The sequence below is a fragment of the Agelaius phoeniceus genome, chromosome 16, assembly GCF_051311805.1.
Source record: "Agelaius phoeniceus isolate bAgePho1 chromosome 16, bAgePho1.hap1, whole genome shotgun sequence".
NCBI lineage: Eukaryota > Metazoa > Chordata > Aves > Passeriformes > Icteridae > Agelaius > Agelaius phoeniceus.
In genome coordinates this window covers 8762914-8892197 of record NC_135280.1, presented here as the reverse complement: position 1 = coordinate 8892197, position 129284 = coordinate 8762914, and the positions used below count along the sequence as shown (strand labels likewise).

The window sequence follows — 129284 nt, the reverse complement described above, 5'->3', positions numbered from 1 at the left end:
CCTTTTCACCCAGTAACAAGGCAGGCAGGCAGAGGACTTGCTGTATGTCAGCATCTTGAAAGATCCTCTCATATTTCATGTACTGACAAGATAAATGCTAGATGATTAATAATATTATTAGACCAGTATGTTTTCATAGACATATTTCATAGCTTTGTTGTAAATAAACATCACTGGAAATACATTTTAATTTGCCTTTAGTTTGCTTGTACAATGATTATACTTTGAAACAAGAGATTGTTTCTAACCCCCAGATGTGGGCTGTGAGGGTACTGGAGGATTAGATGAAATTCAAGTTACACCCAGAGCAAACAGACCAAATTCACCCACTGTCCAACACATTGTCTGTACAATGGGTGAATCCCCAGAGAGAACAGTCCAAAGATTCCCTTTGTTTCAAATGTATTTTGCCTCTGATTTCAGACATATATCTTGTTTCTGTGGGCAACAACAGACAGAACAAGAGGACACAGTCTCAAGCTGTGCCAAGGGAGATACAGGCTAGAATTAAGGAGGAAGTTTTTCACAGAAGGAGTGGTCAATACTGGAATCATCTCCCCAGGGAGGTGGTGGAATCACCATCCCTCGATGTGTTTAAAAAGAGACTGGATGTGGCACTTGGTGCCATGATCTAGCTGAGGTGTTAGAACATGGGTTGGACTCAATGATCTTAAAGGTCTCTTCCAACCTAGAAATTCTGTGATTCTGTGATCTTTACCTCAAAGCTCAGTGAAGGATGCCCTTGTAGCAGCCTCTGCTTTCCTGACTGTGGAGAGAGAGGAGCCTGCTGAGCTGTGTGCTTGGGAAAGGACAGGTACCAAACATCCCTTTGTCTTCTTCTGCCTGGGCAAATTTTTTTTTTAATTTCTACCACCAAAAATTTCCCAGGGAGCTCCATGGCACCTGGGCAGCATCTGAATGATCTATGGTGGGAAGACAGAAAGCAGAAGCAGAGGCTTTGCTTACACTGAAACATTTGCATAGCAGAGAAAGTTTGAGCTTTTGTGTTTTCAGAGACTTTTTCTTTGCCCTTAGAAAGACAATTCAGAATCCAAATACACATAAAAATTTGATCCACTGCTTCATGGAAAAACACAGGTCTAGCACTGAACTTCCAGAAAATCAAATGAAAAATTCAGGGATGGCTCTTCAGCCCAGCAGCTGCAAGTGACAGAGGTGTGAGCACAGAGCACACAGAGATTGCCTTGCCTGATCCAGTGGGCAGCTGCCACTGCTGCAGGGGACTTAGAGATGGATTTGATTGAGGTTTATTTGCAAACACACATCCTCCCCTCCTGGCAGCACTCCTGAGGCACTCACAAATCAGCCAAGGAGGAGCTGCCAGCACTGCCAGTCACACGGAGGAGATGAGCTCACTCCTGAGGCTCAGATGGAACTGCAGCCTCTCTGCAATCCCACATCACAGTACAGGCTGCTAGAGAAATAAAAAGTATCCCTGCAGTGCTAACTGGGTCAAATCAAGATAAAGGCAACATTTCACAGTGTGAAATTCACATCTTGGGGTCCTTCACAAACTGCAGGTTCTCCTCCTCTCTTCCCCCCCCTCCAGGGTACCATTTATCTAACAATAAAGGTTTTTAAGGACCTGACTCTAGAGATTTATTTATACAAAACTCCTTTCAGTACCACTGGATATATTTCAAATTTATGCATTTTGTTAAAATGAGAAGAGAAAAAAATAGATGTTATTTTTTATGTATCCCTGCAAGTTTGGCTTTTAAAATAAATTACCATTTCAAAACATGTAAATACCTCAGCTAAAAAAGAGTTCTGGGAATCAGTAATCTACTATCAACTTTATTTTTAGCTTTGCCTTAAGAGTTTCATGCTGTTTGGGAAAAAACCCCAGAAGTTCCTTTGCCTCCCATATACCCAGTGTTACACTGCACAATTTATAGTGACTCCAGATGGAAAAAACTTACCCTTGTTTGTTTGCTGGAATGAAGATAAATATAGTCCCCATTTCTGGAGAATTAAAAACAACTATCCCTCTAAATCACTCCAATTTTTGTATTAGGATTTCTTTTCCCTTACTTCTCTGAAAGTTGCAGCTTCTTTTTAAAAAGAATGATTAAAATGTTTAGTTTGAACACTCTCAAAATACCACACAGAATAAAATTGAAAAATTTTATTCAGAAACACAGGAAAAAACACACCAAGATATAAATGTAAAAATTATAAATTATTATATAAAAATTTCTTGGATAAACTCAGTATATTCAGGTGCAATTCTAGACACAGGATTCACTAATGTGAGTCCCTATACAGTCTTCCTTCTATCAGCACTGGGGAAAGAGCTTTGCTACCATTTTTAAATTGACAGTAAGCATGACCTTGTCATCCTGTCTCATGAGTAGATCTTACAAGCTAAAATGGTCCCACTGGATTTATTGGAGAAATGTATGAAATGAAGAATGTCCTAAATTAAATCTGACAGACCTTGAAATGAGAAATTAGAAAATGAAAGATATCATCTCTTTGTGCTTTGTAAAATAAGAGGCTCTTCGATGCTCGTGCCAGCCATCCTTCCTGGTTCTGGAATTCTGTCTGAAAATGAAACACAGACAAAAATACTCTCATGTATCTGGAGCTCCAAGGTCTGTTATCTTCTACTATTACCAACTTTGATGCACAATATCATCATAGGGAATTTAGGAAATTTTATAGATAAATGTTTCCATGCAGCTGTAGGAGAGAAAAGCTTTATATTACTGAGAGTAGATTTCAGACAACTTCCAACTCAACTGTACAAATGAGGTAAAGAAACACCACATTTCACACCTTTTCTCAGGATTCCCAGTCTTCTGGGATACTCATACATCTAAATAAACAAGGTAACTTCTTAAGTGAAAAGCAAGCTGGATGTTAAATAAGAGACTTGGCAGGTTGAGTTTATGAATGGACTTGGTCACCTGAATATGCAGCCTAATGAAAAGAGCAGGATAATTAGTATTTTAAACCCACTGCCTTTAGGTCTCTACTAACATACTCCTCAAATACATGCAGAAAGTCATTTCAGAATATATTTACTTAAAGGGTCAAAGCCTTAAAACTTTTATGTTTTTGTTTAGTTCTAAAATAGCAATGTGCTGTTGTGTCTTATGATTGATCCTGAGTTCTGTACCTAACAGTAACCAATTAAATCTCCATGTGAAGTTATATTGGGAGTCAACATGGCAGGGTGACCCTGCAGAGTCAGCAGAAACAAAAGTTACTTTAAAAACAATTCTCCTATACACTCAGTTTGTTTTAAAAATAAGAATTTCTGATAGGAATAATTGTTTTCTAACAAAGACGTACTTTATAGTAGTTTTGGTATGGAAATTTTGTTTCTTCAGCCCCCTCTTCTGGCAGAAGAAAAACATCATTGTCTCAATGAATTAACTGTTAAAAATCTGTTAGTACTTCTCACCCTTTTTAGATGTCAGTAGGCTTCAAACTTTTGAAATTTTTGGATACAAACCAAACAGTTCACTGTATTAACAGGAGAGTAATAAATTTGCACAGTAAAAAATGAAGCAATATGCCAAGCAGTCTCTTTGAAGGAAAAAGCTGGGCCAATGAAGCTTTTCATTCTCTAGCTTAGGTGGTATTAATTGTAACCAGTCCAAAAGCAGACCAGAAAAGGCAAGTGAGACTTAGCAGTGTTTACTGTAGAGCAATGAACTTTGGGCTTAAGCTTTTGTGGCAAATAGGATCTGAATTATGTTCTCAGAAAAGGTTTATGCCCGTGGAAAGAACTGACAGCTGAAGAGTTAAGAACTGTCTATAGAGAAATTAGGTTAGACCAGATAAGAAACAGAGATATGCCTGCTATTTAATATATTTTATTGAGAATTTAGGTTAAAATATTGTATTGAATTCCCAGTATAGTGAGACTGTCTCTAGCTGACCCTTTTCAGGTTTGTAATAATATAAGGGAGTACAATTTGGCCAGCTGAACTTTTAGGGAAAAGGCATTTGGTGACAGATGAAAGCACTCCTTGCACAGAGGAGGAGGTACACAGTGTCCAGCTGCATGGTTGTGCTATTATAAACACATCCATGGTCTAGGAAATCTGGTCACAGATAAAAGTTCTGCAAAAGTAACATTGCACACACCTTTTTGATTCCTCTCAGCAAGTGGTTTGCCAAGGTTCTGCTTTGGATAGTTCAGCAAGGACACTTTTGGAAGGATATTCTGGGTACTTTCTTCTTTACCACCATGTAAGAAATGAGAGAGAATTCCATACAGGAGAGGTCTGCTTAAGGGAGAAATTCAAGAGTAGTCTGTAAAGTCTATGAAATACTGAGCATTAAAAATACACCCTTCCCCCAGGACTTCTTAGATCTTAATATTTACTTCTAAAATATGTACATATGTCTTTAATGACTTAAAACATATCCAAGTACCATTACATAAATAAGCACAGACCTAAGCTCCCCCTGAGCATCAACACTGCCCTAAAAAGCTCAGACTAAGAGACACTCCCCACTGAACTTCAGCTCCACTGGCAGGTGAAGAACTGAAGTGTGTTCAGCACAGGAGGACAGATCCACATTCTCACCCATGCATCAGAAGGATCCACACACTCACAACAGATCAGACTTTGGAGGGCCAGTCCACCATGGCACATCTCAAACTTGGCTCTTCCTAAGCACTGACAGCACAAGCACAGAGAATGCTGAACGTGTCTGAACCTGCTTCAGCCTCAGGTCATTAATGCAGTTTTATTGCAGCACTCTGATTCTGTATCTAATCTCACATTAGTCTTTCTGTTGCTTCACACAGCAACTCACAGATATGCAAAGAGCAGATCTGCTTTCTGTAGACTGTACTGGTAAGAGAGTTGTGTTTTGGTGCAACACTGGCAGAATGCAGTGTTAGTTTGGAGTATGTCTGAACACGGCCCCACGTTTGGCATCCTGAAGCTGAAGCCAGCATTTGAGAACATGCGTGGGATCAGCCACATTTTAACTGGTGAGAACATCTATATGTGATTTATAATTAACTAAAGAGAAAAATATAGGGGCATACAGAATATACAGTACATTCCATAATTCTTCCTTACACTGATTTTCCACTTGCATCTTCAACTATATTCAGCTCTTTGGCAAGAAATTGTCTATCCAAGGGCACTTCAGGCTGGCCGGATTCTGGAAAACAAAATCCCTGAATCTTAAGACCAGTAAGAAAAATGTCACCAATTAATGGAAGACTTCAAAAGATCATGAGAGCACACACCTTCCTTTTAGACTATTAATAACTAATAGTGTATTGTAATTCAGGGAACTCACTTAAGCATTAGTGATTCAGACCAAGGTATGAATATAACAAATTATACCAAGGTATAATTTATAATAGCATATTACAGTTTTTTATCTTCACTTTTAAAGAATCTAAGAAAAATATTAAAGAAGTTTTACAGTACAAAGATTAATTAATCAGGCAAACAACTCTTCCTCTAAACTACTACTCTCAGACATGTCAAGAAATTTGAGTTTGCAGGCTGTTATCAAGTTTTCTTGCCCTTGCATCAACTACTGTGTCAAACAATTTACCTCAAGGGTAAAAGAGAAGAGAGTAAGTTTTCTTGAAAACTAATGGAATGATTTGGCTTAATGCTGCAAGTAGAGCTGTGGAGAGGTTGTCTGTACCCTGTTAAAGACAAGATTATGCAGCTTGTCACACTTACTGATTCCATAATATCAATGGAATTATTCAACCAACCAATCACTGATTACTGTTGCAGCAATGACACAAATTCATGGCCAATACCTGCGGTCAGCACAGATGCTGAGTATTTATACTTGTTGTACTCCAGGTATTCCCGAATGAGCTCATTGATCAGGAGGTTCTCCCGGGACAGCGTGGGCCGCGGCTCGCTCTGGTCGTCCAGGGCATTGAACACCTCAGCTCTGATCCTCGCCTTGATTTGGGCAAGAGCTCCTCTTTTTTCCAGTGTGTCCTTTAGAACTACCAGCATAAAAAGGCGCGTTAATTTTAAGCCAAACGCATTCAAGCAGCAGCAGCAGCAGCATTAATTAGGCCCGATACAAACAGAGCTCTGGCGTGTGCCAGTGCCACAGCGATAAGGTATCGACACCTGTGCACGTGCCAGGACCCACCAGGCCAGGCACGTCCCAGATAAAACTCAGCCTTCAGAAAAGTCACAAATACAATTTTTTTTTTTTTAGTCGCAAGCATACATTCTGGCAATTTAAGAAATAGGATGTTACTGCACCAATACTGAAATATACTGAAGTATACAGCCCGCGGTACATGACGGGGGCCAGCGCCAGGGGACGGGGGCCCCCAGTAGCGCCCGCGGCAGCTCTGAGACCCCTCCCGGTGACCACGAAAGGCCGATCCGCGCTTCTACCCTCCCGGCGGCCCGAGACATCCCCGACCCGGCCGCAGTCCCGGCCCCGACCTGCTTTGAGCTCCGCCACCGTCGCCATGGCCGCGCCAGGACCCGAATGGCGCCGCACGCAGTGCGCAGGCGCGGGGCCGGGCGGCGGGAGCTCCGTGAGAGAACAGAGCGGGGCCGAGAGAGCCCTGAGGGGACAGACTGGGGCCGGGAGCTCCCCGAGGGGACAACGCGGGGCCGGGAGCTCCCCGAGGGGACAGCGCGGCTCCCGCCCGGCCTCCCGGGGGATCCCTCTGCTGCCGGCGGCCCGCGGGCCGGGTCGTGCCGGGATAGAATAACCAGCATCAGCAGCGCCTCCGTGCTGCCCGTGGAGCTACAGCTCGGTGTCCTGGTGTCCAGCCCCGTCAGCTGGGCGGGGTGTCAGGGGTGCCACGCTTTCTCCTTCTGTAATTTCAGAGGTTGGCATAAATCGGTGAAGGAAGCATGGAAAATGAGAGAGAATTTCTTCCATGTGTGCAGCGGGGGAGTTTTGCACCGAGTCCCTGACAGATGTACTGTTGATTAAAAGTACTCGCCGAAGCTGAGCTTCTAATGAAAAGGACTTGCCAAAATGTAACTGTATACGGGGTGTTTTGCAAGCCTGAGGATCCCTGGCGTGTCTGCAGGCTTGTGTGTGTGCTCCGTGTTGCTGGGATGAGTCAAGAATGTTTATTCTATCAATGTATGAAGTATTTCCCAAAGGAAATGCAGCCGGTGTGGGTGAACAAACTGGATTTGCTGTTGTCTGCTGGGGCTTGAAGGAAAATGTGAGTTGTCTTAGGCAGTAATGGCTAAGACAAGGCTTACGTGTGGGGGTTGGGGAGTTCGTTAGGATTGTTTTGTTATGTTTGTTTTTACATTTCCTCTCAAAGCAAATATTTATATGACAGTCTTCCAAAGCCTCTCTGGTAGAGGTCAATAAATAAAATTTAGGAAACTCAGAAGTGGTGGTGAAGTCAATGTGTTTTCTTAGGCCAGCAGTCGCTGACAGCGAGTCAGAGCAGTGCTTGCCCCCTGGCCACCCTGAGCCCGCTTTCCGGATCCCCAGGGCAACTCCAGGGACAAACAGCTGCTTATGTTTAATGTCACGGCATTTTCACAGTCTAAACATGTTTCTCTGCATCCTTCCAAACTTCTCCATTATCTTGTGAGTCACTCTTCCATCACACCTGATTTCCCATTAATAAAGTGAGTGTTGCAGTTTTCCACACGGCTTCAGTTTTGTGTCCTGCTTCAATTTGTATTCTACAAAAAAAAATCATATAGAATTTTGTGTGGTTCTTTTTTCTGCTTGCAAGGGAATCTCCCTTTCAGACAAGATTTCAGTTTCTATTTGTTGTATTAATCTGTGTTTTAAAAGATGCTGTTACAACAGTGGTTTGTGAAATCCACATTCAGTGACTTTCAGGTACTCTGAGATTTGAGTCTGTATTTCTGCAAGTTTGGCCTCATGTCAGCTCTAGTTTTTCTCCTCCACAAAAAATATTTTGAATCTATTAGATTTTTCTTCTGAACTCTTTGGCTTCCTCTCACATTAATTATTTAATCTGTATTTTGACTGTGTTTTGGTTTACAAGGAAATAGAATTAATTGGAAGAGAACTAGTTTGAGGTGGAAATCCAAGAATAATTTTTTGAGGAGAAACATCATTGACACGGAGCATGATGACTGGTGACATTGAGACAGTCTGGGGCTGAAAGAAAAGTATTTGGAATGTGAAACTTAAATTTTGTTAGTCTTTTAGCTTACAGTAAACATATGTGGGTAAAAAAATGTATCTTTGTAGACACTCTTCATGCTTATTTATTGTCTTTTACATATAAAAATAAAAGGAATCATACTTGGATGTTTAGCTGTTCTCTTGCAATACTATAAAGATTTTAATATTATATGAATTCAGGTATGGGTTAAACTGACAAACTCGTAGGACTTCTGACACCCAACATGTGTGGTTTGATCTTTCTGTGATGATTCTGCTCCGTTCATCAGTGCAGACGGGAGCTGGGCGGGCTGGACTCAGCTGCTGCTGCTCTTCGACCTGACACCCTGAGAATGTGGGATCCAGGGGGACAGACCAGAAATATTGCAGTCAGATGGACGGTCTGGCCACCACTAGTGCAGTCTGAAACTGCAGCCTTGGAAGGGCAGGTGAATAAAGAAGCAGTCTGTGATATATTTTTTGTGTGTGCGATGCCTGCTTTTAAGATACACATTAAAGAATCAAGACCTGTCTCTTTTTAACAATTTTGTCTGTTACCATGATTGCTCTGGATGGACAAGAACATTTTAAACTGAGGTTTGTGTGATTAAAGATTTCAGATGTAACTGTGGACTGTGGAGTACTATGTAACCACCCTGCTATTTCCTGCAGCATGTGATGCCATTCCTACATATGTACCACCATACTCTAGCTGGTCTATTCTGGTACAGGCGAGCTGACTGCGGATTTAACTGGTGCATTTTAAATAGGATGGGAAGACACCGTGAGACACAACCCAATGCAACCACAGGGCTGTGCAGTCAGCTCAACTACTGCGTATTTTGATACAAACCTGGTTGTGGATGAAGTTGCTTTGGTTCTGTTCGTGCTAGTTAACTTGAACTAGTTAAGGGCATTGAAACCAGTACAGCTGGTTCACGCTGCAAAGTGAGCTATTTGAAGGTGAGATTAGGCTTTCCCTGGGGCCTTCCCCTAGGACCCTGCGGGGCTCGGGTGCCAGCGGGGCACTGCGGTGCCTCTCCCCGGGGGACACGTGGGGACGCTGTTCCCAGGGGCCGGAGCAGTGCCTCGGAGAGGGCGATACCGTCATGCCCACCGCTGGCTCCGGCCCAGCTCGGCGGGCAGGTGCGGTGCGGGTGCGAGGCGCAGGGCCCCGAAGGCTGACCCGGGCAGGCGGGCGCGCCCGCGGTGCTCCAGGGGCAGCGATTCCGCCCCGGCTGCGCTGCCGGGGGCGCGGGGCATTTCTGCGCTGGACAAAGGCACGCGTCGGGCTCTGGCCGAGGCTCCTGGGCCCGTCGCCCGCCCTGATGCGGAGGCGTTGGTGGCCCCAGGCCGGCGTTGCGGGCGCACCCGCGGTGCCGCACGCGACGCTGATCGGCCGGCCCTGCCCGCCCAGGCGGGGCCGCGCAGCGCGGGCGGCGGCGGCGGCGGCCCGGGCTCGGCATCCCCGTGACGCGGAGCCAATCAGGGCTCCGAGCTGCCGCTGCCAGCCCGGCCCCGCCCGCCGCTGCTGGGCCGGAGAGCTGAGGACGGGAAAGCTCTGCCGCGGGAGCCCGCGGTCGCCTCGCCGCGCTCCATGGGGATCGAGAGCTTCTGCAGCGCGGACGCTTCCGAGCCCTTCTGGGTGAGCGGCGGGATGGGGCCGGGTGTGGCTGGGCTCGGCGGCGGCTGCCGGTGTCGGCACGGAGGGATGGCGGGGAGCCGGGTGGGGCTTGGGTGGTGACGGAGCCCGAGGGGCTGCGCCCGGCAGCGGGGGAGCGGCAGCCTGCGGTGCAGAGCGCGGGGGCTGCGGTGCGCCCCGGCCGTGCGGGGTGTGAGCACCGGCGCGGAGCGGCCGCGGGCCGGCGGGGCTGGGCCGGGCCGTGCCGGCCGCTCGTGGTCTCCGCCTGGGCGCGGTGTCCCCACGGCCGGGTCACGGAGCGGGCGCGCCTCGTGTGCGGGGCTTCCGGCAGGGAGATGCTTGGAGGCGAACGGGCCAGGGCGTCCCTGCCCGGCGCTGGGAACGAGCTCCGCGTGGCCGGGGCAGGGCTCTGCCCACGCGTTTGGCCGCTCACTGCGTTCCTCGGGGCCGTGCGGGTAACAACAATAACGGTGTCTGACGGCCGCCCGCACACGAGAGCGGCCAGAGGAGGCCACGGAGCAGCGCTTTCTGTAGCTTTATCGCGCCTTTGTACAGCGGTATTTTGGCACTTCCTTAGCGGAGAGTGGTGAGCGCAGGTGCTGTGCGTGACCTGGGCACAGGTGAGCGGTGTGCGCACGTTGCGGTGGCTCTCGCTCAGCTGAGACTCGGGTTCCTGTGCGGGGACACGCCGGTCCTGGAGCAGCGAGGCACCTGGGAGAGCAGCACCGGAGGGAAAATTCATCTCAGGAGCAAACTGGTTGTGTGTAGAAGGAGGTTGCGTGGAGGAAGGGAAGAGCTGGAAAATAAATCTGGAGTGAGAGCTTCTAAGTCAACATAAGAAGAGAACTACTTGTGTATTCATCAGACGTTTGCCAAATAGTTTTGAGCTAATGAGCTGCCTTACTAGTGAAAAAATAAAACAGAATCAGATGTCTCAATAAATACCATTGTACTATTTATCTCAAGAACAATTAGGATATTACTGAGTAGATATTTTTAAAATCATCAAGGCTAAGACAATTAGTTTTTTCCAGCTGATCAAAACTGATTCTGCTAACTTGCTTTTATATTGCCTATACTAATATCTCTTTCCTGCTATTTCTCAGGTTTTTCAGAACTGGCTTAATTATGAGTTGTCATTATACATATTTTTTTTCACTTCCCTAGAATGAGACTTTTCATTTGAAGGGCTTAGGAGAATGCATGTTTCAGAATGAGTTTATGGAGAAACTGACTTGAGAGAGTAGGATTGTGAAAAAGAGCTGCCAGCTCATTCTTTGAGCTGTGGAATTGTAACATCAGGTAGGCACAAGAGAAGTTGTACCACACATGGGATTTTTGGCAGCAGACTCTTTTATTAGGAAAACTGTTCTCATGTGTATTATAGCCATTTCTGGTATTTTTGTAAAAACTACTCCATATATTTTTTCCACTAGTTGCATTGATTCCCAGTGTTTTGGGATTTGTCGTCCTTCTCCAAATCACATGGAGTCTGCCTTTCATTTCTTCCAGCTAAAGATCCTGTGGGTGTTGTTGTTTGGTTTCTGGGCTCTTCTGATCCTACAGAAGAATAATTGTGCATTTGAGTGAGGGTTAGATGTGCCTGGAAAAAACTTCCTCCATGCTGACCTTGTCTTCACAAGTAACACTCTGTTTCCTCTTTGTTGCATCATTCCCAGTAGGGGAGAGTAGAAATGCCAGTTTGGGTGCCTTTGGGTACTCTGGCTGCTGTTTTTTCGGACATTTCCATTATTGCTGCTCTTTATAGCTGAAGTTGTAGTGGATTTTCAGAAATTGTCTATGTATATGCAGAGTTTACTGGGCTTTTAGGTATGTCCTGTGGTTGGGGTGCTGTTCTTCCTGGCTTCTGGGCTGCACTCTTGTGCTTCTCAGAGCTGGGTGATAGCTGGATACACAGTGGCACGTGTTATTGCATTCTTGTGGTGGCTGCATCAGCTGTTTTGGTCCTGAAGCCTTGCTAGTGGAGCTGAGGGATTTCTGGCAAACTCTGCTCCAAGGAGATGTTGTGTTTTCTGTCAAAGGGGATCCTGAATTGTGGGCAGGTCAGTTTTAAATTGTGGGGGAGACTGTGGCTGGAAGGACCTAATGGACCCTTAGAACTGTATCCTAATCTTCTTAGGCTTTGCTGGCCAGGATTTTTCTTGTTTGCACGCCCAAGGAATGTTATTGTTGAAAGTTCTTGTCTGAGAATTAAACAGATTGGTTTTATTTAATACTTACTCTGAAAGGTCAGGAACCCAAGGAAGACTGTCATCTTCATGATTTTTTTCCCTTTCCTTTCTCACTGTCTAACCTCTGTGGCCCTACTTATTGCAACACAGCAACAAGTTGTCCTGGGAATCCTGTTGGGAAGGGTGGGTACTAACAAATCCTGTAGCTACTGCTTAACTCTAATTGCAATTGTACTGTTTCTAAGACCTACCTTTTACAACTTTCCCAAAGTCTTCTGAATTTAAGGATTCCCACACTACTCAGTGTGTTAACTGTGCAATCAGATTTTACTGTATGTGATTCTTTTACAGAACTTTACTGCATCTTGCTTCCTTTAGACTCCCTTTTTGGACAAGTACAGTTAATCCTTGCTTGCTCTAGAATCACTGAGTGTCTTGGAATGAATATTCCATCCATAATATAAAGAAAGGTACAGCTGTGCAAGATGAAGTTAGTGTTTACTGATAGTCGTTGATGACAATGAAAGCTTGAAAAAAGTAGTGCACTACTTGCATTGCAGTTCACTGAGTTTAAGGGCCTGTCCAAGCTGTAAAACTTTGTGACCTGTCACACTGAGATAGCTTTGGCTAGAATATCAGTGCTGTCTGAGCACAGCCTACCTTGTTTCAATAGCAGCACACAGGAAGGCAGAGGTGAAGCAGGGTGAGGAGCACTGGCTCCAGGTAAGCAGGATAAATGTCCCAGCAGATGTAGAACTCACTGTACACTTTGGCCTCCTGACCTGCCTGTCTGGAGATAGCAGCACATGCATAGTCTCAGTGCATGTGCATTTTGAAATAATCTGCTGTTTTTTCTTTGAATAAAATCTTGGTTTCAGTTTTTTTCAGAGCTTGTAAACTCTGTGGTATCGTGCTTAGAGAAGTCTTTTCATGTTTGAAATTGCTAAAGGAAGAGGTTAACAGGTTTTTGTGACACTTTGGGATTTCAGAGCTCACTGTAGGGTTTTATGAAAAAGAAGTGTGAAATATATATCTGAAACTTTTGAGTTTCTTGCTAATGAGTAAGGGAATGTGACATAAAGGGTTTGTATAAATATAAGTTCCTATCGTGTTGTTCACGGGCAGACACTTTGTTTTTTAAAGTTAATTTCAATAGAAATTCTTTATTTCAGTGGAAATTTAGCAGAATTTTTTTCCCATGGTTTTTAGTTGGGCTTTTTGTTGTTGAGAAATGATTGAAAGTGAGTAATTGCATTCACTCCTAGGAGAAAAGCAAGTTTTGAGATTCTCTGTTTTGTTTTGAAAATCCTGTAATGATTCAAGCTGTAAACCCTGGCCTATTTCTTCCCTGTTTGTTCAGAAGCTTTTGTGAAGCTCCTTCACTGTTAATAAAGAAGTGGTATCCACACACTGTGCCAGGTTTAGCTCTTTTTGAGTGAAAACAAACTACAGAAGAACAGACTGGGTGAGTAAAGGTGAGGCAGAGCCTCATACACGAAATCTAGGGACCAGCCCGGAGGGACTGGGCTTTGCTTCCTTTGCCATTGTGCAGAGTTCTGGCTGAGGCTTTTGGGCATGTTTATAAATGCCTAAATAAATGCATTTTCTTAGTATTTGTCAAAGAGTTATGTTTTGTATTTGCTTGACATTGTTGTAGTAGGAGAGATCCGTAACGCAGCTCGATAGAATTTTATTAAGAAAAAGGTATTAATATTCTTGAATGCATTGCAATTATTAACTGACATTTGTGAAGCGATACTGTGTGACACAAACAGCTGCTGTGCTTGTTATTTGTGAAGACACTGGTAGTTTTACCAAAATAGACTTCTGAAGGAAAACCAGTCTTGTTATGTAAGGAGCAGTTTCATGAAGTTCTGAAGATCTGTGGCTTGTGCTGTCACGCATCAGATAGGCAGTGAATTGGCACGTCCCTGGAGCCCTGCAGCTCTTTGCACTGCAAGATATGTCTTCAGCGCTTTTCAGTGTGTTTCTGGCAAGCTGGGGAGGGACTTGGAGGTGCTGTGGGAGGATCCTGGGTGAGCCTGATAAAAGCTCCAAGTTTAGTCTCTGCTAAAGAGCGTGCAGGTCACCAAACTGCTCCTGGTCACTGACACGGGAGGGTCATATGGGCACAGCATAAGGAAGGAAGGATAAACAAGGAAGCCTTTGCACAAAATGGTGCTTTATTGTGATTAACAGCAGATTGCATGATTCTCATGCCTTGGCTGTTGTGTTTTTTAGCAATGAAAGCCAGAGGCTTATTTGTCAGCTTTCTTCCATTTATGAATAAGGGTACATAGAAAAATTAGGTTAGAAATGAAACTGATGTCCCTTGATCCAGAATAGATCAATTTAAGGGAAAACCAGGGAAATTAAGCCTGATAATGTGTTGTTGATGGGGATTTTCTGAACAGATCACCTGCCATTCTACAGTTAGCAATTCGGAATTGCTCAGGAAAGCTAAAAGAGGGGAAAAAGGTGGCAAAATGCTTGAGTAACTTGTGCCATTTCGTGCAATCACAATGCAGTTTACATTGAAACACTGTGCTGCTATACTGGGAGCGAGTGAAGGTCAGCTGGGGTTGGCTGAAGTCACTCTGGGTCACATCTCTAAAAAGCCTCCTGCCGGGTACTGACCTTTACTTTTAATAGAGTCAGAATTCCTTGCATTACTGTTTTCTCACTCTTTGCACCTGTGCTACCTTCAGATACAGTTTATCCCAACATAAGCTGCTGAACCTTACTTCCTTGGTAAGATTATTACCCAGGTGTGTTCAAACTTCTCAGTGATCTGAACTCCAGGTACAGGCTGTTGCATTATTAAGCAGAAGCAGCTCTGTTTGGTGCAAGGAGGAGATGAAAGCAGAAACTTTTTCTTGTATCCTTTTAGGTAACAGTGATTTCAGTGAAAAACCTTGCAGAAAGGTAAAAACCATCCTTAGGTTCTGAAACCAGAAGTGGTAAATATTTTGTTGTCAAGTGGCCAAATGTTTTGTTGTGGTACTTGCAGATATGGCAGGGTATGGAAATGCAGCGTCTGCAGAGAGAGGCTAAATTTTAATTTTGAAAGTTCTAATGTAATCTATGTTTCTCTGACACAAATGGTGTCTTTTAGCTTCTTAGGTTACAAAGCTCAGCTCTTGTAAATGCCACAGCTGCAGGTGCTCCTTTCTCTGGCAATTTGTTAGCACCTGCTTCTTATTTTAGGCTAAAGGGTATAAAAAAGCAAAATATGGCTTTTTTTTTTGGAATTTACACACAGTTCGAGCTGATGCAGTGTTTTCTATAACAAAGGCTCTCAACTTCTTGTAAATATTAGGAAATACTCATGTGCAGGTTTGGGACAAAGAGGTATAGACACATGATTTAAGTTCAGGACCAGTTATTGGAAGGTAGAGGCTTTTCCTTGTCTGTGTTAGCAAGTCAAATCTGCATTATGTAAGTAATTACCATTGAGAACTTAAACCATTAAAACCATTTATAACTTGTTAAAACCAATAGAAAACATTATGAGAAATTAAGGGCATTTTTTTTGTCACTAGAAACACTGGTGTTTACCCCCTCCAAAATACTCTTTATATACATGATAAAAAATTTAGGACCCTTGTTTATTATTGTGATTATTATATTCTGTAACTTTTCCACCTCTTGCTCTAACAGTCTTGTCTTTGACAACATTAAGATACTTCAAGAATAAAGCTTAGGTTTCAGAATTTGAAGTGAAGGAGAGGCATGGTCCCTTTTCTGAGGTCTCAGTCTGCACGTGGTATTTTGGGCTAGAAAACTGGTAGGGATTCTGGAGTACTTTTCCTGTACAAATACCTGCTGCTTGTCTTACCAACTTACCCCTGTGATGTGGGCTGAGCTCAGCAGAGCAGATGTGATGCTGGTGAGGATTGTCCATGATCATTGTGCTTGTTTAGGCTCCATTCTAAACATGCTCTTAGACAAATGGTGAGCCTCAGCACAGGTTTCAGATCTGACTCCAAAACATGAATGGCAGAACAAAGATGGCATATCAGGTGTCAGGGACTTTTTTAAAGCAAGGCCAGAGCTCCTTTAAAGCAGCCTTAAAGAGAGAGGTCCTGTTCTGCTCTTCCCTTACCCCCTCCCTCTTGATGCAGCTCCTCTGAAGATGTAGGCTGAGCCAGATCTGCCAAATCTCCTGTCTGGGGAGAGGCAGGAAATTTGCTGTCCCAGATAGATGCCATGAGGCCATTGGCTTTTACCCTACACTGAGAGAGAGAGTGGTTCAGTCAGCTCATGGTTTTATAGGTGCCACACTGGGACATTTTTCAATCCTGTATCTAGAGCTGGCAGATTGTAAGACTTCCTATTTCAGTGGGAAAGTGATGATAATATTATAATGAAAGTTGTCAGCTGCAGTTACGATGTTAGGACGTGAGAGAACTAATTACTTTCAGTCAGCTAAATGTAAACATTGCATTAAACAGAAAGTCTTTTTTATTGTTGGGGAGATAAGATTGAGAAACTTTATCTTGGTATTACAGGGGAAGTGGTTCTTCTGTGGGTGATATTGAAGTTGTGGGTACACAGTGTCAGTGTCAAGCTCCTGTTGAAGGAATAAGTGTTTACCATGATGTTAAGATTCCAGTGTGGTTTTGTAATTTCAGTTTTTTACATAGCTGTGTGCTAATGTTTTAAGTCACTTTTCAGTCACAATTTGGTCCATGCAGGTGGGTTTAACACTGTGGCTGGCAGCCTGCATCTCTAGCACACTTGCACACAGCAGGCATGAAACCAAGCAATTTGGGTCTCTCCATTTCTGCCAGTGAGAATTCTAAAATGTGCTGTGGGTCAAGTGGGGTTATTGGTGTAAGAACAAGCAACCCCTGGCTGCTCCCTTGCCAGCCTTTCCTGCTGCCAGGAGAGGCAGCCAGCATCAAATGCTGTTGTTCCTCAGATTAGCCATACAGGAGGCATGCAACTGTCCTTGGTCTGTCTTCCCCCAGCAAAGGCAGAATAAGTGGCCTTTTGTGTTGCAACTTTGTCTCACAGTTCTACTGCCAGTGCTTTTATCTTGCCTGTTCCTGAAATTTTAGACGGGAGTTAGTATAGTTCTTAATTTTCCTAGGTTTTATGCACTGTTAAGTAAGTGTTTACCTGTGAATGGATCCACTTGATTCTGGGGAATGCCAAGCATTTTTGTGCCCCTCTTGTAGACAGAGGGTTTCATTTCAGATGTGATAGGAAGCTTTTATGTGCCATGGAAGAAAACATGCTACAGGGCACTAGAACTGTGGACTGGTGTTTTTGAACCATAGTGCTGATGATAGAAATGAAAACTGAGAAGTAGGTCAGGTAAAATTAAAAATACCCATCTGCTATTCTGGGAAACTTTGAAATTGTTAAGGAATTTTTGAAAAGAAAAGAAAAACCAACCCGAAACTATTTACCATCTGAGTTATGGTTCTTCTGGATTACACTAAGCCAACAGTGTATCTCTCCCAACATCTACCAAGAAAGGAACAAGGATCAGACTGATTCTTCTCCAGTGGGTTCCTGCAGTCACAGCTTAAAGTGAAGGCTGCTTCCAGATTATACAGTCTAATAACTATAGACTTGACCCTGTTTTTTCCTCCTCTTTTTTATGGCAGGAGGCTGCTAGTTTGTGTAGGCTTTCAGTGGTTGTATCTCTGTCATTTGATGTGACTTTGCAAAGCAGAAGAGTTAACTGATCAGTGAGAATGAAAAGGGTTAATCTTTGAGCTGAGAAAAATGGAGTAATTTCATGTTTCTGTACCACTTGGTAAAACAGTGTTTCCAAAACTTGAGTCTGAAAAAATGTCATTAATTTGCTTATTAACGTCTGTTAAATACTAAGGTCTGTTTCAGTGACTGTTTCTGCATTTTGGTTATGATGGAAAAAATCAGAACTGAATCTGGGTTTGTATAAAGCAAAGGAGAAGCATGTACTTTCCACTGGCAGGACTTGTCTAGACTTGTGTAACTGAACCTATCATTTGAATGTGAATGCATGCTGGTTTCATGATGAGAGCCACACGTTTTCCAGCTGCAGTGCAATCTGCTGAAGCTGTGGTGTCCTCCATGCAGAACCCATCCTTTTGTAATGGGTTGGGTTCCTCTTGATGGTGATCCCAGCTGGGTTCAGGCTGAGAGCCTGCTGCTGCTGTGTCCTGCAAAGACATCTGCCTGCCCGGCGTGTCCGTGCCCGGCGTGTCCGTGCCCGGCGTGTCCCTGCCCGGCGTGTCCCTGCCCGGCGTGTCCGTGCCCGGCGTGTCCGTGCCCGGCGTGTCCGTGCCCGGCGTGTCCGTGCCCGGCGTGTCCGTGCCCGGCGTGTCCCTGCCCGGCGTGTCCCTGCCCGGCGTGTCCCTGCCCGGCGTGTCCCTGTTCAGTGTGTCCCGGCGTGTCCCTGTTCAGTGTGTCCCTGCCGTGTGTCCCTGCCGTGTGTCCCTGCCGTGTGTCCCTGCAGTGTGTCCCCGCTCAGTGTGTCCCTGCCCGGCGTGTCCCTGTTCAGTGTGTCCCTGCAGTGGCCCCAGTGCCTTTGGGCTGGGGTTAATCGGGACCCTCCGGTGGCTGCTGTCACTGTGGGGAGCTGTGGCCCAGCACGGGTGGCCCTGTGAGGCCATGGGGTGCTCAGAGCAAGGGTGGGCTCTGCACCTCTGCTCCTGTCTGTGCTACGCAGCTGAGGGAATCAGCAGGAAAATGCTGCTGTGTCTCTTCACATTTCCTTGCCTTTTGCCACCTGAAGTGAATGTAAAATGGAAGTGGCTTCTGCATCTCACCTGTGTGTTGCCATTTCTTTTGTACAGAGAAGTGTTTTTAAAGCTGAGCATGTTTCTACTTGATAGCAACAGCCTCTGGATGAAATCCTGGAAACATATGAAAGAGAGACCTGATGTTGCTGTTCAATTCTAGCAGTAGTCTTGCCCAAAATTGCCCGTTTGTCCCATCTTTCTGTTCTCAACCCCGAAGTACCATTGCAGTGTACACTCTTGGCTTTTATGCAGAAACAAACACCTCCAGATAACTTGTAAAATGCAAGTCAAATGGAAGGTTGCATGTTTTTAGAATATCCTCCAGCCAGTGTGCATAGCAGTATGCATACAGCACTTCTTGCTCTTATTTTGCCACGTGGCAGTGACATGTGTTACCTGCCCTGACCTTGCTGGTATTTGCCACATTCATTTTATAGAAAGCATTTAAAAACAGGGAAAAAGAAGTTAACAACTTTCTAAAAGGTATGTAGATCTCCTAAAGTTTATTTAATAAAAAGATGTCAGTGCTTTTGTTTGTTTCTTATAAAGCTGATTGCATCTGTTTGGTTTACTTGTATAATTTATAACTATCTTAATTTGTGAATTGTACACTGTTCTGCAGAGTCATTAGACTTTTTCTTGGCTCTTGTGCTGGAGTAGTGCAGCTGAGACCTAGAAAGCCAAAACCATTTGTGTGATGGCTGAATGTAAGGATGACTCAGCTGAAATTTCTGATGAGTGAAGCAGTCAGGAAACTCAATAAGCATGTGGCTGGCCACAGCATCTCACAGCCACTGCCTTGTCACGAATACCTTGTGACCCCTCCACAGGCACAGTCAAACATAACTGGGCATTCTTGTGTTCTACCAGTGTTAATGCCCTGGAATTGGCTCAGAGATTTTCTAAAAATGAAAAATTAAAAGTGATCCAAAGTGCACAGAATGTTTAGAACACAGTGGAATTAGAGGAGAAAAATAACACAGAATGTCCTGTGTATGCTGTCTGTTGTATCAGGTCCTACATTCTGATAGAAATTGAGGGAAATGGGGAGGGAAAATGTATCTTCCATCCCTCTTTAGATCAATGTTCTCCTTGTAATTGTGTTTGAAGCTGTTTATTCAGTGGAACGCAGGGACAAACAAGGATCAAAGTGTGGTGATTCTGGGCAGTGGGATCTGCTTTCAGCTTTGATGTTGGAATAGAGGGGACAGGCACTACAGCTCCTTTTGGGTCTGTTTCCTCATCTATAAAATGTGGATAATGGCACCTGTTTCAGTACCAGCTCAGGCTTTTATAATGGAATAGGATTGATGACATTATGTCCCAGTAGTGGTACTGGTGTTTTGTGTGTAGTGTAAGCTGTGCAACTGCCTGAAAAAATGCTTTGCCACTGGAAAGTTAACACTGTAGTCAACAAGCCTTTGGGCATGGGACTGCTGCTCCTGGCTCAGTGACTTTTAAACAGAAGCCTGGGAGCAGTGCTTTGGCTGTTGAATACTGCAGTCCATCCACAGCTGCAATGTTGTGTATTGCGTTATTCTGTTGGAGAGTCAAAAATCTACAGCACTTGAGAGAAAGTGTTGCATGTGGTAAGTTTTCAGCAAAGTCAATGACTTTTAGGTAAAACTTGCTGCAAGAGATTTTCCTAACTCAGAACAATCATGAAAGCTCATGTTACTACTAAATAATCTGTTATTGTGAATAGTCCTTGTGTCAGTAATTAAAATGGTCATGGTTTGATTATTGCTAGCATCAGTTTTGGTTTGATTGTATGGTGATTTACCTTGGGCTTGAAAATGATGTTGAGAGAAGTAAGAAAACATTGAATTATGTCAATTTCCATCCTCTTCTTGTTGAGTAGGAAATGAATTGCCAGGGTGAGCCTTTTGCTTGAGTCTATGCCTTGTTGTTGTGGATTTTTTATTCTGAGTCCCTGTTTCTGATTGTCAAATACTGAAGTTCAGTGTTGGCTTTTTCTGTAACTTAGCCCGTTTTCTTGCCCCAGGATTGGAATCTGACATGGCACACAGAAGATCCAGACTTCACCCTGTGCTTTCAGAACACAGTCCTGGTGTGGATCCCTTGCATTTACCTGTGGCTCTGCTTCCCAGTGTACTCCCTGTACCTTCGCTGGCATGACAGGGGCTACATCCAGGTGTCCAACCTGAACAAAGCCAAAACGGTGAGTGCCTCTGAGAGCACAGCCCAGCAGCCTGCTCTGCAAAGGGCAGTCTCTCTTCAGCTCTGGTCTAGCATCAGTCTTGACCTGGGTGCATACTTCAGAGGTAACTCATTTGTTCTGCTTGTGTTTGATTTCCCAGCCTTTCCTGTTTCCTTTGCCCTTTTATCAGACTTTCTGAAATTTACCCTGGCATAGCAACAAACATGCAAATCCTTTTAAAGAGCGGTTGGAGAAGACTATTTTAAGGCAACTCAATCTCAAGGCCCTTATTTCTATCATAGAAAGAATTTATTATCCTGTCAGCTTCTTAAGTTACACACCATACATTTCTAGAGCTGCTGCAGGTGTTCCATTCCACTTCTATTGTGAAATAGGTACTTAATGTTTTTGGTTCTTTCTTCCCTGTAGAATAAGTGCAAAGTTTTAAGAAGGGCTGTAATAACATGGTATATTGGAGAGGTTTTTTTCTCTGCAATCTGTTACTCAGGAGACCAGCTTTCTGCTTCATAATGACTGAATTACATGGAATTAAAAACCAGTAAACTTTTTTCTAGTAGAATTTCAATAGTTAAAGCCAAATTGCTTTTCTTTTGTGCATGTGGTAGAATTGCCCAATTGATGTGATCTGATTATGACTCGTGCTAACACATAACATCTAGTGTTTATCTATATATTGTGCTGCATTATCTTTGTGAATTGATGTATTAAAGACATTCTTTTTATTGCAGGCTTTGGGCTTAATACTGTGGATAGTCTGCTGGGCAGACCTTTTCTACTCTTTCTGGGAAAGAAGTCAAAATATTTTTCGAGCTCCATTTTTTCTCGTTAGCCCTACAGTATTGGGTATAACAATGGTAAGTTCTCCTGCACAGCCACTGTCCCTGCAAAGCTGTAAGCAATAGCACCATCTCTGTGTTATTCACAGTGCTGGAACTCTTTGAGCTGCAGCCTTTACATACAGACTTACTCTGTAGCTGAGCTGTGAAATATTGACTCTGAAATACCTGCTTTCTTTTAATAAAAAAAAGAGAAAAATCAGACTCTCACCTGTCTGTGCTCAGTGTGTTGCACAGCAGCACACAAGGCAGTTTCAGTTGTCTTGTTTTGGTAGGCCTGAGCTAGCATCCATTTGATAGTTTGGCTCAGGCATTGGGTAGAGGAATCAGCTCAAGAGAGCTGATTCAACCTAGATAATACAAACCCCTGAGCCTGGGGGAGATTGTGGAAGTATCTCATTACAAACTGCCATATAACATTCTTGAGTGTGTGTTGTCTTTGTTACTCTTGAGGGCACAGTGGAAAGCCTTGAAAGCCACAAGTCACACAGGTGTCCCCAGCTGCCTCCTTTGACCTGGGTGTGCTGGGGTTTTCTGCTTTCACACCAACATCTCTGCCTTTCAAGGCAGGTGCCTTGCTCTTCATTTGCTGTCTGTTGCCTTAGGTTTATTACAGAGTTGGAATGATTAAACATGATGCTCAAGGGGACACCACAACCCCAAGAACAACAACAAATAAAAACCCCAAACAGCCCTCAAACATACTGACAAATGCAAGAGCTGTTAAGTAGTTTGTGGTCATGTAATAATACAACTGTCAAGCTTTTGTCAGGCTGATTGAAAATGCTTGTTGCAGTAGATAAGTGAGATGTAGAGCTTCCTGAAGGACTCTGAAAACACACAAAATACAGAAATAGACTAATACTTGTTGGTGTTGTGTGGTGTTATGGCTTGCATGGAAAGAAATCTATTTATTTTAAAAGAGCTGGTCAGGAAATGCCATAATTTCATCTTGATTTGTGATACAGAACCACTACGAAAAGTAAAGTAGTAAAGGTTGACAGCTTTTGACAGAACTTTCGTGTATGGGATTGTCTATTTCTATTTAATGCATATTTCTTTTTCTTTTTTTGTCTATTCCTTATCTTTACTGATAGAGAGAATTTCCTATTTAAATGTATTTTTGAATTACACTTAAAATTTCAGGGGTTTAGAAGGTCTGGGAGATACTGGGTTAGAAATGTTAAATCAGCAGACTTTAGCACAGTACCTTTTACATGTGCATAACATATTGTAAAACTTAATTTGTTAATATATTTTCATTTTATTTATCTACAGTTGCTGGCCACATTTTTAATACAATATGAAAGAATAAAAGGAGTCCAGTCTTCTGGTGTAATGACAATTTTCTGGTTCATCTCATTGTTATGTGCCACAATGATTTTTATATCCAAAATAAAACATGCCTTAAATTTGGTAAGTGACTTTTAGCCTCATTCAGTTGAAAATGATCCCCAACGCTGCAGTGATAGAATAGTTGCTTGGCAATTACACCAGTCAAATCAGTTAATGATTCATGTGGTGTACCTGCCTTCCTTGGGTTGTAACAGCAAGGGAAGCAGGAATTAATGTCTTCTGTTTTGAAATGCTGGTGAAATTCAGAGTGATTTTAACTGCAGCAGCAGTTGCCAAGAGAATTGGGCTGGCTGTTGGGGAAAGCGGATGTGTCTGCTCAAGTGCTCTCAAATTCTCTGTAATCTTTGCTATCAAGCTGCTCTGGCTGGGTGTTTGTCACCTTCCTGTTGACTGTGCAGTGGATTTCCTGAAACACTGTTCAGTGCTGCTGTGGTCTCACCTGCTTGGACTAAATCAAAGTGAAACATTTTTATGACAGTTTGCCCCTGTAGTAAGACCACCTCAAGTATCAGACTAATCGTGGAGCTGCCTGAAAATGGCATTTTTATTTCTTGAAACCTTTAAGCTGCATTGGCAATTTTGAGAACTTTCACCCAGCTTGTCTTCAGCTGTTGGGAATGGGATTTTACTGGGGGTGTGTCCCCATCTATATCTGTGCTTTGATTTCTGTGGCTTGTGTTATGCATCAGTCCCAGTCTTAAAAACTGAAAGAACCTCTGAATTCTGCACTCAGTGGAACAAAGTGTAATGCAAATTCTGCTCTCTATAATTTTTTAATTCTGCAAATTAAAAAATTTGCTTTTAATACTTCTTGCTACCCAGTGCATAAATGAGTTGCCCCTGTAAGGAATACACTGACTTCAAACTGGGGCTGTGTTGGCACAAACCATGTGTTAAAGAGAACTTTTTATGTAAGAAATTCATGCTTGTATTTTAATGGTGATGACTGAATAAAAATAAATGTGTCTTTCACATCCTCTCCCCTCTCATTACCTTCCCTTTACCAAAATAGACACTGACTTTGATTTGCATGGGGGTGAGTAGTGTAGCCCTTAGTTTGCAGAACTTACAGTAAGGAGCTGTTTTCTGTTTAATCATAACATGTTATTTAAAATCAATTCCTCAAGCCTTCTAACTGGAATATGTCCTTCCTTTGCAGGGTGCTGATGAGTATGCATTTCGTTATGCCACCTTCTGTATCTACTTTGTCCTGGTATTAGTAGAGCTCATCCTCTGTTGTTTTCCAGAGCAACCACCTTTGTTTTCTGAAACAGTAAATGATCCTGTGAGTGAGTCTGTACAGAGTGCCAAGTATCATATGTGCAATATTCTGTGTAATGAGCTACAGGGCCATAGTCTCCAAGATGATAAATAATTAAAATTCTGGTTTTTATTTGGTGATGCAAAAGAAGCCCATAACATGCAAAACTGGGGTAAGGGAGGGGCTGTGTGTAAGAAAAAGCACAAAAATACAGTTGCCCTCGTTGCTGAATAGCATTCCTGAAGGGTAAGTTCTATATATTTATATTCAGTGGTGCTGCTGGCAGTCAGTGGAAAATAGTGATTTGAAATGTTGTGCTCCTGGTTATCTGATATGCTCAGCAGGCAGTAGCATGTGGATTCACTTTCATTTGAACACAGGGAAGAATTTAGACCTGGAAAGATTTTCAGCTTGGGCAGATGTGTTTGATTTCTGTTTTTATCACTCTTGTGTCAAGTGAAGATTTAACCAGCTCAGACACAAGAGCAGCTAATGCTAGAGGGTGGTTTGGATGTAGATATTTAATTTTACCTAGACATGATCTGTTTGGCTTGTGTTCCTAATGATATGTACCAGCTTAATGGCATGGAATTTCAGTTTTATACAAGGTCTGATTCTGGTGTGATGGCAGTTCAGTGACACTGACTGATGAAGGAAGGTGTGAAATGTCTGAGGGCCAAATAAATACTGCCTTTGTAACTTTGGAAAGGGTCCATGGGCACTTCCTGGGTGCCACAGTTTCCTTCCCCAGGTGTCCTGGGTGCTCTGCCTGGCCATGGCAGGCTGTGTGTGTGTGCCTGGGAGGGGGAACAGATTGCTGAGTCTTTGGATCCTCTTCATCTTTTGGTTCTTTTCATCTCATTCAGGGGTTAAATATACGTGACAGGATACTGTGGGTGTAAGGAAACCTTTTCTTTGATCATGGTTGGAATAATTACAAGGTGCTTTGAGACCACAGTGATTTGTTTTTCTGTCCTGAGTATTTCTAGGAATTTAGAATGTCTTCAGGAAACAGGGCAGACTTCAAATTTTAACCTTTCATTTTGTTGGGAAAAAAAGCAAAGAAGTCATGTTAGTCAGCCTTAAATTCTGCTTTATGCCCTTTTACCAAATATTTCCAAACCAGAAATTCCTCCAGCTGTTTGTTGTGTTGTTGATGTGGAGCCTGCTGACAGCCCTGAGGTTGGGCTTGTGTTTGCTCTCAGCAGCAGGAATGGCAAGTTTTAGTAATGTGAAAAAAATACTGTAAACAACAGGAATTTCAAAAACATCTTTTCTGCTTTGCTTATTTCTTTTGGCCCTACAGTCATTTTGAATGTGGATTGATTTCTTTTTCTCTCCTTTAGAATCCATGTCCAGAGTTCAGTGCTTCTTTCCTCTCCAGAATCACATTCTGGTGGATCACTGGGTAAGATCAAGCTGTTGCATAAATCACCAGTACAAGACAGATGGCACTTTGGGATCCTGCTTTCAGAGATAAATTAGCAATAATCATGCAACAATAATTGTGGTTGGTTGTTTTGTAGATAGCTTAATTTTTTAAAAAGTTTGATTAATATTTTTTTAACTTCCTTTGTAGGGTCTTTGTGATTTTAAATCTTGCCAGTCTGTATTTAATATGTTTGAAGGAATATCATAAAAAAAACTTCTTTGGGAAATATAAGAAAGGAGAAATTGTCAGCTGTATTTAGAAACTAAGACATTGGAAAATATTACATCTTTTGGTCCAGTAGGCTCTTTTTTTCCCCATTAACTTAATTTTACTTATGCTGTATGATTTGTGAGTTAAATCACAGAAGCATGTAAAATAATATTGGTGTATAGTTGTGGCTGGTACTTGGCCAGAGTTCCAACAGAGAACTAGATGAAAGGAGTTGCTTTGTGAAATTAAAGGCTAATACAGATTTTGAAACTTGCTAGGCATGGGAATATTAATTGCCTGGCTGATTTTCAGATGAGATCACTTCATACTTTCTTTTATTTTCCCTGGAATTTGAATTCAGTGGCATATCCTGGCTCCTTAGCTGTTTTGGTGTCTGTTCTCCCAGTAAAGACAGGAGGATGTATGTTTTAGCATCTGGACCTGCAGGCACTAATGCTTGCTTGCATCTTTGTGGAGAGCTGGCTCTGTTCTAGGGCTGGATGCAGCTGCATCTATATATCTGTCTCTATATATCCACAAATACTTCTGGTGCTCTTTAATTTATATTGCTGATTCCTTCTAATGCAGGTTGATGATTCAGGGTTATCGGAACCCTTTGGAAGCCAAGGATTTGTGGTCATTAAATAAAGAGGACAAATCAGAGGAAATAGTGCCAGGTTTGGCTAGAAATTGGGCAAAAGAGTGGTCAAAGACCAAGAGGTAAGTTCAGTTATCCTGGCTTTCAGTTCTGCCAGCACACAGAGGTTTAAGAGCTCAAGTGACTCAGCCTCTGCTTAGAGGTGTTTGTTGTTTGTTACCAAACCTGCTTTTGTAAGGCTGCCCCTGTTTGTCCTTGGGTGCTCAGAGAGCTGGAACCAAGTGGGGCATTTATTTCTTCTTTATGAAGAGCTGCATCGACTTTTGCTTCATCTTTCATGATCCAAAACTTATTACTGTGACTTTTGAAGTGTGGTTTTCCCCTGGGCAGGGAGTGTTTGCACACAAACTTCTGCTGTGTAATTTAGGAGCTTGGGCTCCCTCTGTAGTTGGCAAAGTCTCAGGAGGGTAGTTCAGGGTGTCAAAGTGAGCAGCTTATTCCCTTCTTTTGACTATATAGGGAGTCTGAGCATCTAAGCCAGATGACTAAAATTAGAAAGCCTGCATGCCTCTGGTCCCCATCCTACTTTCATCATCCTTGGCTGCAGCAAATAGGAGCACCTTTTCATTGAAGGGAATTGGTGTGCTTGCTCACACAGTGTGTTTTACATCCAGCTTGTCTTCAGAAGTTCAGAGCATGCAGTTCAGCATAAGCCAGATGTAAGAAAAGAATGAGTTCAGTCCATTGGGGATGTCTTGGCATTAACCTGGCTTCAGTCTGTTAACTCTGGTGGTACAGTGGGGCATTGGTTTTGATGAAAGTTCAGCATACTGGATCCTGGGATAATAATGTCCTCTGCTCTTATGAGCTTATGAGTTACAGCTCTATTCCTCATTCCCCAGGGCAGACTTAAGGGAGAGATTTCCAGGAATGTTACCTTTCCAAGCAAAGAAAGCCATTTCTGAGCAGCCAGTTCATTTAGTTGTTGTAAGATTAAATACATTTGACAGTAAAACTCAGTTAAACTGTTAAGAATCACAATGAGCAGCTCATTTACATCTCATTTGTACAGGGAACATTTTTCCAGTTGGCTTTATGCTTGAATAAAGGCTACATTCTCTACCTGATCTTTTTTCAGGCAACCACCAAACATGTTATATGTGCCCAAAAAGCAGCAAAAATCAGGGGACTCAAATGGTGATGTGACAGAAGAGGTTGAAGCTTTGATTATAAAACCATCTCAGAAGAGCCCTGAAGCATCTTTATTCAAGGTGTTATATAAAACCTTTGGACCATATTTTCTCATGAGCTTCCTTTTTAAAGCTGCACACGATCTCTTGATGTTTGCAGGCCCGGAAATTCTGAAGTAAGATCTATATACTTTATTATTATATTAAAAGTATGTGAACAGGATTTAAAACATGCTGGTATTTCACTCCCCAAGCTGCTTTGCCTTCAGCTGATACAGTGAGGAAGAGATGTCATAAAAGGGAGCAAACATGATTTCAGTCCATTGGTTTTCAGATTACAACATCATGCAATAAATGTTTAACTTGTATTCCTTTTCAGCACCAGGAAGGCAGGGCAGGAACATAACCATGAGAGTTTGCTCAGTGCTAACCTGTAATTATTCTGTGCCTACACATCAGAGTATGTGATGCCACAGAGAGCTGAGGAGCTGGGAGGGTTGTATTGCTTTGAGCTGAGAAGTGAAGGAGCTGCAGGTGGTTGCATTTCAGCTGCAGGGGCTGTGAGGCTTCTCTGTAGCCCCAAGAGAGTGCTGTACATGTGGGCTATGTGATACTTCATGTTTCAGACTGGTACCTTGAGGAGGGAGTGATGTATGCTCATACCAAGTGATCTCCAGTTTCTAAAAAGTTTGCTGAAGTGTTTTATCCAAGTTTGGTACTTCAGGTGCTTGCATGACCTGTGCAATGTTTGGGATAACCCAAGGCTGCAACCATGACATTTGGTTTTGTTTTCCATCTATCAAGAGAACTCATTTCTCTCTCCACAGATTGCTGCTCAACTTTGTGAATAACAAAGCTGCCCCAAACTGGCAGGGCTACTTTTATACAGTACTGCTGTTTGTCTGTGCCTGTCTTCAGACACTGATCCTTCACCAGTATTTTCATATTTGCTTTGTAACTGGAATGAGGCTCAAAACAGCCATTGTTGGTGTAATTTATAGAAAGGTAGGTGTTTCTTTAAATATGTGACTGTACTGTGACTACAAATATGCAGTATCTGTGACTGTGAGAATGCATCATTCAAGTCTGAGGAATAAGGTAGGAGACTCTGGTATGCTGATTCCTAACTCTTAAGAGAAATAAGAGCATGTCTAGTTTCTAAATAACAGCCTTTAAGCCAGGGCAGTTTTCTAATTTGCTACTTAACATGCTTCTTCTCACTGCCAAGTAAGAAAACTTTCCTCATTTAGACTTGGGGTGTGCAGTGCTTCAGTTGGTGCAGAAATTAAAGATGCATCTGCATTTACAGCTTCCTTTGGGATTACCCAGCAGTGCTATCTTAGAATAAGCTGGAACATTTTAGAAAGCTGTGAACTGATAGCTCTATGTGAGGAAAATGTGTCACAAGAAGTGAAGGTTCCACTTAGACTAAAACAAAAACAAGTAACAAACCAAGTTAACAATACCTCCAAGCCATAAAACCACCATCCCATATCCCAAATTTTGCTTATTAACTTTAATTTTATATTAGCTTAAACCCAGCTGATTGATTCAAACTGTACAACTTGCACTTTGCAGGATGTACAGGGTAAACAGAATATGAAGGACAGTGATTACCTGTGATTTAAAAGATGCAGTTGTGTAAAGCACTTGACTTCTGTGGAGAAAATACAAATGACTAAGTGTGTCCTCATGTTGTTTTAATTGCTTTTTGGTTTTTTACCTGCATGTAGGCACTTGTTATCACAAATTCTGCTAGGAAGACTTCTACTGTGGGTGAGATTGTGAATCTGATGTCTGTGGATGCTCAGAGGTTCATGGACTTGGCTACCTACATAAACATGATTTGGTCTGCCCCTCTGCAGGTGATACTGGCCCTGTACCTGCTGTGGAGGGTGAGCACTGTGTGTTGTTTCTTGTTTTGGCTTTGGCAGTGTCCTGCTTCCCTGATTCTGTGCCTACACACACCTGTTGTTCAGCAGTGAGGAGAAAATGCTGTTTATTAAAAACCATTCAGAGCTGCTTTTGTCGCTGCTGTCGGGAGGGAAGGCAGGAGGTTCTGAATTTGCACATCTGAGCTCATATGGGGAGGATGCAGTGGGGAACTGTTACCTTTTGAGGCACTGCAGCACCTAGAGGATCTCATGTGTCCCTTGATTTGAACAAAAGTGCTCTTGGTGCTCTAGGTGCTCAGAGTAACATATGAGATGTTGCTGTTTCTGGTTCACACAGCCCTGGGCTGTCTCTTGCAAAGTGTTAAAACATATCTGTGTGAATTTAAAAAAATTAGTTTGAATAAATGCTTACAATGATGTACTTTGCAGAATTTAGGTCCTTCAGTGCTGGCAGGTGTGGCTGTCATGATCCTTCTGGTTCCAATAAATGCTGTGATGGCAATGAAGACAAAAACCTATCAGGTTAGCATCTCTATATAGTACTTTTAAGAAACATCTATTCTTTGACTTATTCCTGGAGGGCTTTCCTTATTTTTTTCCCATTCTTCTAACTATCTCTTTAAAAAAAGGGAGGGGAAAGAAAGGTCAGAGGTGTTGTGTATTCAGAATAAACAAACTTATGTATTTTTCAGCCTTACAGCTTATCTGTATGTAATGGTCTAAAAACCTGCAGTAGTGAAGACCAAGGTAGCACTTCAGACAGCTTCATGAGATATCCAGTGATTGAATTATTAGGAATTAGTTCAGTTTTTAACTTGCCTAAAAACTAAAGTGCAAAAGTAAACTACTGTCTGCCTAATGAAACTAATGTCCATGGATGAAATATTCATGTTTCCAGGATGTGTGGCTTGTTCCATTTTTTGTTTGTTTCCTGGAGAGATGAAGAGAAAAAAGCCATTGATAGTGCTGAAAATAAAGCAAAATTAAGTTTGGTCTAAGGTTAGAAGCAAGCTGCACATCTTGCACTAGTTTAGTTTTTAACTGCATATTGTACCTGAGTCCCAGGGCTCCCTGTTGCAGGGTTAATCACATTTAAACCAGTGCCACACTTGTTTTGATCTTGCTTTGGATTTGTAGTTACATGAAGCATTCTTTTAATTGGTTTAAAACATCTTGTTAATTCTGCATATTTGTTTGTTCAGATAGTATCTCAGACTTCCTGCTTGGGAAGCAAGTAAGCTTTTGATGATAATGAGGTAAATTTGCCATTGCAAAATAGAAAGCTCAGAACTTTGAGGTTCTGCCAAGTATTGTGCTCTGTTAATTATTTTTTGCAATGTTGTTTTTAGGTGGCTCAAATGAAGAGCAAAGACAACAGAATTAAGCTGATGAATGAAATTCTCAATGGGATTAAAGTTCTGAAACTTTATGCTTGGGAATTAGCCTTTAGAGAGAAGGTATTAGAGATCAGACAGAAAGAACTCAAAGTCCTAAAAAAATCTGCTTACCTTGCTGCAATGGCAACCTTCACTTGGGTTTCTGCTCCGTTTTTGGTAAGTGAAACAAATCTGGAAGTCTTCTCTCCTTTTTGGGATTGTGCTTTCCAAGGCAGCACTTGAGGGCTACTTTTGGTTTTGTGTTTTAATGAGTTGAGCCAAAATGCCCTCCAGAATGGTGGGTCCTTGAACACTTAGGGGTCCACTTCTCTGTGGAAAGGCACTGCTGTTCTCTTTCAAACTCAGTAACAGCCAGCTTGGATGTATTCTAGAAGTTAATGTCCAAGTATTGAAAAATAAAAACCTCCTCTGCATCCCCTCCTATTTTTAGAAGTAGAGTACTTGAGGAATCTCAGATGAAATGCATGGTCAGATTTAGGAGAATAAAAAAATCCCTTATTTCAGTGTGTTTCTGAGCAGCAGCAGGACCTTCCATAAGAGCTCCTGACTGAATGGGGTGTTGGGCTCCAGGAGTGCCTCTGGCTGGGGTTCTCCCAGCATCTGTGTAAGAACCACGTGCAAAAGGCAAAACCATTGTGTGGCCTGAGATGGCTTCAGATTCTTACTTAAAAAAAAATAAAAATCCATGATATGCCAAACATCCCTCCTGTGTTTGTGGTTAGCTTACATTTCAACTAATACAAGGGAGAGAAGAGTGAGATCACATCAAAATTGCTTCAGGCCCTATTAGAATGAGGGGCCATTGCTCTTGTCTGCAGAAACAATTAAAAACCATGACTACATTAGGATAAAATATGTGCTGTTCCAGTTGAAGGTGTTTAAGTGTACTGTCCAGTCTCAGATTCCTTCCCTGCAAACATTTTTAGTGTTTACATTATGCTCAGGGCATGATGAAAGGCAGAGAAGCATCAGCCGCATTCTTAAGTGAATGCTTTTCTAAAAGAAGTCTGGGATTATCTGAATATAAATACATTATTAAATGAAATTTCTAAATAAAACCCTGCAGGTGGGCTCCCCAGTGCTGTTGTGTGGAGCCTGGGAGGGCAGACTGGTGTGATGTCCCAGCACACACGGGCGTGTGTGGCACTGGCTCTGCGGGGGCACAACCTGGAGGGCAAGGCTGCTCTTCAGCATCTTGTTGCTTGGATTTCTGGGGGTTTTTTTGTGTATGTTGTGATAAAAAAAAATTATTGCCTGTTTGGAAGCACTTTTGACCTTGAAAACTTTTATTTCCTCTACTCCCTCCCATTTCCAAGGCCAGGGTTTTTAGAGGCATTGTTTAGTAACAGCCAGGACCTGCTGGCTTTGCAGCGCTGCCCTGTGTGCTGCTGAGGGTGAATTTCAGACTGATTGCTGCTAACACAAGAGTGCAGACATGCTGCTTGGGAGGTTATTCTTTGGACCCTGTCTTGTTTTTGATCTCCATGGGAGGGCTTTCTCCCTGGGACAGGGTTGTCCAAACTAAGGGCTGTACAAACAAGCTACTGTACAAGGCACAGCTGAGTCAGCTGCTGCACCCAGAACAATACATGTCTTCACAGCAGTCAGATCTGTTAACAGAAACACTGATGTCTTCAGTGGATGCTGTGCTTAGATGAGACTTAGATGGGGAGCTCATTATTTCAAGTCTTTCAGGAGGGAGGGTGCCAGAAGTTTATCTACTTTGATTTCTTGTTTTAATTGGCAGTCTGTGGGAAAAAAGCAGCTGGATCTTGTGATATACTGAGGTGTGAGGGTATTATCATGGAAGATAACACCATGAAGGGAATAGTTGTGAAAGCAAACGTGGTTTTACTTAGTTTGCTTTATTTTACTGTAATATATTCAATACATTTGAAAAAATGAGTGTATGGATTTTTTGAGTTATTTTTATAGCTTATGATTCATGATAACAGTGGTTCAGTGTAATTTCCTTGTTCAGTAAGAAACTCAAACAGTTCACAACAGAAAAGGCTTCATCTTTGTAATGCAATAACATTTCAAGTTTCTTGTCCATGATAAAGTGGGCTGTATTTGGAAATCTAGGGTTGTGGTAGTCTCTCCAAACTATAAACCAGGTTTAGTATTAGGGTGCTTCTAACTTTCCTGTCAATAAATATTACTGATCCAATATCTGATACTTTGAGGAGTGTCTTAAAACTGAAAGAGATCAGGAAAAAAGATAATTTCTTTACTTCCCTTCTCCTGCTGTGTGACCTCAAATAGCCTGGGATCTTTGTGGTTTCACTTCTGCTATGTGAGGAAAGTGAACACTTGGCTCTTTTTAAAGAGGAGCCATCAACTTCTTTTTACAACAGCAGATTTTAATCATGTGTTTGTTTTGCAAAAAGTGTTGTCAGGAACAAAAAGTTATCAGAACATTGCTCTTCCTTTGATTTATAGTCTGATTGCAGTTGTCACACTGTGCTCCTGACCTGGTGGCTTTAAGAACGACCCTCACTGTAGCCTTTGCCCTTGGTTTCAGGTGGCCCTGTCCACGTTTGCTGTGTATGTCACCATAGACAAGAACAACATCTTGGATGCTCAGAAGGCCTTTGTTTCTCTGGCATTATTCAACATCCTCAGGTTCCCACTGAACATGCTCCCTATGGTCATCAGCAACATAGTAGAAGTAAGATTTCAGTCATTAACAGGTGCTTTGTGTGCAGGAGGAGGCCCTGGGTGGAAAGATTGCATCCCCCTGCTTGGAGAATGACCAGAGGGGAAATGTGGCCACCTCTGGAAGGGACCTTGCAGTTCCTGTGTGTTAATTGCTGTGCTGGTGAAATAATCCCAGTTGTGGTGGAAAGGTGTTCCTTCCATCACCCCCATTTCTTGTGGGGTGGGAAGTGAAAGTTTGGCTATCCAAGCAGCTGTGCAGTGGATTTAAGGAGGGATTGGGAGTGCATAATAATCATATAATGTGTATGTGGCACAAGACAGTGAGCACATAAAGGTAATGAGCAGAGTATGAAGAGTTTTGCATCCTTTTCCATGCAGGCCAGTGTCTCCCTGAAGCGCCTCAGGGTGTTCCTGTCCCATGAGGAGTTGGATCCAGACAGCATAGTCAGGGGTCCCATCAAAGAGGGTGAGTTTCTTTGCCTGTTGTAAATCAGTGGGTGCAGGTTCTGGGTGGCTTCTTCTGCTTGCTAAAACAAATTTACTGCGTTTTTGGTGGGTTTTGCTGAAAAATTTGAGACAGAAAACAGAGAAGAGAATTTGTAAAATGGAAATTATGTACAGGTTCTTCTGCCTTCTCAGATAGTTTCTTTCCTCTCCACAACTGGTCTGGCAGTGCTGGAGATGCAGCTGAATTAGTTGGTATCTCTGGGTAGCTGATGTTCATGTACCTCCTGATTCCTGTAAGGGTAACCTTGGATTCTCTGCTGTCTTGCCAAATTCAGTGAAAGCAGAACACAAGTTTTTGGCAAGCAGTGAATTGTTGTTCTTCTGAAAAAGGAACTTTATACCTCTGCCCATGTGTGTGTGATTGACTTTGGATTGTGAGCACACAGTGTAGCTGCTTGCATTGGTACTTTTATAAGTATGAGTTTTCTCTTTGCAGCTGAAGGATGCATTGTTGTGAAGAATGCAACGTTTAGCTGGGCCAAAACTGATCCTCCTTTGCTGAACAGGTAAAGATTGGTGCTCTTTATTCCATTCTATAATCTTGTTGCACCATAAATGATCTATATTTGAATTATAAAGTACATATGGAGAAGAGTTTGTTGCCATGAAGAAAGAGAATAAATAACAACAGTTATATATATATATATATATTTAAATTAGAGCTTTATGAACTGGAGGGATTTTCAGTTTATTGCATTTATGGAATGCATAAAGGGAGGTAGCAGGAGAGGTGGGGATCAGGGAAGAGAGAGCTGCAGGGGATTTCTGCAGATGGGCTGAGCTCCATCTAGAGGGTGCAGCCAGCTCAGCCCCTCTCAGCCAGCTCTGCTCCCTCCTGTTTGAGTGTCCTCGGGCTCCATTTCACTGCTGATTCTCACTGCACTCTATGATCCCAGGCTGCAGAAAGCAAACAGTGATGCAGCCACAGGCTGTGTCTGCCCTGTGCCCTGCTCCTTTCCTTAACTTTGGCTGCTTTTACTTAGGCCTTAAATGGCAAATTCTCTGGGACAAAAATTTGCTGTATTTACATTTGTGTTCATAGAACACTTGAGAGAAATCCTGGTGAGATTGGGCCACAGTGCTTTATTTCTTTCTATTTCCTTCCCCTCTAGACTAATTACATATTAAGATTATGTTCTGTGTTCTAAGTTTGAGGATAGCTAGGTGCTTTCTGAGTGAGAGGTTTGGGTTTCCAAGCAGTTCCAGTTTCAGTGCTGAGTCAGTGTTTGCAGAGCACCTGGCACCTGATGGTTTGTGCTTTAGATGGGCAGTTCAATTGACTGTTTAACTACTGGGGTGTGCCAGCAAGCAAGGCTGAATTGTGTGCACTTTATTTCAGCATTAATTTCACTGTTCCTGAAGGCTCCTTGGTGGCTGTTGTTGGTCAAGTTGGCTGTGGAAAGTCCTCACTGCTGTCTGCATTGCTGGGGGAGATGGACAAAAAGGAAGGCTACGTGGTTGTCAAGGTGTGACACATCTGCAGAGTTGTTCAGCTGTTTGTGGCTATTGCCAGTGGGATTCTAGATTTCCAAGTGGTGTGAAGAGGGAAGAGACAGCCTTTCAAATGAATGCACTTTTTAGCCTGCTTTCCTGGCTATGTACATGTACATGCACCATGTATATGCCTTAGCCTGCACTCTGTGTCATTGCTTGTTAAGCCTTCACCCAACAGCATCCAAATCTCTTGGTGTCAGATTTAGCCAAATAAAACAGTGGAGCACTCAAAGATGAGTGTTCTGGTGAGTCCTGTTAGTAGCTGGGTATGAAATGGGGAGACCCTGTTACATATTCTCTGAGGAAGAGCAGTGTTGGGTTCTGCCTTCTCAGACATCAGAGAATTACAAGGAGAGGCTGCACCCAGACACCTGAACGTGGGAAAAGCTGTGTTGCAGTTTGTTCTTTCTTAGACATCAGAGCTGCACAGAGCTAACAGAGAAAAAATGACCTGGAAATAAAATTACTTTAAGAGCAAAACAAATCTGTTGTATTTAAAAGTAGGTTTGGCCACCTTCAGAATTGTTGTGGAAAAATAAACTAGTTGAGATCTGAGTCACTAATTATGAGTGTAGAAAGAGAAGACAGAGCTGATACTCAAAGCAAAATACTCTGCATTATCTCAGTCTCCTCCTTTGAAGTGACTTTTATATGAGAACCACTTCCTCTGCTTTCTACAGAAATCTCTTGGCAGGGGTGCATTTGTTAAACACTTGCATTCCAGATTAAACTCTTTTGTGCAGAACATAATTTATAATTATATGAAAGAAGTAATGACTTTTGACATGCAGTGATTGTGCAAACGTCCTCTAAACAAATGTTTCCTCCAGGTTTATGTTAATCGTATTTTGTTTGAAGCCCTTTATTTTCCACCGGTGCACTTTGTTACATTCACTTGTAGAGAGGATTATAAAAATAACATTTTGGAGGAGGCTGGAGTCCAAGAAAGGCTTTGTTTGGAAATGACCGTGGGCAGTTTGTGAGGTGATTAGCACTGCCTGCCTCACAAAGCCCTGCTGTGCCTTGACTCTCTGTGCAGACTCTTAGTCTAAAGTACTGAACTTGATTTTTCTTGCAGGGCTCTGTAGCCTACGTTCCTCAGCAAGCCTGGGTCCAAAATGCAACTCTGGAAGATAACATTATCTTCGGGAGGGAGCTGAGTGAGAGCAGGTACAAGCGTGTGATTGAGGCCTGTGCCCTGCTGCCTGATATAGAGATTCTTCCTTCAGGAGACAAAACAGAAATTGGAGAAAAGGTATTTCAGTGCCCACTCCACCATAACAGTGCTATTGCTTGTAGTTAAGGCTGTGTGACTCTTATTTTACTTTATCTCGAAGTTGTATTGAATTTTAAAACTTTCAGAGCAGGAATCCTCTAGAATAAGAGGCAGATTTGAACAGTGTGTTTTCCTTCTCCTTAAGCCTGAAAGGGGAGGAAACCTGTGCTCAGTTACAAATATAAAACCATCTTGTAGTGACAGTTTGTAATTGTTTCTAAGTTGCCACGTTCTATTCTATATAGAACAGAAAAGTATACAGAAACAAGAAGAGAAAAATCTTCTGACCACTTCAGTTTTGTTCAAAACAAGCAAACAGGTCTTCAACCCAGCCCTTCCAAAAAATCCGAATCACAATGTACAAAACCAGCCATCAGCCCAAATCTGGCCCTTGGGTACCAAAGCAAGCCTGGTGTGGGCTTTGGGAACATCCATGGATGGGGCAGAGCTGTGGAGCAGGAGCTGCTGTCCTGTGCCAGGGGCTGTGGCTGCTGGGGCTCCCTGAGCTGCTGCTCTCCTGCCTGTGCTCCCAGCTGGGCACAGAGCTCACAGCCCCACGTGCAGCAAAGGTGCAGCTTTATCCTGGTGTCAGCAGGCCAGTCTCAGTGTGCAGTGGGAGCAGAGTTTGTTCTTACATCAGAGGCAGCACTGCAGAAATGCAGCTGAGAAGAAAAGCAGCCTCTGAATGTACAGAGCTAGGCAGGCCAGTCAGGGTTAATTGCTTTTCAGGACTAGCAAACATTATTTTTTGGTTTGGCTAGCCCTTCCCTGACAGTGAGAACAGAAGAGATGTGCTCCTCTGCAGGAGGATTGTGACTGATTGCCTATGCTATTGTGGTAGTGAAATTAGTTGTGGAGATCTGTTTCATGCAATGTTGAATTTCCTCTGATTTAAATAAACCACCTGTGACTTGTGTCTTTCATAAACTGTAGCAAGACATGTTCTTTCATCTGTAAATAAAGGCTCCTGTTTCCTTGTTTCCTCAGGGGGTGAATTTGTCTGGAGGTCAGAAGCAGCGAGTCAGCCTTGCTCGGGCAGTTTACTGCAATGCAGATGTCTATTTACTTGATGATCCTTTATCAGCTGTTGATGCTCATGTTGGGAAACATATTTTTGAAAAAGTTATTGGACCAAAAGGAATCCTGAAAAATAAAGTATGTTATAATGTCTCTAGAGAATGCTTTTTCTTGGCTGAGTTCAAATGATTCCAAGTTTGTCAAGTTGCATATTTAGATTTCAGTTTCTAACAGCTGAAAAATGAAAGGATCCTTCTGCAATTTTTAGAGGACTTTTATAAAACACTGACATTTTTGTAGTCAAAGGTACTTTGGTTTCTGTAATTCAAAAATATTTGATGGAAAAAATCAAGATAATGTTCTCTTAAAATCTTGCATGCCTGTGCCTCATTACTGTTCTATTATACACTGAATTCAAGCAGTAAAGAGCTGGAGTCCAACCATGGCATTCACTTATTTGAGATTACAGAAACCCTTTATTTTTCTTTTGCCTTTTAGACCCGGGTTTTGGTAACCCATGCAATCAACTACCTGCCTCAGATGGATACAATTCTGGTAATGACTGATGGAGAAATCTCTGAGATGGGCTCTTACCAGGAGCTGCTGGAGCAAGATGGGGCCTTTGCAGAGTTTCTTCGTACATATGCTAATGCTGAACAAACCATGGAGAACAGTGGTAAGCTCACTAATAAACTCTCTTGCTGTCTGTCATGTTAATAAGGGAGTCCTGTTACAGGAAAAACAATAGTACTGATAGGATAGTTAAATTACTGTTTCTTGTGATTGCCTGTATAGGTAGAGGTGCTTATTTCTTGAGGGTGTTGAAGGTTGTGAGGTTAAACACACATTCTTTCTTAAAATCAGGAAAATGTGTAACAGATCTGTAGTAAAATTTCCTCTCAGTGCAAAATTCAGATGGTAGTGAGGCTGCATAAAGGCCAGCTGGGGTTTATACACCCTTCCTCTCTGATAACTTGTGTCTTCTGTATGCAACTGATTCCTTTGGGGATGGGGAGGAGGAGGAAGCAGCTCAGTGATTTGGCTGCTGTCCTTGACTCCTGCTTCTGCTTTACAGAACAGCTGTAGAGCTGCCCTGGTACAGGAATACACTTCAGGTTTATTTTTCTTTTATCTACAGACAGTTACAGTTTTGGATTTTAATAGGGGAGCTTAGTCTTTTTCTCCAGCCTGTTTTCTTCATGGCTTGCCTGTGCGGATTTCCTGACACTGAGATGTGCCAGGGGTGCCTGCACTCTGCTGGCTGGGCTGAAGTGGTGGCACGAGTTGGGGAGCAGGTGAACTTCTGGGTGTTTTCTGTAGGTGCTTCTGTAGCTACCTGGGGCACAGTCAGACTTGTTGCAGTCTTCAGCCTGTGTGAAATTCATAGGCAAATTAACTTTCTCTGTGCTTCCCTAGGCAGTTAACAAGTTAACTTTAATGTGAAGATTTGCCTCATTTAATAGCCTTGTTCTTTTAGTCTTTGTCTCCTCCCATTTTCAAATGTGGAAAAGTAGGTTTTGAAATCTTTTTCATTAAACTAAATTACTTCATTTTTCCATTTAATTACTGAACCTTCTTTTGGAAAGTGAGCCAGTGCTTTAACTTTTGCCATGGTTCTCTGCAGTTTTCTCATAAGAGGCACTTCTAACTTCAGTGCCACCCTGGTGATCTGGAGGGGATTATCACAGGCTTGGCCTATTTGCAGTGAATTTGTTCATCAGTTCTAGTCAAGTGATCTTCTGCCAGTGGTAAATAGTGAAAAGTAGAGGCATTGTTTGTCTGATTCATAGGGATAACATTCATGTTTACTGGATGTGGAAGAGGTCACTGCTGTAGGGAGTCCCAGGCCCTTGGAGGAGCCCAGCAGTGTGAGATGGAGCTGCCTGGAGGGTACCTGCACTCCCACTCTGCAGGGGAGGCTCCCTGGTGTCTGCAGCTCTGTGCTGGCAGCCTGGGAGCACAGTGGGTTGGTGCTTTCTGGCTGGAGCACATCTGCTGCTCCAGGGCTGGGAAAGCCTCTCCTCCCAGCCAGCCCCTGAGTTTGGCTGCAGCTCTGGTCCCTCCCAGCCTCCCTCTCCCTTTGGGCTTCCTGAGGGTTCCCCCTGCCTGTGTGCTGCCTGGCCATCCTCAGCTTCATGGGGTTTCTCCTCTGTGTGTGAAAACTCTGCTTGTGGCTTGGGATTAAAAGTAGGTCCATTTCAGCAAATTTGGTTCTGCCTTGGGTTCTGTGGTTTAGGTTGTTCTACTTGGATGTGAGGTTGTAAAGATTGAAAACGGTAGAGTGTGTTCTGGAAAAAAAGTGAATTATATGTGCTTTTAGAGTCAGATCCTTCGTTAGAAGGAACGATTCAACCTCTGGAAACAGGTAACTGTTTGCCATGTGGGCTTTCTATTAGTGCTTGCCTTGGAGTAACATGAGTAGCTGCAGTTTATTTACAAGAGACTGAGTCATTATTAGAAGAATTTTATCAGTGCAGAGGAGGTATCTGCATGGTTTGCCTGTCCTTGGTTGTGTGAGCTGCAGCAGTTGTTGTGTGGCAGCTTTAGGTAACTCAGCAGCAGCAATTCTGTGTCTGAGGCTTCCATGAGGAAACTTTAAATAAACTTTATAGGTACACCCTGCACTTAGACATGTCCTGAGTGTACCAAGAGAAGGATTGTGTACCAATCAGTCAGGACTGAGCCCTGATGGTCCTTTTTGTTCTCAAATGTGTATTCACTGCTCACGGCTGTTCCCTTTCATAATTTCTGGGTACTTTTTTTCAGCAGGACCCTCACTACTGGGCTTATACCCCAAGTGCATTTGTCAGATTTACTGTGGCAGTCTTGAGCATTTTTTTTGTTCTCAGAGCTAAATACAGCTAAATAAGCAAGAAATCTTCATAGCCTACAACATGAAATCAAATTTGAGCTTTTAGGGGGAGGATGGTTTATTTGTGGTTTCGTTTTCTTCAGCAATGTTCTAAAGCAGTATGTTGCTGGAATGCTTGCTGGTTTTCATATGGGAACCTTTCAAAACAAGTGCTGTCAAGGGCTTAAAATAACCAGCAGTACCTTCTAGGTTTGATCTTATTCACATAAATGAGAACTAAATAATTTAACTTTTTCATGTTTTCTGGTTTTTGTCTTTTTAAGACCACACTGAACAATTTATTTTGGGCTTTTAGAGTAATGAACCAATAATCAGTTTCCAGACACAGAAAGGAAAGCAGTCTGTTTTATGCATATATTTTGCTTTTGTATAAAAACATGAAAATATCAGACTCTAGATTTACATAAATTTTCCTGAATATCTTTTGAGTATATTCAGGTCAATACCTTTGCATAAACCATGCACAGATCCTTCAAAAACACAGAACTCTTTGTTGCAAATTCCAAATTAATTTCCATACATGAAAATGGAGTTTACTGACATTTACTGACAGCTAACTTTATAGGAATCTGACAATTGGTTTTTATAAGGAAAATTGACATCAGCTGAACCTAGTTTTACTCTTGGCACTTGACTACCCTGAATTAAGTTGCTCAGAAAAGGTTACTGTTTCAAGCTGACAGGTTGTCTGGAGTGTCTCGAGTGTGCTGCATCTTGGTACAAGCAGGATGTTGTGGGATAACAACTCATGGAAAGATCTGTTGCTCAAAGTCATCTGATTATTGCAGTGGCCTAAAACACCAGGATTTTGCACATTTCTTCTTGCTCAACTTTGCAGGAAGACTCAAAGTTACCAGCATATGTCTGCTGTTCTTACAGCTTCACTCCATCATTTATAGAATGCCTTCTCATTGCATTTTAAAATAAAAATAATTTATAACTAACTATGCAGAAGCTGTGGTTTGAAAAGGAGTGGCTGGAGTGTTGGTTTGTTTCCATGGAGTGGGTCACATGTGACTTGGTATTGCATGTTTGAACATAAAATATGTCCTCATAATTATGTTACATTATTACTGACCTACATTTGCTAGAAAAATAAATGTTCCCTGTCTTGGCAATTAACCCTGTTGGTAGTTGAACTAAACTGATTTGTTCACCTGGTCAATTTTCTGTTATTATCTGTAAATACTTGTGCTTCCTGCTTTGTTTGCACGTAAAGACTGCCACAGGCAGTTAGGATTGAAATGAAATGCTTGTGTCTCTTTGCCTAACCATTTTCACCTTTACTTTTTCACCCTCTCAGATACAAACAGTCCATCTGCAAAGGAAGGCAAGCCTATAGAAAATGGAGGCCTTGTGAATGAAGCCCCTGGAAAGCTGATGCATAGGTGTGTGGTTTTATTTTTTCTTTTCCTCTTGCCCCCCATCCATTCAATCCAGTCACTCAGGTGTAGATAAACAATAATTTCATGGTTATGGTATTTGTTTGAGGGAAGGTATATCCTGCTGGATCCAGCAGCCTGAGGAGGGCAAAGCTGTGCTGCTCTGTGGTTCCAGGTCCAGCAGGCACCTGACACCCCACAAACCCAGCAGCACCTCCTCAGCCCCTCTCTGCCTGGGCAGGACCAGTCTGCTCTGGGATCCATTCTGTGTGTCCATGCAAGATGCAGCTCTGCAGGGGCTGGGCTCAGTGCCTGCTGTGCCTGGGAGCTGCCCCTGGCTCCTGCTGCTGGCTCCTGGCATTGGAGCCCCTGGCACTTGGGCCCCCCTGCAGCTGCACACACTGGTGCACACTCATGTGCACACACACACACACACACACACACAGCCTGGGGCTGCAGCCCCCTGCAGCTGCACACACTGATGCACACTCGTGTGCACACACAGCTCTCGTGATGTTCTTTCCATGAAGAAACTCTTGTGTTGTAGATATTGTGGGTTTGGCTTGCATAAAAGGGAGAGTGTTTTATTGGTTAGTGCAGCTTTTGTGTGTGTTCCTAAGGCTTCTGCATTTTACTGCTGTCAGATGGGGTGAAGTGCCAAGGGGACCTTTAGTCTGACCTAATGCAGCTGCTATTCTGCTTGCAATCACTGTGATTACACCTTTCCAAAACCATCTCCTGGTCTGTGCCTCATTCTTACAGTGCTCTAATAGTGCCTCTGTTCTTATGGTGCCCTAGAGACTCTATTTCTGGAGGCTGATGAGTGCCTGGGAGTTAAATGGCCTGTTTTGAGGGGAGGGCAGGTACCCTTTTCACACTCCAGCAGCTGTTGAGCTGATGATGGGGTTTGGAAAGGCTGATCTTGATGGTCACAAGCATTTTTCTTTCTGGAGTGATTGTGCAACCAAGGCTTGTTTATCTGGTGACTGTTACTTGCACCTGGACATGGGTACTTGGGAAGTGAGTGCTGTCAGGGAGGGCTGGGAGAGTGCCCTGAGGGGACAAGGGGGGCTCCAGGAACCTCTGGCCTGTGGTGGGGTTAGGACATCTCCATAGGAGTGTAAACCACTGGCTTGGAGCTGTGAACTGCCAAAGCCTGGCTGTGAGGTAGCACCTGTCCTGTGCCAAGCTAAGATTAAAAATGAAATGTCTTCAAGCAGGCAGCTCAGCACCTCTTCAACATACAGCAGAGACACTGGGAAGCCACAGCAGCAGAGCAGCACAGCAGAGCTGCAGAAGCCACTTGCTGAGAAGAATTCCTGGAAACTGACAGAGGCTGACACTGCAAAGACTGGCAGGGTAAGGCTCCAGTTCCCACTTCCTGTGCCCTTCTTCAGTTTTGGAAAAATCTATTTCAGAAGAAAATAACTTCTGAAGACCATGTAACTGTTGTGAGAACGGGTTGAGCGAGTTCTTGAGCTTGCTGCTTGTTGTGTATTACTTGATGGAAGTGTTGCTGTGCCCTCTGCTCCCAAGCCTGAGCCCCACGTTTGCCTGCAGGAAGAGTGCCAACACAAAACTTGTGTGAGATGATGGCCCTGACCACATCAAAGTGTAGGAGGAGGAATGAAAACCTTGCAGCTATTTCTTGGAGAGAGGTTGTGACAAATTAGGTGACCTAATGAAAACTGCTCTTCAGTAAGGAGCTGCAGTTGACTCAGATGAATTTAAGCCAAGTTTCCACTGTAGACATAAGTGTCTAATCCCAGGATACCCAGGGCTTTTTGAGAAACCTGAGACTGAGGTCCCTGGGAAAGTGGCAGCTACAGCTCCTAGCAATGTTGCTTGAATCCAAGCTTGGATTGCTTGCTGTTGGTTAAAGATAGATCACAGGATACAAGCCATGTGGAGCAAGGGTTGGTTTAAAGGCTTTATAATCTTGTGGTACAAAGAGCCAGAAACTGGAACTGCTCAGTGAAGTTTTTGGCTCTGCTACTGATGCTCTGTGGTACTTCAGGCAGGTCCCTCCCTACTCCTCCCTTCCCTTGGATGACAGGGCAGGGATGATGTGTGCCTGCCCTGGGGCAGTGTTGGGTTTGGCATGTCTCCACTGAATGCTTTGCAGCCTGTGTTCCCAGGCTGTGGCTCTCTGCAGTGCAGCTGCTGTGCTTTCATGGCCTCATGGAGGGACACTGACTTTAAATAGGTGTTGGACATGGGGGAGTTGCTGCTTTTGAAGCCTAGCTGCAAAATGAGTATTTCTTTCTGTCTTCTTTCTTCAGGTAAAGGCATCAGTGTACTGGGACTACATGAAAGCAATTGGACTCTGTATGTCTTTCTTGGCCATTTTCCTCTTTGTGTGTAATCATATAGCCTCCTTGTCTTCCAACTACTGGCTGAGTTTATGGACAGATGATCCTGTTATCAATGGGACACAGCAGAACACAACTCTCAGACTGGGAGTATATGGAGCACTGGGAATTTCTCAAGGTTTGCCTGGTTTTGTGTATTTTAAGATTTGCTGGTTCAGTGTTTCTAATGCTCTTGGTGCCTGCAGCAGCATTTTGCTAAGGATTTGAGTGTGTGTTTTCATAAAAAATGAAAAACTTGAATTTAAAAAAAAGTGAGCAAACCAACCTATGCAAGTATTCAGTTACAAAATGTGTTTTTCCTTTCATTTGTAAATGAAATATCTCAAAGTGAGAAGTGTTTTTCTGGCTGATGAGTCAGAACTGTTGACAGAATGTCTGATCTGACAAGAGTCTCCCTGGCCTGTCAGCAGCCTGTGCTGGCCTGGGCTGCAGGGCAGTTTGTCACAGGAGGCTGTGGCTGTGCTGCCTCCCTGCAGCCCCAGCCTGGCACAGCTGCCCTAAGGGGCTGCTTCAGGGATGTTTTGTTTTGTGTCCTCTTTGTGGTTTAGAGTTTGTTTGCCATGAAACCAAACACCCCAAGTACCCCACTTGAGAAGTGCCATGAAAATCCCACAATAAAAAACAAATGCCAAGAGCAAATTCAGTGATTTTTTTGCTCAGGGAAAGTGTTCAAATATTAAACAATTTTTTGTAATGGAGAAGCAATGAAAGGAGTTTTCACTGGTTTTATTTTTTTTAACTACTTGACATATTTGCTGAGTCTACCTGAAGTGAACCCAAGTTCTCAAGATTATTGCACTGGAGACATACTGTCACCCTGATTTTTTAAGATTTTCTAAGCCTTCTGATGTTTACATTCTTGTAACGAACTTTCTCACACACTTTCTGTAAATAACTTATTGTCTTGCATTCTTTTAGAGAAGAAGAGAAATTTGATGGACTGTTGGTTTGTCCAGTGTCATTGGAGAGGTGGCACTTTCACCCTCCAATCCAGTGTCACTTTTAGAAATCTATAAATGTTAGAGCCAGAAAACAAACTTCCCTTTTTTCACCTTGAGAGCAGCTGTGTGTTGTTTCGTGTCCTATAGTGACAACATCCTAATGCTAAATGATGACAAAATGAGGAGGATGCTTTGTGTGAGAGGTGGCAGCAGTTAATAATGAGTCTCCTCTCCTAGGTATTGCTGTGTTTGGCTACTCAATGGTTGTGTCAATAGGAGGAATCTTTGCATCACGGCACCTGCACCTCAACCTGCTGCACAACGTGCTCAGGTCCCCCATGAGCTTCTTTGAGCGCACGCCCAGCGGGAACCTGGTGAACCGATTCTCCAAGGAGATCGACACCATCGACTCCACCATCCCACCCATCATCAAGATGTTCATGGGCTCCACTTTTAATGTCATTGGGGCTTGTATCATCATCCTGCTGGCCACACCTATAGCTGCTGTCATCATTCCACCCCTGGGACTTGTCTACTTGTTCGTGCAGGTAAAGGGGGTTACCTGGGGCAACCAGGACCAGCAGGCACATCCTCTCTTATTTGAGGCTGTTCTTACCCTGCACGAGGAAGGATTTTAATGTGCTGGGTTTGAGTCATGCTTGACTGACTGTGCTTTGCATGGTTTACTGATAATCTGATGTTAGCACAGCGTTTCCTTCCTTTGTCAAGTGTAAAATGACTTCTGTGCAGAGGGTAATCCTTTAATACCTACTTGATAAAAATGCCATTAGATTTTGTGGAAAATTTTGCACAGCTTGTTGCTCAGGGCCCAAATATGGAAAACATGGGCTTTTCCAAGACTGCTTTCCAAACATGAGAGTAGCCTTTAGAGGGGTATGTGTGTGTATTGCTCATGTGCCTGTTTCATCAGAATGTTGTCTACAGAGCAATAGAGTGGGTGGCAGGCTTTCATTCACTCTTACCCTGTGTGGGCAGGGTATGCTTGCTTCACTCTGACTTCACTCTAAAAACTGGAAGAGCCAGCACAGAATAAAGAGAAGCAGCTGGGGTATGACTTTGGCTCTTGAATTTGTAAATCCTTCTGGCTCCATTAGTAAACCTTAAAGTGGTGATATGTGTGTTTTATGCTGTTGAATTAAATTTGCTGATAAAAGAAAGAGGAGAAAATGGCTCTGGCATGAGATGGGTTGATTGGCAGTTGTTTAAAGGTAGGAGAGTGTATGTCATGGTTCTTCAGGCCTGAAAGTGCTGGAGAAGGTGTGTATTCCCACCTGTGAGTTGAATCTCTGTCACTTACAGCCCAGATGGCAGGGAACTGTTTATGATTCCCCTTGTCTTTCCAGACACAATCTGGATGTAACCTGAAATAGTTTCCCTGAGGCAGGTCTCAAGCTCTTGGGGATGTATTTCACACCCAAGATAGCTCAGCTACCTTAGAAGGCATAAAATCAGCAGGATGGTTTCTGTGGCAGTGTTGGAAACAAAAAGGTTTAATAAAAGGCAAAATAACAAAACCCTTTACAGAGAAAAACCGATCCAGGTGCAAGAGGCCCTCCTGCCCCTGGTAAAAGCCTTTAGTTTCTTTGTTCTCTTCTTTTTCTAGTAAATTGCCCAGGCAGGACTTTTTGGCTCCTGTCCAATTAGCTATCCTTAAGTTTGAGGTGAAGTCCCCTGGGTCCTGTGAGATGCCTTTTTCACCTAATCCAGGAGAGGAACTTCTGGCCTTATTTCCTTTCTAAGGGGACAAAGGATAGTTTTGTCACTCCCTCAAGAGGGGGCACATTCCTGCAGTGACCGTGGCTCTGGTGCTCTCACTGGCAGAGGTTTTACGTGGCCACGTCGCGGCAGCTGAAGCGCCTGGAGTCGGTGAGCCGCTCGCCCGTGTACTCGCACTTCAACGAGACCCTGCTGGGGGTGAGCGTCATCCGCGCCTTCCAGGAGCAGAAACGCTTCATCCGCCAGAACGACATCAAGGTGGACGAGAACCAGAAGGCTTATTACCCCAGCATTGTTGCCAACAGGTACCACTGGGGCTGCAGGCTTACCTGGGGAGGACATGGATCTGTGCTCCTTATCTGTCACAGCTCTCGGCATGCTTGGCTCTGTGGGTTCATCCGTTCCAGAGATGTTTTGTTCAAACTTCTGTGATGAAATTAAAATTACTTCTGAATCTCTCACCTTTCCAAGTGTTCCTGCATTGCTTCTGGGTTGTATTATTTTTAAAGTTTTGTTTTATTGATCCCTATGTTCAGAAAGTAGTTGTAGTTAAGAGAGGAATTTATGCACCCGAAAGACTCATTAATTTTGGATGCCTCTAGATTCACACACTGCTGAAGCAGAACCTCAAATATCTTGCAGTGTCACTAGCAGGACACACGTGCCTTATGATTAATCTTACAAAATAAAGATGTGTAACAATTAGAATTACTGTTGAATCTCTCATCTTTCTGACAGTTCCCGCCTTGCTTCTGGATTATATTATTAACAAAACTTTTATAAGTTTTATAACAGAACTTTTAAAAGTTTTGTTTCATTGATCCCTATGTTCAGAAAGTAGTTGTAGTTAAGACAGCAATTTATGACCTGAAAGACTCGTTAATTTTGGATGCCTCTAGATTCACACATTGCTGAAGCAGAACCTGAGACATCTTGCAGTGCTTGTGTCACTAGCCGGACACACTTGCCATATTACTCATCTTACAAAAACAGATGTGTAACAGAGGATTTGTTGTCCATATCTCTGATCTCTGTGGGTGAAGCACTGGAAGGGTGTGTTTGTGCCTTGCAGGTGGCTGGCAGTCCGTCTGGAGTACGTGGGGAACTGCATTGTCCTGTTTGCAGCACTGTTTGCAGTGATTGCACGCAACAAACTCAGTGCAGGCCTGGTTGGCCTCTCAGTGTCCTACTCACTGCAGGTAATTTTGCCTTTTCTAAAAAGAGCAAAACCTCTGAATCGTTGGACTGCATTGGGAAATCAGAGCCCTGATAGGGCTTTGGATGGAAAACTAATATAAAGAACATAGAATATAATAATTACAAATAGTATCTGAGGAGATGCTGGGAAGTTTCTTCTTTGCTTTCCCTGTGTGAGGGGATGTGGCCAGGGTGTCTCATCCTGTGCATCTTAAAGGCATTTAGGCTTTCCTCCTGTCCAGCACTGATTAGCCAAGATCTTGCCTGAAATTGCAGTGCTTTGGTTCCACATTTTCCATTTATTGCAGGTAACCTGTTCAGTGTACCCTGCTCTCTGACTGCTTTCCTCCTTGCAGATCACAGCCTACCTGAACTGGCTGGTTCGCATGTCATCCGAGCTGGAAACCAACATTGTTGCTGTGGAAAGAGTCAAAGAATACTCTGAAATGGAGAAGGAGGTACAGTGAGCTCTCCATTCCCCTTGTGGAATCCAGTGCCCTGCTCTGAGGTCTCAGCTGCCCACTGAGTGGTTGGAGGGTGGGCTGTGCTCTGAGCTGAGGTGGGACAGAGCTCAGGGCTGTGGGTGCCTGCCAGGGACGGGCTGGGTCCCACTGGGAAGCTCCTGTTGGTGCTTTTGTGGTGTTCCCACTGGTATTTACACAGTGCTATTTAGGAAATGTGCTCTGATGTTCAAGGCTAAGCAGTAGGGTAGCACAAATATTTTGGTTTCCTAAAACTTCAAACATAATGTTTTTATGTGTTTCTCTTTTGCACTCAGGGTGGGGAATAAAAAGGTTTTACTTTTTTTTTGTTTTGATTCAAATCACATTATTCATTTAATGTATAATTGTTCCCTTTATGATTGTGGAGTTCCCTGGGTCTTCTTTTTGCCTTGCCTGCACTTGAACCTGACCTGGGTCACTATTTTTGCAGCCAAACATTATGAAGACCCTTCCTAGATTTTTTTTCATAAGTTCTGGTAGCAGACCAGTGTTTATACATGCAAAAGCCTTTTTATTTGGCAGTGGCAGTGAATGCAGTGTATTCTTTGCTTTCTCACCTCTGTGGGAGGCTGAGGCAGCAGCTTTTTGCCAGCTTATGGATATTTTAGTGCACAGGCTTAGCCTAACTGCTTCTAGTTGCACCTGTGGCTGCCCCAGAGGTTTCCTTGCCATGGTGGGGTGTACAGACAGGTTGTCTGAATGTGTGCTGCCTGCATGATTCTGCCATTGGCAAGAGGGAAGTTTATCCAGCAAGTGGGATTTGAGACAGCCAAGCCCTTCATCTGTCCTGAGACTCCTCTCCTCATCACAGTTCCTTTTGCAAATCCCCTCAGAAGGATTTTTGTTAATTGCAACCTGGGTCCTCTGAGGCTGTGTTTGGTTGCAGCAGCTGATCAGAGGTGTCTGTGTGGCTCTTGCAGGCTGAGTGGAGCATTGAGCAGACAGCCCCAGGCAGCAGCTGGCCCCAGGAGGGGAAGGTGGAGTTCCGGGGCTATGGATTGCGCTACCGCGAGGACTTGGACCTGGTCCTGAAAAACATCAATGTTACCATCAATGGGGGGGAAAAGGTAATGCCTGAATCCATGGCAGGGTGCTGAGTTCACAGGTCTGCATGGGAGAGGCTTAACCCTGTTCTGTTCTGTGTCTGGGGCTCTTAAGAACTAGAAAAGCTTCTGTGGAATCAGCCCTGCAGATGTTGTGGGTTCTGAGCCTTTGCAAGGTGCGTTCTGCATCAGGGATAAGGAGACACAGCTATGTGGGGCTGCCAAGTATCATTTGGCCTGGTTTCATTGGGAGGTGAGGTTTATCCTGTCTTGTCTCCCCTTCCCAGGGAATTTTGCTAATTTGTTTGCCATAAGCAAAGAGGAGTAGGTTGCAGAGAGATAAAGTTAATTATAATCTCAGGAAAATAGCCCACAGTTAAGGGGGGAAGCCTGATCTAGTGAGGCAGAAGTTGCAAGGTGAGACTGCAGGAAAAAATGGGACTTCAGAGGAGATTCTCTGGATCTGGCCAAGCTGATCTGTGTGTTTCTCCTCCTGCTTCCTTGCCCAGTCCTGTGTGGATTCTCTGATGTCTATTAATAGTGTGGTCTTGCACAGCAGCATAAAAGGTAGCTATGAGAGATCTACTATCCAGCTTCCTTATTAGTGGTAGCCAACTGGGCATTTGTTTTCTCCTGAGTGCACACTTTGTACCTACAAATATGGGCAGAATGCTACCTCAAGTGGTTAGAATGGACAGATGGCCAGAGGTGTATCAGCCAACCAAAGTAGCCATCTTTTATATTTGAAAAAAATTGATCAAGACTTCAGTCTAACTGGGAAGTAAAACATACAGTGTGAATCTGAATGCCTTTGGTGTGTGGATAACCCCAAAAGTATGACAATGTGTTGGTTTCAGGTGGAAATGCTTGGAAATGCTTGAACTCTTTCCTAGAGTAAGTTGTTCTTGTATTTCTTCCCAACAGATTGGAATAGTTGGAAGAACAGGAGCTGGAAAATCCTCACTTACTTTGGGTTTGTTTCGGATTAATGAAGCAGCTGAAGGTGAAATTATCATTGATGGGATTAATATTGCCAAGATAGGACTCCATGACTTGAGGTTCAAGATCACCATCATCCCTCAGGTAGGTGCAAAATCCTGGCACTACCTGAACTTCTTTGCTCTTTGCAGTGCTCCTTCCATAAAGTACCGAGGGGAAAATTGTTATTCCTCCTCTGATCTGTGCTGTGAAATTCAGTCACTTCAGCTTGCCCTTTCATGGACTTGAAACCAGGCTTTTTTCCCTAGGCTGGTTTCAGTTTGCCTGTGCCAGGTAACAAGTAGGAACTTGGCTGAGCCATGTTGTGGAAGCAAAACCTTGGCCTCTGGATTCAGGAGCTGATCACTTACAGACTACAGACAGCTCAGCCTGAGTGGGAAGGGCTGATCCCAGCTGAGCACCTGCTTGGGATCCCCTTGTGAGCTGGGCAGAGTGGGTGCCATCAGTGCTGTTCTTGCACAGAAACCATCCCAGGCTAGTCCAGCCAGCTGTGGGTTTGATAGTCCTAAACATTTGGAAATACAGCTAGTCCAGCCAGCTGTGGGTTTGATAGTCCTAAACATTTGGAAATACAGCTTTATTAGCATTGGATTTAGTCTCAAGTGTTTTTGTTCTTACTGTGTAGCCTTTATTGCCTGTTCTGATTCAGAGTAAGACCATGAAATGTGATGTTTTCAATTATCATTGCAGCACACTGGCAAAAACAAATGAGCTCACTGTGAAAGGTTTTCTGTACCACCTCTTTTGGAAATCTGGGGGTGGACTTTGCTCTCTCCTTTTGATTGTTTTGCATCTATATTTCTAAAGTAGTATTTTTTCCTGTCTGAGAAAAAAAAAGGAGTAATTTCATTCATACTGCAGCTGAGGAGTTTTGAAATATTTACAGATGGTTAATTCCCCAAGAAGTGAGAAGTTGACCTGGTAGTCCCTGCTGACAGATGGTTAAGCAGGGAGGGCCTCTATTTTAGCCTAGAGGTCCAGTAAAAACAAAGTTGGCCGGGGTTTGGGTGTTTTGGCTTGTTTGTTTTGTTGGGGTTTTTTCTGAATTCATGAGTTACTGACTAATGGAAAGGTCTGGACTGCAAGAATCTGCAAAGGGAAGAGGTCAGGCCCCCAAGAAGAGTGAGTGAGAATAACTTTTTATTGGAAAAAAATGAGCTCTCACTCCTAAATTCAGTGTATTAGCTTGCTTGCAACTGCACCTGCACATGTTGTTTCCTTTTGTTATCTAAGAAATATTTGTGGAGCCCTTGCCATGTTCTGTGTCCATTGTCAGTTTTCTCTCTCCATGAGCAGGATCCAATATTGTTTTCTGGCTCTCTGCGTATGAATCTTGATCCTTTTGACCAATACTCTGATGAAGACATTTGGAGGTCTTTGGAATTGGCTCACCTGAAGAACTTTGTATCATCCCTTCCTGATAAACTGAATCATGAGTGTGCTGAGGGTGGTGAGAACCTCAGGTAGGTCAAAGAAAGTGTGTGCTTGAACTGAATCATGGGTGTGCTTGGGCAAGTTCTAATGCCCCAGCCCTGTGTCACAATCTGGGGAGGCAGCTGGAGAATTCTTCATGTGTGACCAGGCAAACAGACTACTAGGTTTTATTCAACATGTTTTCAGCTCTTCACTTTGGGCATTTCAAATAATTTTAAGAAATAGTTTGAGTGCAAGGCAGCTTGGGCAGCTTGGCTTTAAGCAGCAGCATTGTTCTAAGGAAGCTGTTCACTTGCTATTTGCACCTTATCAAGGTTTTATTGTTGAGTTTGTAGAAACCATTTAAAGTGCAGTCCTCACCACTTTACTGATGCAGTGAACCAGCCTGATGCAGTTATGCTGAAACCACTTGTATGCTCCTGCTGCATTGCCAGGACCTCATTTTTGAGGGGGTGTAGTTTCAGATGCTATTAGATATTCTGCAGGAAAATAGTAAGACTCAAGTTATCTTTAGAACAAGGAATTGCCAGGTTTCAAAATGAGTACCAATGAGTGCTCTAAACTTGTTCTGACTTTTCTCCCCTGCTCCATCCCCTCTGTGCAGCGTGGGGCAGCGCCAGCTGGTGTGCCTGGCACGAGCTCTGCTCAGGAAGTCCAAAATCCTGGTTCTGGATGAAGCCACAGCTGCTGTTGATCTTGAAACAGATAAGCTCATACAGTCCACTATAAAGTCTCAGTTTGAAGAATGTACTGTGTTAACTATAGCACATCGTCTGAACACAATCATGGACTACACCAGGTGAGGTGGTGCTGCTCTTAGCTTGCAGACTGTGTCACCTGCACTGTGCTCCACTTAAATGGCAATCTTTGTGTTAGTTGGGTGTTTACTGGTTCCTTTTTAGCTGCCTCTGCAGTTACAGAGCTGCTGGAATGCCTGTTTTGAGGGCTGGGGTGTTTGTGTGGCTTGTGGTGGCTGTGCTTGCCCTGGGGAGCTCCTCTGGTCCCTCTGTCTCACTGCTAATGTGTTGTTCCTGCTGTTCCTGCAAACTGGGAAGGGGAGAGAGGCAAGGACAGGAGTCTGTTCCTGGGTCTTGCCCTAATTCAGGCACAGACAGCATAAGGAATCCCAAGGGGTAGATCCTGCCCTCTGAAGTTCATTTGGTGTTCAACTTTCCTTCACTTCTGGTTATAGTTCATAGAGCCTCTCTTGTGCTGGCTGCCTTGCTGAGGTGGGCTTGAGGGGCAAGTTGTTGTCTCATATTTCAGTTTTAGGCTCTTGTCCCTTTTCTCACAGAATGGCAAAGTGAGCACTGCTAGGATTTCAGCGTGCCTTTGTAGCCCTCTGTGCTGTCAGTAGTGACAGATCAGAGGAGCACTGCCAGCAGGGAACATCCAGCTCAGCAGTGGCAGTGGTGACTCCAGGCTGCAGCCCCTGCCAGGGCTTGGTGACCATCTCTGCAGTGCTTCCATGCATGGGGGAGCTGGAGCACTCAGGCTGACCTGGTGCACTTCCTTGTGCCAGCTGGATGTTGTTGTTTGTCACAGAGGCTGTGGAGCAGCAGTTGGTGTGCAGGGGTTAAGGGAAGGTTACCCCAGGTCTTGCAGGGTCTTACAGGCCCTCTCACACCTTGACAAGCAGTGCTGCCAGCTCGCTTCTGGCTGGCTCAGAGTGCACTCCAGAGCCTCCTGTGCAGGAGGAGATGGGTGGTGACCATGTGCTGTGTCTGCAGGTGGCTGGGTGGCCATGTGCTGTATAAACAATGCAGCACACAGACCATCTGCAGAGAGCTGGGAGGGACAGTGAGCACCTCAGCCTGCTCACACTGTCAGCACTTGCAAATAATGGCTATGCTGCAGTCTCTGTCTGTACACATATGTTCACTGACTTTCTGGAGCTTCTTGTGACTATTTTCCTGGTTTTTTTCCCCTCTCCTTGTTTTACAGAGTTTTAGTCCTGGAGAGAGGAGAAGTGGTGGAGTGTGGTACCCCAGACCAACTACTTCAGGAAAAAGGCATTTTCTATAGTATGGCCAAAGATTCGGGCTTGGTGTAGCACTTGAACTTGGCTATTTGCTGTGGGGAAGAGGGAGGAGATACATTTGGAGAGCTGTAACTTCCCCTGAGCTGGACTGAACCACACAGCTGAGTTTCAGGCACAGTGAAGTTAGCCAGAGCGTGGCAGTGGAAGCAACATAAAGATGCAATTTTTCCTTATTTTTTACTTCTCCTTAGTATTGATTTTAGCCACCTTCAGGAGAAGCTCCTACACTGTGGAAGACACTTCAGAGACTCCTATTTTTTGCCTGAAATCTGTCATTATACACTCAGATGTATGGCCGAGTGATTCATCAGAGAAATTCAGAAAAGCTTTTTCTTCTCATCTCTTTTATGTTCTGAAGTTCCCTCCTTTTTTTTTTTTTGAAAATATTTTTGCAAATGCTAGTTATTTGCTTGTTTGTGGATTCCTCATTTCATGAGCCATCTATTGTGGGATGCACTTGGAACATTTTGTGGCATAAAGTACTATAGTCCAAAGATTTTTCTTCTTGTGAAATAAAAGGTGTGCCAGACTTTCTCCTTATGGCATTTACTGTACATGGTTAATGCTTTATGCATTGTCCTAAAGGTTTCATGTGTTTACAGCATAGAGCAGCAAGTTCACTGTCATGTCAGCAGTGCTGATGTGAAAAAGCACAGTCAACCTCAGAGCAGTGTTCCAGCACATCTCCAGAACCAAACTGTGCAGCAGCTGGTGTGTTGCTGTGTGCTGATGTCACCCCCAGCTCAGTCAGGAATTCCCACTGGGGTGCCCAGTGCTGGTGACACCTGTGGGGACAGGGCTGAGCAGGGAGGATTTGCCTGAGCAGAGGCTGCAGGCTCAGGGTGACCTTGATTGTAACACCCTTGGCTTTGGTAGTTCTGTGCTTTCATAGCAGCTCTGCCACATCAAGGACCATTAGCCTTATATCAAAGAAACATGCCCTTCATGCTGCTGCTGTTGACTCTTAAATTTTTGTGGGAAAATGTTCTGTTGCAGTTGTTAAAGAAAAAAAAAAAGGTGTTTTTAAGGTTTTGTGTCGGAAGGGTCTAACAATTAAAATGGCAAGGGAGTCTGGTTTTCAAGATCTATGTTGAATTTTCAGCTTTTTGTGGTAAGAAAAAAGTTACTTTTCTAATGTTCTGATTAGTCTTATGTTAAAGGAAAATGCTGGAAGAAAGCAAACTAAGTCAGATGGATCCAGATACTCAGCACTGAGAATGTGGACTTCTGTGATTGATATTGCTGACCTTAATACTAGACAATTGTTGTCCTTAGAGTAAAGCTATTTATTTTTTTGTAAATTATGACACTCTGAAATTGAATAGATTGAAAATTTCTTTGGTATTTTTTGTAATGACAATGCAAATATTTGCAAAGAACTTGCAGTAAAAAATTGTTTGAAAGAAAACGTGTTATTTCTTGCCTTGTGTTTGACAAAGGGTTTGCTTTGTCAGTTCAGCTTTTTGCCTTCAAAGTAGAAATTAGTGCTCCTGCTTCCACTGATCAGGTGATGATGAAGGCTCAGCAGAGCAGGAGCCCCAGTGCTGAGGACCTTTGTCACCCCCATGGTGTCCATGGGGCTCCTGAGCTTGGTGTGAATTTTGTCTGTGGAAAGGGAACGAGCAGGGGCTGGCTGGGGACTTTGGGGATGAGCTGTGAGTTACAGCTTTTCAAATCCCCAGACACTGGTGCAGCACAGTGGTGGACAGAAGGCTGGGATGATGCTTGGAGCACATGGTTTGTAGGAGCAGAGCACAGGGGCTCTGTGCTGAGAGGGGCTCTGGGCTGGTGTTGTACGTTCAGGTGGAGATGGAGCTCCCTGCAGAGACCCAGGGGAGGAACTGTCAATGCCACTGAGACACCTTCCCTGCTTGGGAACAGTCATCCTCCAGGAGCACTTTGTGAGCCTCCCCTTCCACCCCATTCCTGGCAGGGAAGAGGGAGAGGAGCTGCTGTACAGTTGAATTTACTGCATCTGATTTCAGTGCACATTGATGTCTCTGGGCTGACATTATCTACTGCAACATGGAAGATTTCTCACATCTGGAAAAGCTGATTCTGCCAAAAAAACAGCTCAGAATTTTCAGAAGACCTGCAGAAACCACCCTTATTCATGTGTGTGAACAGAGCTACTTCTGTAAGTGTTCCCAGTCCTGACCCCCACGCAGATCCTTTTGCAGTGTGACAGTGATGTGGCACAGCAGCAACTGTGCTTGGGGTCACTGACACCTTGAACATTTTGGCATTCCTGTGTGTCTTGTGACCATCTGGGGCACTGGGAGTGTGACTTGCACAGTACATGTATGGCCTGAACTGGTGTAAATCAATGCATGACATTTTGATTATTTTCTGGCTTTAGCAGTTTCAGTATTGCCTTAAACCTGGAATCATGGGATAAGGATTTTTTCAGGTAGCATTTCTCTCCTACATGCTATCTCCAAGTGTTAACTCCTTTACATAGTTTGCTTTAACCAACTCCAGATAACTTCTGTGAGACTTGAGCTCCAGATTCATCACAGTACTTGGACATATCCCTGGGGACATATCCATCTGAAACATGTAATTTGGGGAATTGCTTTTCTTCTGCCTTTTCAGCACAATTTGATGTGTGAAAGCTGATGATATTTTTGCTTGCTCTTACTTTGCGTTAGCTGACAGCAAAACTGTGCCCTTTCAAAGGTTACCAGTGTGAAAGGATGTTTTAATTATTGTCTCCTGTTGCCGTCCCTCTTTACCTTAGGAACAGAAAATGAGCATTTAAAGATGTTTATATTGGAGATTATGGAATGTTAAAAGATGCCTCTTTCAGAATTACCCAGCAACATGGGCAATTCTGTTCCTCTTTGCCTTAGTTTAAAAGGAAAAATACCTAACTTTTATCTCAGTATTTCTAAATGCTCCTGGTTTTAAAGATCCATTGATAAACCTTTGGAGTACTCTTAACTTGTATCTGGGTTTGGAATTGTTTTGTCTGTGTCCTCAAGTATGAGAGCTGGAGAAAGTAGAGGGAAAATAATTCTCTCCTGGTACCTGAGCAGCAGCAGGCACTGGACCTCCATATCTTGGGCACTTGTCCAGCAGAAACTCTGAACTGTTCTTGACTTGGGTGCAGAAGGCACTGAGCAGCTGTTGGAGAAGGAACTGCTGGGTTTTGCCAGTCTGGGCTGATTCTTGCAGCTGGAACTCTCCCATCCCCTCCCCACTGCCCCTTTCTGTGTTGTATTTGTTCCAGTTTACTGAAGAGACCCATTTAAATACTTGATTCTGTTTTTATTTCAGCTCTCTAGAAAATGGGTGCTTTAACAAAAGTCACAGTAAAGAGCAGTATCTCTGTGTGTATTGGACTGTCACACTGTCATCCTGGGATTCCTGAGGACAGACCTGGGCACAGCTCTGGCCACAGACACTGGGAAGCCCAGGAAGCTTTTGCTTCTGTTTTGGTTTGTTAAAGCAACACCTGACAGGTGACCATGCCAGAGGCTCTGCAGCACCAGGGTGGCACATGCAGGAGACAACTTGCACTCAAGAGGAAAACCAGGCATGAACCATCAGGTCAACAGGTGAGATCCTGCTGCTTTCCTCATGTGCTGCAGGGATCAGAGAGGAGGGCGCTTCCAACCATGCAAACTCCTCATGGCCAAATTCAGTTTGGAAATGTTGGTGTCAATGTTTGGGCATGCCCTGCTGTGAGCAGCTGCAGTGGGGATGCTCCAAGGCCTGGGCAGAAGGGGTGATGGATGCTCTGCTGCCATTCCCAGCCATGGTCCTGTCCTGCACCGCTGAGCCCCTGCTGGAGCTGGCTCTGCTCTGCAGAGGGAGGGGGTGGATCTGATCCCCAGGGTGACGAAGGCAGCCTGTGCTCTCCTGCCTCCTCTTCCCTCCTGCCCCAGTGTTTGTGCACTTTGGATGATGAGCTCCAGCTGCCTTGGAGTCCACAGCTGTGTAGGAACAGTGCCTGGGTGAGCAGTCCTTAAAACATTGACAAAATACAACATTTGTTCTGCCTGGAGCTTAGCATCAACTGCAAACAGTTAAGTTTCCTTGCTACCAGTTAAATTCTTCCTTGCTGCCCATAAAATCTTTTTGGCTTTTAAAAATAATCTGTGTAATCTTGAAGTATGATAGATATTTGGGCTCCATTTACAGTATAAATTAGGAATGCTGTGGTCTTTCTCTTTTGACTTGTTTGCTTTTATACCAGAAAAGTATTTAAGTCCTGACTGGCTTGTTTTCAGCAATTGAGTGAGGTTTTGGTATCTGGAAACATAATGGAAGTGGAATTGCTGAGTTTCCTATGGAAATAACATGTATCCCAAGTTACCCCTTTCCATCTACTCACTGCAGCTCTGGCTCGAACAAGCTTTGGTTGAGTGTCAGGCATTTTTGAGAAACCAAAATAACTCAATTATGAGGTCAATTATTCCTGATGGTGGTGGTGCTCTGGGTGAGTCATGCAAGGCCTGATTCTTCCATCAGTCTGTAGAATAGTCCCTTCTGAGCTATTAAGTGTTCTGGAGTATCAAATTCTGCTATCCGGCCATTTTCCAAGACTAAAATCCTGTGAACAATAAAAGAAATGTAAGTTTGGGATTACAACAGCACCTATAATAAACTTACTAATTTCTAGTTAGTTTTAAATTAAGTTTCAGTACTTGCTGGTTATTCAGCCAAGCTTTCCAACAGCTTTTCAGCTGGGAAACAGTGCTGGGATAGAAAGGGTTTCTGATGAGTGACTGTTCAAGTGCTGAGTTTGGGAGGAGGGGTTTTTGCAGCTGAGATTGGGGTGAGATTTGTGAAGGGGTATTGGGTGTTTTAGTGTCACAGCTCTCAGGTGACCAAGGAGCTGTAGTCATGTTTGCTGTCAGTGGGGGTGGAGGGCTGTGACACAGCAGGAAGGGCTCTGTGTGGGAGTGAAGGATCTCTGATTAAACTGCTGGTGCCCTGCTGGTTTAACAGAGATCCTCCAAACTCCAAAGCAAAGCTTGGAGGTTTAAACACCAAGAGGACAGAAATGAGTTGCTGTTCAGCAGCACAGTGGGGTGTCAGTCACAGCAGCTGCCTGAGTGAGTGCTCCCTGCTCAGAGGGGTCCTGACCTGTCACAGTCCAGCACAGTGTTCACCCGGTGAGCCACTGTCAGCACCGTGCTGTCCCTGAACTGAGTCCTCAGCATGGACTGAATCTGGGCATCAGTCTCTACATCCACTGCTGCTGTGGCCTCATCCAGAACGAGGATTTTGGCTTTCTGCAGGAGTGCTCTGGCCAGGCAAAGCAGCTGTTTCTGACCAGTGCTGCAAGTAGGAAGAGAGATGGTAAACTGAAGGCAGTAGTCACTTTTTCTTGGGGTCAGAACAGATGATTCATTTGAAATCAGTAATGAAAAGGTGATTGTTCCCTTTCTCTGAAAGAGTGATTGAGGCTGGTGGCACTGCAGGTAGGTAACAGCATGAAGCAGCCTAAGGGAGGGAGGGGAAGGTATTGCTATGGCACCCAGAAGGCTGCACTTGGAACATATTGCAGGGTTTTAGGTACTGCACAAATGCAAATCACCACAATGATTGAGTCCAAAAGGTCTTCCTTAGTGTCTTAGGATTTGATTTCATGCTGCTAAACAGGACAGGAATGCAGCAATTTGCAGTCTGGACATCATTCATGATTTTTTTTTTAATAAAGGAATTAGTCTCCTTATCCAACCAGCTCTGTTCTCCTAGCCCAGGGGCTGGCACTGCCTTGCCACTGCAGATAAAAGGTACCTTAGGTTTTCCCCTTGGTCAGTGCACTTATATTCCAGCTGCTCTGGCAAATCTGCAACAAAGTTCTTGAGCTGAGTCAGTTCCAAAGCTGTCCAGATGTCTGCATCAGTGTATTGGTTTAATGGGTCGAGATTCATTCTTAGGGAGCCAGAAAACAAAACTGGATCCTGAGCACAGAGACAGTACAAACAACTCCTGAAATGAATTATAAAAATGAGCTCTTGGGCCCTGCCTGCTGGGTGGGAATCTGTGGCTGATGTTATATTGAATGGCAGATGAACATGGCATAGAGGTTATTTCCAACTTGGAAATTGCTCAATGTCCCTCCTCTCACAGAATCTTTATAAGCCCTTCCCAGGTATTCAAGACACTGCTCAAATATTTTGGAAATGAGTCTCATACCTGGGGAATGAGAGTGATCTTGGTTCTGAGGTCATGCAGACCTAGTTGGGCAATGTCCTGTCCATCAATGAGGATGGCTCCTTCTGCAGCTTCCACCAATCTCAGCAAGCCCATGGCAAGGCTGGACTTCCCAGCTCCTGTTCTGCCAGTTATGCCAATCTGAAAATGCAATGGGAGGACTTTGGTTTGGATGTTGATTGTTTTCTCACAGGTGGGCAAACATGTTGTGTAGCTCCTCTTGGCCTTTTGATGGGAGAGTTTTGCACAGATCAGATCTTTAGGGTTGTTTGTGATTCACACTGTCTGGCAATACTTTCTTTAAATGGAAGCATTTATAGGTCACAATTGTTTTGTAAGAAAAGGAATCACAAAAGGCTTTGAAGGGAAGAATAATTACAAGACTTAGTTGAACAGGGCCTTGATGTGGAGCAAGACTGAAAAAGTGGAATTCCTTTGCTGTAAGAAGCTGGACAAGGTGTGCAGTGTGGGAGATGGGCTCCTGCTTTCCTGCAGCTGCAAGGCTGCTGCAGCTGGGTACAGGCAGGGGCTGGATTCCCTGGATCTGGGCAGTGCCCAGCTCTGCTCCAGCTGCTCAAGGAGTGGTTTTTACCTTCTCGTGCCCGTTGATGGTCACACTGACACGCCTCAGTGCTAACTCCAAACCTGGCCTGTAGCACAGGCTGTAGTTTCTAAATTCAATCCTTCCCTCAGTGGGCCAAACTTGCCCTTGAAGTTTGCTATTCAGAGTCCAAGGTGCCTGAAGAGATGGAAGAAAACACCAGTGTTGAAGGCTGATTTAAATTACCCAATCAAGGTGTCCTCATGAACTTAAATTACCCACAGGTATCTTCATGAGCTTCCCATTCCAGTATTGCCAATCAAGTGGCAATAGTGGAAAGGGAAGTTCATGGAAGACACCTGTGCCAACTGTCCCCCAATCTCTTTGCAGCTTCCAAACCAAAAAAAGGCCTCTAACTTTCATACTACAGATGTTGTTGTTGCTGCTTCATGTTGTTTTTACTTTATCCAAAGTTGCTGGTTGGATTTTCTTTACTGAAAATGGGGATAAACGTTTGCTTGCATGTCAGAGTTCTGAAACTGAGTGGTTCAATAAAAAAAATTTATATGACCCTATAAACAGGGCTGTGAAAGCCTTCTCTCTCAGGGCAGCATATGGAGATATAATTTTAATGATTACAGAACAAAAATTACTGCGCTGGAAACTTTTAGCAGTTAAAAGGCTATCTAGGAGCCATTACTTATCAGTGAGTTGCATCTGAAGTCACATAATAAATACTCCAAATATGGGCAGGAAATGTCTCATTCCATGAGTGTTAACAAGTGAAGCTATTTTAATGGCAATCCAGTGCATAACTGTCCTAAGGAAATAATGATCTGAGGTTATAAAACAAGTCTAGTCAGTTGGATAAACCCCAAATGCTGCAGTTCTCTAAAGGAAACATGACTGGCCTTTCAGAAGGGGAAAACTAGAGGTTTTTCAGGTGGAACAGAAAAGTTACTCATTGAGTTTGCAGAGATGTTCAGCTGCTTCTAGTAAGGTCAACAGTGGATTAGCTACCTCCTTAGGAGTCCTCAGGTATTCCCTCACTCTCTCCACAGCAACAGTGTTGTTCTCTAGCTCTGTCCAGGAGCGAACCATCCAGTTCAGAACACCAGTTATCTGCCACAGTGGAACAGAAGCATTAGGGAGACAACATGAGCCTGACCTGTGCTCAGGAGCTACCTGGTACTTTGTCTTAGTGTTTATTTCTAAAGATCTCCTCATCAGCTAATTATATCAGAAATTAGATTACATCAGAAAATCTTAAAATGCTAAAGTGAAAGCCAGCTCCTGCCATAGCCCTTTCAGCATGTTTATAGAGAATGAAATGCTATTGATTTGGATGCTCAAAGATGGTGTAGCTATTTCTTAGGCTCTTGTGCAACTAGTCTACAAGCAAGTAAGACAGGTTCTGAAGACCTTGCTTCAGCTGCCCAGGGCTTGCTTTGACTTATATTGTGAGTTCAGGTGTAGGAGGAAGAAGATGGCCCATATGTGTGTGTTTATGAGGTTCTTTCCCTAAGGGGCCATGTGCTCCAGATGCTCTGGATTTCAGCAATGACAGCAGGATTTGGTAGGAAAAGGCATCTAAAAAGGCACAGAAATAGTTCATAACAGAAATTAAAATGCAGTTGCTTTTGATAAAGGCAAGCATGGTATTATTTCCCCACTGGGTTACCTGGAGAGCATAGGACAGGGAGAAGCCAGCAGTTCCTGGGCTGAGCTGTGTCCTGCCCATGGCTGCAAACAGGGCTGCAAAAAGCACGAGGCCATTGCCCAGGAACTCCAGGTTTGTAGCAAGCCACCTGCAGGAGGAGGGAGCACAGAGCTGTTGCTGGGTGCCCTCTCCCTTTCTCCCAAAACAAGATTTCTTTACAAGAACACTCATGGAGCTGCTGGGCAGATTTGTACCTGTCAGCAACAGCTCCAGGGAAGCAAATTCGCTGGTTCTCATCCACTAGGAAATTGCTCTTTGAAATAAACCTCTGCTGGTCTTTGTGAGCACGGATCACACTGCTGCCTTGGAAGGTTTCTGAGATGTGGGAGTAGATGGGTGACCTGCTGGCAGCCTCCAAGCGCCTCAGCTGGCAGGAGGTGCTGACATAGAAGTGCTGGGACAAGGGGAAAGGAAGGGAGAGTCATTAAAAGGCTTGTGCCTCTGTGGAGGTACTCCAGAGGAAATTTGGGAAGGCCTCAACAAGTGCAACAGTACTGTCCTTGTGTTACAAAACCTTACATGCATGCAGGACATGCCCCTAAAAGATGAGGCAGTGTTCCTACCTCTGTTATGTCCTGCCTTTATTAGGAATAATCCTAACTGTTTCTAATTCCTAATATTCCTAATTCAGCTGGGGCAAAGGAGCCAGGGTGCTGTGGACCCACAAAACCTCTACTCTCAGTTTCTCCTGCAGCTGAGCCCTTTGCTCAATGGAGAACAGAGATGTACTTGCCCCTCCCTAATGCTCAGTCTTGGCTGGCAAATGTGGATATATTAAAAAGTAGTGTAGGAATTCTGCAGGAAAGGAAAAATGCTTTTGGTCTTCATGTGATTCACACTAATGGAGATGAGGGATATAGGCTCGGTAGGATTTGTTTTAGACATCAGAAAACCACAAGCCTGTTTGTGAGGGCTCTGGGGTGCTTTGGAAGGGCGAGGTGATGTGGGAAAGGGACTGACATTAATCTTGTTCAGATGTGACTTGAGATTATGAAACTGATTTCTGCATGCCTTCCCTCCTAAGAAATGGAAGGAGGCTTTCTGCAGGGCTGTGCTGCTTCAGCCTCTGCTGTGTGTGCACCTGTGAGCTCCTACCTGGAATGCTGCATAAAGAACAGTCAAGGCTACTATGGCCATTGCTGCCCATGGTGTAGCCACCACAACCACCAGGTAGATCTCCAGCAAGCTGAACAAGAATCCCAGCACAGACTTGAGCTTGTCAGGGATGACAGAATCAACAGCATCCATGTCTCTGGAGAAGCGGTTCAGCAGGTGTCCGGTGGGTGTTTGCTCAAAGAAGAGCATTGGACATCTCATGACATTGCTCAGCAGCTGCAGGAAGAGCTGGTGTGAGGCTAACACACCCCCCAGCAGCACTGCTGCTGTGCAGGCAAACCTGCCAAGGGCTGGAAGAGAAAAGAGTTTATTATTGCTAGGTCTGAACAAACCCACCTTGGAGTTCTCCTTAGCAAGATGGTGGTTTCCAGTTACTCCTGTGAATGCTGCACCAGTGTGCATTCAGGAAGGTGCAACAGGCATTAAACCCCTCTTTAGCAGGAATTAAACCAAGCCTCAGAGTTGCAGGGTAAGCTGCCCTTTCTGCAGGGTAGTTAGAGTGGCCAAAGACCTTCTAAGCCAGCTTGATGGGGGGCATGGATTCAGGAACTTAAAACATGCAGGACAAATTATTCATTCATCACAAAATAAGCTTGACTGGGATTACTTTAAATTGCTCAGAGATATTTTTTCTTTTTAAATAGAGTGACCAAAAGAATGGTGGCTATTTAAAAAGAAAAAGATAAATGTAGAAGTCCAGAAGTTTCTCTTCTCTCTCTTTTATGTGACTTAAGCCAAGATTTCATTCAGCATAGCAGTGTGAGGGGCAACAATTCAGTATGGAGAAGAGCCTCCACTTGAACTTTGATATGATTAATTTATGCTGGAAGGATGAAAAGAGATAAAAAAGAAAAACCTTTAGGGTTGGAGCTGAAAGCCCAAGGGTATGCACTTGTTTATACTCTGAGAACACATCCTGGATATGGGACAGGGAGCTGGGAATACAGAGAATTAGGCGAGCAACGTCAACACACCTTGAACCACTCCTAAAGCACCAAAGACTCCAAGTCTGAGCTCTGTGAGCTGCTGTGTCCCATTGTGCACGGGGTCATCTGCCCAGAGGCTGAGCCAGTAGCCCCTGGAGAAGGCCACAGCCTGCTGGCAGGTGAAGGACAGCAGCACATACACACACAGCACCCGGCCTGCCGCCTGCAGGTAGGCTCCATACACCCCAGCTCTGACCTGCATGTGGGCAGAAAGAGCAGGAGAAGAGGCTGTTAGCTAAAAAAAGCAGCTCTGAAGCAAGGAGTGATTTATAATGGGATTTCTCAGTGATAAGTCACAGTCACAGCAACCGTGTTGATTCTTGTTTTGTTTTCCTCATGGATGAGTAATGAAGGCATAGTTAAAGAAATCACTGATGAATGATTATTATCAACTGATCAATGTTATGCAATAGGCTCATGTTACTTCTGCAATACATGGAAGGCTTTCTTTATGTCAGGCAGTGGTTTTCCTGTGTGCTGGTGTGAGAGAGAACTGCCATGTTCACACTGGGTGCTCGTGTGGGGAGAGGAGATCCCAGTCTGGCTAGTGCTGTCTCCCTACAGAAAAAGCTGCCTCTTTTGGGGTTTCTGACTTCTTGCTCTCATTTCTTCTCAGTTACAGGGCACACTGGTACAGCTCAGCTGACTGCCCTGGCTGTGGTTTAGCTGAGGCAGGGAGCTGGCCTGTCTGCCATGGGTGTGTTATCCCCATGGAATGTGTCCTTGCCCCTGCAGGAAGGTGCTGTGCTTACCCTGCCGTGCTGAGTTCTCTCTGCCTTGGTTAATCCTCCACTGGTGGCTGCAGCACTGGTGCAGTCTGGGCTCACAGGAATGGTCTCTCTTCCCACAGCAGATTTTACTGAATCACCACTTCATGAAGAAAACAAAAATCCTTTCAATTTTTAGCCACCCATCCACCTTTAAATCCATGCCTATTTTAAGGGCTGCAGTTTTCAGGCTCCTCAAGAGTGTCCCCAGCCACTGTCCACGTTTGTCACAAGGACTGGGCTCTGTCAAGCAACTGAGGAGCAGGAAGAAGCATTCACTCTGAGGCTGGTTTGGGATCAGTCTGATCTTACAGCCCCACAGGGAAGTGATCAGCACCCAAATGTATCAAGGAGCCTGTACTTGAGCTCTGTTGTGCCTCCTTGTGAAATACAGAAGAAATGTCAGTCAACTTTTACATTCAAGAGCAGGTTTTTACCTATTCTTGAGTTTTGGTTATTTGTTCTTGTTATTTATTTACAGATCAATCCTAAACCTCTATCATACTCAGTAAGAGCCTCTATGTAGGCTTATATGGGCTTTTGGAGTAAATTCTTCAGCATCTGAGATTGCTTTAAGCTTACCTGAGGGGTTTCTGCTGAGATGGACCATTCCCAGTGGTTATAGTGTCTTTGATGTCTCCCAAAGCTGTGAAATAAATGTATTATGATAATAATAATTCACGATTTTATAAAGCATTTTCTAAATGCTTTATAATCCTGTTTTGTCCTATACAGCCTTTGAAAGACTAGTAATATATGGAGGAAAGATTCATTTAAAAATTGTTTCTAGAGGTAGAAATCTCAAGGTGAGGCTTGAAGAACAGCACATACAGTGGGTAATAGTTTACTGCTTGATTATTTGTCTACTAATATGGATTCAAGAATCAATTTTGAGGTGATGAGTCAGCTGATTTGACAGCCATATTTTTCCCCACACAAAGCAACACCTTACTGTGATTGGATCTCTGCATTAAATGTCCCTAATAAAACAGATGTGATATGAAGGGAACAATTGACTGATAGACCTAGGAAGAATGATTCCAACCCATCTGGGTTACCTGGAAAACCAGCAGGTGCCTTCTCTTCTGCAGTAACATGTGAACGAAGAAAATCTGCAAAGGCTCCATTTCTCTGTAGAAGTTCTTGGTAGGAACCAGTTTCTGAGATCATTCCATCCACCAGAAAAACAATGTTGTCCACTTGAGGCAAAATGTTAATTGTGTGAGTCACCAGCACACGAGTCTGCTTGGATAAAGAGCGAGCAGTTACAATTGTTCTGCTGTCAGTACTGGTATCAGTAGTTCAGGATCAAATTTAGGCCTCAAAAATTCATCAGCCTGAATGGAATTAAAGGGTATTTCCTTTTATTTGCAATTCTGAGCATATTTGCACAGATAATTGGAGGAAAGGATGTAAGAAAAGTAATTTTTCCCTAGATAAATTGGCATATTTTGCATTTCTAATATACAGCCAAGTCCTCTGAGTACACCTTATGTCTGGTACATTGTTCTTAGAAAGTCATTCTGTTTCAATACAATAATTATTTTCTGATACTTGCAACTAATCTCATGGAGAGAAAGGTATTTATAATTATATGTTTGTTTTAATTGGACTTTGTAATGCCAGAAATGGCCTTCTTCCTGTTTTCCTTCTATAATGTGAAACTGAATCAAGTGTTTCTAGGCAATTTACAATATGAATCCAAAAGAGCTGCCCTAGCATTCCTTCTCATGCAACCATGTTTTGTTTTCCAGATGCTTGACAGCAGAGTAATACCAAGGAAAAACAAAACACAATCAGTGCAAAAAGAATGGAGGAGAAGTGTTTAAGTGATGCACTTTTGGGTAATGATGAGAACTGTAAAGGTGCCACTGAACTATCCAAAAGTAATGGGATTAGACATCATGGATATAGAATTTGGAAGAGATCAGGCGGCTCCTCTGAACTGTGCTAGAAGTAAATCTCAAAAGGAGGGAAGGATGTGGACAGAGGACCAAAGAACTGTAACCTGCAATGAAAGTAGGGCTGGCACTAGGCATGTGGTTTGCATGAGGATAAAGACAGCCTCCCTCCTCCTAAATGAGATTCCCTGCAGGACTGGCAGGTGCTGTGTGGCCTGCAGAGGTTCCCCAGTCCCCTGCTGCCACTGCAAAAAAGCATTTGTGAGCCTTTGATAAACTGAGCAACCCACCCTACTGGAAACATTCTGGGGGCTCTGCTTAATTAGAGGCATTGTGCAAGTGTTTACAGCTCAGGTTCATACACACCTTGTCCTTCAGTAAACCATTGGGCCCAAGAACATGTTCAAAAATGTGCTGCCCAACATGGGCATCCACAGCAGCCAGGGGATCGTCGAGCAGGTAAATCGCAGCCTGCTGGTACACGGCCCGAGCAAGGCTCACTCTCTGCTTCTGCCCCCCAGACAGATTGATTCCCTGGAAAAGATATTGACTCTGCTTATTTCAAAGCTACAGCATATTTCCCAACTGCTGACTTCCTTTTACACTGATGTTTTGTGACTTCCTTATTTTCAAATCAGTGCACCTCCCTCCCTCTGTCCCTCCAAACAGGGCTCTTGTCTCTTGAACAACTCTTTCCTGCAAAAGAGCACTCAAGAATAACCTGGCTATATTGATTTTTCTCTTAAACAGCTCTTATTTCTCTCATTAGGCTGTCAGAAAGTGGGCTTAAATTAAATCATGGCCTAATTTTCCAGAAATTCCTGGGCACCTGCCTCTGTTGAGTTTAGGTTTTTTTGCATTTTCATCACAGCTCCCAAAGCTGTAGTTACTCAGGGGTAGATGTTTTAAGCAGGACACCTGAAGTTGTAGCTACTCAGGGAAAAGTTGGCCAAAACATAAAGCCAAGGCAGTACCTTTTCTCCTATTTCACTCTTCTGCCCTGCAGGGAAGGTCTCCAAATCAGGGTGCAGTGCACAAGCCTCTGTCACTCTATTGAACCAGGTTTCATCCATCTCTTTCCCAAACAGAATGTTATCTTCCACTGAAGCATTTAGAACCCAAGCTTGCTGGGGGACATAAGCTGCAGTGTCCTATAAAAGTGGAAGAATGTTAGCAAACTTTTCCATAAGCTCAACTTGACACTGTGAGAACCCATCTTTAAAGAAAAGCTCTCTCAGTTGTGGAAATCTGGAATGATCATCAGCACTGAGAACTCTCAGAAGGCTTTGCAAAATATGAGTCTGCACTGTTACTGCCTTACAGGGGAGTGAACAGAGGTGCAAGTACAGGATGCAATTTACCAGGATGACACTTCAGCTCACTGTCAGAGGGAGAAATAGAACTGGATCTTTCAAGTGTTGTTCCACTCCTATTCACAAAGTTCAGGCTCATCTGAGAAGTCTGCAGCGCCTTCAGATAACTAAATGTGGACTGATACAGCCTGTGTTAAAATTCAGCAGTAAATGGTTTTCCTGAGGTAAGTGGTGCTGTGGTTGATACCTTACAGTTCCTGAGAACAGCCTAATTAGAAGCAAATGCTGAGGGGAAAATTCACCTTCATGGTCACGCAGCCCTCGGTGGCCTCCAGCTCGCCCAGCACCGCTGCCAGCAGGGAGGACTTGCCAGCACCCACCTGGCCAACCACAGCCAGCAGAGAGCCCTGGGGCACACTCAGCTCTATGCTGGGGGAAAAAGATTATCTCTTACCACATTTAGATAGTCCTTCTGAAAGCAAGTAATTGTACTTACTATCAAAATTCTTGCTATTGTCGGGCATGTATTGTATTGAGTAAATCCCCTTATTTCATCCCTTCAGACACCTCCAACCAGAAAGTCTTCACCCACATCCCCATCTGAGTTTCATACCCAGATCCTCACTCTGGAGACAGGCTAGCCCAAACCCCTGGATGTAGAACACTCCTGAACATCAGAACTATTCAAAGCTTTTCTTTTCCAAAATGTCAATGCCTTTTGAAGTAAGCATGTAGTGATGTCATATATAATGTTTGCATTCCATCTGTTCTACTTTTTTGCCTTAAATCACTGTAATTTCATATTTGGGCTAGAAAACTGTATAAAGAAAACAGTCTCCATATAATAAGGCAACATCCAGATACAGGTACCTTCCCATTTATGTGCTCCTCAACATAAAAGCAAAATGATGTTTTATCTGATTTTAAAATTTTCAGAATTCAACACTGAATATGAAGCAAACTCAGAAGCCTCTGGATATTCCACCCTGGTTTCACTTAGGCCCTGAGGAATTAGCTCATCCAGCATCCACCCTGACCTACAGTACTGAGAGATGACTAAGGGTAAGTCTGTACCTTCTAAGACAAGGAGAAGTTTCTTTGCTCCAGCAAAAAGTCCCATTTCTTATGGTGATACTTGCCTGTACTAAAACATGAAGAGAGACAGACCACTTGTAAATGCAGAGATAGCTACAGAAATGTCCCAATTTATGTGATTTTATGTTTCAGTGTATATTTATGTTACCTAAAATCAACTTTTATTATGAAAAGAAGGGTTAATCACCAGATTAGATTTCATTGTTAGAAATAATGAGGCCAGAGAGATAAAGTGACAGTAAAGGGCAAATATTTTTCTCTTGACTATGGTAGACACCCTGAGTAGAAGCTGAATAATGGAAATTACTTCTCTTATAAGACAAAAATGCTAACATAAAAGCTCACCACAGCCAGAAGTGTTTCTGCTTGAGGTCTCAGGATTCAGTTCTTCCAGATTCAGAAAAGCTGCTAAACGGTTTAAGGAAACTTTGGCCTGAAATGAAGCAGCACACAGAAGAAAATAAGATTTAGAGTAGAAAGGGAGCAAAAACCCAAAGTGAAGACTCACTTTGAAGATCCACTTAGAATATTGACTAGTGCTATGCTGCAGATGCTGTAGGCTTAGATGGCCAAAGGCAGCTCTTCCTTATGTTACCTGCCTTTATTTCCACTTAGCTCAGCAAAACCTCCATATCCTTCCCTGTGCTTCTGGTTCAGTGAAATTGGCACTTTTTCATCCAATTCTTCCTGCAATCTTTCCAGTGATTGCTTTGGTACATGAAAATCTGTGACAGTCTTAGAGTGTAAGAGGGAAATTAATTTCCTAATTTCTTACTGAACAGTGAATTGCTTTTTTCTCTGGCCTGGACTAGCAGGGTCTCCCCTATGGAAATTTTGTTCCACCTGTTTTCTGTGATTAAAAACAGAACTGGAAGCCCCTCTGAGATCTAATGGTGCTTGTGCTGAGCTACAAAAGACTTAGGAGTAATTCTTGTTGACTATTTTGTCAATATAAAGGAGCCTTTCTGAAAAGCAATGCCACAGTATACCTTTGGCTGCAAGCCCTTGCACATCACCATTTCACAGTGGCTATAAAACAGCTGATGTGCAGAGCCCTAAGAAATCCCTACCTTTACCATAACCCCCTGTTAATGGGGTTATGTAAAAACCCCTTATGGCCAAAGGAAGAGGAACAGGGCCTGCAGTTAACCTGGACAGCAGCATTGATGGAGAAGGGCAGGAAGGAGTGGGCAGTGTTGAGGATGTTGATCAGTGTCAAAGACACAAAGGCCTTCTCAGCATCCAGCACGTGTGTGTTGTCCACCAGGGTGTAGACAGCAAACATGACAAATGTGATCTGAAAGGGAGAAAAGGACAAGCAAAGCACTTGTTTCAGAATGGTTCAAGGGTGACAGGCCCTTCAAGACTCTGGGACCCATCTGGTTAAATCCAGGCTATCCCCTCTAGGTGCCTGTCCTGCAGGTACCACAGGCAAAGGTCTGGTATGTTGGTGACAGAACCAAATTTGATCACTGGATGTTTGTTCTGCTTTAAGGAGGTTTTGGTGCAGCAGCCACAGCAACTCCTGTGACCTCCAGGCAGATATAATCTTTAGCTGTCCATAGGAAAAGTCTGTCCAGGCAGGAGTACAAAGGAAAAGGGAAGTAACAGCATTTGTTTTATGTAGGAAGGTGATCCACTCACCAGGAAAGTTGATGAATGGAAAGAAACTAGGGATGCTGAGAAGAGAATCTGAGATCTTTTTAAGGCCTGAAGTTCTTGTTTTCGGATTCCTAATAATTTCTCCATGAAGGTTTTCTCCCAGCCATACAGTTTGATTACTTTAATGTTACTGAGAATTTCATTGGTGAGCTTGGCCCTCTCATCCTTATGTTTCATCTGGATTTCCTGTAATAAATGTTTGAGTTTTATCATTTAATAGGTTAAATGTTTAATGGTGCAATTATTCTGAAGAAAAATACCTTATTTCTGCCTCCAAGTCCTGAATAAATTTCCCTGCAGTTGAGCTGTGTATGCTGTTTTGCTTATGACTCTTCTAGGCTGGGAAATATTTTACTTATCATCTTCAGAGCTTTGTTTTTACTGGCAGTACATAAAAACAACAGAAAAGTAGGGCAAACATAGTAAAAAGGCTGAACATGGAAGAGCTAATTCTAAATTTCAAGAATTTTTGCAGGCTTCAAATCCTCCTGTGTTACTTCAGACAGTCATGATAAGCATGAATAAATATAAATAATCTCATAACTCAGTAAACCACTTCATTTTAATGAAGCAAAATATACCTGAAACTGACTCCTCTTCTTGGTGATCACGAAATTCAGAGGCAAAAGAAAGAGAAATACAGCAATTGCAGTCAAGGCAGATGGCCCTAGAAGCTGCCAGGAGAGAAAAGAAAAGAGAAGAAACTTCTGGTGATGGCTAGGCAAGACTGCCTTTTGTTCCCTTGCTTACCTTCCCTCTTATTTGAAATTGTGCATAACATCCCTCTGGCTAAGCCTTTACTGCAACCTTGCCTTTGCCTTTCCAGGGAGCTGTGCTCCTAAGCACTGTGGATTGTTAACTCTCCAAGCCGGATAACTCCTGTCATCAGGCTGTGCTGAATTTATTCGCTCCCTTGTTAGGAGCTGGATCGGTGCTGAAGGCGCCCCAGAGGCACGCTGGCAATTCAAGCCATTCCCGGCTCTCCTCATCCATCCCTGGATGCGTTCAGAAGGACATCTTGTGGCTGCCCTGAGTAAGCGACCCCAGACAACACCAGGTTTTCCTTAAAAACAAACCCAAACCCTCAACCAAGTATTCCTGCAGCATAAATAGCCCAGCTTGTCTGCATGAGATGAAATGGTGGCATTATCCTGTGCCATTATCTTGGGACAGCTCTTGGATCCCAGGGATCATAACAATTATGTATCAACACTTGTTTTTTATGGGTTAGTTACATCTCCCTAGGGATGGCTGGAGAGGGGAGTAACACACAGAGTTACAGGTATTGTCTGCACCAATGGTCTGTGAACAGCAGAAAAGAAAGTGTAATTATGCTCCAACCACATTGAACTTGTCAAGGTCATTAGAAAAGGGATGATGACTTCACCACAGTCTGTACCAGGGCTACTGATTTTCAGTCACAGCATCCTGCCAGGCACCAGGCACAATCCATCCTGGGTAGTAAAGGAAGGCCTCAAAGGCCTCTGGAAAGCTCCTGTGAATCACCTGTCTCTGTACTGCTCATGCTTCCATTGGCCAAGAACAGGGACTAAACAATTGGGCTCTGTACTGCTGAGAAAAGATTACCATCCATTATTTCTAATTCAGGTTTTGCTCTGTCCTTGCTGAACTCCTTGATACCTATGAAATTCAAAGTATCCAATACTCTTTCTGAATGGCATGTAACTTTGCTTCAAGCTCTTTCACTGGTCTGGTGGTAACCAGGCTTCAGGATGAAGTATGTCAAGTTGCTATTTCAGACCATTCCCCATTATGTTCTGGGACTGTGCCAAGGAGCTGGAACTGGGCTTTCAGCCTACACTGGGCCACCACCTTTTGGTTGTAAAGAGAAGTGACACGAAAATCTGAAGCAGAAGTTTATCAGTCAGCTCACAATAACCATACTCACAGACTCCCAAAAGGGACTGAATGCTGAATATACAGGTGAGAAGATGAACTGAAGGATCAGACAAGGATTCTGTATCAATGAAAATATCTTTCAGAAAGAAAAGTGAATCCAACAGGCTACAGAGCTAAGAAAAATACGGCAATTTCATGTAATTCAAACTAGTAAGTATAATTTTGAAACCTCCTTTTTCCTTTGATATTTAAAATAGAAAGGGATTGATAAATACTGTCATATTTTACCTGCCACAAGAAGACAAAGCAGATGATAATCCGAATAGGAGCCAGCCAGGTCCCATTAAAATAGATAATCAGATCCATTAGCTTTTGCACATCAACAGATACCAGATTAACAATTTCACCTGTAGTTGCTGCTTTCCTTGAAGCATTTGACATAACCAGGATCTAGACCAGGGTAGAGAAGAAAGAAAAGACATTATCAAACAACAGCTTTGGTCCAAAAGTCAAACAACATTCTTTTCCTCACAGAGAACAAAGAGAGTGAGAAAAATGTCAAATCCCAGATATTGAAACCATGCTGCTACCGGGGCCAGGTGACTTCACTTCAGATGAAGCATTTACTCCTTTTCCCCAGCTGTCATCTACAGCATAAGGAAGTTCATGTTGATTTTTGCTCTTTCCTTTTCTTGGCTTTTCCTTCTAAAGCCAAGAAAAGGGAAGCTCTAAACAATGTAGGGAACCTCTAAACAATGTACCTGCCATGTACTGCTCAGAGATGAATATAGCACAGATACATCCTAAAACTAGTTTCTAATGACATCTCCCCTGACACTGCTATGGACAATGTACATCATTACTACTAAGGTAGGGCTAGCAAAAAGCAAAGCTGAAGAAGGAGCTGCAGGCTCACCTTCCTGTACACAAGGCCTGTCAGTGCAGTTCTCAGCCTCAGCCCCAGCACAAGGCACATGTACATGTAGCGCTGCTCAAACAGAGTCTGCAGGCAGCCCAGCAGGAACATGCTGAAGGCATAGAGGTAGCCAAGCCAGCTTGGGGCTGCCTCATCTTCAATGAACTTCAGGAAAAGGCTGCAGGACAGGAGGCAAATGTTGCTGAATCCACACAGTACTGATGAAATATCAGACACACAAAAATAAACTGGCAGAAATAGCGGTGATTTTTCTGTATTCTCTCTGGCTGAGGTTTATCAATGAATAGCAGAAGAATTGGAATATATAACATCTTGTTTTTTGAAATCTAGCCACTCATGGTTTTGAGGCAATCTCTGATCTCAACATCCTCTCTGGGTAGACCTCATTTTCAGTGTTTAGGATGGCTCCTGATTTTCATGAATTTGTCACAAATATGCAAGTGGTAGCTGTAACCTACAGTTGTTGGCATTTCCAGAACTTCTAATCTGGACTAAGAAAGGGTTTTGCCCATGAAAATATATCATAATGCAGGTTGGTGTTGTACCAACAGAACCTACAAAGCATTTCATCAACTAACAAAGTTTTTTAAGATGTGTGGGATGCACAGGTGTTCTCTTTATTAGCCAGGGAACATGGAGCCTTAAGACTACAGCAAGTGGCAAGGGATGTGATATACAGAACCATCAAATAATTCCTGTTCTAGTGATGTTCTCAAAGGGCTTGGTGCATCCTGTCCTTCCCACTGCTGGAGCACAGCAGTGCAGACAGGTGTGCACAGCTTCACACAGTGGCTTTGTGTCTTTTCCTCCTGACTTGACAGTGGGTTTAGCACAAATGACACCTGAGCTCCCTTCATCAGCAAGAGAATTTCAAAAGGTCATTGTTTGTATGTCTGTGGGTGCTGACATACACATCTCTGAGCTCATGCACACAGCAATCTTGTTCATGTGACAGAAATACAACTTATATGTGCACATACCTCAGTACCTTTGGGGTGGAGAACAAGAAGACATCACAGATAACTAAGCAGACAGTGCTGAGAAGGAAATAAGTTCCAAACATGCTCCAAAACATTCTCAGCAAGGGCCCGCTCTGACTGTGCTTGGATTGTAGGAGAGCCTCTGTCTCTTCAGCTTCTGCTATACCAGTTTCAGTTTTCTGACCCTTTTTAAATGTGGCAGACTCCATCTTCCTGAAGGAAGAAACAATGAGAAAGTTACCTACAACTGGAGAAAGCTTGGGAATTTTGTATCTTCAAAAAAATCACTAAATATCTCACACTGGATCTCATACCATGTCCAGTATAAAAGCTCATCAAAAACTGACCCCTCTCACAGAAAGTTAGTTCTGTGCTTCCAGGAGTGGAAGGATGTTCTCCAGCAGATTTTAACACTTAAAATCAGATTTTGCACAAAGGGACTGACACAGCAGTACCTGTGAGTGTATTTGCTTAGATCATCTAGAACTGCCCAGCTGAGCCCATGATGTGCTCTCCAGATCAAATACTCACTGCTGCCTTCTGCTGTGACACTTCTTCCACTCTCTTTCTGCCCAGGCAACGATTTCTTCAGAGCAGTCCTGTTTCCTCACTGGCCACAAGTCATCCACCCCCAAGGCCTGCTGAGAGCCCTTCCAGAGGAGCCTGGAGGACACAGACTGCAGTCAGGGGAGCACAGCAGGATCTGTGCTGTGTGTGACACTTTCAGAACACAGGAGCAGCAAGGCAGTGCACCACAGAGCACTGACATCACACTGACATCACAACACCACTCAGGACTGTCCTGTCCCACAATGAACATGGATGGCCAGGAACAGCAGCTTTGCTTTAATCCCTAGGCTATTTTCTGTCAGCACAATGGGGATTTGCAAGTCAGCACTAATTTCTAATCCATACTGAGAGTCTTGGGTAGTGGAGTAGAAAGTTCATTTAACTTTCTCTGGGCTCCATGAAAGGCAGATGAGACCAAGGGCTGGTAGGCAGAGAGGGCTGTGGTTGGTGTACAGTGATCTTTTGAGATTGATGAGATCTATTTCAAGACTGGGAGGGCACTGGAGGGGTAGCTGGGAGGCAGAAGATAATTATCTAGAATCACAAATTTGCATTTTGAACTATTTTGAGAAAAGTAAATTGCATTTTTCTAATTTGATCTTGTGGGAATACCTCACAAGAGAAATAATTTAAAGAAATAATTTAAATCCTCATGCCATAAGCTAACTCAGGGGCTGAGCTATTTCCTACTGGCTGCCATCTACACCCTCTCTAATCTCTGATGCTGCTGCTTTTTTCTGATATTGTAGCAAAACCCCATCTTCTGTTTTCTTACCCAGAGAACCACCAGTATGTGATTTTGGAAAGAAAAGAGCTGCTGGCTTCTGGGCACTGATTCTGATGGGAGAGAAAACAAGTGTGATATTTATTTATAGAAAAGGGCATGTGTCAGCTGAATGTAGTTCCCTTCTGTGCTTCCCCAGGAAAAGCAATCAGAGTTATCCCCCTCCCCATCCATTGAACCAGAGTTAACTGTATTGTGGAGGCTCAACGGGATTGGAAGATTTTTAGGAATTTGACTTTGCATAATATCTCAGATGGAAGAACAAAGAATATAATTCCTCATACCCAAAGACATTTATTTTCATAAGCACAGAGTTTTTCACACTCAATATCACTGACAGAGTACTGCAGCACAGGAGAGCAGCACCAGGGGAAGCAACAGAAGCCCTATCCACTGGTTTCAGTGACAAGAAACATGAGTATGGATAGGCTTTTAGTTTTGAAAAGCTTACACAGAGAGACAGAGCACTGTTATCCCAAATTCTGCCAGTTGCCTTTTAAAACTGTCAGCTTTTTTACAGAATGATGCATCCTACATCACCCAGACACCCATGTGCCTGTGTATCCCCATGTATTCAAAACCCTGCTTCAGCCATGAAGCAAAGCATTAGGAAAAGCTACCTTATACTTACAGGATGGTTGTCAGCTTTAGAGAAGAAGGGAGGGTGATCAACTAAGCAGAATAACACAAGTTCTCCTAGCACCAGGCCAGCATAAAGGTAAGTTGTAACATGGTGGAAATGGTCTTCCAGGAAGCCCTAAGGAACACAACACTGGTGAAAATGAGGTAAGAACCTTCATGTTTAACCAGCAGAGAAAGAGCTTCTCATGTTCTACCTATGCAAATAAACAGAACATTTTTCTCAGCACATATTTTAAAAGAGGAATTTGATTCTCCCCCTTGCAGTCAATGAGACAAACCCAGCCCTGTTGTTAAGAGACTTTGTAGTCTGCTCATTAAAGGCATGTGATCTCACTTACTCTTTCCAGGGCATGCTGAATTTTGGAACTAAACATCACAAGTGCAGCCACAAATGAGAGCAGCCAGTAAATCAATAGGACCCCTGAAGACTGGATGCCCATCATTCTTTCTGCTTGGGTAAGGAACAAAGCAAGGACCTGTGAGGAAGTACAGATTTGTCTAAATAAATACCTGGTAATGGAATGCCAAACATTGTTATCAAATTAATGAATGCAATAGAGAAAACTCACATCTTGCCCAAACATTTCAAGATGTTCAGAGCTATAGTATTGTTCCTAAGAGGCTAACACTGAAAAGCTTTGTGTGCAATTTTGCACTCAAGAATGTCTACAGAGAAGGCAAATAATAAAATTACAATTGGGCCAACAGGCTGGAAGGACTGAGGCTATGAGGATGCAATGACAGAAGGGGAGAACAGGCACTGGTTTATTGAACAGAAATCACATTTCATTCTAAACCATATTAAATCAAATACTGTGGCTATGAGAAATGAAATCTTGTCTCATTGTTGTGAGACCTCTTTCTAAACCTTACTGAAACCAACTTTCTAAACCTTACTGCCCCAACTCCAACCCCCTGATGTGTCACACAGCAGAGAGGCACAAAGTGCATCCCCAGCCTTCTACTCCCCACCAGCCAAGATTGTGCTCAGAGAAAGCAACAACCATGGGAAATACAAGCTCTGTCCCAGGAGGGCTAAGCTTGGCCATCTGCAGACAAACATGGGAGGAATTACCGTTGTGATTCCCACCACAGCAGGGCTAATGAAGAGTGCTGGGGTCCGTGGGATTCCTTGGCTTTTCTCCCACACCATGAAGAAGACATTCGAAAAACACAATATTACCAGGATGAATCCAAGGACCTGGGGCAGAGACAGAAAACACACACTGGAATGAACTAAAATGCTGGGACAATCTACCAAACTGATCCAAGCTGCCTGGGAAGTAAGACTGGAGGGGTGGAAGATCAAGTCTGGGACGGAGAATGTTATGGAAGTGTCAGGGAATCAAATGGAAATACAGGAAAGAAGATCTTATGACACATCTTCCTAAAACTTTACTTGATTTATACTGACCTGAACTGGTAAATGTCAAAAACCCCAGGAGAGATGGATCATCAGGAAAGAATAATTTCAGAAAGTTAAGCTCTGCATCAAAGTTGAGATAATTTAGGACCAAACCCTGTGCTTTACCCTTACCATTTTAGCTTTGAAGATGTGGGACATCCTGATGTAGCCTTTGTTTCTGTGCCGAAGGTACCAGTAGTAGACAGGAAAACAGATCCAAAGATAGGCACAAGGGATCCAGGCAATGATGGAGCTCTCGAAGCACCAGCTCACTCCTGGGATGTTTGTAGGCCATGTCTGGTTCCAGTCCTGAAACAGAAACAGTGCAGAAGTGAAGGACATGGTGCAGAGCAAGGCTGGGGACGGGAATCCCATGTCGGAAAGAGGAAGCAGATAATGACTCGCAAACTATTAGGGGAGTTTTTCAGCCTCGGGGATGGAAATCTATGCGAGTCCGGACTGATGGATTCACTAGAGCCCTTTTAAAGGTAAATCTGTAGTGTGTTCGGGCTGGTGCTCACTCGCAGCTCAGCACATTTACTGCAGCCGAGCGGTCTGAGCGGTCTGTTGGGGCGAGCACCGTCCGGGGAGGCAAAGTTCGCTCCGCGGCCGCCCCTGGCGGAGACAGCGCTGCCCTCATGGCGGAGCGCGGGCCGCGTTCCCTCAGTGCCGCACCCCGCTCCGGCCCCGCGGGGCTGCTCGGTGCCGCGGCCTCATCCCCTCATCCCTTCGTCCCTTCATCCCCTCATCCTCTCACTCACCCGGGGCGCGGCGGGGCCGTCCCCGGGCCCGCACAGCTTCGTGCCCGCATCCATGGGCGCTCCGCCCGGGACCCTCGGCCCGGGACCCTCGGCCGGTGCCCGGCGGCGTTCCCTGGCTGAGGGAGAGCTCCGGTCACTCCGGGCGTGGGAGCGGCTGCTCAGAGCCCGTCCCGCCGAGCTCGGCCCCGTCCCGCTGCGGCCAAAGTCCGGCCGCGGCAGCAGCAGCAGCAGCAGCGCGCTCCCGGAGCCGCCGGGATCGCCGCTTATAGGAGCTCCCTAAGCACAGACACTGCGTGTATTTTAGAAAGGACTTTGTTTATTCTTTCCACAAATTCAGCACGCTGAGAGGGTAACACCAATATTTTTTTCACACGGTAAAATTTACATGGACACGCCCACCTAGGATATATTCTCCGCCTACCTGATGCATATTTATATAAATGACATACAACTTTACGCAGTGCTTGAAACACAAAATTATTTTCTTTATTGAAAAGAGTTCATTCTGTCGAAGTGACCTGGCACCAGCCACGCCTACAAAGGGTGCGAAGGGGCAGCTGGGGACGGATAATCCCGGTTGGAGGCATCACCGGGACGGACCGGGATGGGGGCGGGTCCAGCGGGGCGTCCCCGGGCAGCGCCCGGAGCCCTCCGGGCCGGCAGGAGGCGCTGTGGCGGCCGAGCCCGGCCCTTCCGGCAGCGCTGGCTGCGGGCGGTGGCGGCGGTGAGGGGATGCGGCCCCGGGCGGCGGTCGCGCTGCTCTGCGCGCTGTGCTGCGCCCTGGCGCGGGGCTCCGAGGACATCGTCGTGGGTTGCGGCGGCTTCGTCAAGTCCGACGTGGAGATCAACTACTCCCTGATCGAGGTGGGCACCGCTGCCCCGCCGGCCCCCGCTGCCTGCCGGGCGCTGCCGCCCGGGCCGCGGTCACAGGTGGCGGTGGAGCTGCGGCTCTTCTTCAGGCTGGCACTCTGCAGCCTGCATGGCATGAACCGTGTCCTGCTGCCCCCTGGCACGGCGGCTGCTGCTGCTGCTGCTGTGTTACAGCACTGGGTTAGAAAGTGCCTGGTTCCAGCGCTCCTCGCCTTTAAAAAAAAATATCTTTGTGTCTGCTTTGTTTGTTTTTTTTAGATTAAGTTATATACAAAACACGGTACTCTGAAATACCAGACAGACTGTGCTCCGAACAATGGGTATTTCATGATTCCCCTCTATGACAAGGTAAGACACAAATACCCCACAAATATTGCACTGTCCCCTCTGTGCTGGAAGCAGCTGCTGCCTCTGCCTCAGATTAAATCTCAGAGCAACACCCACCATGAAACATTTGAATCAGGACATCACTTAGTTTGGTTTGGATCAAAGTTTCAGCTGTTTCTTTTTATAAAGCAACGACTTAATTTCCCAGTGCTAAATATGAAGAGAAAAGCCAGCCAACTGTGGCTGCAGTATTGGGTTTGTGCTGTTTATTGGAATGACTGCAGCATTGGGAGCCTGAATTCCTGCCAGTAGCTGTACAAATACTGCACAAAAAGTACAGGCTCCTACAGAGTACAGATAAAGCTTTCAGATTTTTTTACCTATAGAAATGGAAGTAAATGTATATGAGAAGGTGTTTTGGTATGACTGAATTGAAAATAACCTGAATGGTTAATTGCAGATATTAAAAATGTTTAATGGAAATAATGATCCAGGAGACTCAGAATGTGTCAGTAATTTGATGTCTGCTTAGATTGAAAAGGTGTTTACATTCAAATTAAATTAAATACAAGCCAAAGTGTTTTGCTCTTTTAAGGAGATGGTTAGCTTAGGCTTCAGAGGTAGAAACACAAAATGGTTTGGGTTGGAAGGCACCTTTGAAGGTCATCTAGTCCAGCACCAAATAATTCCTTCCCTTCCCAATCTAAGAATGTAACATGCTTTCTGATCCTGGTGATTTCATTCTTGGGCCTTTGAGCCTTTCCAGGGATGAGCTTCAGGATATGTGTGGCAGAACACATGTGGTGCTCTGTGATACAAAGAGGATCCCTGTATTGATTAATACCCTTTTGGATCAGAGCTTTTAAAAGAATTGGAATTTTGTTATCCCATGTTTGGGCAGAATGGCTGAGTATTACCCAGTGGAAATATCAAAGGCTGATTTAGAGCCCATCTGTTGGGGCAGGTGGAGGTAGATTTGAACACTTTCTAGCACCGAGCTGCTTGACTGTGAGCCAGGTTGGTGCTGGAAGCAGGATAAACACGGTGATACTCAATTTCTGCTCTTGGCTGGATGTGAGCCCAGCATCCCAGCCTGTCTGGGTAGATATGGCAGCTGCTTTGAGCATAAGCAGGAGGAAAGGTGGATATTGGTGCACTCGAGTCTTGTGTTCCTCTCTGCAGCATGATGCCTGTGTTCTGACTTTCTTTCTCATTTGTTAGCTAAATTAAATTTCGATCAATAAAGACAGTTATTGCTTTTTCTTTTTTTAGGGGGATTTCATTCTTAAAATTGAGCCTCCCCTAGGGTGGAGTTTTGGTAAGTGGTTGTATGTCTTCTTACAACAGGACACTGTATCTGTAGTGTGGGACTTATCTCTAACTTGCAGCTGGCAGGGAAAATGGAGCACTTTTCCAATCTATATGGTTTAATAACTGACATGTGCTTACTGTACCTGGGGAAAGTAAAGCTGGGTGGTAGACACTGACAAAGTAACCCTTGAACTGATTTGAGGGAATGTGGGCTTTTGACAAAAAATGGTTGCAGTGGGAGGAGGGAAAGAGGATTTTCAGAGTCGGGATTTGGGGGTGCTTTACCTTTGCTGAAGAAAGGCTTCCAGAGCAACACTTGCCATGCTTGAATGAATACATTTATATGAATACATTTCTGTGGCAGTTGTGTAAAGCTGAAACAGAGTTTCTCTGTGGTTGCTCTCTCACTAACTCTTGTGCTGTTTCATCGTTCTTCTGTTCCAGAACCTACCAGTGTAGACATCCATGTGGATGGCATTAATGACATTTGCACAAAGGGAGGTGATATTAACTTTGTGTTCACAGGATTTTCTGTGAATGGAAAGGTTAGACTCCTTTATCTTCATTTATTCCACCTTATGCTAATTCAACCTTCATAAACACATTCAAATTCAGCTCTTCATGCTATTTTCGTTCATTTGTACTTCTGTTTCTTTTTATTTTGACAGGTTCTCAGCAAAGGTCAGACATTAGGTCCTGCTGGAGTTCAGGTTGTACTGAGAAATGCTGGCAGTGACATAAACATACAAACAACTATTACACAACCTGGAGGAAAGTGAGTGTGGGTGGTGCATACTTAATTCATCTGTTCATTTGCAAAAGATCCTTTCAATTCTGTCATACTGACTGGGACTCTAAGAGTTCTGAAGTATATTTTCTAACATGTGAATAGAGTCTGAGTTGTTTTTCTGTGAACAGATGTTTGTGGCTGTTTCTGAAGAGACATAATCCCTGTCTTGCCTTGCAGGTTTGCTTTCTTTAAAGTGCTTCCTGGCGAATATGAAATCTTTGCATCGCATCCTACCTGGATGTTGAAAGAGGTTAGAACCTACACAAGTTCTGGTTTGCCTGGTTAGAGAGGATGGATCTGCTAGACCTTGTCTGGATCAGTTAGTGTGAGGAAGGGGCTTTGTGGGTGGACAGGGTTACTGGAGCTTTTCTACATCTAATTCAGGTAGTCAAGAAACTGCCTGGTACAGACCCAGTTTGGAGATAGTGAAGCCAGCCAGGGAAGGACAAAATGAGCTTTTGCTTTGCATCTTCTATCCTGTACATTTTGCAAGAATGTTGTAGCTCAAATCCTTCCCTCCCAGACTTCTTGTTTTTTGAGGAGCTCTGATATCCTGACCATTTCCTAAATGAGTGAAGCAGGAAAAATAATGTTTTAGAAAGTATCTTTGCTTTAGTGTCTTAGTGTCTTGAGTAGCCTGGAGACCCTCTTTGAGTTCTGCTGCTCTGGCTTCTGTTCCTGTTGTTGAATGTGCAGTCTCTGATTGTTTCTAGGTGCTGTAAATGAGACCTGATGCCTGTTTTTGATGAAAATGTTTGTTTCTGTATTTCAGGCCAAGACAGTGGTGCGGGTGACAAGTTCCAATGCTTATGCTGCCAGCCCCCTGGTTGTTGCAGGCTACAACGTCTCTGGGTCTGTGAGGAGTGATGGAGAACCCATGAAAGGGGTCATGTTTCTCCTTTTCTCTACTTCAGTCTCCAAAGAGGTAATGGTTGATCAGTACTTCTTGAATATGAGTATGGCTATAAATAAGAAGAACCAAATAGCTTCTAGATTCATATTTCCCTGATACTCATCTGTCCTTCACTGGTTTGTACAATCCCTTAAACTGTATTTTTGCATTTGGTTCTTTTGTGTGATTTTTTTTTTTCCCTAACAAGGCCCTTGTAATCCAACGTGACCTCCATGGAATTATTTCATAATTCATTGAACAGTAGCTGTAATTTGTCTTCAGCATGACATCTTTATTACTCTTTGCCCTTTTGATGGGAAGACAAAGTTCCACAGCTTCTACTGAAACCTTACAAATGCATTAAGAAATGAGTGTGAAACATTTGGTCATGTAGAGCTGATCTCTATTCTGCAGTGTTAACCCTGTCCACAGAACTGAAGTCACTTAAGACACATAGTTCAGTTTTGGGGTTGTTGAATTTTCCAGTGGTCTGTCCTTGTTACCATAAAGTTGATTATTTGCTGGTTTTTCCTGTTTTACCTATACATGAATTTTAAGCCATCCCATCAAACTTTGCCTCTAAAATGGTTTTATACTTCCCATCAGTCTTTCACAGTTGAGTATTTTGAACCCTGCTGTATCCCTCTTCCCCCCCAATTACTTTCTGTGTTCTTCTTTGAGACAGAAAGTTGTATTGCATTTATTACTACAGGATGTTGTGGGCTGCAGTATTTCTCCTGTGGATGGGTTCCAATCAAGAGATGAGTCTTTATCCTATTTGTGCAATGTTGTATCAAAAGAAGATGGATCTTTCAGCTTTCTTTCTCTGCCAAGTGGGAAATACACTGTGGTAAGTGACTAGAAATTCATTGCTTTTCTATTGAGAGGGTTGTTAACTTTAATTTTCTAAACCAGAGTGTGCTATTGCCACCTCCTCTCCTTTAAGCTGTTTCCTTTTGTTCCCATTCTCTTTCTTACATCTGGATGTCGTGGGAGCATGTTCTCTGTGCACTACCTGGAGTGATGGTCCTGCACTCTCAGTCTGTGCTCTACAAATGGGATTCAGGCTTCTCTCATTCCTTTAGTCCTTCTAGCAATCATAGAGTCTCCTATCTGTAAGCTCTTGCACATACAAGTATGCTGTATTCTGACTAGAGGGTTACTTTTCCATCTTTTCTGATGATTTCATGGTTTCCATCAGTCTTGAGATATTCCCCATATTTGTGTCTCCATGCCTCTGAGTAGTTTTTTCCAGGAGGTTTGCAGCTCATTTGACCCTTGGTAGAGGTGTCTGATGTCAGTAAGAACATGAAAAATTATAGAGGAAAACTATTCTGTCATCACAACTTAGGAGTCAAAGCCATGTGTCTTCTTTCAGATCCCATTCTACAGGGGAGAGAGAATCACCTTTGATGTTGCTCCATCTAGATTGGACTTCCTTGTAGAGCATGACAGTTTACAGATTGAGGTAAGGCCTGCAGAGGGAATAATCCTTTTGTGCCACTCATTCCTGTAAAAGCCTAACTGATTTTAGCAGAAAGCAGCTGAATTGTGGAAAAACTTCTTTGTAAGAAGTTGAAGGTCCTTGTTTATGCACAGCAGGTAGAAGACAGTTTCTAGTACTGTGCTGTGTTTCTGTACTTTGATCCCTTTTAGTAGGAAGAAACAAAATAGGGCAGAGCTGTCTGCTGTGTTCACTCTCATGTCAGTGTTGCAAAAAGGCAGTAAGCTTCAGGTTGCCTGTATTTCCTTGTTGAGATTGTCACATCTCTGGAGAAGGGCCTGTAGGTTTTCCTGGTTTGCAGAGTGCATTGTGTAATTTCATTATGACCTGTGACTCTGGCCCTCTGGGCTGTACCAGTGCAGATAAATTGAGAATGTGTGTTTTGTACTTAGGGGAGCAGTTTGCCTGGAGATCAGTTTGTACTTTCACAGTGATTATCCTGGTACATTTTTTTCCTAGAACTGTAAAGAAGTTTCCTTTATATGTGCGTAGGGAGAACACGGTGTTGATGGCTGTAGGTGTGTGTTTGCATTTCCTGAGTAAGGAATGATGTTAATTTTTTCCTATTTCAGCCTGTTTTCCATGTGATGGGTTTCTCTGTCACAGGCAGGGTGTTGAATGGTCCTGAAGGAGAAGGAGTTGCTGATGCCACTGTCACTCTGAACAATCAGATTAAAGGTATGCAGTGCCCTTGATCTTTGTTGCTACAGGGAAGCCTTTATGAAACTCAAGTACAGGACTAGTGTATGTTGTGGAATTAACCCTTCAAGACAATACACTGCTTTTGTTGCAATTTATTTGAAATGTTAAAGTGGATTTCATGCAGTTGATAAATTTTGCGTTTTCTGGTTTACATGAGAGCATTAAATATTCATTTGTTTGGCAGTTGAAAATTTCTTAATTGCTTTCAACCATATGCTAGATTGTACTTTGAAATACAGAAATGAAGGTTCATCTAGTAAAAAAGCATAAAACTATTTGTTGTGTAATATGAATTAAAAATAGCCTAAAGCAGTGCATGTCCTCTGGATCTGTTGATACATAAGGTTAACATATGCTCTGGTTTTTAACTCTTGTTATTTGTTACAGTGAAGACAAAAGCTGATGGCTCTTTTCGCCTTGAGAACATCACAACAGGTACATACACAATTCATGCCAGGAAAGAACACCTGTTTTTTGATACTATTACTGTGAAGATTGCACCAAATACACCTCAGCTGGCAAACATCATTGCAACAGGGTAAGGACTGGAGTCAGGATGAAAATGCAGTTTGATATGTGGATGAGGCTGTGAAATGGGTGATCATTTCCATGCCATGCCCAGAATTGTGTTGTCAGGAGCTAAATGTCGCTGAAGAAATTAAAGGTAAATAGGGCAGCGTGAGTGCTTGTTTCATGCACAGTATTTTGCCCAGTAATAATTCAGGTTTAGAGCATCCTCTTAATAAGCTCTTCCTTGCAAGTGAAGACACTAAGGCATGGGTAAATTAAAAATTTTAGAATGTTATGTGAACCAGGAAAGCAACAGAGAAGCTTTCTGCCACTTCACTCTTGCACAGAAGGAGGGTATCTGGAGTCACACAGCTGTCTGGTGCAGTGCTGCACCAACCCTCTGCATTTTACTGCTCACTCTCTAGGTCATTGTTGCCTTACCTGAATTGTCTTTGTTTGATGCCTTGACTGTGAGTCTAAGGCTGTGCAGTGGTGGGAGATACAGCATGAGCTGAGGAAGATGAAAGGGCTGTGGTTCTGTGTCCAGGACTTCAGAGGAGAAAATAGCAGCAGTGTTTTGGAGAAGGGAAAACTTGGAATTTACTGAGTCAAATAGCTATCAGCTCATACAGACATAGTCAGCCATTAGAAAAAACCCAGTGTGCTGCTCAGTGATGGGGTACAATTTATTCAGTAACTAAATATATTGATATTTAAAGTTTTTGTCACAAAACATTTGAAACTATTTAAAACCTGAGGGGAGAAATCCATTGCCTGCCTAACAGAAAACCTTAAATCTGTTGCCTGCTTAGCACAAAAAAAAAAAAAAGAAAAGGGGCTTGGTGGCAGGGAAGAGTGAAGCAAGTTGCTTGCAAATCTCTCTTTCAGGAGAAATCCTTTCCAATTCAGGTGTTATTACCTCAACCTAGTGAGGTTTACTTCTTGAGGAAGTTCTAAAACAAGGGTTCTTTATGATCTTTGTCAAATCAAGGTACTTGTTCTGATGACTGGCTTTTATTTAACAGGTTCAGCGTGTGTGGCCGCATCTCAGTTACTCGATTCCCTGACACAGTCAAACAGATCAGTAAATACAAGGTAACCATGATACCTGAAGACAAAGACAAAGCATCACTGGTCACAACAGAAACTGACTCTCATGGAGCATTTTGTTTCAAGGCAAAATCAGGTGCATACAATATTCAGGTAAGAATGAGCTTTCATTTCTTCATTGTAGGACTGTCATGGTGTTTTAGAAGATTTTGAAATTTTGGAAAGCATGTTGGAGAGGCAGGTTTTGCTTTGCCTGGGATTTACAGTAGATTTCTATTTTTTAAATTTCTGATAAATGCATTGAAGACAGCAGAGTGGATGGTTTTGGACTGGTGTCTGAAAGGTGGTGCCTTGATGTCATGTACTCCATAGGTAATTATTCCAGAGGCTGAGACCAGAGCAGGATTGGCTTTGAAACCCAAAATGTTCCCTGTCACTGTTACTGACAGACCAGTGATGGATGTGACCTTCTCTCAGTTTTTGGCATCTGTCTCAGGGAAGATCTCTTGTTTAGGTAAGTCCATTGTGAAAGTGAAATGGCAATGGAATGGAGAATTTCAGCACTGCATGTGTGAGTGAGTGTTGTTGACATCAAGACCCTGTGGTTGGTCCCATCAGCAGATAAGTAAATGTAACTTGCAGCACATGGAAAACAACTCTCCATGGGAGATGTTGTGGCCTAGTAAGTTTGGAGTAAAGTCATGTACCTCCTTTTGATACTTGCTAGGGATAAGCAAGTCTTCCTTCCTCAGAAGATGGGTGGGTTCTGGAAGGAAATGGTCCTGACTGCTGCTTAGGATACTGATCAGAGAAGTACTGGAGGTGAAAAAGAAGTTTACAACAAAAAGGGAAAAAAAGCAGTGCATGTAAAAACTGTAGGATAGATGCTGAAGCTGTTGGCAGAACCTTTCAACCTCTGTTTCTTTCATAAGCTTTTTGTCTTTATTTCAGTCTAAGGTTCCTCTCTCCTGCTATTTTCCTTGATTACCCCCTGATTTTAACAGATGATGATTGGAGCCTGATTTTTGTCATTTTTACCCTTTCTTTTTTCCTCTCTGAATCCTCCTGCACTTTGTGTTCTGCCTCTCAGGTGTTTACTCATTTCTGAAGTCTCTGCAGACTGAGATGAATCCAGGGCTTTAATGTTGGTCTCAAGTTTTTTCTTGCTATTAGATAAAAGAATTTGATTAACACTCTCAACATCTGCAGAATGCAAAAACCCATGATATACGCCTAAGAAACAAGTTTTAACTGGAAGAATCCTGTGCTGGGAGGGGTTACCATTTCATTTAGCACCCGAGGTGAGGCTGGCAGTGTTTGGGGTGCACCTGACGTGCCGTGTTCCCTGGCAGACGCGTGCGGTGACCTGACGGTGACACTGCAGGCCGTGAGCCGCCAGGGGGAGAAGCGCAGCCTGCAGCTGCAAGGGAGCAAGGACTCGGTGCCCTTCACCTTCGAGGGGGTGCTCCCGGGCAAGTACAAAGGTAGGAGCAGGGGAACTGCTTGGGGGGCACCTTGGTAGCTCAGTTTGTGACCTAATGTGAGCACTTCTGTTATCATGGATACCTTTTGCAGCATGCCCAGCACAGTTGTGAAAACTTGAGAGAATCTGGAAAAATACCTTACAACAGTGCATTAGGTTTTCTTAATGTTGGATGTTTAACCCTGTGTCAGCCCAAAGGTTACTGCTCCCTTGAGTTTTAGGGTCTGCATGGCTGGTGTGGGGGAACTGGGCTTTATCATTAACTAGTTTGTCCCAAGCCTAAGAACAGGGACAGACTCTAGTTCTGCTTCCAGAGTGCTGCTCCTACGAACAATCTGTATTTTGGCCAGCCTGCCTTGGCCTGTGAAAATAAATAGTTTTCCAGGGAAAGGTATAGAAGGAGTATATAGATTGTACAGGAGTGGGAACACAAGGTTAAATTTGGCTGGGTTGTAATGTCCTCTAGGCTGCTTTGCCTGTCACAATGGTAGTGCCCATTGAGGAAGCTTCCAGGGTGGCCAGGTTTCATTATTCCTTTTCATAGCACAGCTCTCCTGATAGGTGTATTGGGTTCCTGGTGATGCTGCAGTGCTGAGAGCCAGGTCTGTTACTACAGGCATTGTCATGTGTTTATCTTTGCAGATTATTGTCAGGGAAACTAGAGAGACACAAACTTCTCATATCACAAAACCTGCCCTTATTTACTCAGTTTTACATTACTGAAATGCTTTGTGTGGTGTATATTCTAGTAAGCATTGCACATGAAGACTGGTGCTGGAAGAATAAATCTTTGGAATTGGAAGTCTTGGAGGAAGATGTGTCTGGAGTAGAATTCAGGCAGACTGGATATATGCTGAGGTGTTCTCTTTCTCATGCAATCACACTGGTACGTAGGAAACAAATGTTCTTGTATGTTTTTAATGACCTTCTGAAGGCAGGTTGCATTATGTTTGGAATCAAAGCCTTCTCCTGTCTCTGGAGGGTCACAGAGCATGGAGCATTGATATTTAGAGTGCTTCAAGATTTGTCTTTTAAGTTTGGTGAAATGGTCTTGTGATGTTAGGTGTTACAAAAGAGATGGCATTGATGGATCTTTAGGCAAATACGATTTTCATTTTGTTGTTTAGTAGTTGTTAATAGTGAACTGTGCTGTGGCTTTACAGGAATTTTATCAGGATGGAAATGGACCAGAGAATGTTGGTGTTTATAACCTGTCCAAAGGAGTTAATAGATTCTGTCTTTCAAAGCCAGGTAAAAGCTTAAAAATATTAGTTTAAAAATGAAAAATAACCAGTTAGCTAATACTGCTGGGAACTAAAAATAAAATTTCTTGTGGTTTCTGAAAGACATTGTTTTAATTTAATCTGTATGTAAATGATCTGTCTTGAGTTTTTGGAATTCTCCGTTTCTTCTGCTGTTTAGTCCTTCACCAAATCTAGATTCCAGAAATAAAATGTTACTATTTTTTTTTCTTGGTGGTGGAAGTATTTCATCTTTGATGAATGAAGGTCATATTGAAATAATCTCATTCATATAAGTTCTGTGTGTCAGACTCATTAGAAGGTTTCTGTGTGAAAGGCAGCAGATACACAGTCAAATTTTGTAGTTGTTTCTATACCTCTGCTCTAAAAATTGACTTTTTCAGTGGGTCATTCTTTGCCTTGCTGTTTGTAGGTGTGTATGAGGTGACCCCACGCTCCTGCCACCAGTTTGAGCATGAGTATTACACCTATGACACGTGAGTGTGACTGTTCCTCACCTTCACCTACCAGCATGATTCTCCATAGAGCTCCCTTCTCCTGCTTGCTTTCAGCAGGACAGGATGTGTAGAGGGAAGCTCAGGCAAGGTGTATCACACGTGTTCTCTTGCCCTTCCTATCTTAGAAGTAATAAAAATCAACTAATGAGAGGGTTTAAAGATGCTTTAGTTATTTTAGATGGGTGTTTTTGTCAGCTTTCTGTCTGTTTAGTGTTGGGTTTGCTTTGTAACAAAGAGTTATTTCAGTGAAAACTGTTGCTCATCTGAGAGCTGAAAGGCAAAAGATAAGACAGTAAGATTGCTAAGAGGCTCTTGCACTATTGCCTGTCACTGGTGCCATGACCCTCTGGTGGTGGGACTCTGCTCACCCCATTTTTTGAATAAATGTTCACCCTCATCACAAGTAAGCAGTGCTGATCTTCCTTGGTCAGGCAAGTTTATTAGTTATTTATAGATTATGGTCTGGTGATGTGTTTAATGACACTTGGACATATGAAATCAAACAAATCAGATTTAGCTTGAGAGGAAGCAGAAGGCTCAAAGGAAGGGATTGCTTTGGGGCTCGAGTTAGGAAATGCTCCCTTTCCAAGAGATGACCATCCCAGCACTACAGCTTTGCTGTGTAATTTCTGCATCATCTTTTATAAAGCATTTCAATCTCAGGGGTGAGAGCACAGACTCTGCTAAATAAGGTTTGCTCATTTGGGAAGGGGATTTGGAATTCATGTCTCTGTTCCTTTGATGTGCAGGTCCTCTCCCAGTATCCTGACGCTCACTGCAGTTCGCCACCACGTCCTTGGCACGATTGTAACTGATAAACTGATGGATGTGACTGTCACCATTAAGTAAGGACAAAGAAATGATGGGCCTGTAAAAAGTGGAAGAAAAAGACATTTCTCCCATAAAGCTTTACTCCAGTTTTAGTGCTGCTTTCTAAGGGGATGGCATCCTAGCCTATGCTGCAAGAGGTTTTTAATGCTAAGATGTGCTTTGAGTTCTTTGGAGAGAGATAAATCCAGCCTCATTTTGAGTATTTTCTCATCATTTCAACGTTGCCCCTCCCTACTTTTGTGTCTTGGTAACAAGGAATGATTTTCTGAGTTTTTATATACTTTAATTAACTGATGTTTCAGGGGTATTGTTTTAGCTTAGGTCTGAGCTCCTTAAGGCACTAGCATATATTTTTTCCCTTTTTCCTTTCCTCAGAATGAGAATCTGCTGCTTTACAGCATTGTAACTGGTGTGAGGAGGGTTATAAAAGGAAAAACATGCAGAGTGATTGCACACTAATGCACCAATTTATGTTTAGCTGAGCAGACAGCTCACTAGGGAGCACTGATTTGTGAACAGCTTTAATTGTACGAGGTGCCAAATCTGCCTGAAAGTGTCTGGTAATGATGAGTGTTTTATTGATACTCTGCTGGTGTCTACTTGTTCTAGGCTATGGGTTCTCAAACTTTTTTGAATGCAGAAACATCTTTTCAGAGAACATTACCTGCAGAGCATTGCCTCAAGTTCTCCAACATTAATGACCCCATCACTGTAACTGCTGGGCAACTCCAGCAGCTGCAGAGGAGACACTGAGACAGCAGAGAGCCATTAGGATTTTAAAAACAACTTAGTGAGGAGGTGAATATTGTACCAACCTTCTCAGCTTGTTGGCTTTTTGGAGACTATTGGCCAGTGCTTTGAAGGCAGCTTAGTTGCCACAGATATCTCTGATCAATCCTGCCTCAAGCTTTTCAGCTGAATTCCAGTTTGTTGAAGTGCCACCAACATAAAGGGAACAGCTCTGGGTTTAAAAGCAAGCCATGTGTTTTTAAAAGTCTGTGTACCAGATCCATGGCTGTGACCCTTTAACTTTGAGTTAACAAAAAACCCTGAACAACCTCAACCAAAAGCAAAGCTGATTCTCATCAGTTCTTGATAATGGCTTGGTATGTTTTAAAAATAAGACTGTAGTAAGGTATTATGAGTATCTTGAGATTGTGTGTGCCTGTACAAATTTTTAATAGGCTTTCAGACAAAAAAAAAAATTACATGTTTCTGTATTGTGTCTGGACTGCAGAGAAAGAATATAAAGCCTTGATGAAACTTAGTGTGATAGAGCAATAGTAACTAAGTCTCTTAAAAAGACAAACTGGAATATGGGTGAAGGCTGAAGCAGGAGACAGAACTATCCTGGTAATCTAAAGTGGCTGTAGGAAAAGTGATTGTGCTCATTTAGGTTCAGTCCTCACTGAAAATTCAGACTGTTGGAGAAGAGTGTTGATAAGATACAAAGGATGATTGGAGTCTAGAAGAAAATGCTAGAAAAGAGAGGATGCAAGATCAGAGAGAGTGAAATAAAATGCATTGTTCTGAGCTGATTCTAAGAACTTAGTTGAATTTATCTAGTAATCTGTTCACTGGACAGTGACAAGATAGCTGGGTAGTTCAAATGAATAGGGCAGATAGGTGAGAACTCAGAGATTTTCCTGGGAATTTCTGGCTCTTGGAAGTATTTATGTGTGATAGAAGTTACTTTCTCCTTGTATTCTATGCTCCTGAGAGGTAAGTTCTGAGACAAAAGTCCCTAGTTCTGAAAAAAAAAAGCAAGCTTAGCAGTCTTTTTATTTATTTTGTACTTTCTCTTTGTATTAAGCTTGTTCTCAGGTTTGACATTCCAGCCTTTCTCTTTAATTTTGTTCTTTGTTAAAGGTACTTTTGCAAACTGATCCTTTTGCCTAAAAATTTACCACTCCTGTGCTCTTACCAGAATAAACAGGGCAGTTAAAATGGGATGGGTTAAAAAAATACCCTGGGACTTGTCTGTGGTGGTGTGAAGGCAGTAATTAACAGATACAACAAGCTCTTTTCTCCTGTAGGGCAGGAGATGATTTTGTTTCTCTCCATGTTTTCAGGTCATCCATTGACAGTGAGCCTGCCTTGGTCCTGGGGCCCCTGAGGTCTGTTCAGGAGCTCCGGCGGGAGCAGCAGCTGGCGGAAATCGAGAGCCGCCGGCAGGAGAGGGAGAAGAAGGGGCAGGAGGAGGAAGGAACGAAGCCACCAGTGCAAGAGATGGTGGAGGAGCTCCAAGGACCATTCTTATATGAATTTTCATACTGGGCAAGGTAAAAGCAAACTCCAATAATGGACAAGGTGTGTTCTTTGTACTTGTGTGTGGTGTTTCTGTCAAACAGGATAGTGACAGGATTCCAGGTAGGACAGAGCTGCTGGCTGGGTGCCTTTGGTGACTCTGAGCTACAAGGAATCTTAGTACCACAGTAAGAATTTTGCTTAGGTTGTTGTTAATACTTTTTTCTTGGAGTATTTAGATGCATTCTTGCACTCTGCTCTACATGAGAGCTGCTAATTCAATTTTCCTCTAATTATATCTTATTTGTGTTTTACAGGTCTGGAGAGAAAATTACTGTAACACCATCATCAAAAGAGCTGCTCTTCTACCCACCTTATGTGGAAGCAGTTGTAAGTGGAGGTAAATATGAATAATTTATTGTTTGAAAGGATTGAATTTTTATGATTGAAATGTATCTATGTAGATAAACATAAGAATAACTTGAAAAGTAATGTTAAGGAAGGTAGCTTCCTAGTTAGGAAGCTAGGAATGTTAGTTTCAGTTGCTGCTATTTCTTTGGGCCAGTTTAATTCTGGAATTTGGAAGTTATTTAATAGAGGATGCAAGTACAGTTTTTATCAGCAGAATATTCTTCCAAGTGCTGAAAAAGCACCTAGCACAAGAAGAAGGCCAGGATTCTGGGTATTACACCAGATTCTCAGAATTGTTCATAGTACTGTCACCTAGAAAAAGAGTTGTGCAAAAACAAGCTTCCTATTTTGAATTTGTTACCAAATTCAAGTTTCTATCAAAGTTTTTTTTTCTTCTCCACTAGATTACAGTAATAAAAATATTCACAAAAAAAGCTTCAAAATTGTCAGGGTTATCATCAGTTTTTGATGCTGCTTGTTAGGTCAGTGTCCATTTTGTCCTCAGGTTCTTAAGTGAACATATTTTGTTTGAAATCACAAGGAAATGTTAAGTGCCTCTTTTCATGTGACTCTGTTTGCACATTCTAAATTCATTTGAGGGAGGGAAATAAAATTTTGCTTAATGACATTGAACATGACATTAAGCTGACCTGAATTTGAGCTCAAAAAATGTGGTCAAAGCTCAGTGTAATCTGCCTAGAAGGAAGTTTCATTGCCATTGTCTCTGTGTGGCTGCAGTGTGTGGAACTCACTGAGACCTCCAACCACTTCAGAAATCCATAAAGTTTTTTTGGGGATGTGCTTATAGCTTTGAAATGTAGTTTGGTATTGTTCAGATTTTGTAAGATGTGTTGAGGGGCCGTGACATTGTGTGGATTGATCTCTTGTTCTAAGATAAAATGCTACCAGCTGATCACTTTGGAGGTAGTTGAACTCCTGTTGTAAGCCAGAGTGTCAAGTGTATTTTTGACCTTTTTTTTTTCTTAAATCCCCTTCACAATGACCAAGAGAGTTGTCCTGGGAAGCTGATAGAGATTCATGGAAAAGCAGGCTTATTTCTGGAAGGGCGAATTCATCCTGAATTGGAAGGTGTTGAGATTGTCATTAGTGAGAAGGGAGCAACTTCTGCACTTATCACAGTTTTCACTGATGACAAAGGCACTTACAGGTAATGAACAGATTGGTTCTGAACCTTTGGATTCTTTAGTTAAAAGGCAGTGGTTACTTGACAATGTGTATGTGATATCCAAGTGTTCTTTCTGAAACAAGTTCTGTTCTCCTTTTCTTTGAAGTGTTGGCCCACTCCACAGTGACCTGGAATACACAATCACTGCTCAGAAGGAAGGTTTTGTTTTGACTGCAGTAGAGGGAACAGTTGGAGACTTCAAAGCTTTTGCTCTTGCTGGGGTGACATTTGAGGTAATGTTCTGAACATTTTGGGTTCTAAATGAATAGTGTGTGCAGCTGGAGCTGGACAGGCAAAAAGTTAATCCATATCTTCCAAAGACAAATGGGTGGGGGATTTTGGGGTAATTTATTATTATTTGGATAATAATTTTTGTCATAAAGAAACAAATCTCAGTGGATGAGGTCAGTTGAGACCATGACTTGCCATGCAGAACATACTTTGCAAGGTTTATAGAGTCCAAAAAACTGGCTTTATTTGCTTTTTTAGACTTGGACCACCCTGTTTTAATGAGTTTTGTCCCTCAGGGTGTAGTCTGGTCCAGCTAGTGCTTGGTTCCAGTGTTTGGGGTGCTTTGTTCTGGCCTCCCAGTGTGTTCTGTGGAGTGGTAGAGAATGGCTGCTGTGGTGGCACATGGTGTGCCATGGGCTGTGACTGCCCAGGCCTTGGGAGCAGGGGCTCTGCAGCCCTGTGGTCTGGCAGGAGGGGCAGCACAGATGTGGTGAGTTGTGCTCAGAGCCAGCCCACCTGTGCACTCTGCAAGGGGCTTTTCAACTGAGCCCTTCTCCATAAAGAAACCCTCACTTACACTTAAAATCACTGATTTTTCAAAAACAGATCAAGTCAGAGGATGACCAGGCTCTTGCTGGAGTTCTCTTGTCCCTCAGTGGAGGGGTGTTTCGCTCCAACCTCCTCACACAGGACGATGGCATGCTGACATTTTCCAATCTGGTGAGTTGAAATGATTCTTCTGACCGTGGCTGTGTGTGGGGCTGTGTCACTCTGCCCTCCCCAGCAGGGCTCTCCTGAGTGCCAGGTGTCCTTTGAAACCCTAACCCACTATGAGAAATGCAGATCCCTGAGAATAAACAGCACTTAAAATCTTAGCAAGTGAAAGATGTGAAATTTAACATGGCAGGAGGTTTCTCCCCAACAGGTCGTGGATGATGTTGGTTGATCTCAGTTACTAATTTGCAGTCTGTAAACATGAAACAAGCCAATTTGTTGATAATCATTGGAGAGTCTTTAGGGGGAAGGAAATCTAATTACATTATTGATCTTTATGTGTGTAGACATGCTTGAATAGTTTCTTTGCAGACATCCTTCTTTGGTGGTCAGTCTCCTGTCCTTGAGGTCTTGTGGTAATGTTTTAGGGCTGTAGTTTCTCTCTTAACACTTTGTCACCAGGTGGAATTCCATCAGTTCATTGTCCTGTGTTCTCCCTGTTTTTCACTGCTCACATTTTGTGACAAGTTTAACCTGTGGTTGGAACAGAGCACTTCAGCTCTTCAGAGAGCTCTTGCAAAGCATATTTGTTTGGAGTTGGTGAGTTCTTGCATCACTGTGACTAAACAGATTGCTTTGTGCCTCTTTGCAGAGCCCAGGGCAATATTACTTTAAACCCATGATGAAAGAATTTCGATTTGAACCATCATCACAAATGATTGAAGTGCAGGAAGGACAAAATCTCAAAATCCAGATAACTGGTTACAGAACAGCTTACAGGTCAGTGGAGCTGGAATCCATGGAAAATCCTATGGGCTGTATTGGGATGTGTTGTGCCAAATGTGTTTCCTCCAGCACAGCTCTGTTCTTGCAGGTTTGGAGGAGGCTTTCCAAGTCTCAATTTATCTTAATTATGCTGTGTATAAGTACTTTTTTTTGCCTTTTTTCGTGGTTGTGGATATGTAGCTAAGACCAGATAGCAGAGCTATAGGAGGAACCATGACTATGAAAGCATTGTCTCAGTGGCACTGGAAGTGGTTTGTGCTTCCTCCAGAGAAGAGAGGACTATTCTGGGTATGGTAGACCAATTCAGAGATCTGACTTCAGGATCCTTGCTTTCCTTACCCTCAGGGTTAAGAAAGAACTCCTGCTGATGGAGTCTAGGAAACTTGGATTCTTAAAGTTGTATTCTGAACTGCAGCAGATTCTGATGATTTAAACTGTTTTACAAATACATTATAAATACCCCTTTTCTTCTGCATGCTATGGTAAATACATTAAGTACTTTTGCCACCAATTATAACAATAAAATGTCTTTAAAATACATATTAAAACAGCATGTGCATATCTGTAGCAACTGTTCTCTTTATACTTCCAGCTGTTATGGCACAGTTTCCTCTTTAAATGGAGAGCCTGAGCAGGGAGTGTCAGTGGAAGCTGTGGGACAGAAGGATTGCAGCATCTATGGAGAGGACACAATAACTGATGAGGAGGGCAAATTCAGACTCCGTGGCCTTCGGGTAAGGAGGAGGAGGAGGAGGAGGAGGCTCTGTCATTTCTTTGTCACTGTGACAATGGAGCAGTGAAATGGGTTCTGTTCAGTAGCCACTGGGTTCTGTTTTCCCATCATGTTTGCTAACTCAGACTGCCCTGAGTCTCTCTGTGTGAAGAAACACTGTCAAGTAGTGAACATTGAGCCTGAGAAAAGGGGAAGAGAAAAGCTGGTGGTGTAAGTGTGTGACCTTGCTGGCAGCATACTGTGCTGTCCTCCACAAATACTGGGCAGTTGGTGTGACAGGACACAATCCCCTGGTCAGTGCTTGGGTGACCAGCAGGGAATTTTCATAGGCAAAAGAATTTGGGGAAGTGTTTAGTTTCTCCTGTGAAGATACCAACAGCCTATTTTTAGCAGGGCCTTGTGTGTGTGTGTGATGTGGTTACACAGCATGCATGTGAAGTAAGCTGTTCTTCAGGAAATGGGGAAGCTGAATTTATGGCACCATTATGGAAGGAATCAACAATTTCCTAAAGTAAAAGGCAATGTTTGATCAGATTTTAATCCTGTGTTTTCCTTCATCACGGTAGATGATTTAACACTGTGATGCAACAAAGTAATGAAAGTTCTATATAGCCTTTTCTTATTTTCTGACAGCAAACACTCCTAATAGTGTTATTGAGCTGAATTTTCTATTTGAGATAAGGAAAACTTTAACTGCATAGAGTTAAATCTGTTTGGGTGGTGTATCTTAAATGGAGTGTCAGAAAATCCTCTTTACTGCTCTCTAAAATTAAAGTATGTATTATTCAGTGTTGGGATTTATCATCTGAATTTTGCTTTCAGCCTGGCTGTGTGTATCATGTCCAACTCAAAGCTGAAGGCAATGATCACATTGAAAGAGCTTTACCACAGCATCGAGCAATTGAGGTAATTTTTTCTCTTTTTTTGTAGCATCACTTAAATATGAAATGGGTCTGTCTAGGCATCCTGTGTGTTCTGTCAGCAGCCGTGTAGTGAAGGCATTCTGTTTAGACAAGTGCTTTTCAGCAAGTTAGCTCCCTAAAAACAGACCCCATATTGTGTGTCAGCACCATAGCTCAAAACTGAAGTGAGATAAAGCCCAAACAGTAAACAAGTGAAAAGGATTCTTTCACAGTCATGAAAACTGTGCATCCAGAAACAAGAGAACAAATGTATGGAATACCTTTCAACATTTCTTTGTGATGTGGAACAAAGCAGTGGTAGCTTGAGGATGTCATAAATTGTCATATTGTCCTACAGTTGTATTTAGTTATGGGCAGAGAGATATTGTTATGTTTTATTGGCTCTAAATCATGCAGTCTTGATGTAGGTGAAATGGTAATTTGGACTATCACTTTTATCTTTATAAAATCTAGTATTAACTTCACATTGAAAACTGTGGAATCTTGTTAAATATTCCACATTAATCAACTATATAAACATCTCTGTGCATTTCTCAGCACAGGTGCAAAATATTGAGACCAATGTTCTGAGATCAGGCAGTCCTGTGGATGTACCTCAGCCTTTTCCAGAATAGTTTGTGCTTTTGAGACTTCCATTTTTAGTTTAGCTTAATGTCATGAGCCTCACGCTGCTAATGCCCAAGTCTGCAATTGCAAGCTGTGCACTCTGGAGAGCAGGGACTTGAAAGCTTTGAGCTTCCCTGTGGTTAGTATAGAACAAAATCCACTTTTTATTTAAAATGATCAGCAGTGTTTGTGCTGTGTTAACAGTTGTGTTGCTGTCCTTTGTTAATGTCCCTCTGTTGGTGAAAACCTGAGTGTGTTTTGTGTTGCAGGTTGGGAACAGTGACATTGATGACGCTAATATTATAGCGTTCCGGCAAATTAATCAGTTTGATTTAAGTGGAAATGTAATTACAGCCTCTGAATATCTCTCCACTTTATGTGTAAGTTCAAGCCTTTCATCTTTGTCAAGTGTATTTGTGACTGTTTTCACAATCATTTTTTTTTTTCTGCAGGGTCACTGGAAATGGTTCAGTAGCCAGAGCACACATTTAATTCAAATTAGAACTAATAGTTTAATGAAGGTGAATTTGAATCCCAGATTGAATGAAGATTGTAGTATTCCTGATGTTTTGCTCTAATGTTTCCATTTTTCCTAGGAATATGTTTAAGAAATACCTTCTCTGGTTGGCCTGTACATTTTGGGATATATTTCCCTGATTAGGGATTCTCTTTCTGTAGGGGCATCAAAACAACAAGGGTTAAACGAGTCCTTTGTATCAGAGAACTGCATTAATTCCTGAAACACCTGAAATTTTTGACCTGTATGTCAAAACCTGACGATACCATGTGAATTCAGTAATACCATGGGACATGTGAATTTAAAAGTACATTATAATAGACAGTATGACACAGATAGGAAAACTGAAATTTTCAAAATTCAGAACACTGTACTGTGGTCTGAAAAAACTTGCTAACACCTCTGGTCCTTTTGGCTTAGGGCACAAATGCTGGAAGTGTCTGCAAGAGGTGTTAGTGGGGTAGGAGTTACAGTATAATTTCTCAGGTTTAAAAGCTCCATAAAATGTTACCTACCAATATAAATGCAGTGCTTGGATTTCTTTCACACTAGTTTGTTATGCATCTCACCTGCCAAGATCTCATTGCTAAGCTGTTGGGTTTTTTGGGAGACATGCAAAGGATCCAACACTCAGAGCAGGTGTGAAGGGAAAATGTGTCACCCTACTGAAGAGCCCCTGAGCTTGTGTCCCATCTTCCTGGGGAAGTTTAAACCCTTGCAGTTCAACCTAAGCCAATAGGAATTGATGTTAAAATTTGATTATATGGAAGTTATCCAAGCCTGTGCCTTCTTCATATTAGGTGGGGTCTTGTGTTGCATGTGAGCTGTTGAAGGGTGCATGTCATCACCCTGGCCTCCACTTCAGGCATTCTTGTCTCTGAAAGTTGTGCTAACACTGGGTCCAGACACAAGTGAGAGCAGTTTTGTGCTCCACAACATAGATTGCTTCTCATACACTGGCTGTGTGAAAATGTCAGACAGCAGCTGTTTGGAAATTATTTCAAGTTCTATAAAAAGACTCTTGTAACTTTTCACATCCCAGATTAGAACATTTCCAGGTGTTCTTACTTCACAACTTTCTGTTTATAAAAACACATGATGAATTTGGAAATGCTTTTATCCCTGAAAGTGTGGGATGTCTGAAATACCTATTGTGGTGCAGGCTTGGAAATGCTTTGTTTGTGCTTCTTCCTTCACTTACAGGTGAAGCTCTACAAAAGTGAAAATCTTGACAACCCAATTCATACAGTCAACTTAGGCCTATCCCTGTTTTTTCATTTCCCACCACTACTCCGAGATGGGGAGGTAAGAATAGTGCTGGAAAATTAGCTTAGATCACTTTATTCTTTTCCCTAAGGACACTGAAGTGTAATTTGTGCCTGCAGAGGTGTATTCATGCTGCACTAATCAGTGTCTTGGAAGATTTGAAGCCTGTTTAACTGTCCTTTGCCTTTAAATGTGGTTTTTATCTTGGACTGCTCCTGATGCTGTAGCCTGAGTATATTTTTTACCCACAGAATTACGTGGTGCTCCTGGATTCTACATTGTCTAAATCACAGTATGACTACACCCTACCTCAGGTTTCTTTCACTGCCATTGGATATCATAAACACATTACACTGGTCTTCAGTCCCACTGTAAGTACTACATATTTTCATGTTCCAATGTTCACCTTGGGAGCAGTATTTGGTGTTATAACCTGCATATATTTTGTGCTCTTGGCCAAGCTTTCTGTTAGTGTAACTATAAAGAGGTTTATGAGTGGCATTAATTTACATTTGCTGTGTGTTCAGTTGCCAGTGGAATGGGAGTGGGCCATGAAACAGCAGTAGGAAATGAAGGGTGCAGATGTGCCTGAAAGGTTCTGTGCTAGCATGGCTGCTGTCGTGGGGTCACAGAGGTGTGGGCAGCATGGGACAGGTAAACCAAAGCACACCAGGCTGACTGTCAGTGGAGACTGACCATCAGTGAATTGGCTTTACAAAGCAAACACCTCAGGAAGGGGTAATACATGAGTGCCTGATCCAGAGGGTGGCTTTGAAGTGGGAAGTAAAGCAAATCCTAGAACAGCACTTGGAAGGAAGTGAGATAAGAAGGGCTGGATGTGCCTCATGATCCTATTGCTGATATATGTAAAATAAAATCCATGATCTGCACTGTTTGCAGAGAAAGCTGCCTGAACAAGACATTGCCCAAGGGTCTTACATCGCGTTACCGCTGACGCTGTTGCTGCTGCTGGCTGGGTACAACCACGATAAGGTGGGTTAGGGCTGCTCCTGCCCCTGCCCAAATATTACTGTCCTGTCCCTGGATACATTGCACTGTGCCCAGGGAGGGTTTGTTATCCAGACAGAGGTGCAGCCACAGTCCCCTTATGTGATTCTAAGAAAAGCCACAGTGTAGCCATTGTGGACAATTGTAGCCATCTTTTTGGACAATTACCTTCCTTTAAAAAAGCTTAGTGTGAAGATGAGTTCCTGTGCTGTGGCTGAATTTTGGTTTCCCGTTTGATCGCTCTGAGAAAAAAACAATTAAAATTCAGATAACCAGACTCAGTGATAATAGGAATGAAAATAATTGTTTTCTTGGCTTCAGGGACAATCAGACTGGAAAAGATCTTTCAAGTCTTCAGGTCTGGTCTCATTAGCTTTATACCCTCCCTAGTTCAAAAGCTCTCAAGAGGAATACAAATACCTGCTGTACAACCCCCTCTTGTCTTTGTTATCAAGCTGTGCTCTTCTAGTCTTTTCTGATATGACTGGATTTCTGTTTTACCAAAAAGAGAAATTATATTTGTCTGTGCAGTTTGATTTCCTCTCAATCAGTTTAGGTTTTGATTATCAGAAATTCTGATAATCAAACCAGAAGTCTGGTTTGATTCCTCCCCAGGATTTGCTTCCATAGATGTGCCATTGATGCAATAGAGTCTGGTAGGGGCTACAAGTCTATAGAGAACCATACCATTCAGCCCTTACATACCATTATAACCACAACTTGCTTGCCTTTTTTTGTCCCCCAGCTCATTCCCTTGCTGCTGCAGCTGACAGCCAGGCTGCAGGGAGTGCGTGCCCTGGGGCAGGCAGGCTCAGACGCCGGCGGCTCCGAGGACGCAAAGAGACAAACCAAGAAACAGAAGACGAGACGGACGTGAGCTGAAAGGAGGGACTGGTGCATGGTGCTCTGTCAGACTGGAGCCCGAGGAGGCAAAGCCACTAAAACACATCTTGGTTGAATTTGCAGACTTGACTTTTTTTGGTTTTGCTACATGAGCACCATTTGTCACATTAGCTCCATTTTGGTTGTAAGTTTTCTATGGAGTCTATAGATTTCCCTGTTGTAAAGTGATTAAATGAATGCCTCTGATGTCACTGTGAGTGCATCTCTCATACTTGAAGACAATTAATGCTTTTTTTTTTTCCTTTTCATTGAAACAGGTCATGCTGTCCTTATTAATGATTTATAAAAGCAGTGGTAATAGATAATACTTGATTTCAGTTTCAGTCTCTAGAATTTGGAATGATTTTTCCTTACCTTTTGAAATACTGACTTTACAGAAGCAGCACACAGGGATTCTGCTAAATCAGCGTTGCCTGAAACAGAATTCTAGGGGAAATAGGTAGACTGGTGACTTATGTCATTGTCACTTCCAGTTCAGCAGCTTGATTGAAGAGTCTGTCTGATTTCAGTTCTTGTCCAGTGATTATGTTATCTTTGATTAAGTTTTTGCCCAATGAAGACAAATTCTCCATGCCAGGTAAGGTTAGTTGTTAATATCAGGTAAGTTCTGATGTTCCTACTGCAAAAGCAGTGTTTCAGTTTTAGTTTCCTGTCCAGTATGATCTCTTTAGACCTCCAGTGTTCCTGAGGTGGCTCCAGTTGGCTGCACTACTCTTGCCAAAGCTGTACTGTGTTCTCTGTGTTGCCATTCACCCAGTGTGGTCACATCTCCTGCTCAGGCCATGCTCAGCCTTTTCTCAATTAATTATTGATATTTTTTTAACCTTTTTTTACCTTTTGGATTTTTTAACTGTAAGGAATGTGACTTTCTTTGAAATCTCCAATGTGTACAGTCCCAATAATGTAGTCTGTAATAAATAACCTGTTTCTTACAGGTTCTCTTTTGATTCCTGCTTGAAGTAGATAGTTGGACATACACAGTTTAAATGTTAATGGGGCTTTTTATTGACAAATACTATAAAGGTTAACAGAGCATTTGAAGATGCACATAAATGCCTGCAAATATTGCAAAGACATTGGTACTGCCAGTAAGTGGCAATGTTTCTCTTTTGCAGTACTTGAAATAAAAGTCCCCTTACATTTAAATGTTTAAGCTTACAAGCCCCCACCAGTCTTAGAAATTTGGATGCTGAAGGTTTTACCCTGATTTTTTTTGCACTTTGTGAGAGTTTGGGCCTAAATAATTAAAACTTCATTTGGTGATGATTCTGTCTCTCAGAGGGAAATTTGTCAGGACCATAACAAGAATGTAGAATGTTGAAAAAGCATTATGTAGAGAGCTTGAGATGAAGCTCTAATAAATTATCATGCTCTACTTAAAGACTTTGAATTTCATATTGCTGTGATGAAATATATGGGGAAAAGACAAGGTGTTCTAAGACTTATGATAAATTGTACATTTTCAGTACATTTCTATTTTGAGCTGGTGAATGTTAAGAAAGTTATTGCTACTTTGGGGAATGTATGAGGAAGAAATGCACATATCCATGTGCCTCAAAGGAGTTCCAGGTATTCTGATCTCTGAACTGTGAGACTGACTGATGATTGAAATTAAACATTGGAACTGCTGTTAATAAAAAGAAAATAAGAAAAGTGACAGTTCTTGCTAATTTAATGTTTGCTTCTAAATGTAGAATTTGCCCAGTGTCTCTTCTCAAAATTGTCTTTTCTTTGCCTTCTGCATCACACTTGTGGCTGACTATGAGTCCCATGTTTTAAGGTTTATTCTGCTGTTGAAGTGTTAATTCCTACAAAAACTATATCTTGAAGTTCCTCAGTTGGCAGAGAAGTTGTGCTCTGAGAAAACAGGGAAAACTAAAGCATGAGATAATTTTCTAAAACAAAACTAAATGCTAAGGAATCAGTATCTTCAATTATTTGTAGAAACCAATAATCAGACACACAGGCCCAAGCAGAGAGATGAGTGTGGTCTCTGCAGTGCCCAGAGCCAGGAGCATGAAGCAGGACAGACAGACAGCTCTGTGTCCGTGGGCAGTGCCAGAGGGTTTGTACAGGCACTGGGGCTGCAGGGGCTGTACTGGCACCTCTGCAGAGCCCCCAGCCCCTCAGCACAGCCTGGGGAGAGCTCTGGGGCACAGACAGGACCTGCTGTGGGCAGCAGCACTCAGAGCAGAAACGGGGGAGTGGGGTCAGCACTGCCTTCTGTCCTCTGCTGGCTGCAGTGCCCAGCTTGGACTCACTCTGCTTATCAAGGTTCCACTTTGTGCTCTTAAGACTCCAGTACTTGGTTGGACTGGCCCTGTTCAAATGATTGAAAACATCAGTTAAAGCTGCTTGTTGCATCTTTCATTCATTTATGGGAATGCAAAGAATAAATGCAGGCTGGGACTAACACAGTATGTGGACTTACTGGAAATCTTTCAAGACTCAGTGTTTATTTTTCTTCTTTGCACGAACAGTAGTGAAAAAATGATTAATTTATTTGCTTGGTGAGCTAAATATGGTCAAATGGCTGAATTCTGTGGGAAATGAGAGAAAGGCCTTCTGGATAGAGAGATTGCATGTTACTTATTTTTTCTGTCAAAAGTAACAATGAATATTACATATATTTGGCTGATTCATCAGTGATGCACAAAACTCTATTATTTAAGATTGAAATGGATCATTAATACTGAATTTTAGAATTTCTTTATAGATGGTTCAGCTTAATTTCTATATTTCTTTATTAGATGTTTGTCACACTCCAAGAACAAGTGTTTTTGATTAGCATGAGTACCACCAGTGTCAAAGATACAGCAATTAAAAATAAAGCCAAATGTGCTTTAAAAGCAAGAAAACAAATACTTAAAATAGAGAGCTCAGTGCTTCCCTTCCCGCTGAGGGCAGAATTTCAGGAGGGAATCTCTCAAATCTGTGCTGCTTCTTTGTGTGCTGATGAAGTGACCAAGGCTCCCCCCTTCCTACCAGGTTACTTTTTATTCAGCAGAATGTGAACATTGCCATCCTCCCTAACCCATCAAGGAGAAAAAGAGATGAAATTTCAGCAAACAGGCTATGCTCTGACATGGCACTTCAGTGCTGTGGTGTTACCCTTTTGTATTTTCCTTTGCATTAGAAAATGCCCATACTGGGAAAATAAATAGGCAAATCTGTGAGCCTTCAGCATTGCCCATCTGAGACAGCACTTTGGTTCCTGCTGCTGTTCATCTTCATGTGAATTTTGTTCCTCAGACAAAGACACTTGGAGTGCAATTGTAGAATTAACAATTCTATTAAATAATGAGTACCCCTGTGCTGAGGAAATGTGCACTAAGCAGTGAGGCTTTGAAAGTGAGGTGGCCTTAGAAATTCTGCCAGAATCTGAGTAACTGACTTGTCCAGGAAGGCTGAGGCTGAGTGTGGAATTGAACCCTGAGATGACTGGTGTCTAATTTTCCTGCTATTCAGTATTCCTTGCTCTGTACAGCATCTGTCGTTCTATTTTTGTCCATTCTGAAAGTAATTTAAATTGGGCTTCTTGCAAAGGTAAATGCAGTAAAATGAGTGATGTAGAAAAGGCCTGAAAAGCAGCAAATTTTCTGAGCTGAGCACAACAGCACTGGCCCACATCACACCCAGTGGTGGGTTCACTTTATGTGTGGTAAGTTATGTTTTCCTTGCAGATAGATTAGTGGCTTTAGAAAATCTCTAAAACTCCAGTAAATCTATTTCTGGTGCATTATTGACTGATGCCAGAATTCTCTTTTTTTTTTTTTTTTTTTTTTTGTCTTCTTTGAAAAGAACCTCAATGAGTTTAATCTCTGTCATTCAGTCATTTATTTAAACCTGGAATGGGCCCATATGTCCTTGTACAAATGAAGAACAGCTCAAGGATGATTAGTATTCCCTGAGCCTTCATGGATTATTATTAACAACTTTTCCCCCTTGAATGTTTACAGAGCTTTTGTGAGCTTTTTACATCAGTTAGCTTGTCCTTTCAATTTTCTATTATACCTTTTGTAATTGCTTTCTGTCTATATTTGATATGTTGTTGCTTTACTCCAGTAACTTCCATTATCACTTTCAGCTTTGCTGTTGCTGGGATCAACCTGATTGCATTATTTACTCTGTTTGCTTTAAATATCACTTCTTCCTTGTTCTCCCCCCTCCTCTCCCACCATCTTTCTGGGAATATTTGAGCTTAGCAACATAATGCTGTCTGAAGTCTTATTTGTTAGCTGCATAGCCTAAGACTCTGGTGGCTTGAAGCCAAATGATATGTTATCATAAAGCACTAAACACCCACAGACCATTATTGAATTTATCATAGCTACCAGCTCAATACACAGTGAAAGATAAACTTGTTTTTTACTGCCTGTGGAAGTCGCCAGGTTGATTCCTCCTTTAATTCTCATCTTTGTCAATACCAGAATAATTAAATCCCCATCAGTAAGACCAGTTTATTCACAGCTCTCCCACCACAGCGAGTCCAACTACTTTTTTTGAGGATAGGGTTGTGGTAAAACACAACAATTCCCACCCCAAGCCTTCCCATTGTCATAACCATGGAATGAGAGTGATGCTGGAAAATAAACCAGCTCAGGGCACGTTCCCAGCAGTCCCCTCCTGTTCATGATTTGTACAGAGCCCCCGGCCAGGGATGCTCCTGGACAAAGGCTCTGCATGTTCCTTCAAGGAGACAGCCTGGGGCTCCTTGGAAAAAGGGACTGCAGAAAGCATTTCCAGCACTGAAATCCTCAGTTCTGGATCTTCTAAAGCCAGGAGGATGAGCTTTATTGACTGAAGATAGATCAGAGAGATTTGGTGGTTGAGACACTGTGGCAATGCAGCTCCTGAGCACCTGACAGCTTTCACAGTTTCCTCTCCCCTCTCATGACCCTTTTTAGGTGTATTGGATCAGTTTTGTTCACACCACAAGAGATCACTGAATCACAGAAGCACAAGGTTGGAAGAGACCTTCAGGATCATTGAGTCCAACCTGTTCCCTGACACCTCAACTAAACCTGGCACCGAGTGCCACATCCAGGCTTTTTCTAAACACATCCATGGATGGTGACTCCATCACCTCCCCAGGCAGGCCATTCCAGTACCTCTTCCAGATGAAGAGCAACAGATGTGCCTCTCCATTTTCTTCAGGGTCTTGCAAACCTTGCCTGGAGATATTTGTTACTTTCTGGTTCCTTCTAATTTCCTTCTGCTTGAAAGAATAAGACATAATAGGCCATCTGCATATTTGTACTTCTCAGATGAGGATTATTTCATTTGCAAGGAGCTTAATAGAATTCTGAAGAGTCAGCTTTGTTTATCATTTTAGGGAATGGGACAACAGTTCTGCTTAAAAATTAATTACTAGGACATAACTCAGTTGTGAGACCTTGTTGAGATTGAGAAAAATCCCATATTCTCAGGAGAGCTATTGGCCCTTTTGTCATTTGTAAAACTGACTTTAAAATGATAGCATTAGTGATTAAAGACTGAGAGAAAGAAGTCTCAGAATAACCAATGGATTCTCTGGCATATGTTAATATATTCCATTGGAAAGGTTACTTCCATTTATATTCCAGATGAAAATACTTGGTGACTTTATTGCATGTAATCAAATTTTTCCTACAGAAGCTGAGTACTCTGGTTAGCACTGGGAACAATAACCCCAAAAATGGTGATGAATTAAATTAATAAAGAAGTGTTGATTTCAATAAAAACACATTAAAAATATTTGAAATAGATATATTGATAGAATTTTTCTTATATATAATTTTCCTTTTAATTATATCTTTATTAATTTAATAATTTATTTTAGATATTAGTATAAGTTAATTTACATTTATTAATTATATTTATAATTTTGGTCATTTATACATGTTATTTATATTTATATAGAATTATATTTATAAATTAATATTAATATATTAATATAAATTAAACATTATTAAATAAGTGAATTTAGTACTATAATGTTAAAAAGGAACAAGAAGTTTCAATTTAATTAAAAAAAATCTGTAAATTGCTGATCTAAATTATTTTAATTTTATGGTTATTTAATTTCTTTTGGTAACATTGAAAAATCTAAAATAAACAAGAAAGACAGGGATCTGTTGAAAGGAGTCAGAGGAAACCAGTGGGCTGATGCCAGGGCTGGAGCACCTCCCTTTTGAGGACAGCCTGGGACAGCTGGGGCGGTTCAGCCTGGAGAAGAGAAGGCTCTGGGCTGAGCTTGTAGCATCTTCCAGTGCCTAAAGGGGCCACAAGGATCCTGGAGAGGGACTTTTGGCAGGGGCATCTAGTGATAGGCCAAGGAATGACTTTAAACAGACAAAGGGGAGATTTAGGTTAAATATTAGGAAAAAATTTCTTCTCTGTGACCTTGGGGAAGCCCTGGCACAGGTTGCTCAGAGAAGCCGTGGCTGCCCCATCCCTGGAACTTTCTACATCTCTATAGTGGTTTGAAGTTTAGATTTTTTTTTCTTCCCTTTTTAGGTTAGGACATAAATGAGACCTTTCTCAGTTTTTCCTGAAATTTTTTCCACTCCTTTACACTCAGTGTCACCTTTGTCACTTGAAGCCCTCATTTGGAGAGTAGGACATCATTCAGATTCCAGTCACTCCTCCCTGCTAGACTGGGTGAAGGGATCTCAGCATCTCAAGAAGGTGTTTTAAACAGAGAGATAGGAGATCTGGGCTGTGAATCACTCAGCACAGAGAAACCTAAATAAAGAAACTGAGGATGGCAACTTCAAAACACCCTGATAAAAAGCACTGAAAGGAAGCAGTTTTAGGGAGCTCAGGTGGCTGTGACCTCCCCTCAGCTGACAACAATAACATCTTCTGCAGGTGACAACAATCCCAGGCACTATTTGCAGCTGGGGGTGGGACCAGCAAACCCCAAATCTCTGAACAGCCCAACTAGCTGGGGCTGCAAGGATGTCTTAACCAGGGAAAGAGATCAGTGGCCAGACAGATTTATTGCATTTCAGAACATGTAAGTACCTGCCAGGCTGTTCCTGAGTGTGTGGGTGGCTCCTGAGAAACTGTGACAGGCACTGCAAGGACAAGGCACCTTCCCTGCTGCAGGAAAGATTCCCTGATTATTGATTAATATCTCAGAGAGCCACCACCTGTACCCTCCTCTTCTGGTTTACATGGCTTTACAGCTCAAACTGAGGCTGGCAGCAGCTTTGCTGGACTGCTGAGGTTTGAGCAGGAGGCTCCCAGGCCTGGCTCCTCAGTGGGATGGGAGTGCTGGGATAAAAGGGTCAGCTGGTGCCAGGAGCCTGCAGGGGAAGGGCTGATGGGAAGTGTTTGAGGTTTACAGCAGTGGAGGGACACAGCTATGACCAAAATCCCTGCAGAAAGAGGTGCTGAGAAGTTCCTCTGTTATGGTAGGAGACTGTGCTTAAACCCCCAGGAACAAAAAGTTATGAGCAAAAAATCCCCTTACAACCCAGCTGCTAAATGTTGTGAGGTGAGATGAGATGAGATGTTTTCCATTTGTGTCTCCTGAAGAAAGGCTTCACCCTGGAAGGCTGCAGTGCAAACTGAGTTTGCAGTGAGGAGACAACCTACAAACCTTTCTCTGCACAACCAGGTAAGTTCTCCCATGAGGAGCTTGCTCATTTTTATGACAGCGCTGGGCCTCAGAGCTCCTGTGTGGTTTCCAGCTGCTGGGATGGTGTTCACTGGTGTTGGTTCTGCCTGCTGTGGACAGGGAATTACAGACTTGCAGTCTTGGATGTCTTGCCCTGTTCCAGGAGCATGCTGTGTCTGCCTGGAGGTTCTTTGGGAAGCAAGGAAGAGCCTGCAGCAACCTCCTGGGCTTTGTGACCCTGGGGAAGCTTGTTAGTACTCAGTGCTTGCTCAGGTGTGTTCTGAGGGCTCCTCTGCTCAGCCTGGGCTCTTCTGGTGCTGTTTACTGCAGGTGCTGTAAATGAGTGCTGCTCTGACCACTGCTGCTTCTGACTGGGGATCTAATTATTGCTAAACTGAAAATGCACTTGCAAGGGAAGTGTTTGAGCTTGTAGACTGCTTTGGAGTTTGAAAAATCACTTTTCTCCCCTGATATTTTTTTAATTTTAATATTCTTGTTCCTCTCCAAGTCTTTCTGCTCCTGGGAGGACTGAGGAATAGATTGTTTTCATTATCATTATTTCAGAATGGGGGGCAGGAGTGGATAATGATCCTATTTCACACTTCCATGAGTTGCCATGTGGTGATGACATATGCCCTCCAGCAGGAAGTACTAACAAGTGGCTCTTAATTTGCATTGAGCCATACTGCCATTCCCAAAACTCAGTATGTTTTCTGCAGTATGCATAACCTGGTGCTCCCTAGACCTTTGTAAATATTGCTATGAAGTAACTTGAGGATTTTTAGTGACATCTCTCAGGTGTTCTGCCTTCCTCCTCCTCCCTCTTCTCTTGGTCTCAAAGCAGAAGGGGTGTTTTAATAGGCACCCCAAAACAGAAAACAAAACTAGGTCTACTTGGCAGTTTAGAGGACTCTTAGCAGAATATAATTATGGATGGATCCCAGGCAGCACACAAGAACTGAAATGTAACTTTGAAATAAAAGTTAATATTTCATCTTGACCTGCTGTGATCTAAATGAAAATCATCTCCTGTGTGTCATGTGTGATCTGGAGCAACTTTTGTCTCTGCTGTTGCTTTGGATGATCCTTAGTGTGCCCATGTTCCCTCTCAGGACTGCAGTCTGAGAAGGTGTGAGCCAAGCAGGATATTTGGGGTTGGATGCTTGCAAGGAAGGAGAGTAAAACCTTGCTGATACAATGGGAACTGAAGTATTAGAACACATCTGATCCTTCCTGAAGCAAGAGGAGGAGCTGTGGGATACTGGAGTGGGACTGTGCTGGAGCACACATGGGTGCTGTGCAGACTTTGGAGGGTGTTGATGTGTAGAGCAGAAAGATGAAGAGCAGTAGATCACATAATGAGCTACAGTGAAGAGCCAGAGAATGGATTAATTTGGAGGCAAACCAAAGGTGCATCACTGAATTCCTGTTTAAGGCATCCATTGCAGCAGTAACATCTCTGCAGATAGCACTGGAAATGAGATGTACAAATGTGACTTCCTGGTATGTCACACATAAAACAGACTCAGTGTGTGTCCTGGGCACGGGCCAAAGATTTTTCTCTTCCCTTTGTAGTAAGGAGAAAAGATACCATAAATAAATCAAACCTGAGAGGAGTAATTCCTACTCCTCAAGTGGCTCATCAGATCTGAATATGATAAACATAAAATGACAGCAATTTCAGAATAAACTCAATTATCTATGCATAGCATATTAAAATTAGACACATCCTTTAGTCTGGAAATTCATCCTAATGGAGGTACAATTCTCTTTCTGTTGAAGAGTGGAGTCCCTTGGGTACAGCATCAGCTCAGGAGGAGCATTGACATGGGAGGCCCCTGGCTCTCCCCTCTCTGATTCTGCTGCAGAACTTCTGAAGGACTGAGGTCCCAAGACCTCATTACTCTGGATGTTGACTGAAAGCTCTGAACCTTTACAGGATGATAAATGTGGCTTTTTATTTTTTTCAGAGCTGTTAGAATTTCTCTTACTCATGCACTTTTCAACAGAGGCAAATTGTGCAACCAGAAATAATGCAGAATTACTGGAATGCCTCCTTTTAAATAATGGAAACAAACAGGAAAAAGAGTTCAGAACTGCCAGCTGGTGGTGTTTTCCTCCTCTCCTAGAAGTAGAGGAAGGAGTTGGCTTGAAAAAAGGGAGGCAGGTTCATTAAGAGTTCAGAATAGGGACACAGATTTTTGAAAAGATCTTTGCTTATATTTCTGCTCTCCCATAGAACTGAATTGGCACCTTCACTTCTCTCTGCTGTTTTCCCTTCCTCTCCTTTACCTTCTCTGAGTTTTGTGTCACTATGTTGGATAATGTTCCTTTAGCTTTATTTTTTTTTTTTACTGCTTTGAGGCACTTGAATATTGCAGTCTTCCATCAAAAGCATAAACAAAAATGTCTTCAGTTTTTAAAAAATAAAATATTAATTGTATGGAAAATTTATGAGGAACCTGGAAATTTGGATGTCCAGTCTACTCCCCCAATCATCATGACCTTCATAATCAGCTGGAAATAATGTCTGAACCATTTTGAGCATGGGGTGGAACTTCCACCTGCTGTGTGGATCAGGTTTTACTAAGACATTCCCCTCTGGCTCAGAGTGTGAGAACTCCTTCAGAGGTCCCTGCTTTTGACCTTTTGGCTCTAGGTCACTTTTATTTTCAGCTGCTGGTGAGGATCTGCTCTCACAAACCATTCTGCTGCTGGTGTGGGTCTGCTTTCCATGGCAGGGCTGGGCAGCAGTGCCTCTGCATGGCTGAGCAGCCCCTCTCTGTGAAAACTGGGGAAAAAATATAAATCTGCCTTGCAGGAGTGGAGTTAATGTGCAAAATTCCTGTATTAGTTCGCTGATGGATTTGCCTCTGCAGAATGAATAACTGGAAACTAACATCCAATTTGTTTAATGGGAACATGGGAAGAAGATAAATCTTGAAGTGGGATCTTAATGACTGTAATAATTAATGGTTTAATCTAAAGCCCTTGGAGGGTGCTCTGTGACTGTCCCAGTGTCACACACTGGGTGTGGGCTCCAGCTCAGAGGGTGCTGCAGGGCTGGGGTCTGTGGGGCCCCACAGAGCAGAATGACAGCCTGGTCTGGCTCCATCTGAGGTTTGCAGGCAGAGCTGAAACCTCTCCCTGGACCAACAGGTGAAGCTGGGAGAGGCTGCAGGGTGTGTGAGCTTTTCCCTCATGGAAACACAGAGCATTCTGAGCTGGAGGGGACCCACAGGGAACACAGAGCTCTCAGCCCTCCACAGGACAGCCCCAAGCACATTTTCCTCAGGTTTACACCTTCCCCTGGTGTGGGGGCTGCTGCTTCCCAGGAGATGCCTGGGATGTGTCCTGTTGTCCTTGGGGAGGCGTGGCTGCCACCCCCTGTACAGTGTACATATTTGGTGACCCTTCAGTCTTTGCAAATAGAGCTAGTTATATATTTGTGTGATATTTTCCTTAACCTATTCCCAAAACTATGCTTTTATTGCTAAGAATATTTAAATTGGTTGGGGAATTCCTGTTTTATCCTGACATTTATTCTGCAGCATCCAGTGCATCCTGCCAATCTGCAAACATTTACCTCAGGTATTGCTTTGCCTGGAGTGTATTGGCGCTCTTGGGTAACCCACATCCTTGCAAGTGTTTCTATCCCATGGATTTTTGCTTAGGATGGGCTGTCCTGCTTGCTGCAAGTTTGTGGTGTTTTTCCTTCCTTCCCTTGTGGGCTGTACCAGTACAATCTGGTCCCAGCCAGGTTTTCTGTGCTTGCCCACCAAACCTATTCATTATTGAGCAAAACCCTGTAACAAAATGTTTGATTTTCCTCCCTGCTGCAGGGAGAAAGCTCCTTCAGTGAGCTGAACCTGGGAAACTTGTCCCTGAAAGGTTCCTGTGCTGTTGGTTCAAAGGGTGCTTGAACAAGGTCATCTCTCCTTCATGGTAGAGCTCTCCTAGAAGGAAATGCTGCTTAAAATCCAAGGACTTCATCTATGTAAATCTATTTTACTATTGCACATTAAGGAAGCAGTTAACCTTAAGTTGTCCTTCTATTTGGAAAGAGCAGCTGTTCAGCTTTTTTGACCCGTGGGCTTTTAGAAGTTTTAAGCACATATTAACAAAATGTGCTCTCAAGAGGAATGCAAGTAACCTGCCAGGCTGCCAGGGCCCTGTCACTGAGTGACACTTCCTCTTGGGGAGGGGAGAGGCAGACATCAGCAAAGCCTTTCTCCTCCCTGAAGGAGCCCTGCCAGCTGGCAGGGGCTGCTCCAGCAATGGGAGGCTTTGGCAGGCAGCAGGGTGAGCTGTGGTTGTTGAAAAATAGGCTGAAGTAGCAGCAGCTGGCAGCTTGAAGAATCCCTGACAGTGTGATGATAACCTGTCTAGTACTGTCATCATTTGAGCTCAGCAGGACCAGAAAAAGTCCTGATGGTCTAGGGGGGATATGGAAAAGCTGTGAGTTTTTTCTATTTTATCAAGGAATGGTTGTTTTTTTACAGCATGAAGGATTGTTTTAGCATTTGCAGAAATAAAGCAGGAGCATCTTAACCAGCCTCTAAGGCCCACCTGACCTAAGTTTTACAGTTCCATTTTTACTGGGAAAATAAAAATGAGTTTGAGCATCAAGTTTCTTTCCTGACTGCTGCAGCAAACACCTTTTCCCTCGAAGGGGATGGAGTGGCTGTTGCCCTTCTCCCATTTATTGAGTGACTTCAGCAGTTTGTTTCAGCTTGGTAAAGTGGGTAGGGGATCTGCAGTGTAACTGGGAGAAGAATAGATGAAATGCTAAATGTCAGTGGATGATTTTCCATGATTTCCAGAGGCAGACAGTGCTCCCCAGTGATAGGGAGATCTGGAGCTCTGAAGACACAGCAGGGACAGCATTTCCCCATGAGCCCACTGCAGGTGCCCAATTGCTGTCTAAAGGAGCACCTGAAGTGCCCAGCAGTGAAGAAATGAGTGTTTCAGTCTGGGCTGAAGGCCTTTCCTCCTGTCTCTGAGAGTGTTTGGCTGGCATTTTAGAGAGTAGCATTACCAACTGTCCAAATGAATTATTCCACACAGCCAGACTGGAGCTAAATAGGTCCCAGTTGTCCCTTCTGGAAAGGATTTGTGCTGAAATGAGGGCTGCTGTGGTGGTCATGGAGAGATGAGGATGCCAGACAAACTCATTTCAGCATTTAGTCTGGAGAGAAGGCACAAATTTGTATTGAAAAAAGAATGAAGCCTGTCTTTTTCTGGTGAGTGGAAAAGGTGGACCATAGAGGTTGATATATCCATACACAGAGCACTGATGTGTTTGTGGGGCTAATCCCAAGACAGAATATTGTCCTAAAAAACCCCTAAACCTAAAAAAAACCCCTAAACCTAAAAAAACCTAAAAAATGTGTATGGCAGAGCTCTTGTATCTCAAGAACCTTGACAATCTGCACCAGGCATGGATCAGAGTGAAAGACACTCTTGGGAATCATGGGCAGCTCTTGAAATCTGGAACAAAGCTTTGGATTTCAGCTCAGTCCAATGCCTTGCTCAGGCAACCATTATTTCTCATTAGCACGTACCTAAAATTGCTCTGGAAGCTGTCTTGTGCAAATGTAATAAAGTATGTTCTGAGTATTTATACAGTGCCAAGTATTAATTAACATGAAAGATACCAGCAATTGACTGAACCCTCTGCAAGTAATTTTATTAATGTTTAATCCTTATTAATGACTTATTATAATTATTTGGGTACATGTTTTCCTAGCACATTTAGCACTCTCAGGCTCCATCATTTCCTTCACAACAGAGATAAGCTAAACCTCAGGAACAAAGCTGAGCTCCAGTTTTCCAGCCTGCAGCTCAGCCTGCAAGCACTCCACTCAGAAGGAGCTGCTGTGAAGGGATGGCAGCATAAAAACCATGCCTGGGGAACTTTAGAGTGCAGGCATGGATTTGGAGCTGGGGAGGGAGGCCAGTGCTTTCTAATAAAACCAAATCCTGCTTGAAGGTGTGTGCCTGACTGCTTGGAACCCTTGACAATCCCATCTGGGAAATCTGCCTCGGGTTGTTTATAGCCAGATTTGGTGTTCCCAGCAACACACTTGATTAAAATTTGTGTGATGGAATGCAAGGATTCTCAGGGCCTGATGAAAGCTGTGATTGTCTCAGGGCTGCAGTGGTGGTGCAGTAAATACCTGGGCTACAGGTCTGAGATGCTGTGGCATACAAGCCAGGCTGGCACTGAATTATGTTTTCAAATGGCACAATTCCTTTTCCAGCCCCTTTCTACCCCCCAGTCCTGAGATGGAAGCTTCACTGAGGCTGTTATCAGCAGCCTGGCACGCTCTGAATGGTGGATGATAACGATGTGATGACCTTCCAGTGATAAGAATTGCAAAGAAAAAAACCAAGGGGCAAAGAAGGTAATTTACACTTGCAAGGACAAAATGTACAAATCACACCAGAGATAAAGAAATGCTCAGGTTTATGATGATGCTGTTTGTTGTATGTGATGTTATGACAAGATGCTGTAGCTACTTTATCTTGCATCTAATATACAGACTAGATGTGACAATTTAAAAAAATTCCAAGTCAAGGGAGCTTGTGGGAATTGATTTTGCTGTGGGCTTTCTTCTTTTCTTGAATGAAAACAGTAAGGGCTAAATCAGAGTAGTGAACACTCTGTAGCCTTTGGCAGCTGGTGCCTTCCTGGTGGTTTTTTTTGTCCTTCTTGGTTGTTGATGCAGGAGCAGAGAATTTCAAGCAGTTATTAGCAATAAATGCCTTTGAAAGTGTGCAGCTCTACAAATGCCTGTTTATCATTTCAGCAAGTGTAAGAGCTGCACACTGATAGAATAATGTTTTGGTTCTAGAATAATGGCTTGTTAATCTATGGAGTGAATAGGAGTGGAGAAAAGAAATGAGCAATGAGTTTGTTTCCTGAAGCAATATTTCATAAACTGGGGGAAAACCTAACCCTGCATAGCTGCAAAGTTTGCCAGGGCAAGCAAATAATTACTTTGCTTCCTACCAAATATATTTTGATTTTCAATAATTACAGAAAACACAGAAATGTTTCTTCTAGGAATTGTTTTTTTTCCCATTTCTGTGTTAGTTGAAAATATTTACTAATGGCTAAATATAATGAATATTACTTTTGACTGTCTTAATTTTCTTTAAATGGAGCTTGCTGAAGGCACTTCTAATTCATCCCAATTACTGTATCACACAGTTCCTGTAAAATTCATAATTAGACAGGATGCTTTTTTGAGTGCAGAGCAAGAAGCTTGCTTTGCTAATAAGGTGTGATTTCCCCAGTCACCTTTTTAGTGACAGATGTTTATTAGCACAAGTTCTGTAGAGCATGCAGCACAAGAGTTAAAGGAATTGATTTCTGTAGTGCAGGGGGCTCCTGGCAAAACTCTGATGGGAGGAACTCCTTGGCTGATACACCAAGGGTGGCTTCTCAATGAAGAATATTAAGGGTGTAAAGCAGTGGATAGTAATCTAAATGAAATTAGCTTAACAACCTAAAATAGCTAGAATAACAAATATTTCTAGCCACAAGAGGCTCATTGTACTTAATTCAGAAATATTAAGCAGTTTGTATAACTGTACTTGGAACACATTACAAAGAATGCACATGGAAATGAGAATTACACCCTTGCTAATCTACTGAATTAGAGTTAGAAGTGTACATCAATACCTCATATCTGGAGGTTTTTTATTAAAAACTGCAGCCTTTTGCTGTCTTCAGCTGGAAATGATATTGACCACAAAATGGAGTAAGGCACCTAAGTCTGTCAATAAAAGCAAAAGATAGGATATAATGAGATATAATGATGAGGGGCATAAGACAGCCTTTCCTTGAAGTGCAGCCATAAATCCACTGCCTGCTGCTGCCTATGGGATGGTGTGAAAGGGAACTCAACAAAATGTGTGCAGTGTCTCTGGACATGGGATTGTGTGACAGGAAAGCTTTGCTGATGGCTTGTAATTCTGCTTAGTTACCCATTTAGCTGCTTGCCATGATGGGGAGGATGTGTCACCTGGGTAGTTTTCTGGAGATAGTTGGCTAATTTTGAAAAAAAAACCCCATTGTTTTCTGTGCACAAGTTTGATAAGGAATGGATATTCTTCCTACTAAATAAATAGACCAGGTTGGCTCAGTCTTCAGATCTACGAATTTTTCCTTTGTTCTAAAAGCTAGAAAAATAACTTGACACTTGTAAAATAAGCATTAATATCCTCTTTTCTCATCTTTAGTGCATTTAGATGTCAAACTCTTCTCTTAGCATATAAATAGTCCCTATGGATTGCATTGTAGTTTTTATGAGGGACTCTAAAAGGTATGGATTAACTATTCACTGTTCCCAGTTAAATCTGTTATGGGAATTAAAAGAAGTCATCAGTAACTATTCAGTGTGTAAAGCCAGAGAGAGATAAGATCTTCCTAATTAATTGATCATTGTAGTGTCACTCTCAACACATGGGATTATCAAGTAACAAAGGGCCATGATTTCTTTTTAGGGTACTCACTGGTAGAGTTGAGAATAAAAACCCTCCTGGTCCTCAAAAGGCTCCTGGTGTTTACTGGACAATGTAGGCAGGGTCATCTCACCCCACTCTGGCCACCCACTCACCATTGTGGGGGGAAGATTCAGTTCTTCTGCATCCTGAAATTCCTGATTGCACGGGATTTGTGTGAAACTGGGGTGAAGGAAAGAACAATTTGTATATTTTAGTGGGAAAAATATCTACGATTCTTAGATCATGGCTTTTCATATTTTTTGGTTTTTTTGTTTACCCATGTGGTTTTTCCTCTGTTTGGCAGCCCAGAGCACTGTGGCAGTCGGGGACAGACCTGAGCTGTAATCTGGCTGCTCCCCCAAATCCTGGGTCCCTGTCACAGCAGTCTCAGCCCTCCCATTTTGGGAGGGGGTTCAATACTGAGCCTGTGTGCTGAAGAGCAGGGCTGGAGCTCTGAAAGCAGCTGTATTCCAGAAATTCACATGCAAGGTTCCCCTGACAGCAGAGGATGCACAGACCCCAGGCTGCCCTGGGATGAGCAGCAGTGGGGGCAGGTGCCAGGTGCCATCTCCGTGCCAGGGTGAGAGGAGCTGCTGCAGGAGGTCAGATGCAGGGTAACAACACCCCCACCAAAAAACCTGAGCATTTTACTGAGGATGGACAGTCCCAAACCATTGTATGAACACAGACTATTCGGTTTTAACTGGAAGCATACCAAATAATTAGATTTCTTCCACTTATTGACTGCCAGCAATGCTCTGATCCTTCATAAATCATAAACCAATCAATTTAAAATACTTTTATTGTGTTAATCTGTCTCAAACAGGGGTTACCCTGGCAGAAGTTTATACAATGACTTAAAATGGGAGTTGTGAATGCAGAAGAGGAGGACTGTTAAGAAAATAATTAACGTTATTGAAAATAGAATTTGTTCCTGTGAGGTGGGAGTGCTGATAGAACACATGAGCTCCACTTAGGTTTTGTTGTGTGATAGATTACTTTTTTTTTAATAACACCGCAGGCAAATTGTGATGGAAAACAGAAAATCACTGGAGTAGAGATGTTTTGGAGTGTTTTATTTATATTATCTTTGGAAAGATGCAGGGTGGGTTCTATGTGAAATACCTGCTCTGCCATACACTTCCAAAGTTATGGAAGAGAAAACCTCTAAACTGATGCTGAAATTAATTAATATTTGTTTGGGTCTACCTTGATTTAAAGAAGGGTCAAGTAACCCTCTGCTGTTAGTAAAAGCTGGGTTTTTTTGTTCTGTCCCTGAACTAAAATAATCAATTGGCTTGTACAGCTTTGCTGTGGAGTGGTGTGCCATTTTTGGAGCACTTGCATTCTTGATTGGAATGCATTTTAATTCTTTTATTTTAACACTCTTCTGTCTTCCAGGGTTTTTCCTCGCTGCTTTTTATGTACAATAGTTGAATTATATGGGCAAGATAAGGATGCTGCTCATTGAAAAGTGTGACAGGCTAGCATTAACCTGTCCAGAACTGTGCCTGATGGAGCAGATACTGTTTAGATGAATTGTGTATTTAATCTCTAAAAGCTTTTCAACACTAAACCAAAGCCTTTCACTTTTTCTAACAATGATGTAGCTTGAGATCAAAATCCTTGTGCTTTTTCAGTAAGCCATGGCCAACAGGAAGGCACCAGGATTATACAGAGGTTTTGTGCCTTTTGGAGGGATGGAATGAGTTGTTCTTGTTCCTTGAGCTCTGGTTTCAGGGCTGTTGCCTCTCCCTTGCTGCCTGGCTGGCAGGAACTGCTGTCCCAGCATTGCACTGGTGTGTGGCCACATTTCTCTTTACAGAGAAAAGCAAGGCACAACTTCCCAAGGATATTTTCTGGGAATCACAGTGAGGAACCTCAGAGAAAGAAAAAAAAAACCAATTCTTACCTCATTTGCTGTGGGTGTGTCTGTACAAAAGTAGAGTGCAGTATGGAGATTGTTCACCCAGAGTGATGGTGTTTTGTTCCTTGGCCCATCAGGGCCAGGTGTGTGTGCAGACTGTGGGTCAGCAGTCACAAGGTTTTGTTCAGTTGAGTTGAGTGCTTGTGCAGATTCAGTTTAGAGGTAATGTAATATAGTATAGAATAATATAGTATAATAAAGTAATTAATTAGCCTTCTGATATTGATGGAGTCCTCCTAAGCATTTCTCCCTGCCACAGGGGTCACCGTGCTTTCCTATGCTGGTGGCTGAGGACAGACAGCATGGAGGATGTTTATTCTCTCTGGCCACCCAAGGAACCTGCTCTGGGGACACCTAGCTGAGCCTTTGCCCTGTTCCCTGGCAGAGGGTGATCTCTGATCCTCAATTCAGGTCTGTCTGTACCTCAGGTAATTGATCCTCCAAGGCAGTGCTCATGATTTTGGTGTGTAGGAAGGAGAATACCTAGACCAGGCCAGGTCCATTTGGAGATGGGAAGCAGAGCAGGGATGATTTGCAACAAATATTTCTGCTAGGGGATGTTTGCTGCTTTTTTGGATATATTTTCCCTGGAGCTGCTCTGTGGGGCACTGGAGTGAAGAGGATTGCTGTGGTCCCTGCCAGCTCCTGGTTCTGGACCTGATGGTGGCTGCAGAGACCAGCCCAGGGCTGGCTGGGGGAGAGCTGCCCCTCTCCCTGTGCTTTTGGAGAAAACCCAACTGCTGGGCTGTGCTGGGCTGCAGGAGCTGCCAGCTGGTCCTGCCTGGAGCCTGGGCACAGCTTGGTGACCAGCCAGAGACCCTCTGAGGGCTCGGAATGGGACAGGACATGGCCCATGAAAGGGGCAGAATGCTTTGGAAAGGAGATCTAAAAGGCTTTTAAAGGTGTTGGTTCAGGGGTCACTTGTGCTCTTTATTGTGTTTTTATTGAAAAATCCTTAGCAGAGCCCTGGAAGGGATCACTAACTTGCCAATGTATCCTTTGAGCCTTTTGAAAGATATTTGTTTTCAGATCTGACAGAGTGGAAACCTAAAGATCTTCTGAGTTCAGGTTTTCACTTGCCAAAGCCCACTGGCAGAAGGCCAGGGCTCTGAAGCCAAGATGTTTCTCCTGAAGATCTGAGGCCATTGGGTTTGAGATAAACCCATTGTTTTAATTGTTTGCATTCACAAAATCAAAGTCTTTTTTCTGCTCTTTGATCCCATCAATGGATGGGACTCCTGGAACCCCTGCTGGGGGGCTGAGGTTCTGTCCAGGATGGAGCTTCCAGCATGGAATTGCTGGGGATTGTGGACACAACAGCCCAAGGGTGTGAAACTCCACCAGGAGCTGGGAGGGGCAGAGCAAGGAGAGGAGGGTGGGGAGTGAATCACAGGAGAGAAACTCTGTGTCTCTCACTCAGGAGTGAGAGAGTGATCACTGAGAGTGATTAACTGAGGCAGAGATGGCAAATCTCTGCCATCAGTGCAGCTGTCACGACTTCTTTGCTGTCTGCTGCCCCTCACCAAGGGCGGGATCTCCTTAATGCAGATGCTGGGGGAGGAGAGGACTAGACTGGGCTCTTGTTTTCAATCAGAACTCCAGGATGCCAGTTGTTGCTTGGAGAATTAATTTGGCCTGGTGAATGTCATATTAGCACATTCAGAGCACAAAATGCCCTTTCTGAAAATTTCTATTGATTTTTATGACAAATGAAATATTGCAGAGTATGAGCACAAATGTTATTCCTGTTCAGCAGAATTTCTGTGTAATTCTAGTGAGACAACTGCTACAAAGGGACTGGTGGAGTCTTTTAAATGTGGAGGGGCCTGATGGTAAATCTCATATATGAGAGTTTCAGAGTGAAGATATTTCTGTTTGAGCAATCTAAGCCTGGGTGAATCTGCTGAATGCAAACACCATACTGAATGCAGATGTCAGAGGTTTGAGATGAGGAAGGGAATTGGGAGGGAATATGTAAAACCCATCTAAATGATTTGGCTTCAAGTGTGAGACAGCTGAAGAGTTCTAGAAAGATCTGGATTGGAAGGTGATGCTCAGAGAACATCTTGTTCCAAAGCCCTGTCATGGGCAGGGACACCTAAGGTCTTGTGAAGGTTTTACTTAAATGGAAACACTGTGCATCTAAATTGCAGACTCTGATGCAGACTCCACAGTGTCAGACTTTGGTGACTGTACATGATGGGATTAATCTTTGCCTACAATAAATTCATGAAAATATATTAAATGTCTGCATCTATTTTGCTGCCACCTCATGGCTCTCTGGAGATTGACATAAATGCCCAGAAAAGATGGGGAGATCAGATGGAGCATATTGCTGTAATCTGCTGGGATGGTTTCCCAGGAAAACTTGATTATTTTACATAATCCTGTCAAAATGCCTCCTAAGGTAAAGCAGGAATGTAGTTAAAGTGATTTTTTTGATGTCAGTCTCTCCCTATTTAAGCTCTCCTTGCCTTTTTGTATAGCTCTTGAGCTAACATCTACCCCATCTGTTTTTTGACTCTGAGATGTTGTTCACACTTACACAACTGCATTTTAATTTTGATTTTTCAGATCTTACTGGCAAGTGCTTATGTGTATAGAATAACTCTAGCCCTTCAAGAGGTGAATTGTAACATATCAGAGATACTGCCAGGATAAATGCACCTGCAGTGAAGTTTCCCAGCCTCCAGACTGTGATAAATGATGCCTCCTTCTAAATTTTTGATGCTAGAAGAAATCTTGAGGTTATATTAAATTGTGCCTCTTTTTAAAAAAAAATTAATTACACTTCAAAGGCTGTGTCTCTTGCCAGGAGATGTTTAGAATAAATAATGCTTAGCCTTCTAGCACTGCCTCATGACTGTCCTGGATGGAGATTAAAGAACCTGAATACTCCCCTTGCACCATGCCCTGCTGCCCCTCCCTGAGTGTAAAATCCCAGACTTGCTCTGGATGCAGTCTGGATTGAGACAAGCAGTCAGGAAATGTCAGATGCTCAGGATTCCTGTGGCACCTGGCAGCTGCCTTGGAGGAGCAGGGTGTGCAGTGTGGCCAGGAGAGAGCTGTGCTGGCTGTGCAGTGGCACCTCAGAGGCTGTTCAGCCACCAAATGACACAATTCAATGGCACCTAAATGCCTCAAGCAATTACCTTGTTGTCCCATTTATTTATGATTCTTTTTTCTTTTGTGGAAAATCAGTTTAATAGTCTTTTTTTCTAAATGAAAAACCACGTGAGATCTTTGTGTAATGTTTGGGTTACCCAATAAATGTACTCTACCCACAGCAGTTAATTTGCTTTGCTTCTCTACCTGCAGCCAAGTAGGACAGAGGAGGTTGTACAGGGAGCTCCTTGAGAGCAGCATAAACTGCTTAATAAATTAAATTTGTCTGCAGAATTTGTGATTTATGTGTTGCTAGGAAAGCTCAAGAAGTATGATTCTGTGTTTGACTGACTTTGACAGATATGGCTGTACAGTGAAAGGGAGGTGTAGACCGTACTTGCAGAAATATGGATGTGTAAATACTGGGGAATTCATGCTGGGAAACATTCTTGGCTGACCAAGAAAACTCCCTATACTATTAAATTTCAATTTTGAAGTTGTATTTTTTTAGCTTTTGGTTGAAGCATTGTAAACCAATCGAGGTGGCAGTGGATTTGGAGGACAGCGTTGTGAGTTATGTTTCTGTTGGCAAACTGCAATTTCCGTGCAAGAGTGAGATGCTTAAAAATGAATGAAGGCTGCTAAGAGTACTAGCTTTGCAGTCCTCCTTTGTTCATAAATAACCAAAAATAGTATTGTGATTTGTATTGGCAAGACATCTGTTCAACAGAGCAGTGTTTTGGAATTTGAGTGTTTAGAGGTAGATGGTATAGATCATATTCAAACAGCTTTGTGGCTTTTTTTTTTCTTTTTAAAATTAAATTTTGGTCACTTTAAATATACTCTTTCAAATCTCTGGCTTAAATATTGGAAGTAAGTGAAAACTGTTGTGTTTGCTTTTACAATTCCTTACATAATATCCAACAGTGATGTTCTGTAATTCATCCCAGTGAAAGCTTTCTGAAGAATCTTCCACATCACAGCAAAGTTGGTCAAGAGATAACCTGGAAGATTTCTATGCTGTTCTTTTATACCAGGACAAAGCATTAGAAATACAGTCTGATCTAGCTGTTTTAGACAGTAATACCTTTAAGCAGGGAAGGTGTATTGTTATTGGTTCCAATATTTTGCCCATGAAGGTAAATAAGCCAGACTCTTTTTTAAAAAGAAGCAAAACAATAACCCAGAACACCACACACTCAAAGACCACTGAATTCATGGTAAACTTTAAAGAAAAAGTATGAGCAGAAAAGCCCCTAATTGTATGGATGAGATTAACTGGTAATTAAAAAGCTAACAAATTTGAGTTGAGAGGTGGATTAATTGGATAAAACACCAGGAAATCTAATTTGCTCAGTTATTTGTTTTTATTCCAAGGAGATTTTATCCTGGCTTCTATGAAGCTCATAGGAGCCCAGTCAGATTTAACTATTCTCCTGTGTAATGAACCACATCTCTTAAATTTTATGTGTTATAATTTATTTTATTTATAAATAAAAATACACTTGAGATCTAAAGAGAGTATCAAGACTGTTCATTGGCAGTTTGGTGCATTAATGCTGAAGCTGCAGAAGGAGGCAGAGTTTCAGGTCTCATCCCTGAAATACACCTGGTGACCTGAAGCAGTGCATTTTCATAGTTCCCTACCATTTGTAAAAAAATTATTTCTCTGTTTATGAAATTTGAACTGGGTTTTAGTACCACTGGGTACTTAATTCTTTACAGGATGGAAATGCAGCTGCCCTATCTGGTTAAATAGCTTTGAAAGCTAACAGTTGTCCTAAGCATTTTTCTTAACAGACACCTTAGAAAATCCAAATATCCCAAATGAAAATTGCATGAACTGAAGCAGGGTAGTAGTGAAGGTGCTGCTGATAACCAGATTTGTGTGGGATTGGATGCTGCTGTCAATAGTGGGGAGCTTTGTAACGTGGGTGCACAGGGAGAGTTTTACTGGGTGTCCCCGTGCTGGAAATGGTTTTAATGTCCTGTGTAAAATGGTTTTAATGTCCTGTGTAAACAGTCTGGTCTGGCATTGATTCAGCTTTATCTTGTTTCATCAAAGTCCATGAGCACTGAGAACTTGCAGGCCTGGAGAAGGGCTGGAACCTGGGCTGGGTCTCTTCTCCCCATCCATCCCCACAGGGCACCTGCCCAAGGTCAGAGCCCACAGCGCCTGGGAGCCCACACCTTTTATTATTGACAAAGCTACTTCACCTTTTAGCTCTGCCCTGACATTTAAAAGCAGGGACTCAAGCAGATCTATATGCAATTAGGACTGGGGGATTTTTTTCAGGAGAAGGAATTTGCTGAAATTTTGAGGAGACAGATCTCTTAAACTTGGGTTGCATCTTTTTCAGACATAATCCAGTATTCCATAAGTGGCAGAAAACTTTTCAGGAATGTTGATTGTTAAACTTTTGAAATGGGTATTTGCAATTAGGCTGTTCTTAAACTTCTGGTCCTCAAAAATCCTTCAGAGGTTGATCTGAAAAGGGAATTTACATTTGTATTCCTTTAAAAAGCTTTAACATTTTACTTTTTGCATGAGTCAAATGAACTTCTAATACACATTTTGGTTCAACCCAATACATACATTATTCATGCAGATCTGCATCTCCAGATAATTCTAAGGAACATCCTGAGTAACATCAGAGGTTTTATGCTGGTGTAGGGAAGTGACTCATGCAGCAAGAAAAGCTCCTCATGTTTCAGCCTGTGCAGAATGGTACCCTAGGAAGGCCTTGCATGACCAAAGAAGAAACTGTTGTAAGCAAACTTTGTTGAAAAAGGAAATTCCTGTTCTTCCAGAAAAATCTGCCTTTGTAGGTCCACTCTCAAATTTTGTTATTGAAACTACAGATAAGACCTGAATGTTCTTAGGTACAGCAGATTCAAGTTGATAAATGTAAATTAAAGGTTGAAAAAACTGTTAAAATATTTAAGGGACAATGTGGAAGGGAAAATGGAAGCAAAAGAGGAGAATCCTTCAGTGGTGGGTGGTACAAGCAACAATTTTTGTTTCTAGGAAAGGAGCAGTTGTAAGCAAAACCCACAGCAGGGTCAGGTACACAAATGATGGCCGCGTGCTCTCTGGGTCAGCAGGGCTTGTGGAGTGAATAAAACTCTCTTTACCCTTCTCATAATGTTCTGGTCCTCAGCTGAAGCAGTAAATAGCAATCAGGTGTTGATCTAATAAAAACATTTAGCCAGGGTTAACCAAGTCTGTTGAGGCAGAATGTCTGCAGTACCTGCTAGTCTGCTCGATTTGTCCAGTTTGGACCAGAATTTTCCTCTTCCAGCAGCTTAGATCCTCTGCAGCATCCAGAGATTAATTTCCATGCCCTCTCAGCCTCTGACCAGGTGTTACCTTGCTCCTCTTGATTGAAATCCTGACTTTAATGCATCTCCCACCCTCTGTGGAGTTACCTGCTGTTCTACATTTGGAGCTGTGCAACTTTGCTGGTCAATATTTCTATTCCTGTCTGCAGACTTTTAATTGCACCTTTGATCCCTCAGCCTTCCCAGCTGGGGGCCTGCTCTCTGTGGCTCAGATCTGCTCTGCTTTGCCCTTTTGCTCTTCCAGCTCATCAGTTTGCTCCTGTTCAGTGGCCTCTGTGGGTGGCTTTGCTGAGCATCTACAGCAAAAGCCTTTGTTGTGATATCCAGGCATCTCCCTCCTGCCAGCAATCAAGTGTTTGGGTTAGAAGGTATTTTATAATAATGTTTTAGGGTTTTTTTTCCTCCTAATAACCCTCTGATTTACCTGCTAGCCTTTCTGTCCTGCTGCTCCTGGCCTGTAAATGCTGTGTGAGTCAATTCTTTTGTGCATCATCAGTATTACAAAGCCTCTTGTCCACACCAAACCTCTCAGGAGCTGCTGGTACCCACATAAACACAAATCCCAGCTCCACCTTTGTGCCACAAAGGCCACTGAGATTCCTATTGCCCTTTACTAACAGGGTGCATCTTTTAATCCATCCTCCTCTGTAAACATTTTAGGCACTAAACTTATTGCTGTATCCAGAGCTCCCAATTCTTCAGGTTCATTTGGCTGCAGCCTTGTAATTCCTGATTGTGGGTGTGAATGTGGATCCTCAGTGGATGAACTGAGTCCGTTTCTGAAGCCCCAGTTCAGAAACTGCTGTGTTTTACCCTGTAGTAATGGATTGCTCTGTGTAATTTTGTATGCAAGTATTAAAGCAGTCCTGAGGAGGGACATGTGGGCAAAGCTGCAAACTGAGGCACCAAACTTCTTCCCAGCTGTGACTGGTTTGCTACTAGAATTAGCAAGTTCCTTTGCTCATTCTGGTTTCAATTTACTTCACTAATGGCAGAGACTGGATGGAAAAATCAATAATTAGCCAGTTTACTGATCACTGCAGCACTTTAATTATTTGTAATTGTAATATTGCTGCTGCCATGTGCATTTTGGGCAAAACCCACATGGAAAGAAGGTCCCCTGTGTCACCAGGTAGATTGGATAACTTGGTCTTTGTTTGTTTGTTTGTTATGGGGTTTTTGTTTTGGTTTTTGTGTGTTTTTTTGTTTGGTTGGTTTTTTTCCTTTTTGGATCCTGTCTGTGGTGCTTTGGCAACACTTTCAACATTGGCAGTCAGGCTGAATCCAGGAGTTCTGAATGAGGAAACTTTGACTTAATGTCTTCAGTAAACATGCTTGAGCCCCAGGGATTTTTTTGTTATGCAATTGAAATCTAGATTACTTTCTGATAGCTTGCAATTGTTTCAAATAAGTTTTTTCTAGTTTCAGAGAAGGCTATAACTGACTTGGAACTCCTACCAAACTCTGGCAGAACCTTGCTGGGAGGGAAAGCTCATTTCTATT

At 43.0% G+C, this 129284-nt stretch overlaps 4 protein-coding genes and 1 long non-coding RNA gene across 12 annotated transcripts; 3 read left to right on the top strand and 2 right to left on the bottom strand.

Annotated features, from left to right (window-relative positions):
• Positions 1-2134: 2134 nt before the first annotated feature.
• CEP20 (centrosomal protein 20) lies at positions 2135-6565 on the bottom strand. 4 transcript variants are annotated; one of them, XM_054643556.2, is made up of 5 exons: positions 6435-6565; positions 5780-5977; positions 5073-5157; positions 4123-4265; positions 2135-2568 (listed from the first exon to the last, which is right to left on the bottom strand). In XM_054643556.2, the coding sequence occupies exons 1-5, from the start codon at positions 6460-6462 to the stop codon at positions 2492-2494; spliced, it is 531 nt and encodes a 176-aa protein (XP_054499531.1). In that variant the 5' UTR covers positions 6463-6565; the 3' UTR covers positions 2135-2491. The 4 variants fall into 4 exon arrangements, with proteins under 4 accessions (XP_054499531.1, XP_054499532.1, XP_054499530.1 ...); XM_054643557.2 differs by having other exon boundaries at positions 4123-4262; XM_054643555.2 differs by lacking the exon at positions 6435-6565 and adding an exon at positions 6246-6368 and having other exon boundaries at positions 4123-4262.
• A 3035-nt stretch (positions 6566-9600) lies between these two features.
• On the top strand, positions 9601-55924 carry LOC129127459 (multidrug resistance-associated protein 1). Of its 5 annotated transcripts, none has more exons than XM_077186658.1 (32): positions 9601-9754; positions 20689-20865; positions 21594-21719; positions 22980-23117; positions 24217-24342; positions 25665-25726; positions 26549-26680; positions 27697-27924; positions 28576-28753; positions 29482-29643; positions 30073-30165; positions 30993-31196; positions 33565-33711; positions 34080-34167; positions 34645-34714; positions 35548-35674; positions 36781-36957; positions 37966-38133; positions 38494-38671; positions 40316-40360; positions 42171-42255; positions 43470-43608; positions 44532-44739; positions 45800-46110; positions 47405-47604; positions 48372-48498; positions 48853-48954; positions 49920-50066; positions 50967-51125; positions 52338-52504; positions 53080-53274; positions 54420-55924. In XM_077186658.1, exons 1-32 carry the CDS (start codon positions 9707-9709, stop codon positions 54526-54528), a joined length of 4623 nt encoding a protein of 1540 aa, XP_077042773.1. In that variant the 5' UTR covers positions 9601-9706; the 3' UTR covers positions 54529-55924. The 5 variants fall into 5 exon arrangements, with proteins under 5 accessions (XP_077042773.1, XP_077042772.1, XP_054500056.2 ...); XM_077186657.1 differs by having other exon boundaries at positions 43467-43608; XM_054644081.2 differs by lacking the exon at positions 40316-40360.
• A 797-nt stretch (positions 55925-56721) lies between these two features.
• Positions 56722-80081, bottom strand: ABCC6 (ATP binding cassette subfamily C member 6). Its single transcript, XM_077186661.1, has 31 exons — positions 79728-80081; positions 79099-79275; positions 78637-78762; positions 77900-78037; positions 77551-77676; positions 76911-76972; positions 76097-76228; positions 75566-75778; positions 74565-74742; positions 73937-74098; positions 72370-72462; positions 71771-71974; positions 71277-71423; positions 70472-70559; positions 70106-70175; positions 69334-69460; positions 68693-68869; positions 68085-68252; positions 66876-67059; positions 66400-66463; positions 65803-65920; positions 65039-65246; positions 64044-64354; positions 63143-63342; positions 62910-63036; positions 62249-62350; positions 61280-61426; positions 60670-60828; positions 60268-60434; positions 59611-59805; positions 56722-59074 (listed from the first exon to the last, which is right to left on the bottom strand). The coding sequence occupies exons 1-31, from the start codon at positions 79779-79781 to the stop codon at positions 58966-58968; spliced, it is 4533 nt and encodes a 1510-aa protein (XP_077042776.1). The 5' UTR covers positions 79782-80081; the 3' UTR covers positions 56722-58965.
• LOC143695330 (uncharacterized) lies at positions 68706-74262 on the top strand. Its single transcript, XR_013184430.1, has 3 exons — positions 68706-69255; positions 69968-70093; positions 72615-74262. It is a non-coding gene; the product is annotated as an uncharacterized LOC143695330 (long non-coding RNA).
• Positions 80082-80407: 326 nt separating the features above from the next.
• Positions 80408-104944, top strand: LOC129127088 (BOS complex subunit NOMO1). The gene is made up of 31 exons (XM_054643477.2): positions 80408-80591; positions 80856-80945; positions 82197-82242; positions 82680-82780; positions 82904-83010; positions 83203-83275; positions 83798-83950; positions 84630-84767; positions 85296-85385; positions 85994-86099; positions 86511-86661; positions 87659-87836; positions 88056-88197; positions 89036-89167; positions 89916-90052; positions 90330-90417; positions 90841-90904; positions 91675-91770; positions 93829-94038; positions 94321-94403; positions 95423-95582; positions 95707-95833; positions 96438-96551; positions 97198-97325; positions 97924-98065; positions 98887-98970; positions 99863-99973; positions 101314-101415; positions 101628-101747; positions 102277-102369; positions 103130-104944. Exons 1-31 carry the CDS (start codon positions 80460-80462, stop codon positions 103259-103261), a joined length of 3630 nt encoding a protein of 1209 aa, XP_054499452.2. The 5' UTR covers positions 80408-80459; the 3' UTR covers positions 103262-104944.
• Positions 104945-129284: the final 24340 nt, after the last annotated feature.

Excerpts from the sequence above, each read along its gene's own strand:
- CEP20 (XM_054643555.2), bottom strand. The coding sequence starts at position 6,285 with ATGTACCGCGGGCTGTATACTTCAGTATATTTCAGTATTG. Across the intron at positions 5,158-5,779 it reads AGCATCTGTGCTGACCGCAG|AATCCGGCCAGCCTGAAGTG; the intron begins GTATTGGCCATG and ends TTTGTTTTCCAG. Across the intron at positions 4,263-5,072 it reads GATGCAAGTGGAAAATCAGT|ACCTCTCCTGTATGGAATTC; the intron begins GTAAGGAAGAAT and ends TCCCTTAAGCAG.
- LOC129127459 (XM_077186657.1), top strand. The coding sequence starts at position 9,707 with ATGGGGATCGAGAGCTTCTGCAGCGCGGACGCTTCCGAGCCCTTCTGG. Across the intron at positions 38,672-40,315 it reads ACAAACCATGGAGAACAGTG|AGTCAGATCCTTCGTTAGAA; the intron begins GTAAGCTCACTA and ends ATGTGCTTTTAG. Across the intron at positions 48,499-48,852 it reads CAGTGTCCTACTCACTGCAG|ATCACAGCCTACCTGAACTG; the intron begins GTAATTTTGCCT and ends TCCTCCTTGCAG.
- ABCC6 (XM_077186661.1), bottom strand. The coding sequence starts at position 79,781 with ATGGATGCGGGCACGAAGCTGTGCGGGCCCGGGGACGGCCCCGCCGCG. Across the intron at positions 66,464-66,875 it reads GGCACCTGCTGGTTTTCCAG|CTTTGGGAGACATCAAAGAC; the intron begins GTAACCCAGATG and ends TTTATTTCACAG. Across the intron at positions 59,075-59,610 it reads ACTGTGCTGGACTGTGACAG|GATTTTAGTCTTGGAAAATG; the intron begins GTCAGGACCCCT and ends TATTGTTCACAG.
- LOC129127088 (XM_054643477.2), top strand. The coding sequence starts at position 80,460 with ATGCGGCCCCGGGCGGCGGTCGCGCTGCTCTGCGCGCTGTGCTGCGCC. Across the intron at positions 86,100-86,510 it reads TCTGAACAATCAGATTAAAG|TGAAGACAAAAGCTGATGGC; the intron begins GTATGCAGTGCC and ends TATTTGTTACAG. Across the intron at positions 91,771-93,828 it reads GATGTGACTGTCACCATTAA|GTCATCCATTGACAGTGAGC; the intron begins GTAAGGACAAAG and ends CCATGTTTTCAG.